The 144,179-nt window shown below is 41.5% G+C and overlaps 6 protein-coding genes across 11 annotated transcripts in view; 1 reads left to right on the top strand and 5 right to left on the bottom strand.

The window, feature by feature from the left end:
* The window catches only part of sipa1l3 (signal-induced proliferation-associated 1 like 3), a 93,832-nt gene extending 93,221 nt beyond the window's left edge, over positions 1 to 611 (bottom strand). For both annotated transcript variants that reach the window (XM_063492735.1, XM_063492734.1), the window contains exon 1: positions 468 to 611. The gene's annotated coding sequence lies outside the window, so the exon portion shown is untranslated. The remainder of the gene's footprint in view (positions 1 to 467) is intronic.
* A 5,944-nt stretch (positions 612 to 6,555) lies between these two features.
* map3k10 (mitogen-activated protein kinase kinase kinase 10) lies at positions 6,556 to 51,658 on the top strand. Its single transcript, XM_063493472.1, has 11 exons — positions 6,556 to 9,352; positions 36,977 to 37,157; positions 38,712 to 38,860; positions 42,851 to 43,026; positions 43,423 to 43,669; positions 45,311 to 45,433; positions 45,506 to 45,644; positions 46,220 to 46,332; positions 46,416 to 46,714; positions 47,959 to 48,484; positions 50,373 to 51,658. The coding sequence occupies exons 1-11, from the start codon at positions 8,356 to 8,358 to the stop codon at positions 50,765 to 50,767; spliced, it is 3,345 nt and encodes a 1,114-aa protein (XP_063349542.1). The 5' UTR covers positions 6,556 to 8,355; the 3' UTR covers positions 50,768 to 51,658.
* A 5,079-nt stretch (positions 51,659 to 56,737) lies between these two features.
* On the bottom strand, positions 56,738 to 93,440 carry ttc9b (tetratricopeptide repeat domain 9B). The gene is made up of 3 exons (XM_063493798.1): positions 92,652 to 93,440; positions 63,371 to 63,553; positions 56,738 to 61,367 (listed from the first exon to the last, which is right to left on the bottom strand). The coding sequence occupies exons 1-3, from the start codon at positions 93,112 to 93,114 to the stop codon at positions 61,273 to 61,275; spliced, it is 741 nt and encodes a 246-aa protein (XP_063349868.1). The 5' UTR covers positions 93,115 to 93,440; the 3' UTR covers positions 56,738 to 61,272.
* A 2,732-nt stretch (positions 93,441 to 96,172) lies between these two features.
* lg14h19orf47 (linkage group 14 C19orf47 homolog) lies at positions 96,173 to 102,661 on the bottom strand. 2 transcript variants are annotated; one of them, XM_063493105.1, is made up of 8 exons: positions 102,622 to 102,661; positions 101,557 to 101,644; positions 101,345 to 101,459; positions 101,049 to 101,130; positions 99,994 to 100,119; positions 99,719 to 99,868; positions 97,932 to 98,005; positions 96,173 to 97,851 (listed from the first exon to the last, which is right to left on the bottom strand). In XM_063493105.1, the coding sequence occupies exons 1-8, from the start codon at positions 102,638 to 102,640 to the stop codon at positions 97,324 to 97,326; spliced, it is 1,182 nt and encodes a 393-aa protein (XP_063349175.2). In that variant the 5' UTR covers positions 102,641 to 102,661; the 3' UTR covers positions 96,173 to 97,323. The 2 variants fall into 2 exon arrangements, with proteins under 2 accessions (XP_063349175.2, XP_065328005.1); XM_065471933.1 differs by having other exon boundaries at positions 99,794 to 99,868.
* A 5,728-nt stretch (positions 102,662 to 108,389) lies between these two features.
* On the bottom strand, positions 108,390 to 115,091 carry fosb (FBJ murine osteosarcoma viral oncogene homolog B). 4 transcript variants are annotated; one of them, XM_063493664.1, is made up of 6 exons: positions 114,843 to 115,091; positions 114,301 to 114,488; positions 111,758 to 112,141; positions 111,272 to 111,379; positions 110,513 to 110,860; positions 108,390 to 109,412 (listed from the first exon to the last, which is right to left on the bottom strand). In XM_063493664.1, exons 1-6 carry the CDS (start codon positions 114,904 to 114,906, stop codon positions 109,359 to 109,361), a joined length of 1,146 nt encoding a protein of 381 aa, XP_063349734.1. In that variant the 5' UTR covers positions 114,907 to 115,091; the 3' UTR covers positions 108,390 to 109,358. The 4 variants fall into 4 exon arrangements, with proteins under 4 accessions (XP_063349734.1, XP_063349730.1, XP_063349731.1 ...); XM_063493660.1 differs by lacking the exon at positions 108,390 to 109,412 and having other exon boundaries at positions 110,068 to 110,860; XM_063493661.1 differs by lacking the exon at positions 108,390 to 109,412 and having other exon boundaries at positions 110,068 to 110,860; positions 111,788 to 112,141.
* Positions 115,092 to 129,590: 14,499 nt separating this feature from the next.
* capn12 (calpain 12) overlaps positions 129,591 to 144,179 on the bottom strand; it is a 17,769-nt gene continuing 3,180 nt past the window's right edge. The window contains exons 4-22 of the mRNA XM_063493626.1: positions 138,674 to 138,807; positions 138,384 to 138,555; positions 138,229 to 138,312; positions 137,182 to 137,267; positions 137,009 to 137,086; positions 136,759 to 136,922; positions 136,393 to 136,667; positions 136,295 to 136,306; positions 136,120 to 136,193; positions 134,286 to 134,408; positions 133,323 to 133,359; positions 133,154 to 133,225; positions 133,012 to 133,057; positions 132,650 to 132,711; positions 132,276 to 132,344; positions 132,084 to 132,162; positions 131,567 to 131,683; positions 129,873 to 129,925; positions 129,591 to 129,792 (exon numbers count right to left, since the gene is read on the bottom strand). Of these exons, the coding sequence (XP_063349696.1) occupies positions 129,766 to 129,792; positions 129,873 to 129,925; positions 131,567 to 131,683; positions 132,084 to 132,162; positions 132,276 to 132,344; positions 132,650 to 132,711; positions 133,012 to 133,057; positions 133,154 to 133,225; positions 133,323 to 133,359; positions 134,286 to 134,408; positions 136,120 to 136,193; positions 136,295 to 136,306; positions 136,393 to 136,667; positions 136,759 to 136,922; positions 137,009 to 137,086; positions 137,182 to 137,267; positions 138,229 to 138,312; positions 138,384 to 138,555; positions 138,674 to 138,807 (1,764 nt within the window). The 3' untranslated portion in view covers positions 129,591 to 129,765. The remainder of the gene's footprint in view (positions 129,793 to 129,872; positions 129,926 to 131,566; positions 131,684 to 132,083; positions 132,163 to 132,275; positions 132,345 to 132,649; positions 132,712 to 133,011; positions 133,058 to 133,153; positions 133,226 to 133,322; positions 133,360 to 134,285; positions 134,409 to 136,119; positions 136,194 to 136,294; positions 136,307 to 136,392; positions 136,668 to 136,758; positions 136,923 to 137,008; positions 137,087 to 137,181; positions 137,268 to 138,228; positions 138,313 to 138,383; positions 138,556 to 138,673; positions 138,808 to 144,179) is intronic.

The raw sequence follows: 144,179 nt of genomic DNA, 5'->3' as shown, positions 1-144,179 counted from the left end.
CATTGTCTGGAACTTGTAGTTTTACCGTTTTTCTCTTGGCCCTCGCAACTGTGATTAACTCAGGTACGAAAAACTACAAATCCGAAGTCTGCAGAGCCCCATGAGCATGCGCAATGGCCCCTTAAGGATCGCGAAGGTTGTGGAATATTTTCTCTTTAATAATTTTTGCGTGCAGCGGCACATTTGAGAGTATGTATGCACTTTGCTGAGAAGCTGGAGGTCGAAGTGAAGCACGGACCCGGTGAAAACGGCTCCTGGCGGGACTGAGACCCGCGGCTGAGCCGTAGTAAAGAGGCTGCTCTCCGCATTGACTGAAGTTGGTCGGGTCGGCTCGGCTGCCTCTCCTCTCGGTGTTTGCTTTGGCTCACTAACGTTCACTTCGCTCGCCACTTTTCAGCGCTTTTGAATATCCCCGGCTGCTCACCCAAAACTGCTCAGAGAAAACCAAAAGAGCACACACGGCTTACCTTTCGCTGCTCCAGGGTTTCCGCTCACTTCCAGCTCCGTTAAAATAATCCTCCAGACATTGTGGAAACAGCCGTTGCCCGACAGTCTGCTGCCTGTTCACCAAGCGAGACGCTGCCAAGAATTCTCAACCGAAACCACGGCGAAGCTGCGCCCGCACTCACTGCGCATGCGTAGCTCCGACTGGCGCAAACTACTGATAGTAACACAGGGGGCGGCACGCTGCTGCTCCTGGAGCCGTGGAAACACGTAGTAAATACAAGTGGTAATACTGCAGAGTACAAGTACCTATCAAAGTCCTGCATTCACAGTTTTGCTGTAGTACGAGAACAACAATGCATCAAAATAAAAGCATACTGATTAATTAAATAGTGGGTATTGCAGTTACTTAAAACTTGATAAGACATTTTAAGAACAAAAAATAAATCATAACCATAAATGAACCTAGAGGTTTGGCAATACCCCAATACCCACTTTACTGATGTAAAGTTTTCTATATTTTAAACTTCTTAAATTGTGAGCCTGAAAAATATGGCACATAAGAACAATAAACTACACAAAAACACATTTTTAACAATACAGATTAGGCTAAAATGAGGAAAACCCTATCTAATAAAGTGGTTAAGCAAAAAACATCCCATCACAACTATTTAAAATTAATAAACTAATAAAAATCACTCAGCTATAGTAACCCTAGGGCAGGTGTAGCTTTTAAATTTGAAGGATGGGGTTCTGCAATGCATGGCAACGCCCCAACATTGTTATAATCAGAACACCAAGTATTAGTTTAATTTATTGTGGTTTCGTACGGTTTATTTATGAATGAAAACTATTCATGCAGTTATTTTGAAGGCAGAGTAGCACAAGTAAATTATTTTATAGTATTGGCTTATACATTAGACCTATTGTTACAGATAACGATGGTGCCCTTTATTCTTTCATTTACAAACTTCCATCTTATCCTAACCTATAATACTTAGTTATAATTTATTTGTTTATAATATGTTGTATGAATAATCTGAGGCTACAAAGTAAAAAATAAAAAACAGAATCTGAACTGGTGGAATAGTATCAAGAAGCAGAATGGAATATCCCCGTATTGTTATGTACTTGAGTAAATGTATTTCCTTTTTTTGGTTTTTTTAAAATGTGGACAGAGTGTTTTACTGTGCAGCCCAATACGTTTTTACTCAGTGTCATGTCAAGTTCACAAATAGGCCAATAGCACACCCTTGTGGTTGCTGATTTGAAATGCTGAGCGATTAACCTGAAATGAACAATAACTAAGTTAATGATATATAAGTATTTGTTTGAAAGAATTTATATATATTAATTTATTTTTATATTTATACTGTTGATTGATTTTCTTTCTTTTCCAGAGAGCTTTTTTTTAACAGTAAATCTCACTGTATATTCTACAAGGAACCTTAAAAAATTTTTAAATTTCAACTTCTTAAAATAAAGTTTTGAGATAATAACTCAAAAATAACACACATTAAAAACTACTTCATTTGAGACAGATAAATATGAAGGCTTGCCGGCTCGGATGTCGCCCGGTTCAGCAAGGTCCGCGTCAGGTGTTGAGGAACCAGGGCACCCTGACGAGAAGTGGGCTACTGGAACAAGAAGGCATCGGTGGGCAAGACGCGAAAACAGGGCGTTGTTGGAATGCTACTACGCAAGTAACCCTGGCGGAAGGGGTTACACGAATAGGATGAAGGACCTATGGAATCCTCGATACCCAACATCCACAATGACGGCGAAACAACTAGTAGCTCAGTGTTCCAACATTCAAAAGAAGGGACTGCTCTCACAGCTAGAGATTGACGAGGTACAACACAAATGCTACGGCAAGGAGGAGTCAGGACGCCAGGTCAGGGGGGTGATATCATCACCCCCACCCGAGATTGGGTACCAAGCCCCAAGTGCGATAGAAGAAGGATCGTTGAGTGTGAGAGGAACTGACCTGAAAGACAGGATCATGGCCAAGCTCGAAACCTGGACCCCCGTAGCCGGTTACCAAGACTACGTGAAGTACTCTCAGAAGGTCTGCTACATGACGTTAATACAGCACTACGGATGATACCTACAGCCACCATTACCGAGACTAACAAGCTGATCTACACTACGGCAGCAGTAACCAGTGAGATGCTGGGCTACAAGTTGAACAGCCACAAGGGGCAGTACCCTCCATGGAGAAGGAGGCTAGAAGCTAAGATCAAGGTAGCATGGAGGGAGGTTAGCCAACTATCGGTGCTGCAGAAAGGTGCGATGAAGAAGGTGCCTAAGAAGTACAGTAAGCTGTCCATACCTGAGGCCTTGGAAACTGCCAAGCAAAGACTTACAGCCTTGGCCAGCCGCTTGAAGAGGTACACCAGAGAGATCGAAGACAGGAGAATAAACCAGCTGTTCTCCACAGAACTAGCCACGGTGTACTCTCAGTGGCAGGGGAAAAATATGAGAACAGCGCCACCAAGGCTGGAGATCGAACAATACTGGAAGAGCATACGGGAAAAGGACGCAACCCATAACGGCAATGTTCAGTGGCTAGTGGATCTGAGGGCAGACCACAGCAACCTTCCTGAACAGGGTCCAGTAACCATCACAGTAGCAGACATCCAAGAAAGGGTCTCCAGTATGAAGAGTTGGACAGCACCAGGCCCTGACATTGGTTCACGCCTACTGGCTAAAGAAGCTGACTGCACTCCACAAGCGCCTGGCAGCACAAATGAACCAGCTGCTAGTTGACGAGCGACAACCAGAATGGCTAACCAAAGGCCGGACAGTCCTGATCCTCAAGGACCTAAGATGAACAGGCACATGACTCAATATATGGATTGATTACAAGAAGGCCTATGACTGAATACAAGATCAACAGGACCCTAAGAGCCTTCATCAGGAACTCAATGGGGATGTGGCGGACAACACTAGAGGCCAACTTCAAGCCTATAGCACAAGTCACCATCAAGTGCGGGATCTACCAAGGAGATGCTCTGTCCCCACTGCTGTTCTGCATAGGCCTGAATCCCCTCAGTGAGGTCATTGACAAGACTGGCTACAGATACCGACTGCGGAATGGAACAGTTGTCAGCCACCTCCTGTACATGGATGACATCAAGCTGTATGCCAAGAGTGAACGAGACATCGATTAACTGGTCCACACCACCAGGATATACAGCAATGACATTGGAATGTCATTCGGACTGGTGAAATGTAGTCGGATGGTAACAAAGAGAGGGAAGGTAGTCAGAACTGAAGGGATTGAACTACCAGAAGGCAACATTGCAGACATAGAGGACAGTTACAAATACATGGGGATCCCGCAGGCGAATGGGAACCATGAAGAGGTCGCTAGAACAGCTGCAACCACCAAGTACCTGCAGAGGGTCAGGCAAGATCTGAGAAGTCAGCTGAATGGTAAGAACAAGATCCGGGCTATCAACACCTACGCCCTGCCCGTGATCAGGTACCCTGCTGGGGTAATAGGCTGGCCAAAGGAGGAGATAGAAGCAACTGACATCAAGACAAGGAAGCTCCTGACCATGCATGGAGGGTTTCACTTCAAGTCCAGCACCCTAAGGCTGTACGCTAAGCACAAGGAAGGAGGCCGGGGACTGGTGAGTGTCAGCACCACGGTCCAGGATGAGACAACAAACATCCACGAATACATCAGTAAGATGGCCCCAACAGGCCGCGTGCTCAGTGAATACCTCAGGCAGCAGAAACCCAAGAATGAGAAGGAAGAGGAGGCAGCATCATGGAAGGACAAGCCCCTGCACGGTATGTACCACCGGCAGATAGTGGAGGTGGCTGATATCCAGAAATCCTACCAGTGGCTGGACAAAGACAGACTGAAAGACAGCACGGAGGGACTAATCATGGCAGCACAGGAACAAGCTCTGAGCAAAGGATCCATAGAGGCTGGGGTCTATCACACCAGGCAAGACCCCAGGTGCAGGCTGTGTAAAGATGCCCCTGAGACGATCCAGCACATAACAGCAGGGTGTAAGATGCTAGCAGGCAGGGCATACATGGAACTCCATAACCAAGTGGCCGGCATGGTATACAGAAACATCTGTGCCGAATACAGCCTGGAAGTCCCGAGGTCAAAATGGGAGACGCCCCCTAGGGTGGTGGAGAATGACCGAGCTAAGATCCTGTGGGACTTCCAGATACAGACGGACAAAATGGTGGTGGCTAACCAACCGGACATAGTGGTGGTAGACAAGCAGAAGAAGACAGCTGTAGTGATAGATGTAGCGGTTCCCAGTGACAGCAACATCAGAAAGAAGGAACACGAGAAGCTCGAGAAGTACCAAGGGCTCAGAGAAGAACTCAAAAAAATGTGGAGAGTGAAGGTAACAGTGGTCCCAGTGGTAATCAGAGCACTAGGTGCGGTGACTCCCAAACTAGGCAAGTGGCTCCAGCAGATCCCAGGGACAGCATCAGAGATCTCTGTCCAGAAGAGCACAGTCCTATGAACAGCTAAGACACTGCGCAGGACCCTCAAGCTCCCAGGCCTCTGGTAGAGGACCCGAGCTTGAAGGATAGACTGCCTGCAGGAGCGTGTGGGGAATTAAAGCCCCTTGAGTCGACTGTTGTTGTAATTTGTTGAATGAATCACCACCTCCTTACCCACCACCTCCTTAATTGAATTGCATTGTTACATGACATGACGTGTTTGTATTGTAACACTGACTCTGAGCTTTGTAAATCATTGCCCTAATAATGTCTGTATATCATATGGCATATATTCCAAGTGCCTATATTTTGTCAATACAAACAATTGCAGTAAGAAACATAGTTTTAAAAATATCTCTATATAGCAAATATTATCACTCCGACCTTCAAATCAGTTTATTGGCCTTAAAGGAGAGGTCAAAGGTCAAATGTGACATACCAGACTTTTAGGAATCATATTTTCTAAGTTATAAAGCTTTTTTTTTTTTTTTATCAATTTTTGATGAATAAATATTTCAGTTGACCTTGAAAACCTTGGTGGATTCAGTTCAAATTTTAACGAATTGTTAACATGATCCCACCCTACACTCTACAAAGTTTAATCAGAATTCATTCAAAACTTTTTGAGCCATTACCTCGTTGGCGGGGGTGATAATGAAAATATAGGATGTGAATTTTCCAGCAAGTCAAATATATAATGTGAGAAAAAAAAACCCTTCTAATAAGATGTAAGAATAAACCACAGCATGCAACCTAAGCATTGATAAAGAGTGGAGTTTGACGCACAGGAGGGTGTTGCTAAAAGGATGGCAAGGACGCCACACAAAAGCCTTGAATTCAAAGCGGCAATAAAGGGTGGAGAGTAATAAAAGAAGTGGGGAGAAAGAACTTGAAGAAAGATGGACTAGAGAGTTTGATCCCCTTCTGAAAAAGACACTCCATTCAAGACTTTCTGTTTCACTAACTGCGCACCAGGGGTCAGTATAGCTCAACAATTAACGGGCGTGAACGCTATTGTTTAAAAAGACATTATTTTATTGCTTTTTTTTGTTTGTTTTTTTTGCATTGTACTGCTATTCTGGTGTTATTTTTAGATCAAATAAAAAGACATTCAGCTACTGCTTTTTGGATTTTAATAGGCTAAATAAAATAAGTAATGCTTTATAATCCGTGATTTTATGGCCTATGAGACAAATACCAGCTGCCACTGGTGCTTAAAAATCACACATTGAAAGCAATGGAGCAGGACAATGGGAATAAAAATGCCTCTTTTGTGTAGTGTTATCATCTAGAGCCTAAAAATATCCTTCCCTACTTTCAGCTCCAAAATCTTATTATTGCATTATATTATAATATATAATATTTTACATTATTTGAATTGTAATCTGGTTGTTTTAAGTGGACAGTAGGCCACAGTATATTAAAGGATAATGCTAATAATGTACTGTACAGCCAGCCGTTTCCTGATGATTGTAATAATGTTAATTATTTAGTTATATCAGCCGCCAGAATGATGTAGGTCAGCTGGAGAGCGCGCAAACACTACATTACCCAGGGTGCACCTGCACACCAACACAGTCCAGTCCCGTTCCAACAGACTGCGGTGTCTTACACTCTCCGCCCTGCACAGTGAGCTGCACCCCGATCTGCGCACAGGCGATGGGATCGCGGGCGTGGACCTGTTACCTGCTGCAGCCATCCCTATGATTAGAGAATCGGTGACGGGGGAAGCGCTCGCTTCAGCGTACGTGAACGGCACTCCGGCATATTTGAATGCAAAGTCAGCCCACAGACTGACAGCTCGGAGCTCGAAATATTTCGTCTGTTTGGTGTGTGTGTGTGGAGGGGGAAGAGAGAAAAGCCTTTTTGAATACAGTGGAGCTCCAGACAGCTGGTTGAAGCAGACTCCCTGAGCGCTTTTTCAATCTGACGCCAAATTGTGAGGACCTCGATGGGCCCCCTTACTTGGATGTAAACCGTACGCCCATGCGACGATGTCAGTGGATGTTGCTGGCTTCAGTTTCCAGGTTAGGTTACAGTATTAAAATTAAGCCATTTTAAGGCGGAACACGCGAGAGGCACCTGGATACGCTGCACCATTTTACACACAGGATTTTATTATTGTTATTATTATCATCATTAATATTAGTGGGATGCAGATGTGTCTTGATAGAGGAAAAATGGAGACAGTGGATTTGTTCATCTCGTTCTCGGTTCTCTGTAGAGCTGTTATACCGCAATGCCTCCATGCAAACCTCCGCTGACAGCGTTTTCCACCTTATGTGAAGGTTTCCGTCTCCGCTGAAGAAGTGGCGGACATTTAAAGCTCACACCTTCCTTACTCCGCTATAGATTCGGCGATCATGCGCGATAACAGGGCAACGGGATAATGATAAACGCTGGCATCTCTTTCCCGTCACCAGTGAGGAAGAATTTCTTGTCCAAACCGACGCTCGTCACCATCACCAATGCAGCCCAGCAGAGGCGATTAAACCAGGCCGCTGCACAGAGACGGAGGCGGGTTTGTTATGCTCAGACTTGGCTGGATGCTGAACATGGTGCCACTTTCTCAGCTCTGTATTGACTACCTGTCGCCCAGCCGTCGGCTCATTTCACTAATTGCCCAGCTGTCTTAAAATGGACGAGGCTTTTCTGATGAAGGCTATTCAGGGACACTGAACCGGCTCTTGAGTGGCCATGCGTGTAGGATTTAGCTTGGACCGGCTTGTCGGGATGTAGGGCGCATATCCGCGGATATTCCCAAACGCAGAAGAGAAAACAGCCTATATTCATGGAGATGGCAGGCGGTGGAGGTGCATCTATACGGGGCTGGATGAGAAATAATGAGGACCTCTGCGCAGAGGATTTCACTCAGCTCGTACACCCACAGCAGTTTGCCTAAGAGTCTATACAAGGAACATGTCTGGCAACCATCAGAGGTCATTCGGGCAAATAAATCAAAATTCTAACAAAATTATGAGCTCAGATTGTAAATGCTGGATTTTTACTGGATGGATTTAATTCACAGCTTATTAGCTGATCAGGACCTCTGAAGGCATCTCTCTGATTATGCTCCTTCACAGATAAATACGCTCTCCTGAGGCAGCTTCTTTTTCTTTTTCTTTTTTTTTTACAAGACAGTTTTGAAAACAATCAGTTTTTGGGGGGGCAGGTGGCATGGGGTTAGGATCCATTCTGTTTGACCTAATGTACGTTATCCCTGAATAAACTTGCCTTTGGGAATTCATGTTACTTCCACACTTTGTGCCAACAGCACAGCAGCAGCCGGTGACAGGATTTAGGATTTGGCACAGTTTCAGCAGCGATATGTGGTGATGGGGGAGAGCAGTCGCTGCTCTCTGACCCGCTGATTCCCCTCACCCCTCCTCCGGTGGTCGAGGGCAGCTCATCTCAGTCAATGGGCCCTGTATGGATTTTGTGCCTGAGTTGTTCGAGGGCAGGCCAACAGTGTCAAACAGCAGTCAGGCTGCCATGAACCCATACGGCAGAGCGAGCAACACAGCGGCCCCCCTGTCCTGCACCAGCTGTGGGGGCTGTTGCTCACCCCCTCCCCCTTGCCTCATTCCCCCTGGGCCCCCTTCCTCTACTACCTCTTCCTCTTCCGTGCCTCCAAACATGACCCCTGCGCCACCAATGTTTCCTGCCCCAGTCGTGCAGGTGGAGAATGGTAGCAGCTGGAACTCCTCCACCATCTCCTCCTCTGGCTCCCCAGACTCCCACTCTGGTCATCGAGGTGGGGCAAACAACCCTTACTGGACGGCGGTGTTTGACTATGAGGCCACAGCTGATGAAGAGTTAACCCTGCGGCGTGGGGACCTTCTTGAGGTTCTCTCCAAGGACTCTAAGGTGTCTGGAGACGAGGGCTGGTGGACGGGCAAAATCCAGGACAAGGTGGGTATCTTTCCAAGCAACTATGTCACAAGGGGAGACACTCCCAATTACCAGCAGCTGACTTCAGGTGGACTGGTGGCAGGTGGGGTGGGTGATTGTCCGTTGGAGATTGACTTTTCAGAACTGCTCCTGGAGGAGGTGATAGGAGCTGGTGGATTTGGAAAAGTGTACAAAGGAGTGTGGCGGGGAGAGGAAGTAGCCGTTAAGGCTGCCAGGCAGGACCCAGATGAGGATATCAGTGTCACAGCAGAGAGCGTGCGGCAGGAGGCCAGGCTGTTCTGGATGCTCCGGCACCCCAACATTATCGCGCTCCGTGGAGTCTGCCTGAAGGAGCCCAACTTGTGCTTGGTAATGGAGTATGCTCGAGGGGGGGCTCTGAACCGAGCCTTGGCTGGGAAGAAGGTCCCCCCGAGAGTTTTGGTGAACTGGGCGGTCCAGATTGCAACGGGGATGGACTATCTGCACAACCAGGCGTTCGTACCCATCATCCACAGAGACCTCAAGTCGAGTAATAGTGAGTACTTCAAAGTCTTTTATCTTCTCTGTAATCAAACAAAGACACTAAAACACATTTCAAATGTGTAGTTGTTGGAAAAAAGGTTTTGATGTAATGTACATGTACTGAGACAGAAGAATAGAGCAGAACTCAATGGTGGATAAACACTTTAAATTGTTATGATGTGAGATCAGCAGGAGGAGTTTGCTCAGCTGTTGTGTTATCATGCAGCTGAAGGTGACTGGATATTTAGATTATGTTGACATTATGCTGAGATATTGTTTGCAGTACTGCAACCTTCAAGCTGACCTTTGTGTATGCTGGATGTCACTGAACTTGCAACTAAGAGCTCAGTGAGGATACACACAACCTTACATAGTTCTTCTGTTTAGTTCCTCCGTTTAATATACACACACTTGAGTTATAGGTCAAATCTACTTTAATCTAACACAAAGTCACATAGAATTCCTCATTTATTATTATTATTATTATTATTCGAGATGTTTGAAACAGGTGTTCCACTTCATTCACTTGTAAGTAGTGGCAATAGAGGATTTTAAACAAAAAGTGTGACTATATTATCATCAATTTGCCTAAGGTTTTGTTTCCTCCCTAAATTTGTATGCATGGCATTTTGGAAGATTCAATTTAGTGTGCTAATTACAACTTTACTTTAATAATGACTGACTCAAGGCAAGAATAATGTGATTGATGCAGTCACAATCTATTGATCGCCGTATCAGGGGCATATTATAATACGAACAGCATATGCAGGACTCATCCAGTGTACATCGCAGTGTTTTACTAGAGAGGAGAACACATGCCACTTTTTTCTTTTTAAGAGTAAAGACGGGTGAACTAGTCTCTAATCTGAGCAAGCTGTCCATCTCTGCACATGAATATGCAAAAAGTCAAGATTTTTGTTGCTGGAAGCTTTCACGTTTCCATTTGTAATCCAGGTTATATTGACCAGTGGTGTTTGATCATCAGGTCATATAAAGAGCAAAAAAAGAAAGAAAAGCAAGATGGGATTTGCAGAAATACACTGGTTAATAATTAACTATTGTCTGAAGATGATTATCTGTATGTGCAGGCGATGACCAGAAAGCAGAATTCATGGTCTGAATTAATATATTTTATACATTTTTATTTAGTAGGGATGCTTCCTTTAACATAGTTCCAATACAGAGCATGAGTGTTTATAGCTAGTTCTAATTTGTATTCATTGTCTCTGGATGGAGTTTTGCATCTGCAGTACACAACTAAAATTTTACTGTGATCAATTGTATAAAACCACAATTGGAAAAACCTAACAGATTAGATTAGACGGGAAGGACTTAGCTTAACATGATGACTGAAATCAGGTGGAAATGGCTAGCTGGCCCAAGCTAAATCACCCTATCGGGACCTCCAAGTACACACCAAATAATCATAACATTAAAACCATCTACCTAGTAGTGCTGTGCTATACTGCAGATTTGGATATAGATCAGATAATAAGTAAATACAGTCCAGTATTGCTGATATCAATACTGATACTTTGCCAGCATAAAGGTAACTTATATTGGAGATCACAGTGTGTGATATTTGGATCGATCTGCCTACATCTACTACCTTGTATTGTGTACATTCACCGTTATACAACAAACCAGCACTGACCTGTCAGGGACACCAGACCTCAGGGGTGTCCTCAGGTGTCTGGCACTGTGACACTGGCAGCAGATCCTTTGGGTCCTGTGGGTTGCACTGTGGCACCAAAATTGACCTGTAGCATCTTCCAGATTCTCAGTGGGATTAAAATTGTAAGACTCAGTGACAGAGATGGTTCCTGAGCGTTTTTGTTTTGTGTATGTAGGCTGATGCTATGGCAGTGTCTAGGTACATGTGTTCTAATGAGATGATCACTGTTATTCACTTAAACTGTCTTGCGTTCTGTAGCTGCGGCTCATCATATAGAAGCTTGTTTCAGACTCTCAAACCCCCCCCCCCCCAAAAAAAAAACAACAAAAAAACAAATTTTGCCATCCGTACAATAAAATGTCAGGTTTCAGTTATTTTTCTCAGACATTTAAGTAACTAAGTCATAATTTTGACTTATGTAGGGCAAAAATGTTTCTTTTAGTAGATGAAACAAGCTTCCACGTTGTCATCATCAGCAGAAACCAGTAATTTACAGTATTTCAGAAGAGAAAGAAACACTTCAGACTGGTGAGAAATAAACACTTGCAGAGCAGCACACGGTGCTGTGCTGCTGTGTTAAATGGTTGTTCCACATTGAATATTGACATGTTTACAGTCTATATGTCAGATTTGTGGTCACAGCTATTGCAGTCAGGGCTGCCCTGTGTGCAATCCACCAGGGCAAATCAGCCCTCTCCCAGTCACTGCAGAAATGTGATCGTGATGGTGTTATCACTGGATTCCAGTATTTGATGTGAGGTTTTGGGAATGATGACACTAGAGAAGAAACTTAAATTGATCCCAGCAGGGAGGCTTTAGTCCTGGTCTCACTTTGCCATCTTTTCCCTGTCATCTCTCGCTACACCTCCTACTGCTCCTCATCCTCTTCCTCCTCCTCCATCCTCCCCTCCTCAAGGAGAGCAGTTTTGCTCTGCAACTCACTGAGCTATTTTTGGTCCTTTGTGCTACTTGCTGTTTAAAGACGCAGTTGCAGTTGTTGGTGCATCAAAGAAATAATACACAGCAAGTGCGTCTGTGTGCAGGTCAGGGACGGAGAGTGTTTATTTATCCCAAGTGACATGAGTCATGGGGGAGGGACAGTACAAATAAGGGTGGAGTATGTAGGATGCTGACTATAGACCTTTTAAGCAGGAGAGGTATGAGTAGCAAACACACTCGTTGCTCATGTGCTGCTAATCTTCAGTCCCTGTCTCGGTCTTCATGAGTCTCTTACTTTTCTGTCATACGTCCTCAGTTCCCTCTCTGCCGTCTCCCACCTCCTCTCTGTACGGCTCAGGCAGCAATGATGCGGGAGCTGATGTGTATTGGACGGCAGAGCCCTGGCAACAATGCCATAACGCTGCCTTTCCATGGTGACATGGGCACTGCTTCTGTGCTACTGAGTCATACAGCTGCTAGCCGCTGTCAGCTGCTGGGTAAAATGTCAATCCCCTAATTTAGTCGATTGTGTGTGCGCGTGTGTGAAAATAGCAGCTGAAGAAATGCAGGAAAATCTCAGGGAGGGAATGTTGGACTCTCTTTTCCCTCCGGAATAATGAATCTTGCCGTAAATGCAGGGTGCTAATCGTTAAGCATGTGATTATATGAGTCATACCCGGACTGGTGGGATGTTTGCATTAGCCTTGTGATGCCCAGAAGGGAAAATCTTGGGAAGAAAGTGAGACAGAGGAGAGAGGTAGCAGGTCAAAAGATTGGGAGGATAAGAGGGTGGAAAAGATCAGGTGGTGAAGAGAAAATAAGCTGGAGTGTGGAGACTGATGGGAAAAAACAAGAGAAGCACAGCATGGGAGGGGGGGATAAACAGTGGTTCATCTCAGTTTAGGGTTACACCTCAGCTCATTGTCCAGGTGCGCTGGTCTCAGGTGTCCTCTTCAAACCGCCGACCACTTGGCAGCACCGCGGTTACAGTACAGCACAGGCCCCCGAGCCTCTCCACCACCTCCCGTTTCCATACTCCCAAAGAGAAAAAAGAAAAGCAAGGCAAAACGTGACACTTGTGAAATCAGTGTTTGAAGCTTTGTGCAAGTTTTCTTTTCTTTTTTCTTTTTTTTTTACAGCAATTTTATTTTTGGCTCAGATGCTTTCTTCTAAATTTATCCTGAGTGTTTGCAGCGGGTGTTTTTAACCTGCTGAGTGTCGCTGTCGTTGTGGGCCCACAGCGAGCGGGTGAGTCTGTGTAACCGGGATAATCTGATTACCGTGACCTCCTTAGAGTGATGTCATAGCATGTTTGTGGGTTGGCAGGTCATCGCCCCCGCGGCCATGCCTTACCTGTTTCTCTGATCCTGGATCAGCCTCTAAGTTTGTTTAAAGCATAGGGCACCAGTCGCCCTCGCTTGACTCAAGTGTAGAATTAAAGGAAGCAGAAAAGATTTAGAGTATCGATATCTGGGCAGCGGTTAGCACTGTTGCTTCACAGCATGAAGGTCCTGGGTTTGAATCCACCATCTGGGCGGGGCCTTTCTGTGTGGAGTCTCTTCTGGTACTCCGGCTTCCTCCCACAGTTTAAGGCATGCAGGTTGTGGGGTTAGGTTAACTGATGATATTAAATTGACTACGAATGGTTGTCTGTCTCCCCATGCTACGCCTGGCGACCTCACCCTAATGCAGCTAGGATAGGCCCCTGGACAAATGGGGAATACAAACAGTCTCAAGATGACCTGGGGAAAAAAAAGTTTATGATGACATTATTTCTGAAGCAGAAAATTAGTCAGGGAAATCAAGGCACATTTATTTAATGCAAAAGGATGACCTGTAATTTTAACTTAACTAAACTTTATGCTGGAATGTAAGACAGAAAGAGGAGACATTCTAGAAATGTTTAAAAATATCCAATTTTTGGAGAGATGTTTTGTTTTTGGCTTGTATGGGGCAATGGTTGAAGTGATTTTGCCCACGTCACCCCGCCTGTGTCTCCTTAGTGACCGGGGCAGTCCTACCACAGCTGAATAAGTATGTAACTGGAGTATTGATGGTTGGTATATAAGCACCAATCCAGTTGTTAATCAGCCTCATTTTTTTCCCTTTACTTAAAATAAATGTTAATGTTTGGAGATGGGAGTTGAACCACAGTGATACGGTGACATCACAGGTGATACCCACAAACATCATCACCTCTGATGTCACTGTACAGAGCCCCGTATGTATAGAGTGTCAGTGATGTACATAAACCATTACTCAGACTTATGTAGTGGCAGTGGGAGTGAAACAGAAAGCAGCATTAACCCAGCGTCCAATTACTCAGTTAAACTGTAACTTTCAACGAGTCCTCATAAGTGGACTGTATTAAAAATGTATATTTTAATAAATTAATTAAAAAAAAACAACCTGAAATTAGCTGGGCCTTCAATATCATTTAAATAGATGCTGATGACAAAAGTTTGTCTCAAATGATCTGTTAAATTGTGTTTTTACTTTGCTTCAGTTCAACCAGTAGTCCAAAACCTTCACAGTGAGTCCAGCTCCACACGTGTTCAGGGAATTGATTCATAAAGGTTTCAGGGCTGACATCATTAGGTGATAACCACAATCATCACAAACATCACATTGGTGTTGTTAGTGGTTAACCGTGAACCACAGGGGTGACATCATATCTAATTTTGGACTACTGGTTGCACTGAGGCAAGGTAAAAACACAATTCAACAGATAAATTGACAGATACTTTGAGCTGAGAGTTTTGTAATCAGCAGTTTGTCCAGCTATATTGAAGGTCCAGTTACTTTTCTACCTTTCAACCATCTAATTTCAGTCTATTTTTTAAATCAGAGTCCAAAAGATACATTTTTTTAATATAGTCCACTTACAAAGACTGCTTGAAAGTTATAGTTAACTGAGTAAGTGGACATGCCAATGCTTCTATTTCATTCCCACTGCCACTACACAAGTCTGAGTCATGGTTCATGTACATCACTGACACTCTGCATACACAGAAGCAGTGAGTCAGCTGGAGGTAAGACAATACAGGTGAGCAGATCACCTTTCTTTGCACAGCACATATCTGTGCCTGTATCCTGCTCTTACGTACAGTAAATGCTTTGTAGCTTGACTGTGTTACACTGTGGACATTTACAATATTTGTCCTTTGCTTTGAACTCCTGTTTGATACCATTATTAAAAGTCTGTAACATATAGGTAGCTGGTGGTTTTCTGGCCTCAGATGAAGCTCCTGTAATGTTTAACCATGAATGCAGAGGCTAATACTATAGACACACACATACACAATAAAGACAGAGCACGGTTGACAGTACCTGCTGTTATGACGGCAGCAGCTTCAAATGGAAGCCATGTTTACACAGTCAACAATCACGTGAATAGCGGGAGACCCTTGTCCCAAAGCTGGCTTGTCGAGTATTCTGCCTGAACTCGGAATATTTAAATTATAAAGCAACATAACAATAATTAATTCAACAGATTTGTTTTTTTGCCTTTTCTTTTTTTTAATTTGATGTGTTACACTATAGCGGCCATGACATCAATAACAATACTTGCGCGCAAGTGCTGTAATCGCTACTTAAGATTAGCAAGCTGAGATATGGCATATAGCTGCCGTCATTGAAAAGCCTGTCTGGCTGTGTGTGAGAACCAAAGAGCGAGTCTGTTGAGGAAAGGATTAGAGTGGTGGCCAGTGTGGGCTGCTAATCCCTCAGAGAGACAGAGCAAAGGCCTAGGCTGTGACTAACTGGGCTAGTGTGAGCCAGCGATGCTAGGAACTGGGCACAAAACTGTTATCATGCCACAGCCTTCGAGACTGATGTGTGGAAGTGCACCCACAGCCACTTCGTTAGGTACAACTGTTCAACTGCACAATAAAGTATCCGACCAGTCAATCATATGGTGGCAACTCGGTGTATTCAGGCATAGAGAGGTTACAGGAGAATAGCTAGCCGGGTTTGAGCTGAGAGGAAAACAACACTAGCCTAAATAATAATTCATTATAACAAAAGTATGCAGAAGAGACTCTCTGTGTTGAACCTTGAAGCAGATGGACTACAGGAGCAGAAGACCACACCGGGTGCCACTCTTGTTAGCTAAGAGCCGGAAACTGAGGCTACAATTCACATGGACAGCAGAAGATTGGAAAGACTGTCTGTTCCTAAAGTCTTTATTTTTGCTGTACCATTTGGATGGCACAGTGACAATTTGGCGTAAACTACATTAAAGCATGGATCCATCCTGCCTCGTATCAGCGATTCAGGCTGCTGCTGGTGATGTAACGGTGTGGAGCATACTTTCTAGACACGTTATGGGCACCTTTGTATCTACTGCAACAATACTCAGATTACCTGAGTACCAAAATCTCTGAGGACTGTTTCCAGCACCTTGATGAGTCCATGCCATGAAGAAATAAGCCAAGCCAAAAGCTTCAGCTTAACTTTCAGTTATTATGAGATTAGTTGGTATTTGCACACTAACTGCCCGGTGAAGCTCGCAGACAGTGTGGACACTTTTTCTTTTTTTTCTGTGTTTGTTTGACTGTCGGAGTATTGCATTCGGTCTTCTTACTGTATCATCAGGGTGGTTACCACCTATGAAAAGTAAAGTCCATATCAGAGGTTTCCAAACTATCAGGGAGGTTCAGAGTGAGGTGAAGATACTGTGTGAGGTACATGCAAAGCAATGGGGAGTTAGTTTACATGTTTTAACTTCTGTGTATAATTATGATGTTAAATACTGTATAAATAGATAACATGAGATGTGCTTCCCTTTCAAATTAGGCCACACAATAATTTTATGTGTCACATATGAAAATATTAAACCAATAGCACCAATAGCACCAATAGCAGCTTTCAGTGTATGACTTTATAAAGAAGACAGCTAGTACAGATGATTTTTTAATGTTTGTATTATTAATATTTTATTAATTGAAATATTTCAATACTGAATTAAAATACAAACAGTAGGAGGACACCTTCTACCTGATGACATGTGACTTATGATAACATGGCATTAACCAAGGTTTATTTTTTAAAGACCAGTTCCAATTTTACAGCTATAGTTTAGGTCAAGGATAATATTCGTGATACAGGTATAATGGCTTCATGACAGCTAATGTAAAAAAAAAAAAAGTCTTTAAAGAGAATCCACTATGTTCCTTTATGAAACAATGAGATCTGTGTATTTGCACCTAATTCCTGTGACTACTCTAGACAAACAGTTTAAGTCATTTGTTTTCCTGTTTGCTCTGTGTGATGTCATGTAGAACTGTTATCCTTAATGTGGTCATCTTGTTCACACAACTCTGGCAGCGAGCACAGAAGCCCCACCCACCTGCTGTTCAAACCTTCTGTTAGTGAGTGGCAGCCAATCAGAAAATAGTGAAGGAACATTAAAAAGCTAAACAGGTTTATTATGAACTGTAAATCATTCAAAGCTACTCTAATGGAGTTGGAACCATCAGAATATATCCTCTTAAAGTTGGAAAATTAGGTCTGCTATGTCAAGTTTATGACAGATTAAGGATCCTGGGCCTCATCTTAGGGTTTAACAGCAAATCAGAATATTAAGAATTTTTTTTTCTTGGAAAATCATGCAACCCTTCGAGCAACAGCTTTGGTAGCCCTGATCAGTGTCAGCTGATCTTAATCTTAGGCTACTCAACGTTTGGGTTTGACAGCCTACCTGAGAGGCAAAAGTCAGGGCAAAAGAAGTCAATAATTTGGTTTGTATGAGGCAACTATTTAATCTGAATTTTTGCATTACATTTAAGATGTAGGAATAAATTATGCCACTAGATTAGGCTGTGTTTTAAATTCTGCATGTCTCCAAGCTCGGTGCATGTACAGGGAGTATGTAGGCCTGCGTGTGTATGGAGGTCGGGCTGCAGGACAAAAACTCACACTTGTGCTATCACACATGTACACACACACTTATGTACATGCTACAGCACAGCAACAATGACCCCATTCTCACACAGCAGCCCAAGACAGAGCAAGAGCAGAGCTCACAAAGGCAGGAGTCACTGCAGCGGGAACGGGGGGCGAAGGATGGGCGATGCTGGCAGTGAGGGTCGACTGTAGGCTGTGAATAGAGAGATGGATGGAAGCAAGGCAGGATGGGTAGGAGAACAGAGCAGGAATGCAGTGATTGTAGAGAAACCCCTGCAGGCTCGGCAGGGAATGGGAATAGATAGATGGATGGGGGAGGAAGGGACAGGCCAGTTTGAGAGGAGGTCAGACCAGTTTTCTTTCCCTCAGTAAGGGAGATACAGACTAAGGCTAACATCGCTGCTGCACTGAAGGCTGCAGTTCTTTATGATCTGTGTCCATATATATGTAGGCCTCATTATACTGATAGACTTGGAGTCAAATGAGCAAATTGTATAACACGTGCAGGTTTGTTAAAAGTGAAATCATAATAATGGCACTTACATTTTCCCTAATTTTGCTGTATGTTCAGCAACGTCTCCCGACTGAAATGCAGACATAAATCAGAGCCTGATCGCTGTGTGCCCCTGACAGCTTTATCTTTAGTTCTCCCAGCTGTGAGAAATTTGGATGTTGCTTTAGATTAGCTGTTCAGTTTTGATAACCATGTTGGCTGTTGTATACAAACCTGTTTTTATCATCTGCAGAATATTACCCGTCTTAAATTTACTGTATCTCATTGTCAAATGGAACTAATTAAATATGCTTTTTATAATTCATTATTCCTCTGGCAGAGCAAATAATCTCTGGATTGCTTAGAAATCATCCAGGAGTTAGCTTCTTCTCCCCAGGTCCTCTGAAATATCTTGTGTGATAACGATTCTGTCCTCCTTACATAGGTCTATGTTTCAATCCCTATATTGGTGAACTACTAGATCCAGGTCAGCTGAAGGCAGATGATCAGTGCTTTTAGATCCAGGTCGAGGATAAAAGGAGACTATGCTCTAGAGGTTGTCTCCCCAAGTTGTGGAACTAGACTTAAAATCAGTGGACACTGTTGCTACCTTTATAAAAGAAACATACCTGTGCAAGTTTGCTTTTAAAAAACTCTAGCAATGAAATGCTCAAATTAAATACAGTTTTTAAGTTGCACAATCTGCAACAGTGTGTTTACTTCATTGTTAATTTTGGTATCAAATTAGTTAAAAACCCTCATATGTTTTGGGGGCTGCTTTGTCCGACGATGTCTCATTGATATTAAACCTACGATAGATAATTTTTGCAGCTTTGGCGAGCCTAAACGGCATTACTGTAGGCTTTACTGTTTTGCTTGTAACCTAGCAACCTCTATCAGCACGTCACATGAAGCGATGAACACACTACCTAGAGGCATCATTATAAATTCAGTCTTTCATTGCCACATCCAGTCCTCTTTACGCACTACATTACAAACAGCAGGGTGGAAGGAGGATCCATGAATGTGCTCGTTGTTTGTACTCATTGTCCCTCCGAAGGATCCTTCCTCTTTTCTGTGCTAACCTTATGGTCATAGTAGTTATATTTTTCTGATAGACCAGTGTGTGTGGTTGTTTCTGGTTTATTTTTAGATCACAAATCATTTTTGTGCTGTTTTTGTACTGTAAAATACTACGCAAAATCCTGACATTGCCACTTTAAACTCCAACGGCACAGTTGAGTAGTAGGCTAAGGTCCTAAGAAAAAAGTAAGCTGGATAACAGGCCTCCAGGTTTTGTTGCTTACTGATCAGTAGAAATAATTAAGTCTCTTCAATCCTGAAGCTCTCTCCATCGTGTGAATGCTTGTCCCAGGCTAACGCCTGTTTTGTCCCATCTTCTCTCACTCTCTCTGTTAGGACAAATCCAAAAGAAGCTCTTTCTTCTTTTGGATGGATACATTTACAAAGTTGTTTGTATATCTTTCATGTCAGCCAATTTAAAGATATCTACCAGTAACTCTGAAGATAAATCTCTAGAGTTGTTTGCAAATTGCTGACATACTTCCTCTTTGTTGCAAATAAAATATTATTTAGTGAGGGAAAATTTCAGCCTGGTGACACCAATTAAAGATTTATTGAGCTTTTACAAACACGTGACCCCTAGCTATGGGATGTTAACTTTTTAACATGTAAAAATCGAATTAGGACCTAGTCACGCAGGCCTAGAGACCAGTCTGCAACCATTTGGCAACCACCCGTTGCTAAGGAAAAATGTGTATTCCCCAAGCAATTGGCAAAAACCTCCTTATGATTGCTTTAGTTGCTAGCATGTAGCTGTGGTTGTAGTTTAAGTGGAAGTGATGAACTTGTCTACAAACACTGTTCAGCTTCTCTCTTAGCTGCAGTGAAACTTTGAAAAGTGAGACATAAATCAGAAATCAAGACTGTTTGCCAATTGAAAAGTTCTCCCTTTTGAAACATGTTGGTTGCAACGCTGAGGCACAAGTTCTGCTCTGAACGCAATTAGTCTAGTAACTAGCGAATATTTGAAGACAAACAAGAACAACGGGCAACAACGGCAAGTTTTCGGTCTTTATGACTCTTACCCAGTGACCTCCAGGAACCACTGCCAAACAGTCAGCAGGTGGTTGTATCAGGTCCGAGGTGACAGACAACTTTCGAGCAATATGAGCATTAGATCATGTGAGAGCGCAATCGGCAACCCGAAATGCAGATGTGGTGTCATTTTTCTGTGGTTGTTAAAAAGAAAAAACATAACAAACTTTAAAGTAAAAAGTCAAAATGCCTCTTTTAAGCAACTCTGAAGCTCACAAAAAATGTGAATAAAAAAAGAGGTTTTTGTGTGAGCTATCTCATCATCAGGGAGCTGTAAACTTATTTTATACTCTCAGAGGTTTCCTGACAGCTACAACAGCGATATTGATTTCTCCACTCACAGAAGCCTCAGTGGACTCTCCAGACATGATGTAAAGTGCAGAGGCTGATTTAAGTTGTTCTTCTAACCTCTTTTTTGTTCTCTGATATTGCCTATAAGCTTCTTCAGATAAGTCTCCTCCAGCATTATTGTGTCTTTAAAGTAAATTCTTTAGTTTTTTTTTTAGGGAGACCGCTTCATTGAGCGTTTAACCACTCATATTTTAAAAAATGCATATTTGGATACAAATGATTTTATAACCTGCAGTTTATTAACTTGGCAGTTTACCTTTGCTAAAGACTCACTGGAAATTGAGAAACCCAAGAGTTATAGTGCCAACCGTATATTTGTATATATATCACTGTGAAATTTTTAATTGTGAAGATGTTTACTATCATGGTTTTTAAGAGGAACTGCTCTTCTGGTGTGACCTAAATAATGGAAGGCTTTGGTTATATTGTAACTATATTGTAATTTTTCACTTCGAATCACTACATTCTGATGTTTTTCTATGAATTACGGCTAATTCATAAACTCCAGTTTGTTCATGTAAATGGTTACTCTTCGTCACAAACTTACGGTTAATTATGGAGTTCAGCAGGGTTCTGTGCTGGCACCAATTCTACTAGCATTATACACGCTTCCCTTAGACGGGAATATTAGAAAGCATAACATACATTTTCACTGCTATGCAGATGACAACCAGCTTTATCTACCCATGAAGCCAGAGGAGAAATTAGTTAAACTGCAGGAACGTCTTAAAGACATAAAGACCCAGATGACCTCTAATTTCCTGATTCTAAATTTAGCCCTAAAAACCTTAGAAACATGATGTCTAACCAGATAGTTGGCATTACCATGGCTTCGAGTAACAGTGTGAGGGATCTGGGAGTCATTTGATCAGAATATTGTGAAGTCACAACTTCTTTACATTTTGGTGTTAAAATGTACTGAAATACATACTTAAGACTTAAAAATGTTACTGGTCTTATTTGGGGAAAAAATGTTACAAGTGACAACTAATGATTATAATATTTGTCCTATATAACAGAATTGGTATGGTTATAATTGTAATGAGCATTCCTGTATAAAATATATTGAGGTGATGAATAACTCCATTTGGTCATTTTAGCTGCTGAACTAGCTTGGCTGCTTGAGAGTTAAATTGCTAAATTATTTAAATTGCTGAATTCAAGGTCAGAGGTCAGGTTTCTGAAAATCTTTTTAGTGGGATAACTCAAGAATGTGGTGACGTATGATTTACGAGCTGGTACCAAAGGTGTGTCTACTAGGAGGCTAAGGGGTAGCACTGACAGTCGCCAGTATTTTTAATGACTTACAAACATTTACGTCCCACATAATCATTGTACTAACAAAGCATTAACAAGGTGTATAGTGATATGTATATGTTGTGATCGCCCAGAAAAGTACAATTAAACTTAGTTCCCTTCATTAGCAATTTAAATCTGTTAGTCATAAACACAAAGCTGTTTGATTACCAGAACATTTTATTCAAACAGAATGGGAACATCCTGACTTTTAAACAAAATCAGCTTTTATCCAGTGTTATTGTATTTTTCTTACATTTAATTCACACCATCAAGAATTCTGGATATACTGTTACTGGATATTTATCATACATCTATACATGTTAATAAGTACTCAGTCTAATGGTTAATTATTCTGATGATTGGCTTACAAAGTTTTCAGAATAGTTTGGTGAAAGGTAGGAGACCTGTAGTTGCAGTAGTAACAGCGTGCCACACTGTGGATTATTGGAAGGACTTTGGACTTGTTCACATCTCGCCGACACTGTGTGAACTCAACCACGCTGCTAAAACACGTTTATATCACCTCGCTGTCAGAAGGACATGGCGCTGAGCCTCGGTCTGTCTCTATGAGTGAGAGACAAAGGGAGAGCTGCAGTGAAACTGCTAAATCGAATCCATCAGTGCCTGCACGATTACGAATGATGCACCCGCTCGTCACGATTGCTTTCTCCACTGATCAATAAAACTCTGATTTCAAGCCGGTTAACAGTTATGACTCCCTCCTTCACTGACACACATTTACACGTCCCCAAGCTGTATGACGGTGTACATAATGCACTGCATAATGTAGCTGAGTAACAGGTTCACTCAAATTCAGGGATTCTGCTGAATTTGAGTTTAAAAATGATAAAGAATGCAACTTCTACAAACAAATGTACACAGTGGATTGCTCCACCATACGTTAAAGACACATGGATTTCAGCGGACAAAGTCATAAAGATTTACACTGGCACGTCCTGGGCTGCTTAGTGGTCGTTGAGTTGGCTGTTAGAGAGTCATTGTTGTTTGCCAGCAGCCTGGCACGGAGAGTGGGGAGTCGGGCTAAGCAGAGAAGGCGCTGGGTGTCCCCTCCGAGCCGAAGGTCCTTCACCCACTTTCATAGCAGAGTCATGTGAAGGACACTTCAGTGAGACGGCAGACAACACGCTGCGTGTTTGGAGCGAAGAGCTGAGACTCAGTGCGAGCATGTAATGTTTTATTCAACATTTACATTCACTGCTGGAGAGATTTAACGTTTTTCTGTGTGATACATGTTGGATGATTCCAAAACAAACCACTGAGTACTCAGGTCCATCCATAACTCATGAAACTAAACATAAATGTAACAGATGATGTGCACAGTCAGCAGCTTTTCAATATTTTAAAGGTGATCCATGTGAGACAACTTTAACTTCAGTTTTCCGTTGTCAGCTATACACAAAAAAAGATGTTTAACTTGAGGAATAGTTGATAGGATTTTAACTGCTTTAAATAAAACACATTTGGATTGGATTGAGGTTAATTTCAGTTAATCATATACTTTTACTGATTTTTGTTTAGTTTAACACTAATCACTTCCCAGAGTTGGTCAACTGTCTCGATTCTTTATCTATAACCATTTGCTTACTGTGTCAGCCATTAATCCATTCATTATTTTTAGTGAATATTCTTTTTAAGACCTGCTTATTATGTCGAAGGACCAGTTTCAATTGTTTCTCTATTAAGTTCAGTTAACAGTTAACAGTTTTAATTGTTTATCCGTACTGTTAGCTATCAGCTTTAGCTATATCTTTTATATCATTAGCTAACAATTTGAACCATTTTCAGCAATTCTTTTTCTTTTCTTTTTAACAGTTTTTATATATTGTCAGCTAGCGATTTCCCCTTTTACCTTTAGCTATTTTTATGTATAATTTTGACTTTCTATTTTAACTGTTGAGCCACTTTTTTAAGCTGTTTAGCTGTTCAGTGTTTTTTTTTTTTTAGCAGTTGTAAGTATAGATCCATTACTTGAATTAGCAGTTTTTAACTGTTTATCTATATTGTTAGCTAGTTGACAATGCTACCTTTAGCTTACAGTTTTCAGTTAGCATCCATATCTTAAGCTAACATTTTTCTAGGTATTTATTAATACTTTTTGCTTGACATTTACAGTGTTATCCCTTTTTTCAGTTGATTTATTTTATACTTTAAACAGTTTACGGTTACCATTTTCCAATGTTTCTAACTTGCCACTAATTTTTTTTTTTTTAGCTAGCTATAGGGTTGCCAACTTTCCCATTTTAGCTGGGACATGCCATTATAATGAGCAAAATTTGCTTGTTCCTTATTGTTCCTTTATCATTATTTGCAATGTCACATACAGAGCATATTTACACTATGTCCAGCTGGTTGTGCATTATGCTTCTGGCACACCAGAATGTCCCTTATTTGATAGTTAAAAGTTGGCAACCCTAGCTAGCTATATCCACAATGTTTTGTTTTTGTGTTCTTAGTTTTGATCCTTATTTCCTGCTTATCTGTTACTTTAAGTTAACTGCTATCAAACCTTTTCAGGTCCGGTTAATTCTTTGTTACTGCAGAATGGCTATGACTTGTTTGTAATAACTGTGTTAGGGGAAAGAAATGCTAATTGTTTGCATCTAATGTCAGTAAAATGTTGCTTTTTAACTAAACAACTGTGAAAGCTAAAACTTGTCATGAGTTAGAAAAGCTCAAATCTCTCAGTGAATATTCCCGTGCTGTAAGTACGACCATTTTCATATCATACACACTCAAAGATGCAAACACACACATACATAGACTCCATGCACAAAAAAGCCACCTCATTTAATACCTCCATCTCTTCTGAGAGAGAGGCTGCCTGGTCACACGAATCTGGCAGCTGCGTTTGTGTGCAGACAAAGTGAATAGCTGCAGGGTGAAACTGTGCCACTGTGTGGCTCAGGATTGGAGTCTCGATGGCCTGTGGTGGTACAAGTGGAGCCAAGCTGGGGTATCGATGACATGGGAGCATACTCACTACAACCTCCGTATCAAAGCACTGGGGAATGGAAAGAGACCCAGGGATTCGATGCGCATCTGCTGTGCTGTTGCAACAGTTTTTAGTTAGACTAACAGGCAGAAATCATTTCCACACTGTCTCATGAAGCTTTTTTTCTTTATTAAGATAACTAATCTGGGGTTTTATTTACGTATATATTGTAGGGCATGCTGGGAAAGATGTGCATCTTCTTATGGTTCAAATCTCTTGAGAGGTGAGAGATGTGAGAAGCCAAAAAAAACCTTAAAAAAATGGAGAGACCTATCGAGGTACAAAGACTCGTGGTATGTGCTGCCAGGATAATGACAAAAGCATTCCCTCCAGTCATCTCTCTTTACCTTTAGTAGCCCTCATCTTTTCATCCACTCATTTCCCTCTCTCTCATAGTGCTTGTGCCTTTTCTCCCCTGCATCTCTCCTTCACTCTCCTCCTTTGCCCTCATTTCTGCAGCTTTGTTCCACCCTACCCCCCTGCCCCATTCCTCATCTTAAACCATGACCCCCCCCCCCTTGCTTCCTCATCTTCTTACGCCCCTCCACCCATTACTCTGCACGAACACAGTCTATTTCTCCCTGTTTTTGACTCCCTCTCCACCCTCTTCTTCCATTTCTTCTCTCCGGCGTGCTGTGATTGTAGCCAGGCTGGCGACAGCTGCAAAAGCAGAGAGTGGAGCGGTAGGCACCAGCAGTAGGGGAGGGAAGAGGGCTGGAGCTGTGGGGAAAAGAAGTGATGTGAAGATGAAGACGAGGGGGCGGTTACTTCTTCGTTGGTGAGGTTTTGATCTTGTAGAAATGAAGATGAAACAGGGTGGGTCTGCAGGCGGGGGCGGGGAAGTGGCTGCTCAGTAATCCCATGGGCACGTACTTCATCTGCGTTGATGCACATCAGCCTGCTGCTGTGTTGGTGTATTATTTATTTTTATTTTTTTTGTCATGCCGATGTGCTGAGGCAGGCGGCGGGGAGGGTGCTCAGGTGTTACTGGAGTGACAACAAGAAGCTCTGCACTTGCAGGAGGATGAGGAGGTAGATGAAGGTGGTTGGAGATGTGCATCGGGGTGCTGACTAGGTGACACAGAAGCAGCTGTTATCAAATGCAGGCTACACCTGGTCTGCAGGGGAGAGGGAGAAGGGGCTGTAAAACGAGGCTGATAAGGGAAAAGGAAAAAAGAAATAACTCGATGAAGGATGGTCTTTGTTATTTGGCTGTACCTAAATGGATCTCATATAATAAAATTCAACAATGTCACAACTGTGTGGCTCATATCTGACTAAATATTTAACCCCAAAGGCCTGTTTTGAACATGAGTCAAGAAAACAACATGAATTAAAATTTACAAACATTTTGTCAGATAAAAACAACACTGAGAACTAAGCCAGCAGCTTTGTGAGACTGTATATAAAAGAGGGACGCAGCCCATCGACTGCTAGTTTCTGGAATTTTGGTTGTTCCTATCCAATTTTATTCATTGATTATTCTTTTTCCCTTTAAGCCAGGCATGATCATATTTGGAAGAGCAGTTGAAGGTTATCAGCTGAGGCTATTGCTAGCTTGGGTGGCGAGATGTGTGATATTAACTGGGATGCTAATTTTGGCTTAAAACAAAATATAAATTTTGGAAAAGCTGATCCGCTGACTACTTAGTGTGTTTGACTCCAGCCAGTGTTGTAACTCAGAGTGGCTGTTGTTTTAACATCACATCTTAATGCAGTGAACAGGTTAACTAGACTTTGTCCCACTTTGTCCCATTTAATTTGTTGGGATTTGGTTATCTTACAGTTTTTATTTGAGTAAAGAGGTTTAATCAGTACTTTAGCTTTTACTGGAGTATTTTCTAACTAAGCAAGTATCTGTTTTTCTACTTCAGTGACAAATGCTGCAAGTTGGGGATTTAAAATGAGCCTATATGAAGACTAACTTGCGTTTGTATCCTGCCTCTAGTGGCAGCTTTTGAAACTGCACCATCCATGTTAGCATCTGTTCGTGGCTTGATTTAGACTCATTGCTTTGAAGTAAATGCAGTCATCAGACTGTTAACAAATTAGGTTTGTGTTAGATTAGACATTTTTTAAACAAGTGTCTGGGAATTAAAGAAAATGCAGTGAAACCGCCTTAAGAAAACCTAACCAGTATATACAAAAAATGATTAAAATAAAAAACAAAATGAAATAAAATGATTAATTAAGTAAAATTCCACATGCTGCTTGGCTGAAACAAAAATTAGAGATCAGGGCTTGAGAGAGATAAAATGGTATCTTTGAGGAAAATGTGCCGAGTAGCTCCTTTTGAATCCACCCTGAGTATCTGGTTTACACATATATAAGTATTCTGTTTGTATAATAAATAACATCTACAGATACTGAATGTTTAATACAAAAAAAAACAAAACAGACAGGATTGGTGGCGTTTAACTTTTAGTTTTGCAGGCATGGAAAACTAAAGTTTCACTTGATGATGGTGGTCCAAGGTCACAGTCAGTAGGCATTTATAGTTTGGGGTAATCTATATTAAACATGAAGATTCAATTTAAATTTTAACCATTTATCACCGTTTTACAGTCAAAATGATTTACTTGGCGGCTAGAAATGTCACACTATAATGGCTACGCACCTTCATGAATATGATGCTGCCCAGATTAGGAGATAATGTGCTGAATTTAAAGGAGCATCGTACTAATCACTACTTGGCTTCCAGGGAGGGGGTCGTAGTTTCCTGATGGTTTTCCTCATGGTTGATTTTCATGTGGTGTAGTTTCCTTTAAACCGATGAGGACAACGGTAAAAATGGATCCTCATAGGAGCGTCAGGGTGTTCATACCCCAGTCACCTTTTCTTTCCCAACGTCACTGCTCTGGTTTGTGACCTTTCCCACTTGTTACCACAACATCAAATTAATGACACAGCAGTGTGGACTGAATCCAGAAATTATACATGTGATGCAAGAGATCGAGCCTAACGCCCCCACTGTTGATGTTAAAGCTGAATCATTCAGGGCACATTTGCATTTGTGAATTTCCTCATCACTCCGATATCAGCTGGATGTGTCCAGGCTGCTCTCTGGAGGTCAGCTTAGGATGCAGTTGATTTTTAAATTTTTTTTTTTTTTAACTTTATTCAGCCACATTTCATGTATATATTTATATTTTTGAACAATAAAGTGTAATTTTCTTATGTTAGTGTAACAAAAAGAAAAACAAGTCTAGATTTTCTCTTGGAGTAAAAGCTGTTCATTTGGATTGAATGTATTTATATTTGTGCTTCAGAAAGAGTCAAATATTGAAATATCTGAAGGGTTTTCAGTAGGCATACGCTTGCTGTAAGCTACTGCGCTTTCCTCTAATGTGCCTGCAGTGTTACTTTAAAGAACAGAGGAAGGAAAATGAAAGTGGTGTCGAGCTCTGTCAGGCTGTTCCACCTGCAGTAACCAGATCAGCTGATCAGCAGAAGATAAATCTCTCAGCTGACTGCTCAGAGGACCACGCCCAAAACGCTGCTCCAGCTGATTGCTCGCTCTCCCATCACGGAGTTTATTTAAGGCGAGGCAGCACAGAGACAATGGCACTTTGCTCAGGGCTTGTAAAAATCCCACTAAATAGTCATCAAAAGGAGTTGTAAATAGTTTTATTTTGTTTTTTTCATCTGCCGGTAGTCATGCTATAGTGTTTTAAAATACATTTCATCAGTATTTCTCTCAATATTGGGCTGAAAATATGTGAAAAGTGGAATTTAGACCTGATAGTTAAGAATAAAATGTGGGACCTAACCGGAGTCTCCAAAAGTTGATTCTGTTCATTTGGACGTAGCATTTTGTGGGAGAAACGTTTCGTCACTCATCCAAGTGACTTCTTCAGTCTCAGCTGACTGCAGGTTTCCCCAATATTATAAACAGTACATTTTCATAATGACTGAAACCAGCCCAGTGAAGGAACAATGGGCTGGGAGGTCAGTTCCTTAATCTTAATTATGCAACTTTTCAACACAAACTATCAGCTTTTGGAAATTTACTTACCTGGATGATTGAGCATGCATCAAGACGACCTAACCGGAGCAGTTTTCACAAACAATGAAAACTTTATAATGCAGATGCATTTTTTGTTGCTAGTTAACATAGAAAGCTAATAATTTACTTTTTATTATCAGGGTCAGAGCCTTTGGTGAAAGGTGTTTAACACTGTTTTCTATTGAAAATTGCTCCTAATATTTTGCCTCCCTTAAGTATAATAACATGTTTTTTAAATGTTGTGACTGACATGTCCAAGAAAAAGAATAAAAGATTATTATTATTATTATTATTATTATTACATCATTTGTGTATATATTTTGTAATGAATTTTTAAAACAGGCTTTTGGACAGTGGGTGCCTCTGGCTGTTACTCTGACTTGTTAGTTCTAGCTTTTTTTTTTTTTTTTTTTTTTTTTTTTTTAGCTTAAGTAGTGAAAGAGGTGAGGTGAGCCCTGAGCACCTGGTGCAAGCAACATGACCCGTTCCAGAGAGTAGCAGGCAGGGAGTCTTACTGTCAAACTATAACGCAGGCATCCTGAGGTGAGATCAGGGAGGACAGAAAGCTCCTGGGGGGAAGAAAGCCAGAAGCTTGCTTGGATAAGTTTAAATCGGGTCACCACAGCGGTGGAGTCGTTATCACAGTCGCCTCACAGCAAGAAGGTGAGATGTATGATGGGGACCTTCAAAGTAAAAGTTGTTAACTGTGTAACAAACAGTTCTTTTGAAAAAATGCAACTTTTACTTTGAAGGTGATCGCTCTCTGTTTCGACGATTTCTGTTGCACTTTTTATGTTGAGTGTTTGCACACAAATGTGCATCTACCATGCAAACTACGGCCGTCCGCAACCGTCTGCTACAGACCAATCACAAGCAGGTTTTTAGTGCAGCACCCTCTTTGTGACTTATTTCACCTAGCAACAGCCAGCAACCATTTGCCAACCAGTGGGGGAATAAACATTTTTCCATAGCAACCAGTTGTTGGCAGGGATCGGCTCACTGGTCTTTAGGATTATGTGTTTTAAGACTGTCAATAGTACACACTGAATATGCCCAACCAAAAACCTGGTTTTCATCACAGTCATTATACAAAAGATACTAAGTCTGTGACCTGTATTATCATGGATGCTTTACTTTTAGTGGATGAAGCAAACTTCCTGCTGCATTTAGTTGTGCTTACATTGCAAATGCTCTCGTCCTGCTTCAAGTCAGCGATTATTTTTGCCGTGCTGCTTTTACTGTTGTGAAATAATTCTCCTCTGTTGCTGACTAATAGTTACACAAACCTGCATGAAGTACAGCATTCTCTGTTCAACATACTGGGCCAGCAGGGTTTTCCAGATCCCAACTAGCATGTGCTAAACACTCTTTGCTTATGTGTTTGTTTGTTTTTTTTAAATAAAAGCTTTCCAGAAATGCCTTCACTCAGAAGACCTTTGCACATTCCATTGTGGTGAAGCATCCGTGTGGGCTGTAGGCTAATGTGTCACCTATTCTTAATGCCCTGACTAACTAGTCTGAAGGATCATTAGTAAGCTCAAAGCCTCTCTGTCAGTGTTTAAACAGCAACTGGGGTCAAAGTCCGGCAATGGATGTCTGGTGTGAGTAAATAAATAATCAGAGGGGCAGAAAACCGCTGCCGCGCGGCTCTCTGTGGAAAAAACTTGACTCCCAGCAGGTGTCTCTGACAGCTGATCAATACTCTGCTGTGATAGTAGCTTTGAGAGTGTGGCCGGAGTCACACTGTGTGTCCTGTCCAAAAACTAAACCCTGCAGTCCTCTTCCAGAGATCACAAACTGGTGCACACCTGTGTCAAAGACTGATGTAGCCACTGTGAAGTCATGCAGTGCTTCTTGGGTTTGGGGATTTTAAAGAAATAATCTTATGACATGAATAAGAGGTGGATCTGACATGCCAGTCACAAGACAGCATCTCACAGAATCATATCCAGTCAATTCAGTTTTATTTGTATATGATAATACCACATATATGGGTTCACATGCCTAAAAACCACATGAGAAATAAGGTCACTTGCATATTAAAGCAGATATTTAAATAAATATCAGAAATTAATACATATACTGGCTCACACAGACGCACAAAGCATACAAAAGTAAAAATAAAATAAAAATCCTGTGAAACACACAGTAATGTGAAAAAGCCCCAAAACTTTATTGTCTGTTTGTACTCTAAATGTGAACGCATATACAAAATATAAATTTTTATTCAGTAACATTTGAGGCCGAAAACTCTTCACTGACTCATTATTTTGATTGAAAGGCAGTCTTTAATTTCCCCATAGACTTCTGCACAATCGCATGAGTAAAGTGCTCGTCATTTAAAAAAAAAAAAAAAAAAAAAAAAAGTGGAGAAAATGCAGATTTAAGACACTTAGACTTAACGGTACAGTCCCAGAAGCTATGCTAAATGAGCAGAAGTGTTGGGCCTCACCTCCTAACCCCTAACTCCCTCATTTGATGACCTCACCTGTACCTTTAATAACTAAAACTTGGTTTGATGACATTAGAATAGGTTCCAGGATTTTCCAAAAGTAGACCACCCTCACTAATGTCTAATGCAAACTCATTTTGTTCTATAAGTAGACCTGAAACATGACAGAAGCCATAGTACAGAAAAGATTTTTAAGGGTTCTCCTATTAGGTTTATAATTGAGGTGTTTTCAGTGCCACAGGTGTGTAAAATCATAATTTGGGTGCTCTCTGTAGGTTGCAGGCACAGCACTTTGAGGTCATTGATAAGAGAGTGTAAATTATATTGACTTTTTGGACCTTGCTTTCAAAGAGCAGAGAAAGCACCAGTTTTTCTTGATGAAATACTGTCACAGTATGATGACTGTAATCAAGATGTGCGATTAATCAGTGGCTGTGATATTTACCACAATTCATGTTTGTATAGAAGCCCTTCGGGAGAATGTAAGCAGTGCTTCTTGCTTTCTTCTCATTCCCATTTTGAGATAACATTTCCAACAGCGCTGGCATCGCATTGTGTAAAAGCCACACTATCCTTGAGGACTTTTTTTTTTCCTCCTTCACTGCGATAAAAATATGCTTCCCACGCCCTGCGAGTCTTATTCGTGTGTCGCTGCACTTCAGGTTTCTGTGCTGCCAGCTTAACACAAACATGTTGATTTGTGTGTTTGATGTGTGGATGAAATGATAGATGGAAGAACTTGTGGCAGGGTGAATATGAAGGCCTCTCTACCAGTGTGTGAACCTAAGCTGATGATATATTCATATGAAGATGAGAAACGGAGAGGAAGCAGGTGGAAGTGCTGCTTCAGTCACACATCCAGTTTCTGTTTGTGCGTTTCTGTCAGCCTCCCTGTCTTTTTCTTTCTATTTCCACCCGACCTTCCACCCACATGCCTGATGTCCTTTCCCAGAGTGTCAGGGCTCTGTATATGTACACACGAAACTAACTGGGGAAAGTGGACTGTGAGGACACACCCATCCGAGCATGCAAACACATCTCAATCTCTCTCTGTCCTTTTTTTTTTCTTTTTTTCTTTTTTGGAGTCTGTCCGGATCCATTTTTGCTTCTCAGAAACAGCTAACCCTGAGGAGACAGTCGTCCCTCACACAGACGGCAGTATCAGAATAGAACGGATGAAGGAGGAGGAGGATGAGGGCAGCTTATTATCACTGTCAGCAACCCTCACTTTACTCCTCGACACAGTCACATTACCTTAGAGAGGTGGAAAATAACATGTACTCAAGGACTCGCCTATATTTTTCAAGTTTTTATCTTCAGTGTTATACATTTTAAAGCGTCGGTAAAACATGTAGTATTTTTTTGTTTTAGATGTTTCATCTGTGATGTGTTATATAATAACAAAGCTGAAATCTAAAACCTTAACTGACTTTTCCACAAAACTGAAGAAAACAGCAAATATTCAAATGTGAGCAGTATTTGGGATTTTTGCTCAAAACTGTTGCTGAATATTTTTTCTCATTATCCACTAAGATATAGAATATTTTATTCCTTTTTTGCTAATGTGCATGCCCGAGGTGACATACTTCACCTGTTTATTAAAGTAAAAGCACCAAGGGCATGATATAAAAATACTTAATTACAGGTAAAAGTCTTAAATTAAAAAAACAAAACAAAACTGCTCCAGTAGACGTGCAGTCCACTGTAACAGTAATATATAGTAGTATATATTGTATACATTATAGTGTTTTTTTTTTCCTTTAGTTTTTTGTACCAGTGCATTGATTAATGCATTGGTTCAAATTATAAGCAAATGTAAAGAAATTAGCCAACGGAAGTCGGCTTATAGGACAAAACCCACACAGTGAACATAGCAGGAGAAAGCAAACACAATAAACACACACTGACCCCAACAATGCAGCGAATACACATTTAATACCTGCCTTTTAGTTCTTTAACAGCTGTTTATGTTATTCGTTAATTAGACAACTCTATGGAATGTACAGAATATCACAGAAACATATGGGGTTAGTCTGTGATTTCCACCAGTTACCATTAGAGTCAAACTTCTTGTATCACTTCAATAACTTTATTATAATTTAACCTAGGCTATACATATTTGTTATCATGTACAAATAATATGCATACAGTATAGTTTAATTGAGTATGGATTCCATACAAATAGGTTGACTTCATCAGTAGTTCTGGAGAAAATTATAACGATAGAAAATACCAGCTATACAATTGGAGTGTTTATATTTAATGCAGTGTGGCGTTCCTCAGGGTTCAATTTTGGGTCCTGAATTATTTTATTTGGTTTATTAATAATATATATAACCCCCCCCAAAATTTGTAAATGTGGTTTGACAGAAATATGCTGTCACTGGATTTACATAAAATACCTTTTTGGTGTTTGGAACCAGCAATAAAAAAAAAAAAGGGGGGGGATCAAGTAAAAGATACCTGGTTTGATCCAAGGAGGAGACACAAATCCCTTTTTTGGGTTGTTTCAAGACAGCAACTAACTGCTGTGGTGGTTCTTTGTGAATAAGAAAACAACCAAAAGTATAGTTTTCTACTCATTTAACAATCGAGTGAATTGAATAAAATATATTGTTCTTTTAAAAGATTACATTGTACATAAAGTCTAATAAGAAAAGACCCCAAAACAGTGTGCACTTCTAATGCCATATTTTCACATTTTATGAAATATGAAGAAATACACGAGACCGTTAAGATTTAACAGAAGAAAACAGAATAGTAAACAATGCTGATTTAAAGGTGCAGGGCCACAGATATTTTTTTTTTATTAAATCTAGACGTGGCTGAGCTGAAGACCTTGATAGTCTCATATAGAGAGCTGCCAATAAGCAATAAATAAACTCTAAGATACTTTTTAAGGTCACTATAACATTTTTCTTAACTGGCTTTGCAATCTGTAAACCACCACATGTCATTTGAACCTCAATAGGATAAGAAAAAACACACTTCAAAGAACAAGTGAGAAACTTCAGGAAAAGCAGCACTCACTGATGTGTGGGAGATGCTGTGTGTACAGCGACAGAAAAATAGAATTACATTATGAAGGATCTGATCTGGGCGGATGTAAAGCAAGTTTCAGACAGAGTCGTGTGACCTCTTCGTCGCTATTAAGACCTGACCCAGCAGACAAACACGATTTAATCATCATCTCACCGCTACAGCCTCTCCGTAATGGGAGTGCTGTGACGGCGTTCCTCAAGCAAAACATGACTCGGCTATGGAAGTATCAGCTGATAGGCCTGAGAGCACGTCCGTATCACTGAAACTCGTCTCCTAGCGAGCTTGTGGACAGAGCACAGCGAGCGAAAGAGACACACCTTTATCATGTGAAAGGTTATTGTGCATGTGTGTGTGCGCGCGCACAGGAGTGCACGTGTGTGTAAACAAAGACGCTGTTGTGTGTGTGTGTGTGTGTGTGTGTGTAGCCTTGTTTCACCACCTTTTGCATACGGCTGTAGATAATTGCGAGCGAGTCAGAGAGAGAGAGAGAGAGCAACCCCCACCTGCCTCCCAGTGAACTGTGTACACTCCAAATATTTCCATAGCCAGTCCTCTCACGGAAATGAAGGAGGAAGTCGGAGAGCGGCACAAAGACGAAGGTATCTAATGTTAGCAAGGAGACTGCATACATTAAAATACCGTCACTGTAGGAAACTGCAGACTGACCAGGTAGTTTCACTGAATGGAAGAAAGAGGCACAAAGGTCCAACTACACCTGCTCTGCGAACATGACTGTGCTGCTGAACTCTTATTCTTAATGAAAAATAGATCCATGGTTTGATTTTCAGCATTTATGCGGTGGCCCTGGGAGGTCAAGCGCACTCAACATTATGAATTATCAGCAAAGAGAAAAACACTGCACACAAAACACAGCAGGGGGAGAAAAAAACACAATGGAAATTGAATAAAACACAAAGCATGTAGGAAAGAAAATCTCACAAATCAAAAAAAGGTGTTTTAGGGGAGACAATAATGTGACGGAACAGGTGAGGAAGTGATAGAAACCAAAACATGCAGGTAATGTGTGCGATGATGTGTATGTGTAGGATTCTTATAACTCTTTACATGTTTGCTATTAGCTGTTAGTCATACTTGTTATTAATCACTGGCTCTCTTCCACAGCATGTCTTTTATCCTGTCTTCCTTCTCTCACCCCAAACGGTCGCAGCAGATGGCCCCGCCCCTCCCTGAGCCTGGTTCTGTCGGAGGTTTCTTTCTGTTAAAAGGGAGTTTTTCCTTCCCACTGTCGCCAAAGTGCTTGCTCATTGGTGGTCATATGATTGTTGGGTTTCTCTCTGTATGTATTTTTTGTAGGGTCTACCTTACAATATAAAGCACCTTGAGGCAACTGTTGTTGTGATTTGGCGCTGTGTAAATAAAATTGAATTGAATTGAATAGCCGTTTACTGTTAGCTCGTCACCTCTGCAGCTGGTCCGTCACGTTATTGTCTCCACAAAAACACTTGCGTTGTGTTCTGTAAACGTTTGCTTTGCTTTTTTTTCCCTATTTCCGTTGTGTTTTTATTTTGTTGTGCGCTTTTGTAGCATTTCTATATCTGCTGTTGTTTTCTTAAGTTGCAGTGCATTTGAAGCCTCAGCCCCATCGTAATTTTCACAGATTCTGCTGAATATAATAAGAAGTGAAAGAAGACTCTTTAACCTCCTCCTGCCTTCATTGCACTGCCGACTGCGTCTTGTTCATGGTCTCTGATTGCAGGAGTGGGGAGTTCTTCCTCCCCACAGTCTGCATGTCTTGTTTGAGTGGAATATCTGATTTTTGGTGTTTTGGGTTTTTTGTTTTGTAATATAGTAGGTCTTTACTTCTCAATATAAAGCATTTTGGGATGACTGTTGTGAACAAACACTTAAAGTAAAGCAGAAGTTAACTGAATCACACTGACACTTCTGTTAAGGCTGCAAGCAGTGATTATTTTGACTGATTTGCTGGTTAATTTAGTTATAATTTGATCTTTTAATTTAGAACATCCACCCCCTCACCCAAAATAAATAAATTCAATCTGTATCATAAAGGAACTATAAAGAAAGAGATATTTGCATTTAAGAATCATAAAAACACTTGGTTTGTGTAATGTGAGTTCATTTTTACTGCCGGATTGCAGTAATTATTCATGACTCCAGAGCTTTGTTTGCTGTCTGTGTTTCTACTTTTTCCCTCTCAGTAGTTTGATATCTTGTCAGAGAGCATTTGCATATTTAAAAGTCACAAAAGCAGTTTCTAAGTGTATTTGTGTGCGTTTTTGTCATCCACACTGTGTGTATGAGAATGTCACCTCTTATAACGAAAGCTCTTCTCTTCTGTTTTCTTTCCTCCTCATCCTCAGTCCTCATTCTGCAACCGGTGGAGCGGGATGACCTCAATGGCAAAACCCTGAAGATCACAGACTTTGGTCTGGCCAGAGAGTGGCACCAGACCACCAAGATGAGTGCAGCAGGGACCTACGCCTGGATGGCCCCGGAGGTCATCAAGCACTCCCTCTTCTCCAAGAGCAGCGACGTGTGGAGGTACTGCCCTTGCCTCTTTGTGTGTCACAGCACTTCCCTGGTTTACACATTGACAGATGTCTCCATGCAGCCTGTCAGGGCAGACGAATGGGGAACAGGGTGAATAGCCAAAACACTGTAAAAGCTGTCAGTGGACTTTCCAGCAAAGTGGCATCAGCACAGCGTCTGCAGTAGGACAATGATCCCAAACACACAGCTAGAGTCATAAAAACCTCTGACAACCTACAACAGACAGTGTAGCCTCCTCGGGCCTTGATCTCCACATAATGCAGTCAGTCAGATGGTGAGAAAGTCTAAACACACAGGAGCAATACAGGTAGATGCTCTAAAAGTCAACCTGCCAAACACCTTAAAAACTGGTCTCGTTTCAGATGCTACTTGAAAAAGTTATCTATTGATACATAAAGTGCTATAGAAGTGAAAGCTTTTAGGATGAATACTGAGGTGGAGCTGGAGGTGGAGTTGAGGATGCTGAGATTTTCAATGGGAGTGACCAAGAGAGACAGGATTAGAAATGTGAGGAGCAAAAGACGAAGACTTCAGAGAAGATTTAAGGATGTAGTGAAGAAGGTCTTGCAGAGGGTTGGTGTGATAGAGGAGAGGGCTGGTGAGATGGAGGCAGATGATCTACTGTGTTGGACCTCTAAAGGGAACGGTAAGAAGAAGAAGAGCAGGGAAGAAGAAAGTTAAGTAATTAGCAATTCCAAGTGGTAAAAGATGGTAAAAATGGTAAATGGCCTGTATTTGTATAGCGCTTTACTCAGTCCCTAAGGACCCCAAAGCGCTTTACACTACATTCAGTCATTCACCCATTCACACACTGGTGATGGCAAGCTACATTGTAGCCACAGCTGCCCCGGGGCGCACTGACAGAGGCGAGGCTGCCGGACACTGGCGCCACCGGGCCCTCTGACCACCACCAGTATGCAAACATGGGGTTAGTATCTTGCCCAAGGATATTTGGCATGCAGCCAGGAGGCAGCCTGGGATCGAACCACCGACCTTCTGATTAGTGGCTGACCTGCTCTGCCACCTGAGCCCAAAAGATAAACATCATCTGCAGGAAGTGATGCGTGATTGCAGAAGGAAGTCAGATTGACTGGAAATTATGACAACAGCAGATATTCTTCTGATGGTTTCAGTCACTAGTTTCATATTTTATTTAATATCACGTTCACTTGGTTTATACTGGGTCACTTTAATTTTATATGGTGACTGTTGTTTGCACTATATTTAGTCAAAGTGAATAACATTCTCCTTTACATTGCTGCATTATTGAACACAGAGCCATTTTACTTTATAGAGGTATTTTTTGTATTACAAAACAGAAAGCTGTTTATTCTACGTTGTACTTATTGACACACATCCCACCCAGCCTGCTTTATCTTTTCTTTTTGACTAAACTTTTTTCTTTTGAGTAAATGACTAATTTACTGTGAATGTTAGATCCACAGCATGTTCTACACTTTTAAAAAAATGAAGGTGACAGTTGAAATTTTTTTTGAAGTTAGAATAGATTTAATGTTGATTTCTCCTTTTTATCTCTCCTCATAGTTTTGGTGTGTTGCTCTGGGAGTTGCTAACTGGCGAGGTTCCTTACCGGGAGATAGATGCACTGGCGGTAGCTTACGGAGTCGCCATGAACAAGCTGACGCTTCCCGTCCCTTCAACCTGCCCTGAACCTTTTGCTCAACTACTGGGAGGTAAGAAGGCTGTTACCTGAACACAGCCTCCGTCAAGAATGTAATCAAAGTGATTTTTTTGTGTGTGTGTTTGTCACATATGTAATCACGGTTAGCACATAATGCACATCACCAATTATTTATTTATTGTCGCAGAGATGAAGGTGTGGCTGCTCCAGCAGCTGCACTGAAATCTGTTTGAAAATATATCTGGTTTGTTTCCGGCATGTTTTTGCATATGATCTGGATATTGTGTTTTGTAATGTGTCACAGCGGTATTTCTGTTGGAGTTTGTGGTTAGGAAATGAATATATTATTAATCTGTCTTAAAAATTAGATTTTAAAACATGAAAAACACCCCCACAAATGGCAACGTAGGAGGTGGTAAGAGAAAAAAACTCAAAAAGTTTACAGGAAGTGGTTTCTGAAACTAAAAAAGTCCAAAATGATGATTATTATTATTGTTATCGTCATCATCAAAAACCCATCCAGCTGGCAGTTTTTCCCCAAGCTTGTGGCAGTTTTTCCACTTCGCTCATGTACACGAACATATATGTTAATTTATCAGCTTACATTTTTTTAATCTTTATGATATCACTTTATATAGTGAGATGGCAAGAATCATGATCTTTATTAACACAGTAGCAATGAAAAATGAACAATTGAGGTGCAATTCTCTCAGTGCAGAACGAAGAATAACATGAAAATAGAGTTGACAAAAAAAGAATAGAGATACAGATAAAGGTAAATGGAGAATATATATAAACAATATATATATATATATATATATATATATATATATATATATATATATATATATATATGTATACACAAATACGAATTTGCCTGATCTACTTTGTATACAAAACAACGCCTGAACACAAGGTGACTCCTCGAGCTACTTTAATTTCCCGAGCTCCCTCAGAAATCTTTAAATTTCGGTCCTGCACATTAAATTTACCTGCGTTTACTTTGCTTTACTATTTTGACCTCACCTTGGAAAATTTTTAAGCTTTACTTTCACTTGCTGCTTTAGTTAAATTAGCAGATTAACAGCTGCACTTCAGAAACATGCCTCCTAAAAACAGGAGATTTCACATAGGTGGGGGGAAAATGTTTTTCTCAGACATTTCTGACTATATTTTAAGGAATATTTGAGTTTTCTGACTTTAATAATCTCAGAGATTACTCGAGTTGTTTTTATTCATTGAATGACTTTAATATGTCTTCCCTTCTCCCTTGTCTCTCCTTATAACCTAGTAAAGCCCTAAAATGTTGCTGTGAATATGACCTTAAACTGTCACTGAAAATGCTGAAACATTTTAAATAAGCCCACAGGCCGTTCATATCCACTGACTTCAAGATCCTGTAACTTTTGAGGTTACTGTTGTTCATTTTAAAACCGTTTCTATCCCACATTTGGGAGATGAGAAGCAAACGCAGGGATAAAATAGATGACGCGTGTCTGGACGGTTTCATTAACTTACTTTTTATACATGCCTGAGCTCCCCCCGGGTCACATTTCTCCTTTTCACCTTGCAAATAATCGCTGTTAACAGTGGTGGAGTATTAACCGACTCCTGTTTCAGAGTTCAGATCATCCCTGTTTAAACACACACTTGCTTTATATCTAAGCTGCCCTAATGTGCTTATTCCCAGGTTACTTAAAAAAATGTGGATGGTTAAAGCTGCAGGGCAGGTTTAATGTAAAAGACAAAATAAAAAGAGAGAGAGAGAGAGATGTGTCTCAAACTGTCAGCACCACAGCACCAAACTTCCCTCCCACTCTGCTGCTTAAAGCTCCTTTCCCCCACTTCATCTTATCCAAGTTCATCCGTTAATCTCCCCTTTGTCATCCCTCGCTACTCTCTACACTCTGTTTACTCCTGTCATCGGCTCACTTTCATCTCCTCTCCCGCCACATGGATTTTATGGTAATTTAGATCCATTAAAAAAATGAACGTCACCTGCTGCAGGCTGTATTTTTAGCCCCTGAATCCATCCATCCTTTGTTTTTTCCATGTTTTAAATTTTTCACTGTTAGTGCTTCTCTTACGTTAATCTGTTGGACTGTTAGGAGACGGGTTGTGTGTTTGTAGTTTGACGTTGGAGAGGCAGTTGTGATCAGTTTGTGGCTCGGCAGATTATTGTAGGTGTGCAGCATGTTTCGGCAACACTGTCAGTCGGGGTTTGGCTCATGATGGTCACCATATGCCGTCTCATCTCGCTTCCTACCACGTCTCCTGTTGCTGCTTTGAGTGCCAGAAAGGGAAGAATTCATGGCTAAGTCCTTTTTGTGCTGTACAAATAACCTGACCACTGTATGTTATTCTAACAAACATTAACTGTCGATGGGGTAGAGGGCGAGTCTACTGAAATTATCTATGTATCATTTTGTTAGACCTAAAAATCCATTTTTAGGTTTTATTGTGTGCTTGTTCATCCATCCAAACATCCCCAGGGTCATGGCGTGCTGGAGCTTATCCCAGCTGTCATAGGGTAGAAGGTGGTGTACACCCTGCACAGTCTGTCGCACAGCCACTGTCTGTCTTTCTAAAACTTGAAGGAAAAATTCAGACAAAATGAATATATAAATCTGATATGTAAACATATCTATCTATACCTAACTATCTGCATTATTTTTTTTAGATTTTGCTGCATGCATTTATTCTGTACTGTCCACTTCCCAGTATAGGGCAAAGCTAATTAGATAACAATCCATGTTTCCATGTTACAGAGACACCAAATACTAATATTTTATTAAATAAATTAAAATAATAGGAAAAAAACCCAGAAAACAGACTTAGTCTGAATTAGGACGTAGCTTTGTCAGAGCAAGATAATGGCTCAGACACCTGAGTAAAAAAAAACGAGGATCCTCTTTGCATCTACAAAAACTGGTGATTGTAATGAATTTCTTCGCATTCTGCGACTCTTCACGACCACTTTTGATCACAAGGCGATAGCACAGGTCTCCCGATAGGAGACAACCTTTCTGCAAACTGTCACAGTCTGAGTTGGACTAACTGCATTTACTCTCAAAGAGATTGTTGAAGGTTTGTAAATTAATTCATTTATGAATGAGGGTTTTAAGCTATGGTGACATCTTCTCCAAGTATAACAGTGAGTCTTTGTCCATGAGCACAACTTGGGGGGGCTCGACTCAGCTGACTGCCAGGCTAGTTGGGTTCTGGTTATGTTATGGTTGAACAAGAAGGTGGATGAGTGGAAATGTAATAGTTAAATATGTAGACGGCTACAGATATGTGATTCTTGCTGACCTATCACAGTTAATTGCTGCATTATTAGAAACAGATTACATGTAATTGCCATAATAAACTAAAGTGTGATAATATTATCTTGCTGGATAAAACAGATACTGACAGATTTGACTTTGAGGACATAATTTGCAGTTTAAAAAAGGTGATAAATCATAATATATGTTATTTGTGCTGTTGGGTGTCTCTAGCCCTTCCTGACTCAATCACTTCTTTTAACTTGCAAACAGCAGTATTTAAAATGCTTGGGAGGTCTTTAAGCTTCTCCAAGTATAGGATTTGAAAACTAAGGTTGATTTTAATTTTTAAGACTTCTACTACCATAATTCAGCATTTTAAAAATACATAGTTACGCTTAGCTCAGTCCCTCCTTTAAAGTCTTTATTTTGGTAAACGTGGTAGTGAGATTTTTCAAGGACATTGTGTGAAATTTGATATATTGTGAAAATATGTTTTGACATTAGAAGCCTGATTACGTAAGACCACATTTGTTATGCCTTTAAAAAAATGTGTTTATGTATTTTTAACTGTTTCATATTTGAAATCTTTGAAATTTCTGTGACAATTTTACACTTAATTAAGAAAAAGTAGCGTCTGTTCAATTATTGCAAACACAACTTAAATGGCACTTTATGTCACGTGTGCTTGTAATTTTACGTTATAGTTATAACTCATGATTACAGCTGCGAAATCCATAATAAACGACAGATTCTCACTGTCTGCTGCTCCTCAGAGTGCTGGAGCCCGAACCCTCACGGCAGGCCGTCGTTCACCAGCATCCTGAGGCGACTGCTGGCCATCGAGCAGTCGGCCATGTTTCAGATGCCTCTGGAGTCCTTTCACTCCTTACAAGAAGACTGGAGGCTGGAGATCCAGCAGATGTTCGACGAGCTCAGGGCCAAAGAGAAGGTGAGAAATGGTGGATTTTTATAAAACATGTCTGCATATAATAATACTAGCGCTCGTATGTGTGCACAGATCCTCTCTGTACTATAATGCTCAGTGTTGTGGTTAGAAGTCACATTGTACAAAGACAGAATGAGTAAATCATTAGTTTCCAGCTAAAAGTGGACAAATGTGAGTACATTCGTTTGCTCTTCTTTTCTCCTGTTCTGAGCTGATTTATTCAGACAGAAGTGCTTTAATAAAAGTCACATTTCATACGGAGGTGAGAGGAATCTCACCCTGTCACATCTGTGCTGCTTCTGCAAATAAGATTCAAGTTAGCAGCGAACAAAATGCCAGAAAAGAGGTGTCAAAAGAGGTGCTGCGGTAAGCTCTTCATCTTCCCCTGCCTCTCTGCAGGAGCTGAGATCATGGGAGGAGGCGCTGGCCCGAGCAGCCGAGGAGCAGAAGGAGCAGGAGGAGCAGCTGAGGAAAAGGGAGCAGGAGCTGGCAGAGAGGGAGATCGACATTGTTGAGCGAGAGCTGAACATCATCATCCACCAGATGTACCAGGAAAAACCCAGCGTCAAGAAGAGGAAGGGCCACTTCAAGAAGAGCCGATTACTGAAGCTGGGCAGAGACAGCAACTGTATCAGTCTGCCCTCTGGTGGGTGCACACAGGAATCACACCTGGACAGTTTTAATCCGGTGAATCAGGTGCATCAGGTGCACAAAGGTGGCATGATGTCACTTCCTGTTAGATGGGGGTATTTTCAGGTGGAAATTTAGGACACTGGCTGCATTTGAATATTCCTAAAAGAATGACCTCATATGTCCTTTCCCTAATCTTTGGGAGCTCGTTTCCGCCACTGAAAACAAAGCGTTTCTGTCATCCATAAGTAAATACGTTTGGGTTATCTCCTCAAAATTTATACTCAAGTACTCAAAGTTTTAAGTTATTGTCTCAGCGTCGAGTTATTTTTTTCAGACGTTTAAGTATGTAAGTTGAAATTTTGACTCACGAATAGTAAAAGATAGTAATCACTTTTCCTGATTTTGATGGAAAACATCACAAAGGCAAAGAAAAAATTCATTTTTGATACTTTCCTTTGTGTTTGTTTTACCAAATCGTTTCATTTAGGCTAACAAGGACATCCCAGTGAAAAGTATCACTTCATTACTAAAGGTGGAAAGAAAAACCCGTCATATTACTTTGCTAATCCTATTGGCTACAGTTAGGACACAGTTAATGCAAAGTAACACTTTCGAAAGAAGCAGGTTTTATGAGAGCAGCCTTTCAGTTCAGATGTGTGTCTAACAAAGAGTGGTACATGGCATCCATCAAGTCATTGTCTTTACTGCTTGTCCTGGAGCTTACTGAGATATTACCAGTCTATCACCGGGCAGAGAGAAACAGCCATTCACTCTTACATTCACACGGCCAGTTTACAGTCAGCAGCTATCCTGACATGCATGTCTTTGGTGTTTTTTCATTAGTTAGCTCATCTTTGTCTTGAATCGCTTTTTATTTAACAAGTTTTAAGAAGGAAAACCGAACAGGTGGGATACTCCAAACATCACTCACAGCTATTTTTTTTTTTGTTAACCAGAGATGATCAATATTTTGAATAAATAACAGTTCTTTTTGATAATAACATCTTCTTTGATTACTTTGATTACAAGATACAGTACCGGGACAGCTACAGAGATTTGATAGCCTAGCATCTTTCTCAGCGTTGAACATATACTGTACCAAAATACTTGAATTTTACTGCACGATGGTCATACTGTGTCACAACGCTAACTCCTCCTCAGCTATTTCTGTGTTCATGTTTGGCTCTTTTTTCCCAATTGTGTTTCAGTGTACTTGGTGTTATTACCTTTGTTTCCTGAGGCCTTGATATAATTTAGAGATAATTTTCCCATGAATCTGTTTATATGCTTCAAAATTTCCGTCACTGCATTTCCTAGAATGACACTCTTCCAATATGGTGTTGCTGTTGAGCGAGTTGTAACCCACTAATAAGTAAAGTTAACTTAACTCTGCTTTTCAGTCCATTTATTATCCCTAAAGTTAGAGTAGGATGTAGGAAATCCAAAATATATGTTCTCATGGCGTATTAAATCTCTAATACAATAGATGGGGAGACGCCTCCTGTGTGCCTCCTTTTGATGTAATTTCTGTTTATCCTCAAAATCTGCACCTTGTTTTGTGTGTGTTTCCAAATCACCAGTTTGTTTGTGAGTTCTTTGTCTATCAATCTCTCCTTTTGTCATGTAAATGCTTCTCATATTCTCGTATTCGCAGGCTTCGAGCATAAGATCACGGTGCAGGCGTCGCCCAGCGTGGACAAGAGGAAGACCCAGGGGAGCGAGAGCACGACCCCACCTGCCAGCCCTGGGGTCATACCCCGGCTGAGAGCCATCAGATGTGAGTGTTAACGTCAGTAAGACTAGTGAGGATATGAATCAGAGTTTATTGAATGTTTGCTGCGTTTTTCAGTGACGCCGAGTGATGGCAGTAAGACGTGGGGTCGCAGCGCTGTGTGTAAAAAGGAAGACCTGACGACCAATAAGAAGAAAGGACGCACCTGGGGCCCGAGCTCCACCCATCAGAAAGAGAGAGTGGGCGGCGAGGAAAAGTATGTCAACAGTTTTGCTCAAAGTTAAAGATATAATTTGGCTTTGATAATTTAGTATTTTCTCAGGTTTGTTTGAAGGGGGAGAAGACTTTTTGACAGCACTGTATGTGGAGTGACAGGCCGCACTTACACGGTTTGATAAACTATGGATTTTGTGGTTAATAATTTCCAGCAACAGGCACAGAAAGTCACAGCTCTTTAATTTTGAACATAAAGCTTTGTTTTCTGTAAAAACCTGATGAAACTGCAGTGTCAACACCTGCAGGATTATAAGGCCCACTGTCTGTTCACCTGCAGGCAAGAAAAAGGGGCTTCTTCAGATACTCGCCTGGATAACACACAGAAACAAAACCTTTAGATCAATATCTCATTACAGTGAGCAGAGAAGCCAGAAGTAGAGTAATCATCTTCGTTTTGTATGAATCGCGTCCTCAAGTGGCATCGACCCGACCGGTTTATGTCCCTTTTTCGCTTAAAATTTTTTTATTTTTCACAGCATCTGTTGCCTCTGATAATATATTAAAAAATTGGAGTCTTGATGTCCTGCCAGTCTAATTCAAATTCCCTGTTTGCAGGTTGAAGTCTCTCGCAGAGGGAAGCAAAGTTTGGTCATCCAGCGCGCCAAATCTGGGCAAGTCCCCCAAACATGCCCCCATGACTGCTGGTTTCTCCAGCCTGAATGAAATGGGTGAGTCTTTTCATTTCACTGTGCGTTCTGCCTCATTCACACAATCACAAGTGTGAGTTTAATCAATTCTCTGTCTTTTACAGAGGAATGCAGTGAGTTTGAGGAATCGCCAGGCTCCTTGCTGCCCTCGGAGTCGAGCAGCAACGGGGCCATGGAGGACTCGGGTTCCCTGTGGAGCAGCCTGGGGCCCAACATGGTGCCCGCTGTTGGGAATATGGGCTCCTGTCAGGCGGTTGGAGGCCTGGGAACGGGCATGAGCTACCAGGACTCGCTTCGTCGCTGCAGTCAGAGGAAGAAGAGCGATATATTCCTGCTGGGTTGCGCCTCTCTGCTCGCCTCGGTGGGTCTCGGACAAGACTTGCTACAGCTGGGAAAACAGCAGGTAGGAAACCCTGAAACTGGGAGAGATACGGTTGAACTCTGGAGCAAGATTAAAGCCATGTTGCACGAGGAAGGAGATTTTTCTTCATTTGGCATTTGGATTTTTTTTTTTTTTGCTGCATTTAGAGAATAAAATTGAAAGGTCAAGGGTGACTTTGATCATGAAATGTCGAGTTTAGTCTCGACATTTAGTTTTTATTCCTCAAACCCCCACAATGAATTTATTTTTTACTTAATACATCTTCATAAGATATGATTCATGGTTTTATATTCAGAAGATTTTATTATGCTTTTTTGCTATTCAAGGCAGTTCGATTGTGAGTGTGTGAAATGTTATTGTGCTAATCCTGTTTGTTTGTGTATATCTGTGTGTTTTATTGTCCTACTTGGAGACACAATCTCTCTTACACAATAACAGACGTGTTCATTCATACACGCATGATTCCCCTTTATTAAATACATGGCCTCTCCACATAAACAGTCTCCTCCTGCAGACGGTTTATTACCTGTTAATATAAAATCAGTGCCTGGCAGAGATCATGTCTCAGAATCTATGATACCAGGACTCCTCAGACTCATTTGAATCATTTATGAAGGATAAACCAGCATGAACAAGCCCTCATATTATCAGTGAGAAATGTGGGATGCTGCTGAGTCAGACCTGATCTTTTGTATTGAGTCAAACATGTTTCCTATTAAAGTACAGGTCGACAATATTATTACTTTATGGTCCTGTGAAAAAGACAGTTTTCACAGGGCTCTTTGCAGTCCTGAAAGTTGAGTATACCTTTACTTCTTCCAGAGGAATTAAAAGGGTCAGCAGGAACCAGGTGCTGATTATCAAATTCACTTGATTAAATGATCATCAGCAAGTTTGAGCACCTCTATAAAAGAAGATGCTTTGGCATTTTGCATATCTGGAGCGTTTAGCTGTGTGTTAAAATAATGGCACAAACTTCCTGGGAGTGATAATCTTAGACAGTTCAAGTTGCGGTTGAACAAACCACAAGAACTTTGGACAAAATGCTGCATTGATCCACCCAAAGGTGGCCAGACATCAACCTGACTGAAATGCTGTCAGAGGAACTTAAGATAGCTTAAGAGAAGCAAAGACAGTGGGCCAAAATGTTGTTCTTTGCAGGTCACATTGTAGCAGCTGAATTGTTAAACTTATGTGAATGGTGTGTGTTTTCTCAGAATGAGAGTAAAGCTCAGCACGTTTTTGTGATCTGATGTTCTCTTCAGGTGCTTCAGGATGAGCAGGACCTCCGAGAGGAGCAGCGTAAGAAGAAGGATGGTCTCTTCCAGCGGACGGGACGTTTCCGTCGCAGCACCTCTCCACCCAGCCGAAACCTCTCTCTGTCTCTCTCCAGACACCATGACTCCACGCTGCCCTGCTTGGACCCTTCTCCCTCCGTAACACTGCTCTCTTTGTCCTCTCTGTCGGACTGCAACTCCACCAAGTCCCTCCTCCCCTCTGACCCAGACGATTACCCCCTCACCCCGATGGCTGGGGTCAGAACACCGGCGGCGCCCCCAGCGCCTGCCCTCAACCCACTCTTGGACCTGCGGGCCGAGAGCTTCAAGAAGGAGCCCAACCAGTCGCTCACGCCCACCCACGTGTCTGCAGCCATGGCCATGAACCGAGGACACAGACGCACCCCTTCAGACGGGGCGATACGACCCAGAGCCCAAACTCTGGGACACCACAGGACGCCGTCGGACGGGAGCATGCCCATGCCTCCTCCACCGCACATCACAACAAACAAAGGTACGGGACTCAAATCTAGTCTAACTTGTCATCAGAATCAGAGTATTTTATTAATCCCAGGGATTAAAGTGCTTAAAAGTAAATGTTAAAAATCAGGCACTCCACTCACCGTGTAGTTAAAATAATACTCCAAAGTTAAATAAATCCAAAAATAATACAAACAGGTTATTATACGTGAAAACAGTCCATGTGTCACAGGTAGGAATGACCTCCTGTGGTGTTATGTGGTGCGAATGAGTCTTTCTCTAAAAGTGCTCTTGTGGCTGTCCAGCACGTCATGGAGACCCTGTGAAGGATTTTCCAGAATAACTGTACAGAACAACTTCCTCAGCTTCTTCTTCCTCCATCTCACCCTATCCCAGGCATCCCCCTCTGTCACACAGACCCTCTGCATGTCCTCCTTCACTGCATCCACGAATCTCCTCTGTGGTCTTCTTCTTTTCATCCATCTTCAACATCCTTTCACCAGTATATCCACTATCTTTCCTCTGCGCATCAATTACAAGCACATACCCCACCACAGTCAGTTCCACCTGTGTTGTGTTAGTCAAATCCTGCTTTATTTTGACATCTCTGGGTACAATCGAGTCAAATTTGCTGAGCAAAGTGACCCTGAAGTAACTGCAGGGCAGCTTCAGTACCTCATTTATAACCTCCTTTAGTGGATGCTACACTGGAGCACCCTTCATGAAAGGAAAGGAGATGATTACATCCCACTCACTGCGATGCAAAATGATCAACAAAACCAACAAAGTGGTGCAGATCATGTAAATGTTAATTATAAGCGTGTTTTCTATTCACAGCGGAACTCTGAACTTTATGTTGCTGTAATAAAATCTACTTTTCCTCATGGTGTTGCCTCTCTTAATCAGATTATAGGTAATGTTTACTATATCACAGTGCATTTAAGGTTTTTCAGTGCTTCGCTTTGCATTAGTATTGTCCATGATTATTTGCCAGCCTTCAGGATTATCGTTCATTAAGTTTTTACTTCAGGTCAGCTGGGATAGGCCCCCAACACTCTGACCGTTAACTGGACAAGTGATGGATGGATACAGTTTTACTAAAGTTACAAAAAAAATCCATCCATCCAGCAAAACCCAGCTGTCCTATGGCAAGAGGAGGGGTAAACTCAATCTGACAATCTGCTGCTGAAGATGACAACATGATGTCATGATGTTAAATTTGTATTTTGTAGTCCAGCTTCTGGACATTGTAGTTTCAGCGGGGCAGACGTCTGCTGTGCCATTGTCAGTTCTCCTTCACGCCTTTGCTGCAATTAGAAAAAGGAGGTTTGACTTACACTTCAGGTAGTTTCTGCACTTCCTGTGCCACGCCTATGTTCACTTATTATGTGGTCTTCTCAGTATTTATACCTGCAGCTCTTCCGCTTGCGAGCTCTCTAGCCGTACTCTTATGTTTCCTAGTTTTCCCTCTTTATTGTTGTATTATTTCTTTGTGTACTCTTACTTTATGTTGGACTTTTCGCTGCAGTATGCATACTAAGATGACCCCCGGTGTTGAATGTAATTGTAATATTTGCTTATACCTTGCAGTACTTACTTCTTACAAACTTTCCTAAAGTAAAAGATCTGAGGCAACATAAATTATACACAAATTTGCAGTTAGTGGGCTAACATATGCAAAACATTGCCTCGTTATCTGATCTACAGCTGCAGCTGCTGTATATTTTCTAGTGAGTTAGTCTGCAGATGATTTTCTCACTTAATTGCTTTGTGCATAAAATGTGAGACGGAGATTTGATGCAAAACATCCGTTTTGAGCTTCAGCCCACAGGCATTTATTTTACTACACACTTATGTATCTGAGCAGCTTAAACCACGAAGTGTTTCCTTGAAACATGACATACCTCTGTTATTATTCTTAGGTATGCAGGACAAGCTGGATATCCCCCGGCTACCTGACCCTGCCATTATCTACCCTCACCGGCGTAAAGCTCCCGCTCCACCCATCCCCGACCCGGACCCTCACAGCCTCGTCAGCCCCCTGGAGAGGCCCAAGACGCTGGAGTTTGCCCCCCGACCGAGGCCAACGCCATCCCGGGTAAGACCTGATCCCTGGAAGCTGGGCTCTCTCTCCCGGACCCTGAGCTCATCGCCGGGCAGCAGCTGCGACAGCCCACTCGGTTCAGGGGACAGCAGCGCTAGTGCGGTGCGACCCAACCTGATGGACATGGACATGGAGGGCCAGAATCTGGACCACACTGTTCCTCTGTGTGGGCAGCTACAGCCTGCCACCCTATGTGGGCAGCAGTACTCGTAGTAAAAATCAAAGAATAAACGAACATTTTAAGGTTTTTTTTTTCTTTTGCATTCAGACCTGTTCCAGGACATGACAGCTTTGGCCGAACAAGGAACGCCTACTGATGTCTGAGCCGAGCAAAGTGCACTCTCACCGAAGTTTGCAAAAACATGCCACTTCTTGTCTTGTTGTTTTAAGGACCCTCATGCAACTCACCTCACTTGCGTGCCCTAATAAGGTGTTAAACTCTCACAGAAAGCCATTCGCTGATAGTGCTCACTAACCTGCACGACACTGAGGATCCAAGAGGCCTTTTTAAAGCCTTGTAGTGTGCCCATTCCCACTTTACCTTTCTTTTCCTGCCCAGAAAGGCCATCTCTACCTGCTTCCTGGTGCCCTACGACCAGGCTACATTTCCTCAAAAGCCATTCGAGTACTCAAACAGCCGTTCTTTGACTTCACTAACTGCTCATTTCAATCCATCTGCTTGTGCTTTTGCCCGTCTGCATAGCTTTCCACTTTCTGCTTGCATGTTTCTTCCCTGAAGGCGGAGCATTTTCATTATTTAAAAAAAAAGAGGCGCTGATATTGTGAAAATCTTGTGTCCTTGTTCCTTTTTTGCACACCGTTTGTCATGCCAGTGGCCAAACATGCCCTATAAAATCAGCTCCACCTTCTTCATCCTCACACGTGTCATCTGTCGTCCTCTTCTCTCCCAGACTCGAGACAGGAAAAAGCCTTTTTCTCACTGGTGGTGTATATCCTCAGTCTTGTAAGGTAAAAATTAAAAAAATAAATAAATCAGAGTTTATTTTCTCAGTGCTTGCACCATCCCTGCTGCAGCCTGTTAGCAAAAATGTTTTTCTATTGGTCCAGCAGCCCCGGTGTGCGTCTCTGTGTGAATGTGTACATATACATATATATATATATATATATATATATATATATATATATATATATATATATATATATATATATATATATATATATATATATATGTGTATATGTATGTATTACTGTACACGTGTGGATTAAGGAGATACGCCTGTTTCTGTGTGCTGGTGCTTTTTCAGTGTATGTCATTTCACATGTGAACGGTTTTTCACTTCTTTAAAATGAGACCACTGGTTGCCACACATCTGTTCCTCTCTTCCGTCTTTTTAAAAAACTTTTTATGGAGACATTCCTTACATACCGACAGTCTGGTCCCATCCTGCTCACGCCACTGAAACGGACACAAAGTAGAAAGCGCTGACAGAAGCCCGCCACTCGATTTCAAACTTCACCTTCTCTCCTTTTCATCTGCTGTGTTCGATGTCACCTGCACTTTAAGTTGGGCAACTGGTGGACCAGCTCGGCACACAGTGCTCCCGTCATGGCTGACAAATCAACTTTTATCTCCGGAGTAGTTTTTGAACAGAGGACGGTTCATCCTGGCTACAGATGTTAATTACTTGACTGTGCAGATTTCTTTGTGTGTGTGTGTGTGTGTGTGTGTGTGTGTGTGTGCGCGCGCATGTTTATTATTTGTATGGGATGATGACAATCCCACTGGTTGAAGGGTGAGCCCAAACTCATTCCCGTTGTGTGGTTAAGAACACTGAGTATTTATTAAATTTATTGTTATTATGGAAAAGGGTTAATTATGATTGCGATGCTCTTCCTGGGATATCTGTATATATTTGTTTAGTATAAAATGAAAAACCAAGGAAAACCTGGGAAGCTGAAACATCCATGTTGTCTTCGGTCTCAACCTGTGACGTTTCTACGGTTCAATGATGAGTAAATGTGAAACGAATGAGAGACAATAAAATAAAAACAAACAAAGATGCTTCAGTGTCACGACTGCATCTGGTTTTGTTATTGTCACGAAGTCACAGACTTTCAGATGAAGAAGTAGAACTGAAAGCATCGGGCTCAGACTGAGGTGTGAAATTATCAACAAAATGCACTTAAAGGGGCCAGTTCACCCCAAAATGAAACATGCATGTTCCCGCGGTTCTGTTTATCCTTCTCAGTGATTCTGGTGTGAAATATAAGCTGATGAGCTTCAGAGATGCCTGTTGCAGTGCTGTGAAAAGGCATTTGCCCCCTTCCTGGTTTCATAGGTTTTACTTTTTGCATATTTGTCACACTTAAATGTTTCAGATCATCAAACACATGTTAATTCTAATCAAAGATAACCTGAGTGAATACAAAATGCAGTTTATAAATGAAAACTTCATTTATTAATGGGGGAAAAAAGTTATCCAGACTTTTTCACTTTTTCCGTTTCTGTGAGTGCTGTAGATGTGCACTCACCATGAGACGCTCAAAAAGCCCCAGAACTGTTAAATATAGTGTTGGAGGCTGGTTTTCAATGTAACCTGTGTTTCAGTCTTTTCAGTGAAACCATGCGAGAAGTCAGCAGTCTTCTATCGACAAGACAAATAGACAAGTTAGACGTGCCGTTTTCCTTCTTAAAATGTAGCAGAGGTGACGGAGGACATCATTAAAGGACCTCTAAAGTTGGTCTTGGTTATATCACACTGCTGCTGTCTCACGTTTCACACTGGTGGGAGCTTCCACTCCTGACAGCAGCAGACAAAGGCGCCTGTAGCAGCAGGCAAACTCCTCTAGGTGTCACCACTGTGCCCTATGATGTCATTTCTTTCCCATGTCTGCTGTTTTTCTCCTGTTGTCCCCTCCTGACACTGCAGCTGCACTGGATGGTGGCACGTGAATGTGTTAGCGTGCATTTTAGCACAGTTAACAAAAACTTACAAGTGAAATGTGACACGTGAGAAATAAATAAATTATCAACATGTGAACAAAATGTGAGATTTGAGCCGCAACCTCGCAATGTAAAGATGGTTCAAACGCGGTGCATACAGATGTTATATATACACACACACACACACACACACACACACACACACACACACACACACACACACACACACACACACACACACACACACACACACACAGAAAACACATACACAAGTCCACTCCTGCTGTGTCTGTCAGTATGACCGCCTATCAAACACCCTTTCAGACGCCAGCCAGTTACCTAGCAACCCCTCTTCACTTCCATGGTGATGCTATTAAAAGCAACAACACACATTCACACGCACACGAAAAAAAATGGACGATGAGCCTGAAAATGAAGTGAAGAGCAGAGAGAGAGGCGATAAAGTGACAGCAGAGAGGGTTCAACACGCTGAACATCACGTCTGGTTCACACACACACACACGTCATCTGTCTTTTGTCTTGTTGTGATGAGTCTCTTGTGTTTGCCACCTTCTTTGTTTTTCCCCTCAACACGTATTTTCACCATATTTCTTATTTTTTATGCCACAGTCTGCCCCTTCTCGTGTCCCTGCAGACATATTTCACGGGCAGTAGGTTGGGTCAGGTGGTGACAGTGTTGAGGGGAGGACAGAGAGCAAAAAGAGGCAGACATGGATTGTGTGTGAGTGTGTTTTCTGTTCACTTTCAAAGTGAACAACTAACCAGATTGCCTGCCAGTTGGTGCGTCGTCAGATCTGCAGAAGGACTCACTTTATTATTTTAATTTTTTTTAAACTGAATCTTCATCAGATCATTAAACCACTAATGAAGATTTATCCTGAACATATTATTAAAGAAAACTGAGTGCCCTCATGCCACCATTTCCTTCAGGATGCAATGGGATAGACTTCACTTCAGATGATGTAGTCTGATTCAAAGGTGGAAAATCCTGCGGAAATATTACTGTCCTTTACTGAAAAGCACCCCCCCCCCCCCCCCCCCCCCCAAAAAAAAAGAAAGAAACTAATAAAAGAACCTATCAATATCAGAGAACCGAGTTACATCTAATAACCACAACATACCAGCCTTGTCACATATCTACTGGGTAGGTTAGCTTTATTTTCCCATGGACCTCGATGTCTTGGTTGACAAAGCTTTAAAAGAAATCGAGCTAAGTCAGTTTAATTCTTATGTAGTGTGTGAAGCATTCCTGTGTCTGACTGGAGGGGCTGATCCTGTGGTTTGTTTTGTTTTGGGGTTTGAATATTTAGAGAATATACTTGATTTTGGGTTTCTGTTTAGGGTTCCTTGTTGCTCTAGTGTCTCGAAGGTCAAGTTTTGACTTTGGGTTATTTTTTCATTTAATTTTGAGCATTAGTTTTAGTTCTTATTGTACAGTTTGAGTTCTGGTCCTTGAGTTGTGTGCACATGGTTTAGTTGCCTCAGTGTTTCCCTCTCTGTTACTCCCTCCGTCTCATCCTTCAGTGTTTATGTCCTCCAATATTGTCCGTGTCTTCAGTTTTGATCCTCTCCTCATCCTTCCCATCACCCTCAGGGTAACCTTCATTTTCCTCTCTCTCTTTGCTTCCATCATGCTCTGTCACATCTTCTTACCATCTGCCACACAGACAGACCTCTACAAGAATGAAGCATGCCGGAGTGATATTAGCCTCTTACCCTGCTCACAGCCTCATGTTTTCAACACATCAGAGGTCAAAGCAGAGCCTAGGTGCACTCCATAATAATTTTAATTAAGGTAATTATTGTGATAATTATGAAAGCCTAAATAAATCGTCCATAATTTTTTTTTTTTTTTTTTTTAACCAAACTGTAACACTACAATTACAGCACCTCGGCTAAAGTAAGTAGGCCTCATGCATTAGATTAAATTAGGTTTGAGATATGTATAATGTGAGATTTAACAAGCATTTTTGGTAAATATGACTCACACTTTGCATCATGAGTCGGGTCAGTAGAATAAATTATTTGTGCAGGTGAGTCAGAGTGAACTAAACTGTGGCATCAGAGAGTCTCAGCAGCTTTTTTGAATAAGGGCACTTCTTCTTCTTCTTCTAGCTGGTCCCTTTAGGGGCTGCCCTGGTGGATCAGTTGCCTCCAATCTCACCTTATCCCCAGCATCCTCCTCTGTCACACCACCCTCCTTCACTGCATCCACAAATCTCTGTTTTCCTCCTGCCTGGCAGCTCCATCTTCAACATCCCTCCTCTGCACGTGTCCAAACCATGTCAGCCTCGCCTCTTTTACTTCATCTCCACGCTGTTTGACCTGAGCTGTCCCACTGATGCACTCATTTCTAATCCTGTCCATTCTGGTCACCCTCACTGAAAGTCTTAATGTCTTCAGTTCTGTCTTTTTTGTTACTGCCACCACCTTCAAACGTACATCTGTCCTTCTATCCTATCCAGCATGCTGCTAGCCTTCTGTACAATCACCTTGATGACCTCTTTCATAGACTGTCCTTTGGCTTGGATGGTTGACTCCAGGTATTTAAACTCATTTACCTTTACTACCACTACTCCTTGCAGCTTCATTGTTACACCTGTCTCCTTCTCATTCTCACACGTTTTCTGTTTTGCTTCTACTGACTTTCACGCCTCTTTTCTCCAGTGCATACCTACACCTCTCCAGACTCTCCTCCACCTGGTCCTTACTCTCACCCCAGATCACAATGTCATCTGTAAACATAATAGTCCATAGAGACTCCTGCCCGACTTCATCTGTCACCCTGTCCATCACTACTGTGAACAAGAAGGGGCTCAGAGCTGATCCCTAATGGAAACCCACCTCCACCTTGAACCCATCTGTCACTCCTACCGCACACCTCACCACTGTCTTGTTGTCCTCATACACGTCCTACGCCACCCTAATATACGTCTCTTCCATGTCTGACTGCCTCACTATTACCACAGTTACTCTCTTGGCACACTATCATTTTTTTTCTTTAGATCCAGAAAGGCACAAAGCATCTCCTTCTGATCTTCTTTATACTTTTAAATGCTTTTCTTCAACCTTACTAGACCTTATTTGTCATGAACTTCTCTTCAGCTCAGCTTCACGGTCTGTTTGTCTTCTGCGTCCACATGTTACTACACATGGCTACATTTCATTTACAAATTATTACCTTTTCCAGATTCCTGCCTGTGTAGTTTTATCTGAAATTAGATGAAGTCATGACCATACAACAGCAACATTCCTCTTTGTTTGAAACTTTATTCATAATCTTCATTTACCAATCAATAGTGCATTCCCAGGCTAGCAGTTTAGTAAAACCAGTGATGGAGGCCTGTTGGATGTCTGAAAGTTGAAAGGGGAAAAAGAGAAAGGCCTCTTGGCAGCGAGGAGAGACAAAAACACAGTTTTAGCCTTGACACCCCAGCTTTGTGTCCCTTCAGGTAGGATGGAGGCCTGCAGCTTTGAGAAGCAGCTCTGGTCCAAGTTCCTCAGAGTGTCATCCACTCTTGTGTTTACTGCTCGTCTCGCTGTTCAGAAACAGAATAGTTGGGTGAACCATCAGTCAGACGAGGGGGTCGAAGGGTGTTGCACATACTCTGAGCCGTTTCTGTATCCCTCGACTTGAAGGACATCAACAGAAATACCAACAAATACAGACACAGTCACAAAGCAGCTCTGTGAAGGAGCTGTAGTTAAATTCTCTTTTCTATCTCTTGCTTTTCTCTTCCGTTGATAAAGTAATTTAGTGAAGTAAAGCTTTTCACAACCATAAAACTTTCCATTTTGCTTTTTTTTTTGTACATTTGTATCATATATTCACAAAAACTACTTTGACATTTGACAAACATTTACTTTAAATGACATCAAAGTAAAAATAGCCAAAATAAAGTAACACAGCCAGTATTTTTTTTTAAACTTTTCCGTCTCTCTTTTTTGTTGTGCTTTTTGTTTGTTTTCAAAGCTACACAGACACAGAGATCCGGCGTCTCCGTCTCCATTTGCACAGACAGCATGTTGTCAGGTTATGCTTACGATAACAGCCTCTGAGTCAGCTTGGTCATTAATCAAGGAAACCAATCAGCTAGAAACAATCTTGTTTTATGTGCAGCTAGGAATCCCTAGACGGTCGTAGTACAGTAGTACAAGTTGAGCAAGAATGACTTAGCACTGCAAGACAAAAACAAGATGGGGGGGGGCTGGTGCCGTGGAGAGTGGACCACGGGAGGAGACCTATCCTCGAGGGGACCCATGGGTGAGGGGACTCGGCCAAGGTAGTTATGGAGATGGCGCTTGCAGGTGCCGTTCCTTGCTGCTGTTGTGATTTATCTCCAAGAGAGAGCATAAAGGAGGAACAAGGAAAGCTTCTGCATTCAGTGTTTTCATCCTAATTAACCCCAGAGCTGCACGACACCAATACAAATCAAATGTTTCACTCGGGCTTTGCAGCAGCGTTGCTGATCGTGGCACTAATTCAGAGATGGAGTCTTAAACAGAACCTTAAGCTTAATCAGACAATTTCCCACAACATGTGGACAAAAATATGTGGACAGCCTTGCATGTAAATGTTTATATTTTTTATAATTATGACATAAATCCTGCACACTTTTTTTTCCTATGTCGAAGTAGTGCTGTGCTCTGCTGCAAATTCTGGTATCGATCCGATACCAAGTAAATACAGGGCCAGTATTGCAGATACCAATACTGATATCGATAGTTTTCACCTATAAAGGCAGCTTATTTGGGCTAAAGCAGTGTGTTGTGATTTATGAGATGGATCATTGTCAATTTGCAAATTCCAAACACATTTTAATGACCACTAAATCACCTTTCAGCTTTTCAGGTATTTTGAAACTGTGTTTGTTGGAGAGCTGGAATGTAAATGTGCTCATCTCTAAAGCACTTTGGTTCAACTTCTGTTGTTTAAATGTGCTTCAGGCTGTAAATAAAATAGATGTGATAGTCAGCACGAAAAGGTTTAGACATTTTTTATAGTGCATGTTTAAGGTGTGTGTTTTAATCCCAAAAAAAAATTATTTTAACACAATTTGTTAGGTTATTTACTGAAAAGGATAGAAACAAAGTATCGATCCTATACCAATAAAAGCACTGGTATCAATACTTTGATTCATCCGCTCACCTTTGTGTCTATGTGCTTTCTATCTAACATTCACACGCTGATGTGCACACTAGAGAGCAACTTGGGATTTGGCGTGCCGACTAGAGTAGGCAGGGATTGAACCACTAATTTTTCAATTAGTGAATGACCTGTTCTACCTCTTGAGCCACAGCCATGTTTATGCTTATGTGATCACTTTTGCCTGCGTTCCTCAGAGAGGTTTATATTGTGCACGTCTGATTTGCTTTTTCATGATCTGGTGCACGCTGGTGCTACATTTCTTATTCTACAGCTTGCACAACAACGCAGACCGAGACCTCGCTTTCATCCAACGCCTCGTCGGCTGTGAGCCAGGTCTTGTCGTCGCCCAACATCATTAATGATCTCGTGGCTGAATGGGAGCAAACTCAGGCTGCAGATTAATGCTCAGGTGTCCACACACTTTTTCTAAGTGCAGTGTATGATGATGATAAATCAGCTCAAAACTTGCTTTTTGCTGCCAATTTAGAGGTGCAGCTGCTTTAGTGGGGCTGATGATGGCCTACTTCTCCCTCCACTGGAGCCTCTCGGTTTCATGCCGGTCTCTCCAAACGCGTGGTGCCGTCTCTCCAGAGTCCCATTGACACACTTAGGTCCCTATTTACCTCATAGCAGGTCAATGAAATAAACGGGGAAGGGGGGAGGACCTCACCCAACGCCGTTATTTGACTTGATTTCCTCCTCAGCCTCTTAAGCAGTGGACTAATCAGTCGTTTTAGTCGAGGCGGAAGGTGATCCTAATTTTTAAGAAGTATTTCATACCTATTCTACTGCTGTGATCACAGTCTGTTGCCACCTTCTGTGTTTATAAAGGGCAGAATGGATAAAACAGAGGTATAAGCAAACAGTTGAGTGGCAGCATGCCATGACAGAAAGCAATAGAGCAGATATAATCCCAATCCCAAAACATCTGAAGCAACGCTCTGGAGCCACATGTTACATGCAGGAGGTGGGCTTGCACATGATAAGGAGGAAACTGGGTTTTCACGGGATATTTTAGGTCATGCTCTCACAAATGATCAATCCAGCCTTCTGCAGAATAGAGCAGGCAGATTTAAGCCTGTGGTAAAGCTATTATAAAAAGCCACATATCAATGATTCAGCGTCACACGTCACAAGATAAGCAGCGTTTGACAGCTTGTAATGGATGTCCACAAACCAGATCGTCTGCAATGCTTATGTTGTGTGTTATCTGCCCGGCACAGGTGTTTTAGTCTATCAACATACAGTAAACTGTAAGCAGGAGAAATCTCAAATGACTCACTCTAGGTGAAGTGCTCCAAGACGGCAGTCTGCACCATCAGGCCAGATGTGTGTATGTGTGTGTGTGTGTGTTTTCCCTGCACTAACGCTGCCCAGAGTCTCCGTGGTGGTTTATGGATGTCTGGGAAGCCTCAGCATTAGTGATAAAAGGATAAAAGTGTCTCTCTCTCTCTCTCTCTGAAAACATTTCTCGTGGATCTCCATCTAGCCAGCGGCAGCTGATGGAAGTCTGATCTCACTGGCTATTTTCCGTTGTGACATCATTAACAGGAGAACAGAGGATGGTGGAATTGATGAGAGGGAGCGAGGGAGGGGCTTCGACAGTCTCAACAACAGTAACACGACACACGACCCAGGAGGGGGTTCGGACAACAGATTCAAGACACACCAGTTTGCACGAAAGCACATCAGGCAACGGAATGAACCGCTTGGAGAATTTAGGCTCTTTGCTGCACACACAGATGCTATTAACCGCCGATTATTCACTACTGAGTATGACAGCAAATTAAAAAAGCCTAATACGGGGTTATAAACACTTGAATTAGCCCTTAAATTCAAAAAACAGTCAAGAAACTGAGATAGATGGGATCTAGGAAAGAAAAATCCAGACAGAAAAGTGATAGATTAAGCACAGAGGCAGGCTTTTTTTTTCTACTTGTTATATTAGTCCATGTCATAGTCTGGGTAAGTGGCCTGAGTGAGACCTGGTGTGTTAGGATGTACAATCAAATTGGGATGTGGTCTCGGCATGTGTCTCATACACATATACACCCCCTCACCGCACCCATTTTTATTCTCCATACCTGTTTCACACACTTCCACACGCATCCCTGCCCTCCTCCCGGTGTGGTCGAACTTCCCGAGACCCCCCAAATTCTCCTCGAGAGTTCAGAATAAAATGGAGAGAAAAAGAGAGCGCGAGAGAGCAGAAACAAAATGCTTTCCATGTTTTTTAAACATCTGCTGAATCACGCAGATGTCTATCTGTCATGTGTATGGGCTGAAGCTTCGTTTTGACTCCACCACAATGATGGGTTTGTATGAGTATATATTACAGCTTCTTCCATGTATTTTGATGATTTTTCGTTTTTTTTTAAAGTTTCCTTGCTGACTGCGTCGAGGGAGAGGAACCACAGCACCTGAGGGAGAAAGAGGGAGAAGAAGAGGGAGAGGAAGAAGGAAGAGGGTGGGTCGCAGACAGCGCTTGATATGTGTTTGTCTGTAACAGGCAGGTGATTGCGTCTCTTCTGTCAGGGTTGCCGTCAGGAGGAGTCAACAGGGGAGGAAGAGAAAGTGGAGAGTGGGAGGTACAACTTGTAGGATGAAAGGTCAGAGGGTTCAGGAGGGGGGAAAGGTCGAAGGTTAGCCCTGGGTCTCCTTGCCGCTCTCTCGTTCCCGTTGTCCACTCTTGCTCATCTTCATCTCTGTCAGCTGGATGTATCGGAGCACGTTGGTGTCTGCAGAGAGAAAATGGAACGACAGGTCATCGGTGGATGATCTGAGCATTGGCAGCAAAGCAGTCGGTTGCCCCTTTCTTACTTAAATTTAGTAAACTGAGTAAAAGACGTGCTACAGCAGAAAGGTAAACAATGTAGAGAAAAGAGCTACAGGCTTTTATTTTAGTCAGCTGTAACTGCTCATCGATGACGAGAAAGAACCCTGACCTCTCACCTTTTGACACTTTCCTATTGGATAAAGTTCTCCAAACAATTCAAGTTTATCCAGATTTGACCTTCAACCTTTTGTCATTTTGTCATATGAGACATTTGGCTCAAACTTGGTCATAATTATCATTTTAGGTCAGAGTTCTCTTTGACCTTTGGCCACCAAATTCAAATTATTGGTAATCCCAGATTTATAAGGTGAATTGAAAACTTTCGTGTTCCTGGAATATATGGATCGAACAAAGGCATTAAAAAGGCTGTTTCCCAAAGTGAAAACGATCTATTTCCTCCTATTTTAGAAAAATATCCTTCCAAATGTATCCACAGCAAAAATTCATACAAAAATCTACTAGAGCTCCTAATGCCAAGTGCCCTACAGCTGGCATGTAATGAACACAGAGGTGCACACCTGCATGTGCACACTTACTCTTTGATATTAAAAAAAGGAGCTGCATTTGCTGCCAAGCATGTTGCCTCTGTTGCATGTGCTTCTCATACTATGATTTAGTCAAGAAAGTGGCCCCTTTAGCATTTTCCTGAGACGGCATATTTACTTAATTCTTACCGACTCTGGTTACATTTTTTGGGTTTTTATTCTTGGTTAATATGTTTTCTGGTATCTGAAGATCAGAGTCTTGTGTTGGCGTTTATCATTCTCATAACACATGCTAGTTTTGGTTTGTAGCTTTTTTCCCCCCTGTTTTATTTTGATAGCGGTCTCTTGTGTTTCCGTCCTCCTTCTGAAGTACTGTGGATTTAGTTTGAGTCTCCTTTTCATGGCCCTTGTTATTTTGAACACTACCATCATCAGCAGCCTAAAAAAAAGCTGTGAGTCTCCATTTGGGTTTGCTGTGCTGTCCACATGTACAAGAGTATTTCTGGAAAACCTATAGAGTCAGGGGAGTGGAAGATTTTCACATGTGGACAAAGAAGAAGATTTCTTTTAATGTCAAAGGTGTGAGACTTTATCTACTTTCCTGATGTCAGACTGTGTGTTGCAATGTCTGTAGACCTACTTTTGTTATGATTCATGTGAAGAAAGATATTTTTCAAAATGAAATATGTACGCGTGGACGAAGCCTGTGAACATCTCCGCATGTTTAGACTGGTTACCTGTGGCTTCCTTCAATTTTTTTTGCATCTGGATCCTAAACATTAGACATAAAATGTATTCATAAAACAAATCTGCCAGTCTTGCCTTTCAAATAAACAGACTATAAAACACAATGTGCTGCTTACACACATCACTTATGTACTTTACTTAATTAATTTACACTAAAGTAATTTAATACTGGCCGTCTGCAGTATAATTTATCATGAAAGCATACTGATGTAAAATATGGAGCAGTTTTAATTATTACAAGTGTAGCTGTGCTTTTGACCTTTTTGGAAATGTGCATAGTCAAAGCAAACATGCAAAACAGGAAGTCTTTTAAAGTCTGTACAGTAATACAGGTTTTAGAAATACAGAGAGCATCGTTTTAGTTTCTGCTCAGCAATCTTGGAACAAAAGGCTTTAGTTATCACTCAGTTTGTCACATAACAAATAAAATCTAGCAGGAGAAATGTACCATTAATGCTTTTTGATTTTTCCTGTCATAAATGTTGATGCTCATATTAAACATGCCTCAAGTTTCAGATCATGAGACAACTGGATGACCTGATAGGCTGCACTAAGGTCAGAGTACATAAATTTAAATATGGAGCTACAGGTGAGCACATTGGTTCACCATCACAGAAGATCTTGTACCTCAAGGCTGCTTTGTAAATGTATAAATACATTGGGTCATTCTCACCTGTGGGTTCGCGGTTTTTGGCGTCACGCAGGTAGCGTAGGGCACATTCGTAATCACCCAGGTGATAGAAGGCGATGCCGGCTCGGTACATGGCCTTGAAGTGGTCTCTCTGGTGGCTCAGGACCTTCAGACAGTACTCCTTCACTCTCTCATAGTTTACCAGCTCGGACTGCAACAGACAAGCTGTGGGGAGGAAGACAGGAACTAGTTAGTGGTTCATATACATTTTCTGCCTTAGTTTGTCCAACCAAACACATTTTGTCTCGTTTAGAGAAGATTAAACCACATGTGTGTCCACCGAGTGAAAAAGAAAGACGGGGAGATTTTGCTGACATCTTACTCTGTTCCTTTTAATAGAGCCACAATGAAATTTATCCTGCACACTGCTTCCTCAGGGCGGACTATAAATAGCCGGTTCTAATGTCTCACAGTGTAGAGAAGACACAAAAAGTCGTCCAAGCAGTTTGAGCCCTGGGGCAGGAGAGCAGCATCACTGAGCTCGACATGCAAAATACAAGAACATGGCGAAAAAAAATGCACTGATCGCTGCGAGGAAGCTTTCGACTTGTTCCTTTAACTTTTTAGGTGGTTTCTAAATCTTGAGGGCTGCAGGAAAAGAAACGAAGGGCAGAAAGTGAGAGCATTAAATTCAGCAAGCTGAAAACAGCAGTAAAGTGGAACGCTTGAGAAAAGGACTATAGTAATCTATCCCACAGATTGCAACAGCAATTCTCTGCAGCTCTGAGATCAGAATAACATCATTAGCAAAGACACACGGACAAAAATCACACACATATACACACACAGCTTTTAGTCCACCAAAGCTTTTAAACGCCTGCTGATTGCTCAGATATCTGATCACTCAAACAATTCCTCTGGTGGTCACAACCACTCGCGGTTTCACTTCCTCCCTTCCCCCCCACCCCATCACTCCTTCCCTCTCTGCCAGTGTCTTAATCTATCTGATGATAGATCAAAAGTGATTTCCTTCTGTCTCTCCTTGTGCTTCCACAGTCATATCTGCCTCAGCACTCCCTCCCTGATCCAGTTCCTTTTTAACCTCCCCATCCTGCCCCTTTCCTCCGAGCCCTTGACACGCAGACAGCTCCGTGAATAACATGAGTCAGGGACTGTTAGCCGGGAGGCAGGGTGAGTCAGGAGTAAGTGATGGAGAGAGAGGGGAGGAGGAGATGATGCACGTGTGGGAAGCTGGGGTTAAAGAGTAGAAAAGGTGAGGCCTATGGGAGCCATAGGGTGAGGATTAGGAGGGGGGGGGGGGTGTTAAAAGCAGCCAGTGGCCCTTAAACTACCAATTGTGTGTGAGACAAAAAGCTGAAACCGCTTGAGAGACGTTCAGGGTCTGAGGGTTTTGTGAAATGTGCAGCACTAATGGAGCTCCGTCATTCACACACACACACACACACACACACACACACACACACACACACACACACACACACACACACACACACACACACACACACACACACACACACACACACACCAACAACACAAATTGCAAAACACTAAATAATTCATTGTGGATATCAGGGGACGAACAAATTCAATAACAATCGATTTGTTTTTGGTATTTAGTGGTTGAATTTGCACGTGTCTGGTAGGTGCTTTGCAGGCTTCTCCAACCTTAAAGGAAATCCATTTTAACCCCAACGCAAAAACTGAAAAGAAAAACAGCAATTCGAATAGGTTCATCAACTGCTACTACAAGTAAATCAAACTTAAATGACATCCAAGCATTTTGCTTCCTTTTATCCCTGTCCAATGGCATCTTGTTATTTGGAGTTTTATTCAATCAAAGCTCAAACAAGTCACTTGGATGCAGCCACCATGCTGCATCCAAGTGACTTTTTCAGTCTTCAGACTGTCTGAAGACTGAAGAAATCTCTTGGATGAGTGACGAAACGTTTCTCCCACTGAAAACGCTACATCCAGATGAACAGAATCAACTTTTGGAGAACAGGAAAATGTATTTCTGTATTAAAAATGGTAGCGCAGGCTCACTGACCATGATTACCTTCACATGTTGTCACAACCCCAGGCCCAGTGTGACACACAGATCCTTGTCATTCAGATGTATAAAATCAATCCAAGTATATTCTTTCTTTCTTCAACACAGCAAATAGCAGACGTTTTAACTTGTTGTAAGAACACTTTAAATATTAACCTCCCAGGACCTGCCGTCCAAATATGTGGACATCACATTTTGGGTTATTGAGACCAAACTACAAAATGTTGCTCTACAAGGGCCTGATATCCACTTACAAAGACATTACACTGCCACTGTTCTATCAGAATTTAAAGCGAATATCCTTCATTCTTTGTTTTTATACATCATCATCAGCCCAAATAGCAAAGAGAAATTAAAAATGCATGCAATGAAAGAGTTTGGGTCTTAGGAGGTTAAGGAATTAGAACTAGAGCTTCCTTTAAAATGAGATATTTTTAATGGAGCAAACTATAACACACATTTTTAGTTTAATCTTTCTGGTTTAGCTTCTTTTTAAGTTTTTGTGTTTGTTTAGTAACTGTGTTGGGATTTTTATTTGGGTTTAGCTTATGCTTACCTCCCTTACACCATCTTGTTTAATCTTGTCTTCATCAGTGTTAATCATTTCCTGTGCAGTTGCTTCCTGTTTTATTTTGACAGGATAAAAGTCTCCTGCAGGTTGTATTTCATTTTACGTCCTTTGTATCATTTGTCTTGATTAGTTTCAGCTTTCGTGTTCCCCATCTGTTTTCGATTCCCTTGATTACCCTCAGTGTGTCTGTGTGTCCGTGCATCGTCCAAAACCCTGTCTTTGTCAGAGAGTTTGTTCAACTTTTTTTCTCTTTTGGCAAGTTTTGGATTCTGATCGATATCTTCGTTCCATGAAATAACATTTTTATTCACCAAGTCGTTCATTTCTTTCTTACGTTCCAGCTTTATGATCATTTACAGTGCCAACCTCTGTTAAAGGGATTTTTTCCCTGGTGGTTCTCATTTTTGCATGAAACTCATTGTGTAGGTCCGTCTTCTGGACATTATGCCCCTGATTTAATCCTGGTTCTCTGTTTAGTTCATTGTTTTGTGGTTTATGTTTTCATTTATTCCAAACTATTATGAGCGTTTAGTTCTTGTTATACTTTTGTTTATGTTTGCATTTGTAGAGTTATTAGTCTCCTCTTCTGTTAAATTTTTTATTCACTTATGTTTATTTTTGTTCTGTCTTTGTGTTTAGTTTTACTTCCCTCCTGTGTCACTGTCTCCAACTACATCATTACACTCTCCTGTATCTATTTTTTCCCCCTCTCTCCTGATTAGCCAGTAAATAGTATTTTGTTTTTATTTCTTTGGTTCTGTGCTCTCTTTGGTTACAGTTTGCCTTTTGAATGATTCAGCTTGCTCCCCTCCCACCCCCTTCTGTGTGACTCCCCTTCCTACATTTAAGTCCTCATTTCACGCACCACAACACATCACATCACATTTTCAAGATGACAGACACCTTTCTTTCACCTCATGACATTGTATTCGACACCACCATTTGCCAATTTTATTTGCTTTCATGTAACCATGAAGTGAAACTCTTGGACCCACACAAGCACATTAACCTAGCTTGTCTTTCAGTTATGGGAACACTTACGCAAGCAATGGGGAGAACATGCAACCGCCACACGGCAGAGCTCAGGAGCCTCTTACTGTGAGGCAACAGTGCTAACTGGTGAGCCACCATGCTGCATTGATGAGTTCACGTATCACACATGTATCCTGGCATTTATTATTTTTTTTACAAGAATTCAAGCTTTGTTATGCACAGCTGCTGCAGAAACCTGAAGATACTCCAGCTAGAAGAGTGTCAAAATCCTGCACATTAGAAATGAATGGTGATGATAGACTAGGGTCCATATTAATGCCACATATAAATATTTTACTGAGCTGAAAATTCAGGAATCGTTTTTTTAGTCCCACCAGCACTAAGACTTTTTTCGAGGTTCTTTTTGAGGACGAGGTTCTTTTACAGCGTGAATGTGATCTTATATCGATTTGACCCAACTACCATGTGTACATTGCAAGTTTGAGATAAACACTTTCCCCTGGGCACATATGCTTTTCATTCTGGCATGCAAAGTACAGTAGATGTGCAAATGTCTGTACGGGCTAGCAACTAGCCATGAAATGAATGGAAAATCTCCAATAGTTCATCTTCCTGTTTTACTGTTGGTTCTGCCCCAAACACATCTGGCCAATAAGTGGACTGAACACTCTAATGGGCTTATAGTGATGCAATTTGGTCCACGGGGATCTACAAGCTTACAAACTCATTAGCAAACTCATTTGGACCAGCATAAACAAACTATAGGTGTAAAAAAAAAAAAAAAAACACCCTCAGACAACCTGGTGGCACATGTGGATCCTGGGTGGGTTTTGCAGTTTTCCAGCTGTCAGCCACCTGCCTGAGTTGTATTTCCTGAATAAAAGCCGCCATATACATGAGATAAACTGTAATAATTATCCATGATTAGACACACTCGCGTTTACACACACCTTAATAAGAAGAAAAACAGAAGAACAACCCTCTTCTTCTCACTAAGACTCATGACTCAGCTTAGAGCAGGGCAGAGAGGTCGAAGCCGTTGATCATAAGTCAGCTCAGCTTGTTACAGTGACGGTCACCTTAGACGCCCTCCACCTCTCCTGCACACCTTTCCAGATGCTTCACCCCTCTGTTTGTTTTTACAACTGTTCAGCTACAGCAAGACTACTCTCATCCCTCCACCATCCATCCATCACTGCCCTGCAGCTGTGGGCATGAGCTGAGCTTTCAGGGGGATTCAGTTACAGTCCATAATGGCTTAATGGGTGACGCAGTTAGAGTTCACAGGCACTGACACCCTCGTATACACAATCTACACACTTCCAGTGCATGGAGCATTTACAAATGGCACAAACACACAATGAAGAGAGTGCAGAAGTGGGTGTGAACAGGAGGGTGATTTAAACTTGAAGACACAGCCAACACAAAAACAGACTCATCAGCACAAAATTTCAAATGACACAGGTCGAGAGAAAGATACAAATACACACAGACACACAAAAGCAGCGTGCACAAGTGATGACTGGCCGGCCGCACCCTACTGGCCCATTAGACAGATGGATAGCATGCCAAAGGAAATGTAGAGTGTGGTGAGATGCATTAAGGGTGTGATAATGACAGGATCATTGGAGAAGGCTGGGCAGAGGCACAGACAGACATGAAGCCTGATAAACACAGCCGAGTGATATCACTGGAGCCAAGGTGTCCCCATCTCTAAAAGGGTGTGATAGTCTGTGCAGCGATTACACAGCACTTCCCACAAATACATGAAACAGGTAGTGAAGTGAATAACAGTTTTACCTCTTCATAAGACCAGCCCAGAATACTGAAAGGCCGATGTGCTCAGACAGGTGATGTAGGTAGGTAGGAGTAGTACAAAGACTGGAATACCTGATGCTTCACTTAAAAACCTGGGATCAACAGGAAAGTCCGGCGATATCAGGTAGGTGACTGGATGCATGGGCGGGTGACAAGTTAGAGGAAAAACCCAAAGCCTTGACTCTGGCAGGAAAATGGGCCTAATGGCTCGGTCATACTATGGGGATCACGACAAGTCAATACAAAACTGCTCTGAGTGATTGCATTTATGCTGTGATGAGACATTTCTACCCTGATGGGAACGGCCTCTTCTGAGAGGGGTAAGGGCAAAAGGGTTTGATGACAATGAAAGCATGTGAATCACATGCTGTGACCTTTGCAGTCAACAGATCTCAACCCATCTGAAGATCTGTGAGAGATTTTGAACCAGTTTCTCCCCTTCCATCATTCAAACAACTTTAATTGGAGTACATCCCTCCAGTAGAGCAAATATCACTGACATGCTTCTGAACCCGTTTGTCCACAGTGAATGATTTTGCACTTACAGTTTCTGTTATAATTTCCTGTTTTTTCCTGGAGTTCTTGGGCTCATTACACTCCTTTCAGCTCTGTGATTGTTTGCCCCCATTAATGTTTCTCGTGTTTAATCTGCTTCACCTTACCAGTACTCTTTTGCCTTAAGACCTGCCTTAATTTTTTCATGGCATAGAGTCAACAAGGTGCTGGAAACATTGCTCAGATATTTTGGTCCATATTGACAAGATAGCATCACACAGCTGTAGTAGATTTTTTGAATTTCCTGTTCCAACCAAGAGGTTTTCCACTGGACTGAGATCTGGTGATTGTGGAGACCATTTGAGTACTGTGAACTCACTGCACACTGCATAAAGGGCTGGATATGGTCAGCTACAATACTCAAGTCAGTTGCGGCATTTAAATTATGCTCAGTTGGTACTAAGGAGACCAAAGTGTGCCCAAAAAAAAAAAAAAAATCCCCTACACCGTTACACCGGGAGCAGCCTGAACCACAAGGCAGCCATGCTTTCATGTCATCTCCTTTGAGATTTGACATGTGCATTCAGAGATGGTGTTCAGGATACCATGTTTGTAACCAGTGGTTATTTGAATTGCTGTTGCCTTCCTGTCATCTTAAAGTAGTCTTTTCCTCTGACCTCAGATATCAACAAAGCATTTTCTCTCAGTGAACTCCTGCTCACTGGATATTATCTTTTTCTGACCATCCTCTAAAGATGGTTGTGCGGGAAAATCCCATAAGATCAGCAGTTTCTGAAATACTCAGACCAGCCTGTCTGACACCAACAACCACGTCATGTTCAAAGTCACTTAAATCACCTTTTGCCTCATTCTCATGCTCAGTTTCACCTTCAGCAGGTTGTCTTGACCTTCTCTCTATGCATAAATACACTGGTTTGCTGCCATGTCATCAGGTCCAGGATTCCCCATGTTTTTCTTGTTTTTTCCTTGTGTGTGAGCTTCTGGGCTGTTTAATGGACGTTGCCTTTTTGCCCTCACCTCAGCTGGACTGTTTGCCATGATGACTCATCTTCTGTGTACAACCGCCACACGTTTTAGTTTAAAGACGTTTTGCACTCCCTGGTGTCTTGCATTTGGGTCTTTTTCCTTAAATTTGAGCAGTATTGATTTCTCATTGTTTTCTCTTCATTGACAATTAAGTGTTAACTGAACATAAACAGATTACCAGTAGACATACAGAACAATAGCAAACAACTATTTTCATAATAGCATTCCTTTTTAAAAAATCTGTTTTTAAGTTCATCTTCAGGCTCCTGCTTTTTAAACACATTCTTAGGTTTTGAACTTGTAAAAGTCTCAGATCGAGATTAGAGCCAAAAAGATTAGAATATGCACAAATGTCAATGAAGAGGATACTGCACAGCTTACGGCTGAACTTTGACCTCTATAATCCTCTCTGGACATTTGAGACCAGATAAAAATGAATACCAGTGGTACAAAGAAGCCAGACAAATTGGTCTTAATGAGAGACCACGCGAGGACAAGGACAAAAGAAGGAGCCATGGCTGCTTCAGTGTTGTGAGTATAATATCTTTTTCCTTCTCGAGGAATCTTTTAGATATTAAAGTGACAGAAATAGACAAAAAAGAAAAAACTAAGATATTGGGTGGCGGGGAAAAAGTGAACAAAAAGAAAAATTGTGTTTGATTTGAATTTCTAAAGAGCAACAGGTGCAAAGCAGCTGTCAACTACGAGAGTGTGAAAGCGTGTGCGTGTGTCTTGATGCGACCGTGTGAGTGCGTTTCTGTCACTTGAATGTGGAATCAGAGGTGTGGTGAGTGGGAGTGGTTAACACATGCTCAGGAACCCCGCTGGTTTGCCTGAAGCATCGTGTCAGAAAAAAAAACAGCGCCTGCACAGAGACGCGCTTTCATTTAGCAGACAGAGCGTCGAAGCCTGGGAGGAATAAAAGGAAAAGAAAGAGAGAGAAAGGGAGACAAAAGACGTGCAGATGAAATAAGATGAAAGGGAGACGGAGGGGCGAAGGAGGACAGAGATGGAGACGGCACAGAAGAAACAAAATCCAGAAGCAGCCCGGGGAAAACGATGATAGGAATCCTGTGTGAGAGGTACAGAGGACAAGAGGAGAGCGTGAAAGTCCCTTTTTCCTCTTTTGTCAATAAATTTTGTCAGATTCCGCTCTCCTGTGAAGATGCTTTCCTTTCCTTCTTGCTGTTACTTCATCTTCCCTCTGGACCCACGTCCCTCTCCTCTCCTGTCCCTCTCCATCACTCCAGGCACGACTCCACGGTTCAGCTAATTTAAAGCCACTAGTGGCCCTGGTGATTAGTCTGCTGTCCATCACCTTGTAATTAGTTCTGCGGGAAGATAATGGCAGATGGAGAGACCCATCACTCAGACACACACACACAGACTCTCATTTCCTCAGATAGCTCCACAGCAGCCTCCATCTTTGACCCTCCTCCCATTTGTTCCTCACCTCAGAGCAAAACCCTGCTCTCACCTTTCACTGCACCGTACTCTCTCCCCTCCACAAATGCCACACTGCTGCTGCAGATTTATTCAGAGAGACAAATGAACCGTGCACAGTCATTACCCTGAAATTACCTCACGGTTACATTGTGGAGCAAAATCCGATCCTACGCGTCTGACGTCACGGCTCTCGGACAGAGTAGCCGGCCGGTCTCTCCGGGCTCCCGCTAAGAATAGCTCCACCCAGAGCGCTTCTGCGAATGGCTTTTTGCTGTTATCGAGAGGGACAGGAGTAGAGTTCTTCGCTCTGTTTACCACAAGGGCACGTTTGCACTGACATGACACAGCATTTACTCCACTCCGCCACCACCTGCGTTATCGTCTCTTTTTAGCCCCATTTTGACCTCTTTTCATATCCTGAAATTCCCTCCCTCTCTCTGTTTTTTTAGTTTTCTTCTTAAATCAGATGTTTCACTGTTGCAGTGGTTGTAATTTTATTATCAGGAAGATACACAATTAACTCTTCCTTTGTTATGCAAAATTGTATTGTACTTTTCTTTTTATCCAACTTTTATCCAACTTTCTGCCCTGCTTGCTGTGTTGTAATGGGAAATAGCTCAGATAAATAAAGTAGAAAATGACGCTTTTCCTATATTCATCAAATGCCTCCCACCTGACCATTTCAGGTTTTAAGTGGGGAAAGACACACTTCTTCTAATAATTGTCCATGTGGAAACCAGAGTTTTGCAGGTAGGGGATGGATATTTTGTTTACAGCCTCTCATATAAAAGTCACATAATAATGTCATCAGTCATCAGTGAGATAGAGTATCTTTAATTTAGCCATCTCAGGCACACAGCTCTGTCTGGGAGCACAGAAACTCCACCCACCTGCTGTTCAAACCTTCTGTTTGTGAGTGGCAGCCAATCAGAGGAAGGTTTGGTTGAAGGGAGAGGAGCTTAAGCAGTTTGTTAGACCCTGCTGTATCTTACACCAGGGTCTTAGTTTTTAAAAACGTTTTTCCTTTTTTTTTTTTTAAATGTTTCCTTCATTTTGTTTGGATATTGTGCCTTTTGTCCCATCTTCCTTGCCTCACTCCCAACAGGCCGCAGCCCTCCCTGAGCCTGGTTCTGCCAGAGGTTTCTTCCTGTTGTAGCTGAGTTTTTTTTTCGCACCTTCGCCAAGTGCGTGCTCATGAGGCGTCGTCCGATTGTTTTGGTTTTCTCTCTATTATTTATAGGTCCTTTGTTTTGCAATGTAAAGAACCTCGAGGTAACTGTTATTGTGATTTGGCACTATCTAAATAAAACAGAACTAAACTAAATACTGCCACTCTAAACAAAACTGCCTCTTTTTCTCCCTTATGGGCCACTCTGAATGTGACATCAGGAACATCTGCTGTGATTTAGTATCACACAGAGACAATAAAAGCTCATCTTATCCTCAAATGGCATTTTATTTAAAATAAGCAGAGCAGATGATTTCTTTCATTCTGTGTCACTGTAGCGGAAGACTAATGAAGCTCCATATGGTGTCCAAACAAAAAAAACAAAAAAAACCAACAACTCATAATTGCTTACTCTTATTTTTGCTGTTTGGCTGGATGTGTCTTGCCTGTCCTTAGAAATAAGTCAGGGATTCAGTGCAAGCTTCGGCAAAAGGGCCGTGAATCTTTTATGGATTTTGGTAGATTGGTGAAAAGATTCAAATTGGCTGGTAAATTTCCCACATGCATCACAGATTAAAGGACTAGTTTTACATTTTTGGGTCATCAATATGTGGCTCATCAATAGATTAACTAAACAAGGAAGCTTCTAGTACAGAAAATCATTTTTGCTGCCTGAAGGCTGCACATACATACATGCAGGTATCTGTTAGTAGAGGTCAGACTGTTGTTAACCTGAGAATCTGTGGCGCCCAGCTCTGCAGAGCCCTGCCATATGGGTTACCTGATAACATCAACACAGAGCCTGTAATGCCATGTCTGGAAACTGAGGTACATCAAACATATTTGCATGGATTACCCACAGTGCAACACTGATCCTGGGAGTGAAGAGCGATCAAATAACCAGATTATTCTGTTAGATCTGCCACAGTGTGGGCGGCACAGGGAGGCTTTAGTGGCTTCTCCCTCTTAAAAAAAAATAAATCCAGTCCCTTTATTGCTCTTTGGTCAAGGTCTGACATTTCTCCAGAGAGAGCGGTGATTTCTAACTTCAGCAGATGACCTTAGTTGTCTACTTGCCACACTTAATGCCTCATGTCCTTCGTCCCAAACCCTGACTCATGCACCACAAATCTCCTGGCTATTCTTGTCTTCTACCTTACGTTGTCAATTCGCAGCCTCCTCCATTGTTCTGCTCTCCTAAAATAGTCGCTGACTCAGGATTAATACTCATCTACTTAAATATTTATACAATCGAGGAAGCTATTTTCTGGACAAAGTTGGGATCATTTAATGCCCCACGCTGCACATTTCCCCGATTTTTTCTCGTCTGTAATGTAAGCTCTGTGTGGGGAATGAGCTTTGTTTGGTGATTTGATTTTTGTTTAGCTCATTTTAGCAAAAGCAACATTTATTTTATTCTTTAAGGATCATCCAGGAAGTTTCTGTTCTTTTGACAATCGTGAGGCAAAACAGGCTTTCGAATAACAGACAAGTGCATTTTAATAAAGAATTAAAGAGACTTTTATTGAGGTTTTATCTGAAGTTAAACTTCCTGACAGGGATATAATTTTGTTGTGGCCCGTGTCCAGGGCATTATCAGATTGGTGATGTCATTTACGGACACAGGGCTGTCTCTGGCTCAGCAGATCTTTGGCTACAGTCTTCTGCTGTCAAACACATTACTTCCATAATCTCTGACCAAACACTCTCAAGTTTAAAGATGTCAAGTGACATCAAGGATGTGCTTGCTAGTATTGACCCACTTCCTGCTTCTTTCTCCTCTTGTTTTGCTAATCTGTGTACGCGAGATGTGAGACATACGCTCTATGCATTATACTCGTTACAAGAGACAGATGAGAGAGATGGAAGGTGAACAGAGGAAACTGCCAAACGGTTTGGCTCAGGATCTCATTGAGTCAGGTAGTAAAGCTTTATTCGCCAAGTACCTGAAGTAAAGCGCATGCTTCTCTAATTTCTAAAAAATAATATACTGACATGTTCTGGCAGCACATTTAGAAACCTTCTTGTAGGATGAAGGCTACAGAAAACACAGCACGCAGATAAATCAGCTTTAAAGAGTATGGATCAGGGCATAACTCGAGCACACAGTCACACTAAACAGCCACCTTCTTCTTCTTCCAGCTGCTCTGTTCAGGGGTCGCCACAGCGGATCATCTCCCTCCATCTCCCCCTATCCCCAGCATCCACCTCCTGTCACACCAATCCTCTGCATGTCCTCCTTCACTACATGAATCTCCTTTTCCTCCTTTATCCAAAATATCCTCCTCTGCACATGCCGGAACCACCTCAGCCTCGCCTCTCCAACGTTTCCTCCAGTTGCTGCTCTAAAAGTGAATCCCAATTTGTTTTTCACTCTTAGTCGTACTTCTTGTTGTGTGGTTACACTTGTTTCCAATGTTCAGCAATATTTACTATGAAATGAGCCATTTTTGAGCAACGTCTGACCAAAGAAAATCTTTATTGAGCTGCAAAACACCTTTAAGCCTTAATATGAAGGTGATGCAGCCAAGTAAGTATACACGAGTCTTTACAATACTACGCTGTTTACTATTTGAAATTGTAATTGAAAACAGAACAATGTGAAAAAAAGGGAAAATATCTGTCAGCATGTATATGCCAGCTCTGAAACAATAGTTGTAAGCTGTGAAGGCCAGGCCATGGGAATTAATCAAAATAACCGTTGCTTATGTTGATAAGAAATATGATATATCAGCTTTAAAATTTGTAAATGTTAAGAGTCCAGATCATGCACACAGGAGCCCAACAATATCGTGGTGACATCTGTCCACCCACTCTTCAAATCTGTTTTTCTTGTTTGGTCTTTTAGTCTGGAATCCAGCGCGTTATAAGCTCTTTATGTGTGTACATCCATGCAAGCCGGCGTGTCTGAGTTCAGTGAAATTAAGGAGACAAAGCGCCAGGAGACAGATGCAGCTGCACACGTTTGCAGCTGGAGACTGTAAAGAATCACTTACATCAATATTAATCTGGGTCAAACCCACAGGGAGCTACTCGAGACGGACAAAAGAGCTGCATGTGGCCCTGGAGCTGCAGGTTCAAGACTCCTGAATAAGTCATCCACACTCCTGTATTTACTCCACCTGTGCAGCTTTTCTCATTTCCCCGATTGTCTTTCTGTTCCCTGTAGTTAAACCTTGCAGCATTTTCTTGTTACTTGTTGAAAATGTTATCTTTTCTGTGATGTTCTCCTCATCTATGGCTTTATGCCCGATTTTGGACGTCAGATGTTTTTCCTGAAACTGAATTTCTAGATTGTGTTTTGGTCTTTAACTGTGTCAGATTTTTACCTCTGGGTGATGTGGGAAGTTTATGTATACAAACAAATACAATGACTGTTTCATTGTCACAAACATGCAGCGTGTGACCTAAAATGTCACTCATCGCTGAAAATTGGAGCAGAAGAAAACTCAGATTTCAAAGGACTAAATGAATTCATGAAATAAACAGAAAAGCCATGTTTCCACGAGCCTTTCCAGCCTGTTTCGTATTGTTAGAAATGTGAGTGGTGCTCTTTGTGATTCAGCCGTCTTGCACCACTAACTTTCCAGCTTCTAATAATCTACAGGATGAAAACAAACAGAATATCTTCAGTGTTGCATTTCTGATTCATTATTTGTATGTAGACTTAATGGGCTGGGCGATGCTTTAACCCCAAATGCATAACGTGTTTTTCATACCTCAGTTCATTAGTGACTGGGCACTTACATAAGTTAGACTGACCTGTTTATTAAATATCATTATGCTGTTAAGAGCACAACATTTGCATTAACTAGCGCTTGTTTATGTGTATGTGAAGTTATCATGTTATTCTTAATATCTTCATTAAATCAATTTATATAGTCAAAAAAACCACATTTTTTTGCTCTTTATGTATTATATAGTTATGTTATAGTTAAAGTACAAGTTTGATAATCATTTTACTCATTATAAGTTTGATAATGACTAAACTGAAGAGCAGGTTGAAGATTTCCCTCGTCATTTCTCACTGACATAGTCTGACAGCTCAGTCCTTTAGTGTCACAGTTTAGGCTTAGCTTTAGACGACTCATGAATGGCAATAAATCAAATTCCTTATCATTAGCAACCTCAGCTGCGGCACTGTCGACATCAAAACCCTCAAATATTTTATTGTTACATTTACAGAATACAGCAACTTTAAATTCAACATTTCAACAGTCATTTCTTTCTTTTCCTTTTAAATAAAACAATCAAAAGATCACCCTCAGAGATGCATCAACATAACCAGGGCTCACCCAGTCTCAGCATTTCACCCCCGTCACAAATGGGGTTTAACAAGGACACGTTTTCAATGTCATCCCCCGGCAAGGCACGCTATAAAGCATTCTGTGTCCGGCCAAGGAGAGGGGAGGCTCAGATAGCGACCAGCATGGCTGGTGAATATATTTATTTATATTATCAGCGTTGGAGCTCTGCGGATAAATATAAACAGCGAATGAGTTTACTCTGCACTGTCCACTGGAGCACGGGGTGTTAGATATGCGCAAATAGCTTCAGCAAATTCTCATTACTGGTGGCTTACAGAGGATGAATATTCTGCATTTCTCAATCTGCCTCCCTCTCACGCTCACCCTCTATCTCAGGAAAGGGTTTGTGTTTGTGACTTTCAACTAGCTTTGACAGACAAGTTCAGTTTATTCATTATTTCACACAACTGTCTGTTCATGTCAGGAGGAGGAGGTCTCGTGTCAAGAATACGCATATTCAGCATTACACGCACACACATGGACAAGAAGAGCTGGTAAAACACATCCTTTCTCCTGCTGTGTTAATAAAGCTTAACTGGATTAGCTTTTTTTTTTAATGTGGTGGAATCACCTAATTGAATGCACAAATAGCGCTGATATAGTGTCAGGGTTACGTTTTAGTTTTTGGTTTCTATTTTGGGCTCTGTTGTTTCGTTCAAGCCTCCCTAGTGTTTCCCTGTCTGTGTTTCACTGCCTCTGTGTCGTGTTTCGTGTGAGGCTGCTTGTTTGTGGTTTCAGCGTGTCTCTCTTTATAGTTTTCCCCTGTTGTCTTGTTTTGGTTTTCACTTCCTGTCTCATCCCTTACCTGTTTCCCGTCAGCTGCCTTAAGTTACAGTAGAGAATCTGCAGCATCAAAGCAGAGTGTAAGGTCAATGAAATGTCAGAGGGGTGCACGTCCAAAGACGGGCTGTCAAAAGCCATGGACTACACTGTTTAGTAGTTTACACAGAGCGCTACACTAACACTGTGCACACAGAAGTATCTGAAGCGAGACGTGCTCTGTTTTTCTTCCTCTTTGTTTCTTGTGGACTCATGTCGCAGCTTTGCTTATTCCTCTTACTATTTTTAGCCAGTTTTCTTTACTCGTTTCTATTTTACTTTTTTCGGTATGTTTAAAAAAAAATTGTGTTATCTGTGTAATAATGTAGTTATTCTCCACTCGGACCATTGTGTTGGACACCCCTCAAACACTTTATCCTGTGATCGCTTAAAACAAAATTAAATTACATTTCAAAATTAAATATAATGCACTTCTGTGGTAATTTTGTTTGCTTTATGTTTTTTTGTTTTGTTTTTTGAGCACAGTATGCTAAAGGTGGCTTTTACCCCTGAGCTGCTGCCTCCATTACATTGTACTTGTATAACAGCACTAAAGTTTAATCTATTCTTCTTCTATTCTTGGGGTTTTATTGCATTTACTGTGTTTTGGACCCTGTGATATTTGTTGTGGGTACTGTTAATACACAGGTCAAACACAGGTAAACCCAGCTTTTGGTATGACAAAGTATTATTTTCTGGTAAATGTATGAGTTGACATTGATGATATGAAGCTGGACCTGGTGATGAAGTCCACACAGGTTTTGGTGGTAATCATCGAATATAAATTGTTGTTTATTTGCTATATGATGCAAAACCCCTCCAAATTATACACATTTGCACTTCCTTTATTACCACTTTTAAAAGTTACATGTTTAATTCTTAATCATTTTTATCTTCTATTCCACGCTCATGATGATAAGAAAGATGTTACAGGTGTGTGGGAGGAGTTTTGTGCAGCATGGTCCAGGTTGTAATGTGACAGCACTGACATACATCACAGGGCTCATATGCAACACTTTAATATTCATAAATAGAAAACATTTAGGTATTTTTCATTCATTTGTGAGATTTAAAAATAGATTTTAAAAAAAGAAATAAACATGCATCATTTCCATTATCCCAGCATGATGTCCAAGTTGTTGCTGTGTTACTTAAAAAAGAATTGCCAAAAGAAATAAAGTTCACAGTGATAAACTGCAACAGCTGGTAATTGTAACAACCATCCTGTAGTGTGCTAACGTGCTAAAGTCACACAAACAATGATAAAAAGTAGCATTTAACAGACTTTTCCTTTTTCTTTTTTCTGAATAAGATGGTTGCATTAGGTGTAAAATCTGTGCCAAATCAAATATGGTGACCGATGGAGAAATAAGGGAGCAGATGGGAGTACTCCTGTTGTGGGTCTAATTTCTCCCGCCTCTGTTATCATGTTCAGAGTTAGCTCCTTTCCTGCCATTTGTAGTTTTTAAATTTTTTTAGTTTTGCTTAGGTCTAACTATCTCCACCGGTGCCTTCTTTGGTTTCTTGGCCACTAAAGGCTCGCCTATTTTTTAATTTTTAATTTTAAACCCATATCTGTGTCTTGCATCATGCCATCTGCCATTTGTAGCTTCGTAAGAAGCGTCTGTTAAACGAGCTGCTAAAGTTACAGTTAACTGAATTATGCCGTTCTCTGATAACAGCAATTCTGGGAGTGTATTAGCACAAGGCTGGCTGCGACATACTCGGTATAATTCGGTTATTATCATCATAAATGGCAGGTTTGAGCCAGAACAGCGCGGCTGCGATTGATTCATCACACAGAGAGTTTAGAGCCGCTACACTTGCGTTGTTTTCTATTCTGATTTTAATCTATATGGATTTAAGAACGCAGCCGTGCCAGCTATACTTCTAACAGCAAAAAGACTTCAATCCAAAAGCAATCATGACAAAAAGCATTAAAATAAAAACTTCGTCTCCTCTTTCCTCCCCTCTCCGCCTCTCTGCCTGCTGCCTCCTCCTTTTATTCCTGAAAAATGACTGAATCTTATTTGCTCCTTTGACACGAGTCATCTGGGCCTGTCAGAGCTGTGGCATAAATCAGTTTTGGTCTGAAATGGATTTCTCAGTAAGAATTGAAAGAAAAACATAATAAAATGCAGTTCTGTAAACTCTCCCTCTACTGCTTAGAGGTCAAACCTTTCCTGCCTCCCCTCCTCCTTTACAGCCGTGCCCTGCCTCCACTCTCCGATAATCCCATCACATTTAAGAGCTCCGTCCAGCCTCTTGCACTCCTTTTGTTTTACACCTCCCTCCATTTGAGCCTGTCCATCACCTTCTGCTGATTCACCCCTTCCTCTAAATCACCCTATCTATAAGGTAGGAGGTAATTCAGAGGAGACGGTACAGTGTGAGAGGTACAGTAGAGGGAGTGCCAGCCATACACCCAACAGCAATGCCACGCCATCTGCAGCTCTGGCACGTTCTCACATTTCTGCTGTGGCCGTCCCTTTAATGGCAGACGTAACCACACAGAGGGAGGAAAAAAAACAAACAAAAAAAACCTCACCCCATCCCCCCCCATCTCTCCTCTTCCTCCTCATCATCATCCCCCCTCTATACAGTACAAGCGCACTGTCTGAATATCACATTTCTCCTGTCCAAAGCTCCGAGCAAGTGTTCTTCCATTCCCAGCCTCGTATTAACCCCTCTATCCTATGTCTCCTCTCCCCATCTCGTTTCCTCCTCGCTTGCACTCCATCAAGTCCCCTGGTGACGGAGCTGGCAGTAGATGAAAGGGAGGAGTTTTCTCTTCTATTCCGCTTGTGTAAGCAGGCACTGGTTCTTCTCTGGCAGCGTGTTAGAGTGGACTGGTAAAAATCACTTCGTCTGTGGTGTTACACATCGCTGACGTTATGCGAGTGCGGCCCCAAGCAGCCCCCATCTGAAGCATGACCGGGCTCAGAAGCTGAGATGTGTTGAGGAAGTGGAGAAATAACAATCTATCTTATGACTGCAGCGAAACACAGGCAGCGATTTTTATTTTTGGTCCAGTGGTAACAGATGTTGATGTCACCAGCAGGCTCATTAAAGGCTCGTTAAATTTAATATGAGGTCTGTAATTGCATGTCATGGTTCAAAAGTTCATTTATGGCCACAGTCGGATGTCCCCGAGGCTCTGGGTGCAGGACACATGCTAATACATTTGTCTTTATCAAGCACATTGTAACAAAAAACGACAGTGTAACTGTGTAACGTAGTAACCGCCCTTATCCAAGTGTTTGCGAATACTTCAGCTTGATGTTTTACTTTTTTTTGGTTTCTAATGGTTCATCATAAATAGGCAGGCAGAAAAATTAGCTAATAAAAAACATCTACCTACTCAAATGGGAGAAAATAAAGCAGGCGGCTGAAAGGCTGAAAGGCCAGCTGGACTCTCAATGAATGCTCATGTTTCTCCCTGTTTTCTGAATAATATCTAACACCTTCACTATTTTAACACTGTAGCTCCAAGTTTGCTGCTACCAGGCTGGACCCCACTTATCTTTCAGAAATGTCTCAATTCTTCATGGCACAGATTCAACAAGGTGCTGGAAACATTCCTGAGATTTTTGGTCAATATTTATGTGACACATCCCAAAGTTGCTCTATTAGATTGAGATCTGGTGACTCACTGTCATGATCAAGAAGCCAGTGTGAGATGATTTGACTTTTGTGAGATGGTGTGTTTTCCTGCCGTCAGAAGATGACTGCACGGTGGTTATAGAGCGATGAACAAGGTAAGCAACAATACTCAGGTAAGCTGTGGTGTTCAAATGATGCTTAAGAGATATTAAAGGGCATAAATCATTCCAAGAATATACTCTGCACATCGAGAGGCAGACAAGGAAAGGTTTTCCAATTTTCTGTTGTCTAATTTTGAGCCTGTGCAAACTGTAGCTTCAGTTGGTGTGGTCTTCTGGCACCAGGTGTGATCTTCTGCTGCTGTGGCACATCTGCTTCAAGGTTCATTTGGTTGTATGTTCAGAAATGTTGTTGACTTCCTATCAGCTGAAAGCAGTCTGTTCATTCTTTTCTGACCTCTGACATTAAAGAGGGATTTTTACCCTTAGAGCTGCCACTCACTGGATAATTTCCCCTTTTTTCAGGCCACTCTCTGTAAACTCATGACTATGTGGGATCACTAGTTTCTGAAATACTCTGATCAGCCCACCTCACAGCAATAACCAATAACCACATTCAAAGTCACTCTAATGTCTAAATGCATAAATGCACTGAGACGCTGCTGTTTTATTGGCTGATTGGATATTTGTATTAACAAGCGGTTGAACCAGTGACTGTATGGCTGTTATACTGATGCCAAAAGCATCCAAACAATGCACTTACCAGCTTATGGTCAACTGCATCACATTAAAGTAAAGTACTTTACAGTCCAGTGGTGGTCCACAGGTAGCCACGCGCTAGACATTAAACAGCTGGTTAGTCACAGCAGAAAAGCAGAGCAACCACAGTGATAGAGAGGAAGTCAGCAACACCAGCAAGGACCTAAGAAGCAACCGAGCAAGACTTGGATTACTGCCAGTGTGACTTTTCCCTGTCAATCCGCAGTTATACGTTATATCTTGCGAACTGTGACATGAACACAGCACGGTGGTATTTCATCCTCACACTCGAGGCATGACTGAACCGCTGGAGTCCTCCCCTAAATGATAGATGCTAGTGCTGAATGTGTGCACAGTCTCCACCCTTTCCTCTCGAAATTCACCATTTTAGCTTCAACTGCTGCAGCAATTTCAATCTGTAAATCCTATGCTTGTTGATGTGAAGGTGCCTGTAGAGAATAACAGTCGAAACCTGAACTCTGACGTGCACCAGTGTGTGCAAAAGCAATGATGGAGAGCAAGTCTTTGTGAAACTACTCTCACCACCAGGAGGGCTTAAAAAGTGCTTGTAGTGTTGATGCAACCAAGTAGTAAAGAAAAAACAATCAATTACTGCGCAGATTAAATCTCAGTTTTAATGAACTCAGATTAGTTTTCCACTTCACAAGAACGTTGTTTAGATCCTCAGGAGGACTTTAATCCTCACAGACAGACACGCCCCATCCAGGTCTTTGCAGGTATGTTGATTCGTGTCTTTTAATTTTCTGTAAAATGCTCGGCAACATTTACACTGAAACCAAAATTAACGTGTTTTACAAGCCAAAAAAGTTGGTATCCAGGAGGGAGTTCAGGTTTGTTTTTAGTAACAAATCTCCTTCATTGCTAAATGATAAATAACGCAATCAAAAATGACGCTGGACTCAAGTTATTTTCCTTGGCATCAAATGAGAAATGTGTCATTATGGTTGCTCTTCTCCTCTTCCCCAAGCGTTGACATTTTGTCACATTTTCACGAGGAATGGGGAGTGTGGGAGTTAGCTGAACGCTCCCTTCCAGCCTGTTTTTCGGGGACAAATCAAATGTGTGCGTCTAACCTTACTGCACAAGGAGCTTACTTCTGATTGGATAAGTTTCAATACATTTAATCATAGTTTTTCTCCTCGTGCGTTACTTTTATTTAGTTATCGTCAGGAAAAAATCTGTGAACAGATTATTGGTCCTCCCTCTCTCTGTGTCATTTCATGTGTGTTCTTATTTTCATGTTGTGCTGCTCTTCTTGTGGCTCCGTATGTATTTTCTTTCTCCTGTGATTATTTATGCTGTCTGTGGCTGCTTTCTTGATACCGGCTCTGCTTGGACTGAGCTATTCTGTATATTTTTTAATTTCGCTTGCAAATCAAGTCGTTTACAAAGTATTATTATTTCTTTTATCGAAATGAATCAGCTTTACAGTGTTAGCTGGTAGATAGACCAGTTCTTTTGTAGCACTTTTATACTCTGGGTGAGCACTCAAAGTGCTCTGTACTACAAACCTCACTCATAAAAGCAATTTTCTATGTCTAAGTGCTTTCTATCTGCATTCACACTCCAAAGAAAGCATCAGGAGCAAATCGAGGTTTAGTGTCTTGTCCAAGGATACTTTGGCACGCAGACTTGGAGCAGCCAGATATTGAACCACCAACTTTCCAATTAGCTGGCGACCTCAGCCACAGCCACCCCCATCACTAACTTTGCGCTTATATCCTCTTAAAGTTATATTAAATATGAGTTATTTCCTTCTATAAAGGAAATTATAACTTAACCGCGTTTATTTGGTTTGGCTGGACAGCAAAGCAGGCCTTCACAAAAAAACTTAGTGCGCTTGCTGTCCTATCAGGAAATATCTTCTGAGGAATAAAGTTTCCAGTACAACAACAAGAACAACAACAATGGTAATAATAATAATAATAATAATAATAATAATAATAATACCAATTTCTTGCCTGTTCTGTTGAAAAACAGTTTGTTTTCCTTCCTTTAACATTTTTTTTAATGTGACGAGTGGGTGGAAATTGCTGGATCTTCAACACAGCAAGCGAAGCGGCTGTGAGCCGCAGCAGTTGAATAAAAAGGTGGCTGGTGTTATGAAACAAACAATTTCACTCGTCCCCTCCTGCTGCGTTCCTCCCAAGGCTGTGACTTATGACTCACTCTCAGATCGAGCCAGTCAGGAGGAACAAAGGGAGATTTCAGGCAGAGATCTGAGAGTGAGCAGGAGTTAATGAAAAGTCAGACCGAGCTCTCTCACAACAGGATCAGACCATAACGCTCCCTGTTTTGTTCTCTGTGCACTTCCATGTGGACATTTGGACTGATTTAAAAATGACTAGAGCTTCTAAACTGGAGCCGCTTTTAGAAAACTGCTATTCCTGTTGTCAGAAGTGCTCCTACGTGATCAATATCAGGACAAAAAGAAAAAAGAGCAAACAAACTGCAGTCACATCTGTTATTTCTGTATGTGCCTCACAGTGTTTGTGGTGGGTGGATAGATGGATGGATGGATGGCTGAGGCGGGCTGGCAGGCAGTCTGCCTCTGGCCAGCATGCTGCACCACTGTAAACTGCGACAGACACAGACGTTGGTGGAGGAAGTAGTGTAACCTATTTAGATACGGCCCTACAGGGATACACAGACTTTGGGTCTCCTTAACAAGGCCAGCAAATAGGACATTTGTCATCAGAATCAGGTGATCTTACTCTTGGCGCCGATATTTCTCTAAAGCACATTCATCTCTCTTTACAATGTTAAATATTTCAAAAAATTACCGCCATTCAAAAAGACACTTTTAAAAACACATTTAGTCACTTTCTCCCCTCCTTTCCCCTTGTTTTGTCTACTTAAATCTTTAAACCAGGTAGAGACAAACACTAAACTAAAAAGAAATTTTTTTCCTGCAATTTTAAGCCTGATTAATTGTATTACAGCAGAGTTTGGCCATATTATTAGATAATGTGTTAGATCCTAGATCATTATTAGATAATTATTATGGGATAATCTTTTTACACATGTAAATACATTTTATACCTTTTAAAATAAAAAATCTCTACAAATACACAACATTTTATCTAAATTTACAATAACTGTATTTTTTTTATCATCCGGTAAAAATACAGAAAAAATCTATGTTTTTACTGAATGGTATAAATTCTGTATTTTAAAAACAGAAATGCATTGTCCTTTAAAAATACAGATTTTTTTGTGTTTTAATTCCAGAACTACAGTTAATAATTACAGTTTTTACTGCATTTTTGTGAATCCTCACAAATGAGGTGCTTAAAACCAGAGAATATTTAAGTTGAGTCGGGCAGCTCTGATCTTTCATGCTCCGTCTTCATCCCTCTTGGTGATATGGGTTTTTCTATTTTTCATCACTTCTGTTTTTCCACACTTTGAAAACCACCTCACTTGGTTTTTGTTCTTTTTAAACTCATTCTGCCTTTTAAAAAAGCAGTTTTCCTTCATCTACTCCCCACCCCCAGGGCGTCTCATCCATCTCATCTGGGGCTCTGCTCTGTGATGTTGCTCCTCAGTGCAGTCAAACAGACAAAAACGTAAATTTTGCAATAAATTTCTCTTTTTTTTCCTGCAAATTAACTCTTTGTTTTTAAATTATAGTAGACTAAAATTTTCAGCTGTCAAAATAAAAAAGATGAATCGTTAAACTGGTTAATGTAGGTGTTAGGATTTACAAGTTTAATATGTAAATCATGTCATCTGCAGTAATTTATATTTAATAGTACGGCTCAGTTCTGGGACCACCACCCTCCCATGTGCATATATCAAAAGCCAAAGGCAGGAAGAGTTGCAGTAGAGCCCCCGCAAAGCACGGCAGAAATGATTTTATCAGATATGAAAGCATGAAAGCAGTAAATGGGGTGAAGGTGGTTTGCAAAGTGGCTTGCAGATAGACAGCAACTTGGGGAATACTAAAACAGCAGGATTAAATAGTGCATCCTGTGTGAGATTTACTAGCTGAATACTTATTAAGTATCAGTTGATGTGCAGGGACTGCAGCCGAGAGTGACTTCTAACACTGTGACAGGCTTCATGGTCGGTGTGAAGTTCATTTTAACTGTTATAAACAGCTGGGTAGTTTAATCCATGAGAATATGTCACGTTTCATTAAGGATCAACCACAATCATGTTTCCTTTGGAATATATTCATTTTAAAGTATCTTTAGATGTCGAATGTAGGCAGTGGAATAACATTTCCCCGTGAAATATACTTAAATACAGAGCTTGAGTAAATGTATTTATTCCCTTTCCTTTCATGGATAAAATATCATGGCAACAGGAAATGTTTACCCTCATCACATCAAAGCTAAGGACTTAAAAAAGACACACATATCAATTCATGAATGTACACACGCACACACCAATACACCAACACATTCAGCGCAGTAAGATTCAGCAATGTCAGCAACGGCTACAGCAAGAACGGCAGGACAAGCAGCACTAAAAGTAACTCTCCTTCCCTTTTACCACACACACACACACACACACACACACACACACACACACACACACACACACACACACACACACACACACACACACACACCCCTGACCAGCTGCAGTTCTTCAGGCCTGTGCAGCAGAGACAAACCCACACACGCTTGTGTACATGCACGAACACCCGGTACATACACTCACACACAAATGCTGACACGCAATCACTCGCACACGTGTGACTGGCTCCACTTGCTTGTTGCTCTCCTGTCATACGTCAGAACCAAAGACAGCCGGCCAATCAAATGACAGCTCCTCACTTATAACCACGGTGACCACTGTCTGCCCAGCAAAACTCTGGGTAACCAGGTAGAAGAGCCTTTTTTTCACTCAATAAGTGAGTCTTAATTTAAGTCATGTTTGGGTGCTTTTGTCTTTTAAAGCTGAGAACTGACTTTCACATTTTCTGAAGGCTTTAACACAAACAACAAGGAGGCCGGAATAAGAATAATTACACAGAGATTACTACTGACCACTGCTATTGGATCTGTATTGCTGTTTTGTTTATCTCATTTTCAGTTTTTCAGAAAACAAATAACAAATTAGTCTCATTAACGACCCGTGTAACCAAAGATTGATGTCCCATAGAGCTGCTGCACAAATACTACTACTACACATCACTGAGTCATGATGCTGGACTCTTCCTTCCCTGCAAACTTCAACATCATCTCCCTCGTTAAACCTGGGCACAGAGCGAAGATAAAAACTGAACCGCAGATGGACCTGTTTATGTTGTTTCAACAAAGAATAGAGGTTGGGTCACTTACAAAGTGAGAAATATAAAGTGGATTATTGCAGAGAAGGCATCGAATGCCCTGCGACAGACTGGCAACCTGTCCAGCTAACCGCCCGCAATCCTGAATTGGATAAGCAGAAGGGAATGGACGGATGGATTACATTAAATAAGTCTTATTACTCTGTTAAGCATTGGTGATACTACATAGGCTGTAAGTGTGAATGCTTGTCGACCTATCCAGAATATACCCCACCTTTTGACCTATGACAGCTGGAATAGGCTCTCCCAGAACCCTGAATTAGATAACCTGAAAAACCGGATGGATGGATGTATTTCTACCAAGAAACTTTTGTAAATTTGTGTTTTGTTGTATTCTAATCAATAAAGATATTGTAGAAAATAATTCTTGAACTAAAAAGTTCTCTTAATAGATTCTAAGAGGATGTCTAGGCAATGTTGAAGGTGTATCTTGAAACTGAGTCATGGTTCAGTTTGGAACTATTTTTCCAAACAGGACCAGACTTAAAGAAAAGACCGCGAGCCCACACATATTAAACAGGTTCCTTGCCATAAATACCTGCACTACAGATACACTTCCACATACAGCCTTTCTCTGCTGTAAATAGATTTTCGAAGGGAGATTAATCCACATCTTAACATTTAATTTTAGCTGGAAAAAGATAATGCCCAGGTTATTGCTCATCTTCAGGACACAGCAGCAGAAACAAGTAACAGACGAAAGGCAGGAAGTATTCTAGAGATTTCTTCTTTCCAGCATTACTGAGGTTTTGTGTTAAATTCTGGGTTGGTGAATGTGATGTGGCATAATATAGAGCATATATCTTCAGTTATATCATCATGACTGCAGATATCAGCAGGAAAATGAAAGTAAATGTATTTTATAGCCTAATCGATCCATACACACATCATGATGCACCTTATTGGAGTAAGTGGCTTACTACAGAGTGTACACTGTTGTCAGCACTTTAAACTGATTAAACCATGGCATGCTCCCCTTTTTTTCATAGGCACTCTTTTTTTTCTTTTTTTTTTTTAAATAAACATGCTCAATAAGCAATGAGTGTCTGAGATCTCAGTTTATCGATTCATCCTATAAGAGGCCGTGAAAGAGTGAACAAGGGGTGATTACAGGCAGTGATGGCACAGCGAGGTAGTGGTGGCATTTCTTTGTGGTACAAGCCTGCGAGTGCGCATGTGCACACACGCACACACACACACACACACACACACACACACACACACACACACACACACACACACACGCACACACACACACACTCACACAGCAGTGACGGGAATGGGAGTAGTGTTATTACAACAACAGGGAAAAGACCCAGTGATGGTTGCCATGGTAAGTATGGCCTCCTGTCACATGCTACCACTCTTCCTCCTCATCCTCTTCCCTCATTTTTGTTCTCTCTGCTATTTGTACCTTTTTCCTTTTTCTCACCACATCTCCTGTTTCCTCTTAATTCTCATTTTGCCCTTCCTTCCTTCCTTCCTTTATTCATTTGTTCTCCCTCCCCCTCTTCTCAGTCCCTCCCCCATCCTTCCCTTCACGCCACAGTGGCCTTCCTACAGGCTCCAGACAGGCCCTGAACGATAGGCAGAACAAGCGACCTTCAGTGCATCATGGCATGTGTAGCGGGCAGTGCCTGGGACAGCAGCGAGAAACACCACCACAGCAGTCCAGAATCATAGGTGAACGGTGTGTTATAGGTGATTTGATATAACTGCTGTAGTGCCTTTGTGCAACATTAATCACTATCATCATAAATCCCTCTAAATGTGACCATTTATCACAATCTTTTGTTCACACTGAATACCAGAGTCACAGTTTTTCCAACAAAAGCCCGGCTATAAGCTCATAATTAATGTGTTCATTCAGTTTCCATTGTTGTAACGCACCCAAGATAATCAGTAACAATTATCACTGAGGTTCACTGGTAATCTTATAGCATATAACTGTGACTATGTCTGTCTCACTATATAAGACCATAAGCGCGTAAAAGAACAAACAAGTAAGTTTGTCACAGTGTCCATGTACTGACAATAGCCATAATATTTAAACATGAAGTACCAATAATAAACATGCTATACAACACAAAGCAATGTGTTACTTTGTATGTGTGTAATGTGTTTAATTCAGTAGATAATGAATTGCTGCTGAACAAGATTATTGGTTATGGACTTTAGAATGTTAACTGAATTATAATCCACCTTGTAAGTCAAACTATGTCTATGCAGATGATCATAAATCTGATTTTTTTTTTTTAGCTAACAAAGGGATCCCACAGGGTTTTGGGATAAATTTTGTTTTTTATTTTATTAGTTTTATTCTACTTTTTATAAATGACTTCGGTAGAGACAATACTGCAAAACTACATCTTTATGCTGATGATACTGTCATTTACACACATGCTCCCTCTGTAAGACAGACAGCGCAACCTCAGACTGCAACTTCACCCATTTAAATCTGTATATGTAAACTCCAAAGTTTTTGTCTTCTGAAAAACTCACCAACAAGGGTTTGATGGTTTTTAGTACTGTTACATCAAAGAGTTCATGCAAACACGTTTGGATATATGTACAGATGACAAGTTCAATGTATACTCTTTTTAGGCAGCTGAGAGTGAAGATTGGTTTCACTTTGTTCATATGAAAAATCTTGTGAAAGCTGCTTTTCTGCTTGAGATTGACAATGGTGATACAATGCATATACTCATACACACCTTTTCAGTTTTGAGTCTTGATTCAGTGTATCATGCAACTCTACATTTTATTACAGGCACAAAGTCTGACTCACAGCTGCTTTCTTTGTGATTTGGTGTGCTAGCCATCACTAACCACTGTTGGATAACAGCACTGGTATTTTCAGTTAACCTTTGCACCTCTCTCTGTCCCAGTACCAGCTGCACACCTCTAAGTGCTTGCTTTGGGGAATTCTAAGAAATCTTATAAAAACAGAATTTTCACACTATTAACCTCCTAGGACCTGGCGTCCACATACGTGGACATCACATTTTGGGTTGTCTAGACCAAAATACTAAATTTTGCTCTACAAGGGCCTGATATCCACTTACGAGGACATTATGCTGCCACTGTTCCATCAAAATTTTAAACAAATATCCTCAACTCTCATTTTTCTTAGGAACAAAAATCGGGTAAAAGAAAAAATCTGGTGATTCTTTGTTTTTACATTCATTGGGTCCCAATATGCCCAAATGTCAAAGAGAAATTAAAAATGCATGCGGTGGAAGAGTTTGGGTCTTGGAGGTTAAGCTTGGAAATGGAATCTAAAATTAAACATGCTTAAGGAGTCATGTGAAAAACTAAGGACATCGTGTCATTGAATAACTTGTGGAACCACCCTTAGCAGCAAAGTCATAGAGAAAACTATTTCATCACTCTTACACCATTGTGGGTTACAGTTTCTCTGAACATTACACGGTCTGACTTTGGAGAGAATTTGTTGGGATGTGCTCCAGACCAGCAAACTGCCCAAACTTCTGCTTTTATAGTGATGCTCACACTTACTGACGATTAGTTAATCAAATGCAGAAAAACTGTGGATTTTCTTGTGAAAGATTTTTTACTTTTTTTTCCCCAAAGGACTGTATCTATTATTGAATTTAAAAGCATCATAAGGAATGCAGGAAAGGAAATGTGGATGATTTTCTTGAGAGGCATACAGTATACAGTAATTGTATACTGTATACATAATAATGCTGTGGCTCCTATATTTTATGTTGTAGTTGTTAAATTTTTAATATGTTTTGAGTTTATGACTGCTACCTTGTTCAAGTCTCCCTTGAAAACGTCAGTCTCAGTGGGGCTTTCTGATTAAATTAAGGTAAATACATAGCTAATATTTTAAGTAATTGTGCAAATGTGCGTCTTGTTTTCTTTCTTTCTTTGTTGGACAGTTATAGTTACACTCTTACCACCTCTGTGTACTTGTTTTTTTCAGTACAATTAATTTGCCGAAACAATATAACAAAACAACGACAATGATTCAAATTATGTGTGAATTTCATTATTATTCATTATTTTTTCCATCGCTTTCAATTTTATTCTGAATTATTTTGATCACTAAAACCTTGATGTGAAACTCTCACATTGCTGAAGCTCTGATGTCTACTTTTATTCATGATTATGCATAATTGCACAACTAGAAACAATGATGTAACAGTCTGTGTCGAGATAAGGGGACTATAACAATGAACAATGAGCTTCTTCTCAGTTGTTCTTTTCTGGTATATTATAAATGAAATTATTGAGAATAAATATTGAAAGGAGCTGTTACACGAAGTAAGTACGTGAAGCTCTGTTAACCCTGTTGTAACTCCCTCCACACTTGGAGCCATTAAACTTGCAGCCTTACATCACCCCTTTTTGCCAGATTCCATGTGGATGTCGTTACAACACAACAGTGTGGTGAACTTGCCTCATACATAAATAATGGTAACATGTCCTAAAACATGAAGCCTGATTGTATTTGTGGCCCAGATGTTTTTCTTTTTTCTTACAGGTACACATGTAAAAATAAACAACCCACGTGAAAGGCTGTTTGAGAGCATGTAACTGGCGGAGAGGTGAACTATTTTAGCCCACACGGTGAAATTTCTCTGTAATGGCTGGCAAATGACCTCACTGGAATAAATGAACGCACGATGGTCAAACAGTGTGCAGCCGCTTTTGTATGTGCAATTAAAAAACATACAAACAAACACCATCCATGCTCCATTTCAGCACCAGTGTTGTTTCGCCCGCCTCTGCTGATCCCAGCACCTGGAGACACAACTGCACCCCGGAGCTTGTGTGAACCCGGTGAACCGGAACCAATAATGGTGTCAGCACTACTTGGAAGATAGTAGGGGTCTGGGTGTTTCTGAGTTTTAGTGTGTTTGTGGTCGTGTCACCTGTCAGGCTGTCGTAGCACTCGATCTCGGTGCTCTCCACGGTTCTTCTCTGCTCCTCGGTCAGCTTGGCCGCGGCTTGGCTGAGCAGGTTGACCTCGGAGCCCGTAGTGCCGTCCACGACATGAACCCCTTTGAGCTGCAGCAGCGCCCGGTGGTACTTGCCTATCGCTTCCCGGAACTTCTTCTCCTTGTAGCAGCGATGGCCCTCCGCCTTGAACTCGATGGCTTTCTGGATCTTCGAGTCCATCTCCATTTCAGCTGAGCCGGCTCGATACCCCCCTCCTCCGTCTCCTCCGGCGGCCGCTGCCAGGCTCCGACCGCCGGTCTCCGGGTAGCTTTTCAGGCTCTTTATCTGGTGCTGTTTGGCTTCCATGTCTCTCAGTGAAAGCGGCTGGAGCGGGCCATGGTGCTCGGACACGAAGGTGTGCTTTGTTGGGGAGGACCGGAGCAACGTGCTGTGCATAAAGGATGCAGGACGGAGCGGCGAAGGAGGCTGGGCAGGCGGCGGCACCGGAGACACGACGAGCCGAGGGAAAAAATGGGCTTTCAGGCGCGTCTCCCGTGTGCAGCACTTACAGAAAAAACGAGAAATAACCCAGGAGAACGTCAGCAGATACAGAAAAAAGACGCATTACATCACCAGAGCTGGCAGAAACATCCTGAATCTCTCCTCGCGTCGACCACAAACCATCCCTCGCTGCTGGAGCTCTCGCGGAAGGATGCTCGGGTGGATTTGTATGGTAGCAACCTCAGAGGCACGCGCAGCTTCAGCACCACAGATAGCGCACACACGACAGCCCCTACCGCGCAGCATTGTGGGAAAAAAAGAGAAGTCGTGAGGCGTTGCTGCAGTCCGGATTTTACATGGAGAAAAAAGGAGAAGAAAGAAAAAAGAGAAAATGTGGAAATATTCAGACATAATCGATTATTTCTTAGTGTGATGTGGCACATTAAAATCACCCTTAACAACTGCATGAACCGCAAAGTAGATGCTTTTATCAGTCAGTAATAAACAACAACTTATTTGCATGTTTATTTATTTTAAACACTATTCGGCAAAAGGTTTAAAAAGATAGCCTTATAAACTATCTACTCTTAGGCCTGAGGCTCGTTCTTCAAGTGTCAATTAATAATAACGATTGGAAGTGATCAGTCCTCACAATAAAATCCAGGTTTTACTATAACTATTGTTCCTGTAATCGTTTCAGGACCCAGCGGAGCGCCTGATGACTTCAGCTGATAAGGTTTTCAAGGAGATGGAGACGAACGGCAGGAGGCTGAGGGAGAAGGAGGAGGGAGAGAGCGACCTCAAGGGGACAAACTGTCAATTACACTTAGTTTGATGTGACGTGTGGTTAACCTAGAAGTCAGCAGTCAGCCTCAGAGGCATGTCACCTCATTTTCTTTATATTGAGCAGCTACCTTACATCCCTGAGGGGTGATTATTATGTCAGTTTGATGGTGATCCGCATCACGTGAGACTGAAGCATCAAGCTGAAGCAGTCCCTCCACTTAAAGTCAAGAAAAATCCCACATAACCTCCTCAGAATCAGCTGTTTTTTCCCTGCAGCAGTACAAGCAAGTCAAAGATCATGATATCAAAATGTAAATGATAAAAAGGAGATATTTTAGAGCAGACCTTTTAGACCTTTTCTCCTTGGTCTCCCACATCCAAACAAACATCTTAGAAAATGGTTTCATCTTCTGATTTCTGATTTTCTGTGTGAGGAAAAAATATCCTGCTTCAGTGTTTCTCTCTTACTTTCTCCTAAAAACACCAGTTGAAAAAAGAGGCAAACATTGTCAGAGCAAAGGTTTTATTAATAATTAAACTGAAAGAGACTGAAAACAAAGCCTATAAATTGGTCACCATGGAAGAGTAAGTTAAAAAAAAAAAAAAAAAAAACCCACACACCATCTTCTCCACAGAGCAGGAGTAAGCATCCACAGCACACCCTGTAGCGCTCCTCGAACTCCTGCTTATTGGGAAGAAGGGCAGCACCTGAGGCACGACAGCTCTCACGGTTGCCAAACAATCAAGTTTATTACAGTTAACTAAAGATAAAATAAGTGTTCTGTTTGTGTTGTATTAACTGACAAACAATTCACACTTCACTTTTATTAAACCAAGACTCAGAAAATCCCTTTAAACCATTGCAGGGCTCACTTTTATGTAGTTTCACTTCACAAAGTACATCTATTCAATGACTCATTAGTACAAATATCTAATCAGCGAATCAGGTAGCAGCAACTCATAGCATTTAGGCATGTAGACATGGTTCAGATGACCTGCTGAAGTTCAAGCTGAGCATCAGAATGAGGAAAAAAGGTCTGACAACAACAACCATGCCACATTCAACTGACTCTGAACGTGGCGTGGTTGTTATCAGAAGTCAGAGGAAAATAGCCAGACTACTTTTTAAACCAGGAAACATTTCCTGGTCTAAGGAGTTGTGATTTTTGCTGCGACATTCCGACGGTTGAGTGAGAATTTCGATCCTTCCTGCCTTGTATCGATGGTTCAGGCTGCTGCTGGTTTTTGGCACATTTTGGTCCCCTTAGTACCAACTGAGCATAATTTAATGCTGCAACTTACTTGAGTATTCTAGCTGACCCTGTCCATCCCTTTATAACCACAGTGTACCATCTTCTGATGGCTGCTTGTCACACACTGACAGCTCCAGTTAAAGGCAATTTTATTTCAAACATTTTTAACAAGACACGGTGTGCAGTATCCTCCCTGTATCAGTGTCTAAAACATTCATCTGTGTTTTTTCCACAGTGTCACAGCAGATCACACTTTCACTGGCTGCCTGTAAATTTTTACAAGTGGTTAGAAGTTATTTGATTGATAGTCTAAACTACCAGAACAAACAACAATGAAGTAAATAAAAATCAGGAGAGAAAATTGCTGCTAAAGATTTAAAATGAAGAAGTCTAATATTTATCTTGCTCTAATTTTAAATGTTATATGCTCAACTTCGTCATTTTTAATATGTAAAATATGGATGTATGGATCAGTGGAAACATCATCGGTTTCCCAAACAGACCAGCAGCTGGCTAATCAGCTTATATTCAGTGAAGTTGAACCCTTTTCTTGCTGTATGTCGCTTTGAGGAGGGGATGCTTACTTTGATGGAAACACCTTCGCTAACTGGGACCACATCCTCGGAAACGATGAGCGAAGAGGGATGAGGAAGTATGAACTGGTGCTGCGGTTTGGGGAAGGCCTCAAAGGGGAGTGGCGACAGCTCCCGGGCCCATGTACTAACGAGAAGTGAATGAAGGAAGGGAGGAGGAGAGGAGAAGAGAGGGAAAAAGGGGGGGGGGAAGGGTGGGGCATGGAAATGAGAACAGCGGGTATTGGAGAAGGGGGCATTTATAGTGTGAGGTTGGAAGGGGCGTGAAGGAGGAGTGGTCCCGCTCCTGAAATTCAGATGATATCTCCACTAAAACAGTAAAGTACTGTCTCAACGTCCTCTTGTAGTAAGAAAAAGAGAAACCCAGACATCTGACACCTTTTCATCATTTAATTTTTTTTTCAAGCACACTTTTCCTTCATACCTTGAAAAAGGAAACATGACATTTCATGGTGTGTTTTCCAGATATTAATTCTTTAAACACAGGGAAAAAAATCCTTAACATTTTAAAATATTTACAAGGTAACAAAGCTGTGGCATGAAGTCTGACAGACAAAAACTGTACATCAGGAGTAATGAGCAACACTGGTTTGAGTGGACTACATCAAGCCGGGCCCGATGGCATCGCTGAATTCCTTTTGTAAGGATACGTCATGATAGAAGAACGTCCACATAGAAAAATATGTGTGTGTGAAGTCTAACAAATCTATACATTGCATAAAAACAAAAGAAATATTCTAGTGAGTCGGCTTTCAAGTAGGTGGTTATAGAAAACGTTCAGTACTACGATAGAAAAGGTGCCTTTAGTTCGAAGGTGTCAACTTCTACTCCACAAAGCACAGAAGAGGAGGAGGAGGAGGTGCAGTGCTTTCCAAAGATTCAAGTGTTCATTGAGGTTGTTCTGTTTAATAGTTTGAATTTTTTCCTTTCCCCTCTCACAAGTTCGGGGTCTGAGTTCAGAAGCTTGTTATCGACACTTTTCCTACTTTGAAAAGGAGGTAATTCTTAGGTGAAGGTTAGAAGATTTAACTTTAACTTATCATCTCCTAACTAGTCTGACTGCTGTCCTGTGTATTCAACTTAAAAATAATAAAACAAAAAATAAAACAAAACAAATATCTGTACATTTTTCATGTTCAGGCAAATATCAATAAAACACTTACATAATTATTCTTGGAGAAGCAACATTTTCTACAGCCTCACTATTCATTCAGGGGCATTCAGGGAGTGTAGGCAGCAGCAGCATCCTCGTGTGGGGTGTGGTGGGGGTAGTGAATGTCAAGCTCATGCTTTAAGCTAACAAATGCAGACCATAAGTCCTTAAATAATAGGTTTGGACACTAAACGGTAAACATTTTTCCAATGGCAGCATGAATAATGAGTTTAATGTAAATGATAATCTTTGTCATTTATCCAAACACAAAAACAAAACAAAAAATATTGCAGCAAGATAAATCCTAAAAGTTGGCGATACAAACTTTAGAAAGAGTGTAAAGAAAGAGTATTTTTTGGGTGGTGGTGGGGTGAGTGTGTTAGGTTCTCTTGCTGCCCAGTCTCTTGAAAACACTGATAGCTTTAACATCCATCTGGGCCCCCGCGGACTCTCCTCCCATTCCAGCTCCTCCGGTGCTGCTGCTCACCTTGGAGCTCGCTACAGTCGTCCTCTCCTGGGCTCGGGATCTGGTGCTGGTCACTCTGTTGTCCTGTGTGTCAGCGGGTGTCGGCGACACACTGGTGTTTGAGTGTGTTGCGGGGGGCTTGCCCAGTCTCTGAAGAACACTAATCTTAGCAGGGGGGAGGCCATTCGGGGAAGGTGAGGAGGAGGTGGGTGTATCAGAGGGAGGTAGTTTGAATTTGCCGCCGAGGCGCCGCAGGGTGATGGGGGGCGCTTTTATCGCAGACTCTTTCTTCTGGAAGGAAGGGGGTTTCTTGAGGACGCCAGCATACTGGAGGACGGAGCCTTCTCCATCGCTGTCGTCCTCGTTTTCACCTGCGTTTCCAGCTCTCGGCTCGTCTGCAGCTTCTTCCCCTCTGTCGAGGCGGCTGAACACGCCGGTCGGCTGCAAACATACGAGCGCTATGAGCTCAGAACTCATCTTTAAGATGCAGAACGCTGTTAATGTACATCGACAGGTCTCACCTTGTTACTGCCCGTTGTCGTGTCCGCCTTTGATTCAGCTCCAAGTCTCGCAAACACAGACGTGCGTTTCAAACCTTCATGAAGAGAAGAGCAAATAAGCAAAATAAAAAAATTTTTTTCCAGCAGATCAGTTTGATTACTTGGAAAACTAATCAGCTAAAAAGTAAAGAAACTCTGCGACATACAGATTACAGTGGAAGAGAGAAGGTGAAGAAATATTTGTCAGTACCATCGCTCTGTAGTTGTTCTTTAAAGTCTGTTAGTTTACCTTTGCTCAGTTTCTGTTATTCTGCCATGAATTTGTATTGAGCGTTGTTATAGTCGGTCTATGACTTATTCGATTGTGCGCAAAAACGAGTCTCAGGAGATCGCGGTGACCTTTAACCACCAAAATGTAGCCTATGTGCTTCTGAATGTTTACACAAAATATTTTTTAAAAAAAATAATAAATATCACTCCAGGGGTTTCTATTTTGTGGTTTATAATAACATGTTGGAAATTTTGACAGTATTCTCCATACATGTAATATGTTGAGAATTTTTGCTTTTATTTTGAAAACTCTAACTAAAGTCACACTGATTAGAATTAAACAAACATTTGATTTGTTTTCTTCTTGCCAACAACAAGCAGTTTTTTGTTCTCTTTAAGAAAAATGAGGAATGTAAATTTTAACAGTGTATCACTGGGTTTTATATTATTTTGTTTCATTTTGCTTTCCCATGTTTATATTCTAGTGTTTGTGAGTTTTGTGTTTTTGTATATGGGTTTTTGGAAAGTCGAGTGTAAATGTATCTGCCTGGAAAAATTTTGATCAACTCCTGTTGTTTTAAGTCAGCTAAAAAAAACCTCTTTTAATTTAATTGCTAATATAATAGAATAGAAGAATAGAATAGAATAATCCTTTAATTGTCCCACAAGGGGAAATTTGGTTGTAACACCTAACATGACAAACCAGTTAAAGCTGGGATAGGCAGTAAACACTGGCAAACATCCCAAGTTAACTTAAGTGGTGTGAAAGGAAACAATAGACTTCTTCTGTTTTCAGACTCTGAAGTCTTTCTTTGAAAGGGTGTTCCTGTTGGCTGTGTGGTCATATCACTTCAGATGGTGGAAAGCTTGATTCAGTGGTGGTAAATCCCACAGGAAGCATTTGCAACAACTGTAAACGCCGCAAAGTAACTGAACCAGACAAAAAAGCTGCCTCAAAAAAGGCACTGAAACGTGTGTCAACACTGACCTGGTCTTTTCACAGAAAGGAGTTACACCCAATTGCAAATAATTACTCTATCCGGAGTACACCATTCTTCTAAGTTGCAAACTTGATTTTCCGGTGAGTTCAATGGGCTGTGGTGGTTTGTTAGATTGTGTCGGTACATTTATCATGAAAGCATGATTTTCACTGCAGCTTTTACAGGTATAAAAGTGACATTTCCTTCATAAATTTAGAGAAAATGTGTTGAAGCTGAATGACAGATCTGTAACACAATCCAAATGCAAGCTCATGCCAGGGAGGAAAAATCAGAAAAGCAAAAAAGAAGTAAAATTTGATTAATGTGAGACAAACGGGGGGAAAAAAGCAGTGTGAGGGGGAATTTTATTGGCACAGTGAGCAGGATTAGTAAAAACAAGGGCAGACGGTGAGGGTCAAACAGGCTCTAATCAACAGTACCTGATCAATAGTTGTAGTTTTTAGGAGGGAGATTCATTAGAGCTTCAGGTTTGATTAGTTGTTGTGAGTAACGCGTTAGTTAGGCGAGCTGTTGGTGAGGCCACCTCATCAGGCCTACCTTTCTTGGCCTGCTGGGCCAGGATTCGGCGTGTGCGAGGAGTGGTGCCCTTGGGCATGTTGATGATGTACTTGCCTTCCATCTCAGCTGTTACGCGGCGACGCTTCACTACAGGCAGACCGTTCCCCTCGTCAGCTGGTTGGCGTATAACTGACAACAAATTGTGGAGCACATAAGGAACAAACATGAGTAAGAAGAGGGCTTTCCTGGCTTCAGGGAAACAGGAAACAGGGGACGGATGGGGTGAAACACAAACATAAGTTTATTTAATCTACCTGCTTTGTTACTCTTGTTTGCTTGCGTGTTGGACACTGTGACGGAGAGGCGGTTGTCAGGCCGGCGGGCTGGCGTGGCTGGTGGAGAGTCATGGCTCAAAGCGTTGGCTATCATGCGTGTCGCAGCTGAGGAACAAAATAAAAGATTATAACAATCTTACTTCTTAAGTCTACACACTTTATTTTGTACCAAAGAGATGAAAGACGGATGGGATTCACACTTTCACAAAACATTAAAAGAGTAACCTGAAAAATGTGCAGTTCACAGAGGGAGATAAATACTAATTTAAAAAAATCTTAATATATGAGGCGGAAGAATTAAGGAAAAGACAAGCCCTGGACCAAAATTGTAATTCTCATTAAAGCAACCCTAAGATAAGGCTGGCTATCTATCTGTCTCTCCCTCTCTCTCTGGGATATTTTTTGTTGTTGTTATTTTGGGGACTTTTTGGGCCAGTAAAAGTCTGTTCTCCTCTCTTGGTGAATCCAAAAATAACATGTTGAACACTCTAAAGCCACTTTTCGCTGTTCCCTTATTCACCAGGGGTCACCACAGCAGGCAGCTCCACATGTCTGATTTGACAGTGTTTTTAAACTGGTTGCCATTCTGATGCAACCCCAAAGGAATGAGCGTCTCCTCCCGAGGTCGAACTCCGGATCTTTCACTCATTAGGTCATCTTTTCCTTAACGTAAACAGCTTCAACCGCCTGATTACATCTGCTTCTTCAGTTCTGAATCATGGCAGGTGAAATGATTACGCACATAGATGTGTGCGTAATTCCCGCAGACATACCACATTACAGTGGAATAGATGATTCATAATGCCTCTGGCCTGGCTCATTAATGGGTCAAACAGCTGGGTCATTCAAACTGTCTGACCTCCGTAGTGACTTGAGTGATTTAGATACAACCAGAACTTACTGCTGGAAAATTTTGCTCACCGCTGAACAATGTCGGCTATTTCACTCCAGTTAGAACAGAAACTCAAAGAAAATCTAAACACTTCTAATAAAGGTTTATACTTTACAGAATAACTTAAAATGTCATTACTTACGGGTGTTGGCAGTTCTCCTGAGCTCAGCTTGAACACTGGTCTGTCCTGATGAGATGGCCTCAGTTGCCATTTTGCACATGTCCTTAAAAAAAAAAAACAGAGCAGGAAAACAAAGTGTTGAGTGAAATCTGCACCTAATGCTGCAATTTTAAAATAAACCCTAGCGCTACCATATAGGGGTGGCTATTTTAAATCAATACATGATTATATTGTCTGTAGACTTCTGGACAAACACAATTGTTAACAGTGAATAATTTTCAGCTTTTCAAAACATTAAAAGATCAAGTCTGGCTCACCTGCCTGTAGACCTGCTTGGCATGTTTGAGAATGGCAATGATGTCCCCAATTACAGTAATGCCGAGGTCCATCATGATGTCTTTACTGAGGTCCATTAACATGTTCTTCTGAATTCTGCAGAGGATTAAACAATCAGGACAAACAATGAGAGCATTAATAAAGTGCACATGATCACAGCATGAATGTGTTCACGAGGCCAAAATGTCTTTACCTGTTGTCTACGAAGGAAACAGCATATGTGACAGCCAGACCAGCTGGGATCCCCGCATCCTTAAAAAACTGAATCCACTCTGAGGTGGCTTAAAAGAAAAATGGAAAGGTTGAAACATTAACCACCAAACAACTTAAGCAGAATCAAACACATGTCTTTATAAATAAATAATGCCACAACTACAGTTGCAAGTAATGAGTTCTTTACTTGTTGATTTTTTAAAGTCTACAGTGTCGCTGCTCCAGTTTGCTTTTGTTAAGAACAGAAAAATTGGAAACCAAAACACAACAGCAATAACCAAAACTCCTGGCCAAGTTGCCCACGAATTCCACAGGCTGTGATCACACTAAGTGTAATGTGGGACTGTTCAAAGTAATACTACAGTGTAACAAGACGCCAGTGGGAGACATAAACCATCAGAGACAGCAGCATACTGATGTCTAACACATGCTGACTGTGACCAGCTGGAGGTTATTTATAACCCCACATATGAACCGTCCTGTGGCTGCAGGAGCAGATAAACTGTGAATGAAGCACAACAGCTGCCACAACAATGGCTATGCCCGACGTGAAACTCGGCCACACGGAGACACGTACGGCGAATAAACTGTCATAGCACTTGGAAGCAAATCAGAGATAGACTATTTAAAAATCATTTAGTTTTAACAGACTGGGGACAAAGCGGAGTGGTAGATGTCCCGGAGCTGGTAGGCTAACGTTAGCGTTAGCGGCGAGACACGTTGGACTACTCAGAGGTTAAACTGGCCACTAATCTAGGACACAGTTCCCCCTTACGATTGTTTTCCCACTAAAGATTAAATCACACATTTCAGAGAGCGACACAAAACTCAGTAACAGGGCTGTTTGTCCTAGCACTCTGTGTTAGCATTGTGTGAGCGGCTCCAGTAGCGGCGAATAAAAGCTGTTCTGCGGGGATCGCTGTGAACCCAAACGCTCGTAAACATTCAAGACGAGGAGCCAGTGTTAATATCTGGCGAAGTACTGCTGAAATAATTTAAATCAACCATTTGTTAACACCGGCTAGCCGGGCCTTTGTGCTCTCACCTGTTGTCACGGACGCCATGTTCACGACTGTGTGGTGACGTCAACCGCATGCGGAAAGGTTCCCAACTTCCGGCAGAGCCGGAAACATTTCGGTCGGAAAGTTTTCAGTCTGGGACGCTAGAGAGCGACGAAGACCGGAAAATCACACAAATCACTGCCAGCATCAGGTGATGTTCACTTTAATTATTTATAGGAAAATCAGAAATGCATGAAATTAAAAAAATAAATAAAAATAAAATCAAACCTAGAGTTTTACTTGAGCATACTACAGGACATTCCTGTTTTTATGTTGCATTACTGTGAAAAAGTATGTGCCCCCTTCCTGAGTTCTTATTTATTTGTATATTTTTCTGACTTACATGTTTTAGATCATCAAACAAATTCTATCATTAGTCAAAGACGTGAATGGTTGAAAGTTTCTCTCTGTTAGCCTGTGTTATTTCCCATTAACCACATTTCTGGAAAGCTGAGTCTATTCTCACACCCACACCCAGCCCTGATTTCTGCCAGACTGGTTGAATCAGGAAATCACTTAAAATAACCTTTTTTCACTGTCTGACAAAGTGAAGAAGGATAAATGACCTCAGAAAGCAACACGTCATGCCACACTCAAAAAAACCTCAAGAACGTCTTTGACATCTATTTGTCTGGAAAAAGTTACCAAGTGGTGAAACTTCACAGAACTGCCCAGCCTACTAAAACCACTGCATGAGTGCATCAACACATCCAGGTGGTCACAAAAGACCCAGAATAACATCTAAAGTACTGACGGCATCACTTGCCTCAGTTAATGTCAGAGTTCATGATTCAACAACGAGAAAGAGACTGGGTAAAAAAGGGCATCCATGGGAGAGTTATAAGGAGAAAACCACTGCTGACCAAGGCTCATCGCACATTTGACAAAAAATATCTGGATGATCTCCAAGACTTTTGGCAAAATATTCTGTAGCATGATGAGACAAAGGGAGAACTACTTGGAAGGTTTGCGTCCCATTACATATAGATATACATACTTTGGTTATTTAGCAAAACACCAGCAAATCCACCTCTGAATGGCTCAAAAATAATGAAATGAAGGTTTTGGAATAGCCTTGTCAAAGTCTGGGCTTAAATCCTATTGAGAAGCTTTTGCATGACCTTGAACAAGGCTGTGTATGCTTGAAAACCCTCAATTTTGGCTGATTTAAAACAATTCTCCAAAGAAGGGTGAGACAAAACTCCTCCACAGTGATGTGAACGATTCATTGCCAGTTATCACAAACGCTCCATTGCAGTTCTTGCTGTCAAGGGGTGGCACGACACAATAAAGGTTTAGGGGGTAGTTATTTTTTCACACAGGTTCAGGTAGGTTTGAATAGTTTTTTCCCTTGATGAATTTAATAATTTAGTCATAAATAATGTAAACTGCATTTTGTATTTAACTGGGTTATTTTTTTCTTTTTTTGCATGATGTGAAAAAAACCCCCATCATTGTTTGAACTGCTCCAGGCCACTGCTGATTGTTCAGGTGCAATAATGACACTCATATAACCTAACCTTTGCTGATTGGCTTGGATAAATCCATGCCTTTCTACAGCCTCACAGTGGAGGCCAGTTTTGATGTCCATTTAGGTTACCAAACTTGATTCTTCGTTCAGTGAATGACTATAAATAACAGCCAGTGACAGTCACTTTAAGTTTGCGGGCTATCGCTATTTGAATTTTACTACTTACGTAAGTTTGAAAATAAGCAGTATTTTTTTTTTTTTAGCAGATATGGAGCAACATCTGGCCTCACCTACAGCAGCGGAAGCAAAAATACATCTGGAGTGAAGTCTCCGACCACTTGATGGAGGTAAGTATTCACTTTCTGTTTATCAGTGCTTTGTCTTCATCCTTCTAATTTCAAAAATGAAACATGAAGTGCCCTCCCCCAAACAAAAAAAATAAATAAATAAAAACAAAAAAATACAAAACAAAAATTAATTTAAAAAAAAAGCCATAAGGCACTATAAAGCTCTGCACAGCTCAGATAAGTAACATAGACCATTTACACACAGTTAATATACAGATTAATGAAAAACATTAATAAATAAGCATTTTTATGAGTCTTCTTTTTATAATCAATTTATTATACTCTTACAAGTCAGTGGGTGTGAGGAAAACCACAAGTTAAAAGTCGTGGGGTTGTTTTAAATTCTGATTTGAGCTTTAAACCTCACATTAATTCCATCAGTAAGACATCTCAGGAATATATCCAAGATACAACCCTTCCTGACATACTCTGACTCTAAAAAACTTGTTCTTGCATTCATGTCCAGTGGAACTGCTGTGCTCTTTTTTTCTGGACATCCCAAAAAGATTATCCAAAACTCCCCTGCAAGGTTATTAACTAAAAGAAAAAAGAAAAAATAACAGGGAGCAGATCAGTCCAGTTTTAGCAGAGCTACACTGGCTTCCAGTATCTCACAGCACATCTCATTGACTTTTGACTGACTCTTACATATATGTATATAAAATCCTAAATGGTCTTGGACCTTCTTATATGTCTGAAAGTTGGCTACTCTATGTCCCTACTCACTCTTCAATCCTTCAGTCCCAAATTGCTAGCAATTTAATCCTCCTCACAGAGAAGAATCCCTTTGAACCTCTATATGTGAGACTGGGATGTACAAATAAACTGAATTTTGAGACTTGCCAGTGAATCTTTTGCTTTTCATAAATACATTGTACTCTTCTATCTGCATCTTTCTGTAAATTACAGGAATTTAAACACAGAGTAAACCATACGTTACAACATGTTATTTCATTAATGTAAGCAAAATGTTATCTGGTTGGAGCTTGTTAAATGTAAGCATTTTTTGTGACAGTAGACATCAGATTGGTTTAACATAACAAGATAGTACAGCAGATAATACTTAATGTCCAAAGAACTGTGATGGATATTTTTTATTATTATTATTATTATTATTTTTTATACATTTTGTGGAATGTATGAAAATAATCATCAGGATAAAATATAAAGAAAAGAAACTGCAGTTCAGAAAAATGATACATACATGCACTTTTCAGGTTCTTGCTCAACTTCTGCAGTCTTGACTCAAGTAAATCCTTTAAGGAGCTCAAAAAGAGCAAAACAAGTGTAAAAAAACACAAGAGAAGTGCACCTCAAGATATGTTATTTATGCAATTTTTCATAAACTTGAAAAATGTAAGGCATTTAGCCAAACCATCATTAAAGGAGACAGCTCACCCAGCTCTCATAGTCTAGAAAATGAGGGAAAAAAAACATAATGTAAACTTTTTTTTAAGATGGCAAAGCCAGAGGTGGAATAACGGCCACAGAAGCTCACAGAGCAGAGACCGCAAAAGTGACACGGAAAATATGTCATACACTTTTGTACTCTTCCAAGATTAAAAAAAAAATGAAAATAAGGCTGTAAAAATAAGTAAACAGTACATTTTTGTGACGTACAGAATAAATTAGGGTGAAGTAAATGGACTACAAAATAGACCAGTTGATAATTTGATATCAGAGCACCTTCATGAGCACGTTATGTAATAATCCATGTATCTTTAATTACATCTTTCATAGCATTTTTTCATGCCCTTCACTTCTGTACCCATATTTATTATGTATTCCAAAACTGTAACTTTTACTCACAGAAAATAATATGAGGCTTTATTTAAAAGACAAGAAAAGATGTTGATAAAAGCAGTGGCTTTCTATAACTTTAATCTTTATGTATCATCAATATATGAATAAAAAATTATAGATTTTTTGATAAATTCTCTATGACGTTTGTCTCACACTAGATGTTATTTTAAACAATAAAGATAACGTTTAATACTGTAAGAAAACGTGTTAATTAAAGCAATACATCATCACACTTGACATATAGTAGCAGTCAGTTTGATCACTGTGTAATTTGCTACATTATGTTCATCCAAGAGGATAATAATATTGCATTTCATAACAGATGATATGAAACTGGAGCTCATATGGGAATTGTGGAAAAATAGAAATACATAGAAACATTCACCTCATCATAGAAAAATAAGAAAGTTCTTTTCTTGTTTTCAGTTAATGCTAACATAGCCATCGCACAGCTGGATATTTCTTCTCATCCTTTTGTGTCACCTTTTCCAATTTATGAGCAACCCATTTGTTATTGTAACCTCACAATTATCAAAGGAAAAATAAAAACGATTTCAATTAAATCCAAAGCAAACAAATTTCATTAAAGAATGAGTCTAATATGTTGTGTGATGATCAGAGATGTAAGTGTGGAGTGCAGGTACAGTACAAGGGCCCTCTGAGATCTATTTTTCACACTTGGAGATGGAACAGGCAGTTGATATTAAGCTATTACTGAGTATTCAGAGCTTCAGCTGCATCGAATTCACTGTTATCAGCTTTCGTTCAGAATACAACATTCTGATGAGACAGCCAGCGTTTTCATTTGTCTGGACCTTCGGTGACGGCAACGTGTAACTTTTCCACCGCTCAACGGTCTCATCGTTGTAGTCTAGTATAAGTAGCACCACAAAAATCTATATACATGAGAACTATTGAATATGTTTTATGCTTCTTCTGACACCAGAACATATTCTCATCACATTTGCATTTGGATAGCGATCAAAAAGGCATCTCCAACATCTGTACAAACACAGTCCTTATACAACATTTAAAAAATGAAACAAAAAAAACATGAGGTCTGCCCATTTTCTGACCACCCAGAGCCACGTTTTAGCAAAGATTTATACCATTAATCCAACAATTTCTTTTCTTTTTGGAATAAACATGTTTATTAGTTGAAAAATAAAGCTTCTCATCCAGCAAATGCAATAACAACATTTGATTTTTTGGTTGTTTTTTTTTTAAATCTCAGACAGGCAACATGTATTATCGAGTATACCAGTGGATCAGCTTTAACATGATGACGCCCATCAATCAAGGCTGCAGTTATGCTTCAAACACTTTTTATCGGAAATGCGAACGCCACTGAGTGGCATGTTTACACTGGGTGTGAAATACTTTGTCCTTACAAATCAAACAGTTTAATCGTCATGTTTTCATCTGAACACTTACACTTTTAATATGCGCATTGACATTCAATCACTTTTTTTTCCCTCGTTTTCTGCTAAGGAGCAAGTGGCGTTAAGGTGTCAGTAGCTTTGGGACAGACCTCAAAGAGGAAAACACAAACAAAACAAAGGCATTACCACAACCTTCTAACATCATCATCATTATAAACATACATTTAATGTAACTCGGATAGTGCTTTATATCGTTTATAAAACATAAATACACATTGACAGAGGCAGTGACATCGTGCTTCATGTTGAGGGACAGGGCAGTACTTTATAATATATATATATATATATATGTTTGTTCATTTAGAAAAATATTGATTTTACTATTTTATCTTGTTCTTCATTGACAAAAATATCCCATTTAGATCTACAGACATTCATACATCATGGTATATATAGTTTTATATATATACACATGTTACCTTTAACTATGTAGATGGGTATGGACTTAATTTTTTTTTCCTCGTAGTGCACAGCATGCCTCCAAAGTTGCCAAATGAAAAAAATACAATAAGATAATGAAACAATAAGTACAATGCAGATATAATAGGAACATTTGTGAAGAAATCTCCCACTTAAAACGACAAAACATACAAAAATAATAATAAACGGTAACAGTACAGGAGAAAGCGGAGGTCAATGCAAAACAATTAAACACACAAACAAATATAAACATTAAAATATATAACGGTTCTTACTCAAACATACAGGGAAAAAAAAAAATTACAAATTCACAGGCAAAGGAAAGGACGCTTTACTCCAAAACAACAGCCCACATGTTCTCCCCTTTCGTTTCCAGGTCTTGCTTTTGTGCTCACTGGCCCCATCAACCTCAATAAAGAAAGAAATAAACGGGCCAGGTGCCTCAGAGTGGACGCACTCACAATAAACGCACCTCCGCCTCATCCCCGCTAGAGAACAGAGGAGGTACAGAGACCACTGAGCCCAATGTTTAGAGGTTGTCTGAATCACTATCCCCAAAAAAGAAAAAAAAAGAAAAGAAAAAGTCTCTCCTCTAAATAAAGGCATCGGTTCACATCTGAATGAGTGTGAGCAAAACTCTGAGCTGGTGCGCTGCAGCAAACATCTTCAGTTGTTGAAAGCGATGGCGTGAATATACGCATGTCGGCCCAGGGCGATGAGGCTCTGTGGTATGGAGGTGTTTTTACTGAGGTCACCCTTCCACACAGTTGGCAAGAGAAGATTTTTTTTTTCTGTGTGTTTTGTTTGTTTGTTTATTCTTTTTTTTTCTGTTGTTGTTTTGTTTTGTTTCCTTTTTTTAAAACTTTTGGTCACAAAAATCCGTCGTTAAATTGAGAGCCATCCTCTATCCGGACTCCCTCAGAGCCTTTCCTGCTTGCTTCCTTAATTCCTTAAGTCTCTTTATATCCTCACAACTGGTGTGTCTAATCTTCATTGTGTGAACAACATGAAAAATGGCTCAGCAGAAGACAGTGGCATCCATCTTGCATTTTTTTTTTTTTTTGCATGTGTGTGTTCATCAATTATGCGTCTGTGTGCGTGTTCAGAGTATTTAGCTGCTGTTCACTGTAAGGATTTGAGCAACGTGCTCCAAGAAAAGACTCTTCCGTTTGGTTGGGCTTGCGTCCATGTCCTTGTATGACAGGGTGCAAAGGGGGGCATGTTAGTTGAGCCGGCTTTCACTCAAGGTCCCAAGGGCTGGAGGGTGTCTTCGGGCTCTCGGGGGTCGAAGACTTCAGAGAGAAGGAGAAAGAGACAGAAGAGGAGAAAACAGAGATGGGTAGAGATGGGTCGCACAGCAGGTAGGCAGACGTCAGAAGATTTTTTTGTTTTTTTGTTTTTTTGTTAAAAAAAAAAAAAAGAAGAAAAAAACGAGAGAAGGAAAAAGCACAAGATTTAGTGGCGGGCTGTGACACTCAGATCCTTAACTTGCCAAGTCCAAACAGCAAATGAAGAAGCAGAGGGAAGTCGAGCAGATGAACAGTTAGAGGTGAGCGAGAGATCAGCAGCCTGTCTCCCACGAGAAGAGACCCTGAACAGAGCGTCCTTCGTCCCTATTTCAGATTTGCACAAATACATTCAGCGAGAGGAAGAAAAGCATGGAAAAGGATGGGAGCACTGGAAGAGGGGCAACCGACAGAGGGAACAAGTTAGGGGCGCTTGTGCTTGTCGGAGTGATGGTGTTGTTTCTTACTCAATCAGAGTACAAGCTTAAGAGAATTCACTGTGAATTCATCTGTTAAGCCACAGAACTTAAGATTGGCAACATGGACTCGGTTTTTGTAACCCAGTTTTATTCACCCATAATGTCCAGTTGCGAGTGTAATAGAAAACTAAAATATAGTGAATGTTAAAGGTTAGACCTAATGTGCAACTATTTGTATGGCTCTTAATTAGGATACATTTCAGAATGTGTAAACTTATAATCCAATCAGATGTAAACCATTGGTTGTTTTTGTTGTTATTTTTTTTTCCTCAATCGGTGAGGCTGATCGGTACTGTGCGTGTACTTCAGCCTCTACTTCCAGCGAGAATAATGTGCGTGCGTGTTAACATGTGTATGCGTGTGTCTGTCGGTCAGTCAGAGCGCCAGCAGAGAAGGCGAGTTCAGAGAATCGGACGACTGCTCGCTACTGCTGTTCCGCTGGTTGGCACTGACCCCGCAGGCTCCCTCTGGGTAGGTGAACACAAATGAAGATGTGTATGAGGTGTTGTAGCTGCCAATGGCCGCATCGTCATGGTTAACACCACCACCACCACTGTCGTTGACCATAAGGCATGGCCCACCAGGTGCTGGCTCACTTGAGCCATAAAAAGAACTAGAGAACTCTACCTCCTGCATTATTCCAGGCTGAGGCTGCTGCTGGACTTGCTGCTGCTGTTGAACCGGAGGCTGGGACTGTGTGGAGGCCGGATGGGCTGTGTAGGCAGGAGGCAGATAGAAAGAGTCTTCCTTCACAGTCAAGCCCACAATGGAGACAGGCGGTTGTAAGGCCTGGGGAGGCAGCTGGGACTGCACTGGAGGCAGCTGTGCTGAGCCCTGCTGAGGCTGGTCCTGGTATGGGATCTTACAGTTTGCCTGGTGAGCCACCAGCACAAATTCCAAGCGCTCTTTCTCCTTCTGTAGCTCTGAGATCTCTGCCTCCAGTTCTGCCTTTGCTTCCTCCAGTAGGTCTGTCTCCTGTGGGTTGGTACAGAGGATGAAAAAAAAATGGGGAAGAAGGAGACGGGAACAAGGCAAAGGTGGGTGAAATGGGAAGATGTGCAGCAGATAAAAGAAAGGAGTGTTAGGTATGCCAATCTTCTTTGTGTTTATTCCAGTAGAAATACCTCCCTGCTTCCCCTACAGCCGTATATGCAATGTGGCTTATAGAAGAGTATGTTAATTAGGCCTTAACTACCAAAAGTACAATAGTCTCTTTTGAGGACTGTAATTGTCTTCGCTGCAGCTAAACACCCATTACCATAATCCTCTCTCTTGTACACACATGCAAGCATTTATTACCCCACCACACGATGCTATGGGAGGTAACATAAAATATGCAATTATCATCATCATTCGCTCTGAAAGCAAGAACAGGGCCAGGCTCACCGACTGCAGTCTGTCTGTAAGTTCTCGTCTGCGATTTCGGCATTTGGCAGCAGCCAGCTTATTCCTCTCTCGACGAACACGTCTCTTTTCTTCTTCCTCGGGTGTTAGCTAAGATAAGGAAGAATACAGATTAGCTTAAAAAAAACACTGGCTATTTAAAAAATATATTTTTAATTGACTAATTTAGCTTAAAAACACCAAATAAAGCTACATTTAATCACAGCTGACAGATAAAAGTTGCTTGTGCCTGAACAGTGAACTAGCCTTCTGCCGTTTAGTAGGTTTGTGCAAATGAGAAAATACCAAAGCAAACACCAAATAAACCAATTAATTACCCACCCACCCATTAGTGTTAGCACACACCACTGCTTAACATTACAGACACAGCACTATTACCTTTACTGGCTTCCTCGTAAACAATATACCTGCAGTGCATGTGTAACATGCGAGGGTCAACAGACAAACCATTCAAGCACGCAAACTTACTAACACACCAACATCTCCATCTTCACTCACAGACTCTTCTCGTGTACGGCGAGTTCGGGCTCTGGACTGACGGACAGGGCCGGCTGCTGGCCCTGGAGTGTCTGAACTCGGTGGGGTGAATCCAGACACTGAGGAATAACTCGGGCCTGGCATGTCAAACGGATCAACCAGTGAAGCTGGTTGGGTCATGGTCGTGGTCCCGGTGGAGCCACTCTGTCCAGAAGCCTGGGATGAGATGAGGGTTGGCTGTACCATCCACTGCAGGTCCTGACTGGTGGTGATGGCAGTGACGGTTGGCACGAATGAACCGGGCATCTCACCTCCACCACTTGTCCCTGGCCCGCTGCCCACAATGCTCAAGCCAGCACTTGCTGACACACACTCCTGAGGAGGATATGTTGACAATTAAGTTTTATGGACCAGAGCTCAGATCAGGTAGAGCAGCAAAAAAAATACAGACAGATACAGAAAAACCAGTAAAAACAAGCTGGGATCTGTGCATCAGTCTGATCACTGTAGCAAACCGGATACATTTATTACAAACATGCACTGAAATTCTCATCAGCTGCAATAAAGATCTGCTTTAAAGTGTAAAATGCTTTAAATTCAGATTTCACCTAAAACTATTTGCATCTGTTTGCTATTCTCATCTGACTGTAGATAAACTACAACAAGGTGTGAAAAACCCTCTGCTCTGAATGTGGCTGAATGTATGAAACAACAGCTGAAGAGATACTAGTATTTATCATATACTAGGAAAGTCATGCTAGGCTGCCACAAACAGAAAGAAGAATATTAACATTAATAATTTAAAATGCCTGGACCCATTATGTTAACAATTACATAAAGAAAGGTTTAGGCTACCTGACGTGATACAGTATTAAGACTGCTTAGTGATCAGACATTATACGCCAGGGGTATCAAACTCATTTCACATTGTGGGCCACGTGCAGCCCACAGACATTTAATCATACATTAAACCCCTGAAATATTTTAATATAAGAAAAACAAGTGCAGTTTTAAGTGATATGACTCAGTTTTTCTAGATGATAGAGAAATTCCACTTGGGGCTTAAATTGTAAGAAATAAATCTGTAAAATTAAGGAAGAAGTTCTGTTAGCTCATTGTGCAGACTGTCCTGCAATTATAAAGCTGAAAATGTTTGTTAGTTGACAGAATGTCCTCTTTTTATTTATTTATTTTTTCTATAGTAAACTTACTTTATAAATTATGCATTTCTATAGTAGACAGTGAAAAAACAGGAACATTCTGCCATTTAGCTGTTTATCTGTTACTACTTTGGTGAAGTATAAATAGCTGTGGGAGAAGTACAAAAGCCATAAAACCTATGAAAAAAATACAGCAAAAAATCTAAAAAATTTATGCACTCCTTCACATTTTCTAAAGCTGTCAAGTGGGCCAGATTAAAGACTTTTGTGGCCACTTCTGGCACTTGGGTCTTATGTTTTACACCCCTGTTGTAGGCCTATATTACCTAGACCCAGTTTCTGACTTGTTTCCATTTCTTGACATTCATTTAACCACCTTTTCCGTGGGATTTACCAAAGAGTGGGGAAATGCTATTTGTTGTAAAGGTAGGAGCCAAAACGTGTTAAGGTAACAGCCTTGGATTTCTCATTATATAGAGAATTTTAATTAAAAGGGTGTTCAAGAATGTTATGTTTAACTTTAAGCAAAAAACAAACAAACAAAAAAAACCCTTGAAATTTACGACTGTAGGTGTTTTTATTGTTAAAATAAAAAAGACAGGCTATTAAGTTTTCCTCTGCGCCCATGTCTAAAAATAGTCGTGGAAAGCTCAAATCTGTCGCTGGTATTTTATATTTCATACTCGGGGGAGTATCGCCGTTTATTAATATTCATTTGAAAGCGTGTTCAGACGTTTGGACGGGCGGCTCTGAGAGCGACCGCCTCCACCAATCGTTTTTCTCTAAACGGCGTCTCTCCCGCCTCCTTCCTCCTCCCCCGTCACACCCCCGGTGTTCCCCTTGGCAACGCGACGTAGCACTCCAAAATAGAACGGGCATTTACGTCACGGCGAGAGGAGAGCGGAGCGAGTGGAAGGAGAGAAGCGGGGCAAAGGGGCGGGGCTGCGGCGCTTACGTCGGAGAGTTCCAGAGCGCTGTCAACCGCGTTGAGCACGTTGTCAACGCCGCCGCCGGGGCTACAGTCAACACACAGACGTTGAATTTACATCCAGTCATCCCGGTCATTTAAGTTCTGACTGCAGAAAGACCGGATACACCAAATGTGCTGACTTGGTGTAGTCGGTCTTCTGTTAGCGGTGACAGAGCCCACTGCTTCATAAGCCATAAATACGTTTATATTCTGTATATTTATACAACTGACACACCATGCAGAGTGTGTTTAAGCAAAAGCACATGTCATAATTAAATTACAGGTTCATACCCAGTGATCGCGTGTCAGTCATGTTGCATTTTTAAACGAATAAACAATCCGAGGTAGAAACGCTCTCCGACTTTTGTTTTCACTACATTTCCAGTCTGCTGACTGGAACTTACCTGTGGAGCACTGGTGGTCGGCGGGCTCCCGAAGGAGTCCACGGAGGAAAGGTACTGGGACTCTATAGATGGAGACGAGCTTCCACGGGAACCGCTGTCTGGGTCGCCGGGAAATCCTTGGTACATCTCCCCGGGGGGGCCGAAAGAGAACGCGACACCTGCAGGTACCGGAGAGAGAGCGATGTCACCTGCAGCGGCAGGGCAGCGGCACACACAAGAAGATTACTAAAGGAGGAGAGGTACTGTAGGGAGAGAATGACTGATGTTAAACTCGGTGCACTTAACCAAAGCCAGCTGGCGCTGGCTTTAAATTAGGCTGTTCTCTCATAAATGATGGCAGGCGGTTAATAAGTAGCCTGCAGCAGCGTGTTTCATGCGTTTAAACCGGTGTCAGCAGGGAAAACTGTCTTTAAGCATCTCCTATGAAGCCGTCTGAAGCGGACAGATGCTCCCGACCTACTTTAAAATAGTGCGCTTTCAAAAAGCGACTTTTGCTCTCAAACCGTTTGCGCTCACAGCCACGAAAAGTAAGCGTTTCTTACCTGTGTAAGTCTTCTTGTTATTCCCCGGTGAAACGCTCTTGGTCTCTTTCCAAAAAAGTTGCATGAAGACTCTTAATCCAGTTCCCCGCTTTTAGACGGGGGAGGGAGGTCTACCAGTTCAATCTATGAAGAAGTCCTCCCCGGTTCAGCGGTAAATCCTCTCAGTGCTCTCCGTTATCCGACCTTATCAAACGTGCAAATATACATCCATAAAGTCCGCTCACGGAACGCCGGAGGACGCTTGCTATATTACGGTGCACAGTAGCAGATCTTGTCTTATGAATGAAGCCCAGAGTAGAAGCAAGACATTTCAACGGTCTAGTCCCGCCTCGGAGTTCCGCTGACGTACATGCCCATATTTGTGCCTGATGTTGTGTTTGGTATCCTTGGTGACGTTGAGGGATTCCCTCTGCCACTGAAATGGACCAGAAGCTCACCTCGTCGACGGATAATAATAGACTTTCTTCTTTCTTCTTTTTTTTTGGTAATATCACGGGCACGAGATATTTCTCACCGTCTGACAATTTCTGAGAGGAAATTTTAAGAAGCTCGGGGGTGATAAATATGGAAAGTATCTATTTAGGACTCTGTTTGCGTGTGTTTTTGATTGGGACATTTATTTAGTCATAGCAATACATAATATTCCTATAATGCCTACATCTGTAATAGATTGTGGAGGATTGTTACGTTGAAATCAGTGGCACATTTACCCAATTATAATTGTAATTAGTCTGCTATAGATTGGATAAACCTATAATATATATTCTGTAGATATTGTAACTGGGATAGATAAGTAACCTTTATTTATTTATTTCATTTATTTTCTTTATTTATAATATAATACGTAACCTGGAAAACACCAGAAGAAAAACAATGGATTAAGTTATGCAATACTCACAGCTCAGGACGGAATCCCGTCAACATGCGAGGGAAATCCTGCTGAAAAGTTTCTCAGGACACGCCCTCGGGAGTCCTCTGTGCTTGTGAGCTTAATGTTTTAATGAAAGGAAAGCCTCCTTTTCTTCTGTGACTGAATACTCCTTAAACCTGAGGGCAGGTACGACGCCAAGCGAGGCTTTACTGCATGCCGAAAAACGACTTTTAAAAATGTATACACCTAATCTGTTATGGATTTGAGTGTGGGCAGGACAGTCAGAGAGCACTCAGAGAGTGTCAGAGCATCGGTCTTATTCACACCCCTCTCCTCCTCCTCCTCCTGAAGAAAAAAAAAAGGAAAAATAAACATTAGTTGGTAAACAGCAGTGTTATTCTGACATGTACAGTGGGCAGCAGTGACGGAAATCTGCGCCTGTCATTGCAAACATCACCGGGACGAGCACAAAAGTGATTCATTAATAAAGCCTACATGCGAACAGCAGTGGGAATGTGGCAGGTGGGAGTTTGGCATTGGCTTGGGGGGAGGAGGGTCGCTCCAAGGGCCAAATGCGGGAACATGGGGTGTCAAATCATGAATGAAAATGTGAAATACAAGGCCTACGTTTTGTGTTCGTGATGTCACACAGTGTCACTGGGCGGGCTTGCTGCTGCGAGAGGGCTACGGCAATACAGTCGGTGTGTGAAAAGGCGTGAGCAAAAAGGGAAGAGTTGGGGATAACGAGTTATTAGTCAGCGCCGCAACAACGTCAGAGACGAGGATCCACGGAGGACGCTGTGTCCCATCCGGACTGCCGCTACCGGTGCCGTGCGGCTGAACCGGGATGACTAACTCCGTCGATGCGAATTGTTCCTGATGGGGAATTATTAAGGTGAATGGCTGATAACGCAGGAAAGGCAGCCCACATTCACGGGGAAACAAATCACTGCCGACTAACATAGCTGCCGCTATTTTAACACAACATATATCTAGTCTGATTAAAAATACAGACATGCTTCCCAGCGACAGAAGAAGACGTGTTTACTTTTAATAATCTCTAAAACAAGCGGTTAAAAAGAGACACGGTGTGCTAAAAGAGGCAGGGGCCATGTGCTGTACACTGGTTTGCTGAATGTGTGTAGCGTTGCGTCGCCATGGATACGCCGTTGCCTCTGACGCAAGCACGTATAAATTTGGTCTTTTTTGTTATGCCGCTTAGCAACCGGTTTCCGTGGCAACCGGCTATGGGTGACAAGACAGCAGCCGCACACAATATGGCTTCCGGATTCTTTCTGCACAGCGGCAGCAGCGGAGAGGAGCAGAGAACAGTGCGGCGACTGTTGTTGTTTCAGCGCACTTTTAACCGATAACGACCGTTTTTTTATCTTCCTTTTCCCCACTGTGCTGCCCGAACTACCCTCAGGCAGTTACAGGTTCAACATCACTAAACTAGCTGTCATACCGTCCGAGCAGTCGCCGGTAAAATTCCCGACTCCATGCGCTAGTCGCTGTGTCGTTAAATATGCAGTTGGTATGGCCTCAGTTCTCATTTCGTGCAATAAACACATTCACTGTTACACAAAAGGTGGGCTGTAATTACTCCTGTACCTGCAGAAGTGATTAATTATGCATTAATTATAATGTTGTGAAACAGGTCATTAACTTTCATTCCAGTGAATTAAAGGTGATCTACTCAGCGTCAATAAGTTGCTTGGATCATATAGATTATAATTAAAACAGCAACACTTTATCAGTGAGCAGCAGGAGTTTGCTTTGCCAAGTGTACAAATGCAACTAGGGTTGCATTTGTAAAGGTTGTAAACCTAACATGTAAGTTAATGCTGAAGTTTTTTCATAAGTTTCTTCATAGGCTCCGTGGGCCTAAATAGTTAGTCATGGCTAGACTTTAGTCAGAGATGGTGTGGAGTTTCTAGACTGCAATCCTCCCTCCAGACTGTTTGCTTCATCGCAAGTTTGTTTGTTTACAACTTGCAGTGGTCTAGACTCCTGCCAAGCTAGGTAAAAATGAAAAAATAGAAAGTGGTTGGTGTTGTCTAATGCCCCTGACGTGCTTTGTTTTGCTTGCCCCTGTCTCTTAGCGTATTTTCGGGAAGTCACTAACTTGCACTGTGCTCATGAGGCCAGCCCCTGTTTCCTTTTGGAAGGCGGGCCATGTTTGCTTGGTCTGGCCCAAAATACTTGTTACTAGGCAACGATTAGGCCTGTCCCACTTGAGAGCGGTGTTGTTTACACCCCTTTCTGGCTCCATATCCCAACAACATTGCGTAACTCTCACAGGCTTCCCCCACCTAACTGAGAGAAATTTGATCAGATTTCTCCCCCCCAGCCAACCAAAGCGTCTCATACTCTTATGCCACAGCTCTTTTTTCGGCCACTCTACAGTTTCCTTCCTCGTCTTTGCTGTATTCTGTGTTTCGGCTCGATCGGTACAGCAAAAATTAAACTGCGACGAGGACTGTTTTGTCTTTCAGGTCAAAAACCCCTCAAAGCTCATTCTTACATGAGCTTTAAAGTGGTGGTTCAGGCCTCTGTAGCTGCTTGAAAACTCGTATCGTCTAAATCCAGCAGTAATTCTTTCTTGGCAAAGTTTACTGTCTCTCTCCACACCTATGTAAACATGGCCTGTGTATACTGCATTAGCTGAAGCACTTGAGGTGAAATTAAAAACGCAGAGCCCTGAATTTATTAATATTTGAATCAAGATGAAATCATAAACTTTTGAACTTTTATTTCTGCAAAGATGCACGAGTTTCCCGCCTGCCTGTTTTCAGATATTTAACAGACTTTCTTTATTATCATGGCAGTTTTTAGTGTAAAAGTCATGAATGCACTCAGGACTACAAGATATGGATTGATACCAAATGCTTGCAATAAATCCTAAGTTTAAGGAGAGGACTTAGGGCAAACTTTGGTGTTTGATTTATAGTGGCGTAACAGTCATGTTATTTTGCACCTCCACACACCCTTTGGCTTGCATACTAGCTGGTTTATTCTTTCAGTGATGGTGTGCAAAGAATGGACTAAATGATTAAGATTTGTAGAGATTTCTCCGCTAATCACAGCTGACTGTCTTGTGTGTATCTTACGAGCAGAGGTACGAACTCGTTGTCCTCGTTGCGAGGAGCCAAAGATTGCCTCAGTGTTATCCTCCACCTTCCCTTGACTCTCTGTAGTATTCATGTTGTTTTTCAGGCTCTGCTTGGGTCTGATTTGTCTTCGCTACATTTGTTTGGCTTTTGTTTTACTTCACATTTGCTGGTAAACTAGTGCCTGATTTTCTGCAGATGTTACAGCCACAGTTTTTTGATTTAGATTAGACAATATAATCCCACAGGGAGCCCACAATGAACAGTTTGTATCATGAAGTTAATGCTAACTGAATAGGAAAATTCCCATGACCTCCTTGACATCCGTGTGTGGAGAGCCAGTTAGATTATTTACACTCGCATCTTTTCCAGTCTTTCTCGTTCCCATCTCCGCCGCCGCTCGCCTTTGTCCTGTTTATGTCCGTGCACTTGTGTTTATATGGTGTAATCCTTGTGGCTCATTAGACAAGTAACAGGCTCGCGAGTTTACACGGCACACACGCACAGGGATGATTTAGAGCGGTATGTGGAGAAGGTAAAACATTCGACTGTGCATGCGTCACAACCTTGGTTGCAGACTCTTCTGAGACAAAATCTTTTTCACGTCATTTAATTTTATCTGGCTTGGTGGTATCAGGCTTCATATAGTCGTTTTCCTCTGTGTTAAGCAGGTAAGCAGGGCTATGGTTGACCATGGCACTGCTGACCTCCTGAAAACAGGGCCTTGACAGCACTTAATGATGAAGCATAAATTAAAGAGATGCTTGCGAGCTATGTGTGAGGGAGAGGTTAATGTAACATGGCAGAAAATGTAAAAATTTTAGGTTTTTTTTCTTTATCCTTTGTTTTTTTTGCTTTTTATTTTATTTGGCACGCCATCCTAAACCACTGTTTTGCACCTACAACAAGGATAATGTCTCTTTACTGTTGCCGTACTATGTTCTGAGTGACATTACTTTTTCCGTTGTGATGAAAATGCCTCTAAATAACCATCTGTGCAATTGTACACGGCGTCAGACCAATTTTTTTTCTTTTTTTCTGCTTGTAAGTGCAGCCATAAACGTCAGCATTGAGGCACAGAAACAAGAGTGGATGGCTCTATTGTATCATGCACTGCATGGGAGTCGGATGCCTAAAGTTAAATGCAATCAGTGGGTTTCAGTATTCCACAGCTCTCTGTGACTCAGACACAAGCAGCGCGTCAATCCTAGCCTACTTTCAACAGGCTCGCTGCCAGTCAGAGAGGCAAAGTGCCAGAAAGAGGGAGGGACAAGAGCAAGAGGGTGAGAGAGAGAGAGTGATGATGAGATCAGAGGTGGAAAGTAACTCTGTGTGCCTCAACACAGCGCTTAAATGCTGTTGTTAAATCCAGCGCTGAGTCATTAAACGTATAATTTTATTGCATGTAAACTCAACATTCCCTACATATGTGTCCACTTTCTTTCTCGCAGCACACACTTTGACATTGTAGGAAAAACACAAGTCCCACTAAGCTGTGAAGCTGTGATAGCGAGCCAGTGTGCAGCACAATGAGACGACAATAAAACTGAACCGGCGAAATCGAATTCAACCATCATTAATTTTATTATTCACGACTGCGCTTTTACTGCATTTGCATGTCAAAATGTCCTCTTAAGTAGAGACATCACACTGGAGGAGACTGCAGATTTTATTTAGACAGGTTTGCTTGGTTTGAAACAAATCCAAACGTGTTCAAGTGCTGACTGTCAGCTTTAATATGATGAAACCTATAAGTATGTTATAGCAACTGCAACATTTGTAACCCAGTAGCCTCCTTAGTGCTGTAATAAGTCTGCAAAAGCAAATTACTGCCTATGTATATTTAACACTAACAGGCTCTCCTAGTTGGACCCTTTTCTATGGAGGACGTTTACTTGTTATGCTGTGGTTTTAATTGTTTTTCCCGTTCCCTATTGTTTTTGTGAATCTGAACACGTCTTTCTACCTGCACGAAGAGCTCGCATGCCAACTTCATTATTCCCCCTACTCATTCTCACGGTGATTGCTTGTTTCTATCCAGAATGCTTTGTTTCACCCTTTTTTTTTTTCCTCAGCTCACAGTCTACCCCCCTCCCCACTTCTTCTCTCTTCCTTACATAATGGCTGCCCTATTTTTTTTTCAGGGACCAGTAATAGGTAGGAATAAAGGGAGTGAGTGGGTGAGGAAGAGGGATTGATGGAGGGTGGGATCCAATACATAGTGAGAGAGAAAAGATATGGGGGCAGAAGAGAGGACTGTGTGTACACTTCACACGTCAGGAAGATACAAACCTGCATGTGTCCCCGTCATCACCTTCACCTCGCCGGCCCTCTCTGCCCACACACTGCTCACCCTCTGCTCCTCACCCTTTTCCTTTTGCTCTTCTGCTCCTCACCGTATCCGTCTCCTCTTCTCTGCATGCTCCCTCCCCCTCATTCACCCCATTTGCTCGGCAGTTTCCAGGAGTGCATCTGTTTGTCAACTGCTGAAACATTTGTAGGAACGTTCAGCATCACCTTCAAATTCACTGTTTATCTGTCTATCTTAAAAATCCTACATTGTGCTCTTTTTGGCTCTAGTTTCTCTCTCTGTGCATCCAGTTTTAAAAGTCATAAAAACACATAGGAACATGTTTATCTTTCTCCTTCAGGTCAGTGCTATGCCTGAACATATTTGACAACTGACCAAAAACCTTCATGTAAACTGTGTAAGTGATTATGAGCTGCGTAAAACCACATTTGCGTACGATGAGTATACAGACAAGTTCAACACAACGTGCAGCAGTGTTACGGTATTCCAATCATGAATAGAATTTCAAAGTGTTATAGCTGCGGGACATTGGAGTATCACAGGCATAAACAGCTGACGAAAGCAGTTTTTCTGCCCTCCCCTGTGCACACGTAGTAAACGCTGTTTTCATTTTTGTCTTGTTTTGTGTGTTAGTTACGGTTGTTGTCACATACCGACACCTATGTAGAGTTTACTGCGATGTAAAAATAACTTCTCTAACCAACTAAATTTGGCTTGAATGATCCCATATGTACACACTCTACATTTACATTATTTCATTCCTTTTGCTGCTTCTAAATATTCTACAAGAAAAACTAAAATTCTTACTGAAAAGTATGTGCAAAAATGACAGAATTCCAGTCTCAAGGGTTTCTTGGAGAAAACTGATGTTTTTTTAAATGCAGTGCTGGGTTCTGGCCATGATCTCCACTCTGAAGAATGTCAGATAGACTAGAAAGAAAGCACACTGCTGAGAAAAAACAAGACATTCAGTTGTGTATCAAAAAAAGACACAGCGATTGATGTACATTTGCACTGTTCACAAATTCTGTTGCAGAATATTTTATTATGCTGGAGTTTAATGAAAAGCAAGAGTTAGTTCAAAACTTACTGTAGTCTTCATTTACCAGCCTGATTTAAAATAAATAAATAAATAAATAAAACTCAATGAACATTATGGAATACAATTTTTTTCTTTACATGTACATTTTGATCTTGCTTTTTCATCTTCATATTTTACCAAAGTCCTTCTAGAAGCATGTCTTTGCACTTGACAGCAGTCTTGAAATTATATTAGCAGTTATTTAGAAGCATTTATTAAAATTACCTTTCATTCAGTAGTCACTAGGACATATACATGGATATAAAGCCACCAGCCAAATCTGGAAACAGATGAAAATCTTTGCTGACTTTGCCTCAAAATATTTTTTAAAAGCATTTCCACCTGTAAGTTAAATTTCTACCACAATCTTTGCCATTGCTGGATCCTCCCATATTTTTCAGTTCAGGATTCTTTGACCGATCTCCACCACAGACTGTAAACTCACATTATTATTTCCAAAAATGGCACTTTCATAGGCGCACATCTTGTATACAGTAAATCTAAAATCATTACAAAATAGTTTAATTGATATGGGTTTTTTTTCAAAGAAAACAAGCATCTAAATAGAATTTTATTTATATAGCATCGATTCACAACACCATTCACCTCAAGTCACTTATTCTGTAAGGTAAAATAGCCCAATATTAGATAGAAACCCCAACTATCACCCCTTTGAACAAGCACTTGGCGACAGTGGGAAGGAAAAACTTCCTTTTTACAGGAAGACACTTCTGGTCAAACCAGGCTCAGGGAAGGCCAGCCATCTGCCAAGACCGATTGGGGGCAAGAGGAGGGAGATGGGATAAAAGACAACCTTATAGGAGAGAGAGAGTCAGAGTTAAATAATTATTAATGATTAAACATGGTAGTGTTGGATTTAATAAACACAGGCAAAAGCATAAAAATGTTCATTTATTCCCCATATTGTCGCATTTACTTATTGTCAGCAGATTAGACATGCGACCCTCCCATCTCAGTACAGCTGACCAGAGCCAGCTAAACGACAACAACAGCTGGTTATGAGCCAACTTTATGCCAGCTAATGTTAGGCTCAAGGTATTATAAAAACTGACACTTTCCCTCTGATAAACAGTTTGATAACATTCTCACATCATATGACAGTTTATTCACTAAGCATCAGACTTAAGCTACAGTCCCTCCAAAGAAAGTTCCACTAACAGCCGCAAATAACCGCGAACAGAGGCTAACAGTAGCTAACAGCAGCAAAAACAGCAGCACTTACTGACATCGACAGCTCACCTCACTATCGCTGTCATTAGTCAGATGTGAACTTCTCTGACTCACTGACCCATATCAGGCTCTTTTCACAAAGTTTTATAGTCTCTTACAGATTAAATAGATGTTAACACTTTTCACTCAGCATTGACAGCTGAGGTAAACAGTGAACTGAAAGCCTTCCACAGAAAGGGGAGAACTTGGTGTCAGATCCAGATCTGGTCCAAACATTAGAACTGCCTGCGGCTGTTAGATTTAATGCGACCATTAAGTCTAAATTTAATGGTTTCTGATCCCTTATGGCTGACTGAAACATGTTTGTCCTTATGCCACCTTCAGCTCAAGATGACCCCACAAGAGTCGATGAAGCTGCAAATGCAAAGAATGCAGAAGGCTTGGCAGCTATTAGCTATGATTATACACTTGAATTGGGAGGGGTAAGAAAAGGGACCTCGGTTGACTGTAATTGGCAATCTACTGACATCTAGCCATGAAAAATTTTACACAGCAGAGTATTGATCTGAATCTGAATGATTGTGCTGCAGGCTTGCGTCCTCGAGAGCCTGCATTCTGCAGTCAAACCGGACTATGAACTAGAAAGTATGAACTAGAAAGAATGAGAGTCTAAGCTTTGTGTACTTAGCTTGAGAAACGCCCTGTTTTAAACCCCACCTATTTTAAACTCTTTCACCTCCACTTTGTAATATGGAAAAATCTAACTGAACCTTCCTAGCAACCTAATGAAAAACACAGTCTTCAGAGTAAATAAAAATGTATAGAAATGTACTCACATCATCAGATTTTGACAGATCCTCACATGAGGATCTTCTTAATCCCGTTTGAAGTTTTTAATTTTCATGAATGAGGCAGAAATAGACTTTTTTTTTTTTTTGTAGATTTATTCTCATTTCACAACACTGAAAGCAAAGGCACATACTGCTTCAGTAAGTTTCTGATTCAAAGCTGCAGGATGGCTGGGGCCCTTCTATGTGGTCTTCCTCCCATTGAAATGGTAATTGTTTGGTTAATTGGTGATTTTAAACTGGCTGTAGGGGGCTGGCTCTTGCCCTATGACCACTGAGATACCTCCACCCCCCACACCGGGACCCTGAACTGAATGGTCGCTGCCCTGTCATGGCTTATTTTGGGACCCTGAACTGAGCCTGTTCGTTCACTCGTGTGCAAAGTCAAAATGTTTGTTATACAAAAAGTTTATTGGCTGCAGGTGAAAAAGAGAAAGCAATATCCTGCATGCAAATAATAGCATGAGAAGTGGTTGTCAGGTATTTGATATTATTTCAACAACACTCAGCTGCTGGATTTGGTGCTGACTTTTTATTCTCCGTAACAGTGCAATTCAAAGTGTTTCAATAACCTCTTAACGACTAAAGGGCAACTAATTTAAATAAACTGAATACATTCTAAGGAAATCACCCGGTTTGCATAATACTGGTCTTATTAAAGCAGCTGGATTCCAGTTTCTTTGCACGAAATTAACCTTTTCCTGCTATAAATCCCTTTCTGCTGCAGCACTCTCCGACCTTAAGTTACCTCACATAAAAAAGACTTTTCTAAACACTGTGAAGCAGAGAATTTAAACTTTACTGCCCAAACAGACACCTACACATGGAAATAATAAAAAAAGTGAAAAATAGAAAAGCTAAAAATCCATAAATTCATCTGAAAGCTCTAATCTTGCTGTCTGAAGTGAAGGTGCAATAGAAAAGGAGTCTGAGTGAGATGTTACATCACCTCATTATTTCTGTGCCAGAGTCACTGACTGTGAAACACCTGGACAACCATCTATAGCAGTTTGCCATTTAGAAAATAAATAGCAACAACAGGAAGAGGAACGGAAAGGGGAGAGGTGCATAATGTAGATGCAAATCCTGATCTTTGCCTCTCAAATTATCAGCCGTCACTCTTCACGACTTGTAAATAAACACACAATAAATATGCCCCACGTTCCATGCCAGCATACACTCACGTCTTAAAATACCGCAGCTCTGACGACTGAGATAGTACTGCTCATCAAATTTATGCGTGAGCAAACCCAGTCTAAATTTGCACCCAGTGAGCCAACTTACGCAAGCCTCCCTGGTCTCCCTCCTGTCTATACAATGGCTTAAAAATCTCACAGTTCTCAAAGCATCCCTGCTCTCCCCAGATCCCCACCCCCACACTATACACTACAACTTCGGCACTATTCTTGTACCAGCCCCCGTCGTTGTGGCACAAAAATACCAGCACCTCCAAGAACAGACGCCAAGCCTGTCAGAGCATCATCACATCCCACAGGACAGCTGAGGGGGGGAGAGGAGGGAGGATGGCGTGAAGAAAAGAGGGGAGGAGAGCAGGTGGAAGGATGAGCACAGCTGCTGTCGAGAGAGAAGAATCAACAGAGAAAATACAGACTTTATACGAGGAAGAGGACACAGTTTACGGTTTTATCCTGGCAGATCAGCCGCAAACTGTTTCTCTTTATCTTGATATGAAGGCTCCCGCCTGAGCTACTGCTCTTCTCTTGAAGTGTGGGCTGTGGTGCCACAATATTTACAAGGATCATTAGAGATACCAAATCAATCAGAATAACTTCTAAAAAGGTTAGTGCTCATTACCTTTTTAAGGCCTTTAGGGATTTGTTAAAGTTTTAACGGTTATCTCAGTGCTGCCTTGTGGGTGTCTCAGGGAAATAAAAATGTCTGTAAAGCTGTAATTATTGAAGAATGAACAGGAATGTACTTGTAGTACTGTGCAAAAGTCTTGAGCCAGCACTCATTTCTTAGTAGTTTGTTTTGGAAAATGGAAAATAGCTGCAGCGATTCATTAAAACATGTACACCAACGTGCTAATACAGTATATAAGTCAAAAACAGAGTTTGTACAATTGTAATATGCTTGAAAGTCAATATTTGGGACGACCACCTTTATTCTTCAGCACAGCCTGAACTCTCTTAGGCAGGCTTTCCTCTAAGTTCTTTAAGTAGTCTTCAGGAATAGTTCTCCAGACTTTCAAAGCTCCTCTTTGGATATTGGCTTTTTTCTTTTTGTTCTGTTCTCTGTCAAGATGATCCTACAATGCTTCAATAATATTGAGGTCGGGCCTCTGGGGAGGCCAATCCATGACTGATAGTGTTTCACTCTGTGTTCTTCTTTCCAGGTTTGCTTTAACTACATTGGCCTGTGTGTTTGGGTTCATTGTCAAGCTGAAAAATGAAGGGATTGCCCATCAGATGCTTTCCGCATGTTACTGCATGGTGGTTCAAAATATGACCATAATTTTCTGTGTTTATAATTCCATCAGTTTTGTTGAGATCTTTAACACCACTGTCTTAAATGCAGCTCCAAACCATGACACAGTCTCCACCGTGTTTTAGACATGGCTGTGTGCTCTGACTGTTGTACCTCTCTCTTGACCTCCTCAGTATATACTGATGGCAATATGAACCAAAAATCACTCCATCAAACCCGCTGCCACTGATTTTCCGTCCAATTCTTGTATAATTTGGCATACTTCGACCTTTTCTCCCCGTTTTCCTGTCTTAAGAATAGTTTCTTTGACAGCCACCCTTCCACTGAGACCATTTCTGATGAGGCTTCAGTTATCAGAAAGTGGTCCTGGGTCAGATCTTTGCTGGGTTTTTCCCCTCTAGCGCTTAAAGACGTGACCTTCGGTTTCTATTCATCTCATGAATATAGTTTTATAGGTCCGAGACTTCTTCTGTGCTCCTTTTGCCTGGTTTCCTCAGATTTTTTTAAGGCTACACTGAACAGGATGTCGACATGCTGAAAATGTGGGATCGGATATCTGGGGAAGAATTGCCATATAAAGATATGATGACTGTTTTTCCACTGACGAATATATCTGGATATAACAGAGTCTGATGGAAGAGCATGTATTTTTAGTTAATTTACTTAAATTATTTACTATTTTATGAATTGTTTTTTTCTCTATTCTTTCTAATTTTTATCTGCTGTCTTCTAATTATGAACTGAAGCAATAAATGTAATAAACTTTAATCAGTAAAAACAAATCATGGTTCCCAGATAATGGATCCCCATCACTTGTGTGTAGCCTCCCGATTATTCTTCTCACACCACCATGAAATTGACATTTGCAGTTTTGAGTAAAATGACTCAGATATTTCATTATCGTGAACTTTGGTGCACACATTCATGATCCCTGTGTTATCAACTGGCTCAAAGTTCAGACAAACAAATGTGGAGTCCACAGAGGTAAATCCATTTGATTCAGTTAAACTGATAGGAAATACACAGTGATCAAATCTTTAAAAGAGAAACGTTTAGCCCAAAACCACACCTAAAAGTATATGCTTATCTGCTGTACACAAGAGCTAATATTAGCTAACTAAGCCTTTTAAACAATTAACCGAGTGCCTACAGGTGTGCTCCTCCACCTGTTACACAAAGAAAGGAAGAGGTCTGCGACCCTAGACTTTATTGAGGCTCAGTTCAATATGAGAGAGTAAAGTGGTCCTTTAGTAAATATCACAAATCCTGGATGAGAGTTAAGAGGAAATTTGTCATGAACTGTGAAGTGAGGAGGACCCGAATGCAGGACTCAGGTAGACAAAATAACAAGAAGCAAGACTTTTACTCGGCTGAAGGCAAAGTCTGAAAATCTAACCTCGATGCAGCACATGAGGGGAGCCAGACAGACGCTAAGACAGAGACTGCCGGGGACAGAGTTGGGATTAATCACAAGAGGGAGTCAGACAAACAGGAAGTCAAAACTGCAACAAGACACCAGAGAAAACTATTAAAGTTTAACAGGAAACAAAATGGACACGAAAACTCAAATTTAAGATGATACAAAGAAAAATTGGGGTGGTATGAATAACCAAAGATGGAAACCAATATAATATAATAAAAATGAATTAATCACATGAAGAATAAACTGAAAGCAGGAAGCCAAAGCTTTCATACGCAAAACAGTAAACGCAAATAATAGAAAATAAGAATCCAAACCTCAAAAAATATAACCATTCCCAGGTACATGCAGTACTGCTGAAGGACTCAGTAACCATCAGCTTCTGCCTGGTTCATTCTTTACAAACTAAATGAAGTTTTTCTCTCACTTTTCTGCAAAACATCAACATGACACACCGTCTTTCTGTTAGCACAATGTCGTTTTGCAGGCTCCAGAAGCTGCTAACCTGGCTGCACGCTATCAGTTTTGTTTCTTGTTGCTTGTTTTATAGACCCTCTCCAGGATAAAAACACTCAGATAAGAGGAAGCCACACGGTTTGAAAACAGGAAAATAAATAAATAACCGAATAAAGTAGGTGTTTGTGAAGAAGAGGCCGTACACAGAGAGCAATCATAAGAACCACTCTCTATGGGTCCTTCCTGTCTGCCTCTCTCCTCTCCCTTGCTTTTGTCTCCTCCTCTCTCTATCACAATGTAAATGGACGGTTGCCGAGGGCAACCTGTGTGTACTCACCTAAGGATGAACAGGAGGTGGTGTGTGAGTACAGGGGCTATTAATAGCAGCATGTGTAGAAAGGACATTTGCTCGCTTGCATGCGCATGTGTGTGTGCGCACCTGTGTGTGTGTGTGTGTGTTTGAGAGAGAGAGAGTGAGAGCAGCCAGCATGTACCAGCAGGAGGAGGAGGATGCAGATTGTGAGACTCAGACATTTACTAGAGAGAACAGGAGGGTGGAGAAAGGGTGAGGGATGGATGGAGGGAGTGAGGGAACGTAGTGGAGGAGGGGGCGAATGTGTGTTGACGCTGTACGTGGCGTCAGTGTGATAAGAATAGAGATGGTGCGTGTAGCTGAGACATCACCCTCACACCCTCGGTGGGGCAGGCAGTACTCGCTCTGAATGTGTGTGTGTGTGTTAATAAGTGCATATATCTCAGGGTACGCTTGTGTGTGAGTGGATGAGTAAGGTGTTGGGGTTGAAGTGTGTTTTTCTTTTCACCATGTGGGTAATTGAAGTCATCTGTACCATTTAATTCAATTGTAAGAATTAGAAACATATTTTCTTTTGGCATTTCAAAATCATTTTGACACTTTTATGTTCGGAAAGAGAGACCTGAGAGCTTTTTAAAACATTTTATGTCGCTGTTTGATGCAAAAGACAAAAGCACGGAGGACATATCGGTTCTAAAACTGCTTTTATTACATGTGGAGTAACATAACTGGATTTGATTACAAATTGTAGGACTACTCAGTTAAGCAAGAATGCAAGAATACAACAGCACAGCAAGCAAGCGAGAGCAGCTTCTCTCATATTTCTCCGGTAGCTCATCGGGGTCCGTGTGGAACAGCTTTTCATGAAACGCCGTCACACTGTCAGAAACTGAAGCAGCCACTGTGGATTGACACGAGCAGAAAATGAAAAGCCTGTTCAGGTCCGGGGTCAGTGCATAACCGAGCATGTTTGATACTCACAGAGTTGATCCCTCTGTCTTTCACCTCCTGGCTGGTCTCAGATTCATACAGAGCTGGGGGAAAAGGGGAGGAGATGACCGCATGTGATATATTTGCAGAAGCTCAACACTCGACTCATCAGAGCCAGACGGTTTTCACTGAGGCGGCCAAGTTGAGACCATTACTTACATCAGGGCATCTTGCACGATAGCTGATACCTTGTTATTAATGTTTTCTTTTTGTTTTTAACTAATTCATTAATTTTTAATTTATTAAAAAATCTCTCTTATTTCATTATACAAGCATGATTGCCATGTGGAGGTACACTGTAAGGAAAATGGGCTTTTCTTAATTGAACCATCACTTGATATATATATAAAAAAGAAGATATTCTTATTTTACTGGACACTTCATTAGGTACACTTTACTTTTACCACGTTGGACCTCTTCTTCCTTGACAACCCCTTTAATTTTTTTATGGCCCGGACTCAACAAGGTGCTGGAAACATTTCTCAGAAATTTTGGTCCATGTTGACATGATAGCATCACACAGTTGCTGCATATTTGTCGGCTGCACATACATGATGTGAATCTCCTGGGCCATTGCATCCCAAAGGTGCTCTATGATTTGAGCTTTATGACATGATGTGTTATCCTTCTAAAAGCAACCATCAGCAGAAAGAGGAGTGAACGACCCTTTTTGAAGAGAGGGGGTGGCTTAGAACACCAACTGTCTGCCATTTGTAATCCAGTTTTGACATCCCTTCCCAGACGCCTTAATGCCCACTCAAATCTTGGATCATTTGTTCTGAGTTAGTCATGTGGTAAGGTGGAGCAAGGTCTCACAGCGCGTTCAACCAAAACCTTGGCTGATTGACACCTGTTTTCACACCTTGGCTTGTGTGATTAGGCAGAGGAGCAATAGGCCAAAAATAATGGGTGAAAGCCAACCTACAAAAATGAGCTTTCGGTGTTTTTTTTATAACCCTCACGGGCTTATCCAGAGTTTGGGCGTTACAGCCTAAAAAGTGTGATCGTGATTGAAGAACGTGGCTCAGTGGCTCTGATATATAAGCAAGAGCCTGTATAATGCAGGATGGATCCATACTTTCATGTCGTTTACTCCAAACTGTGACCATACTATCTTAAAGTTGCAGCAGAAATCAAGATGCATTAGGCCAGGCAACATTTTTCCAAACCTCTGTCCAGCCTTGTTGAGCCTGTGAGAATTGTAGCCTTAGTTTACAGAGGGGCTCTCAGTGTGGTCTTCTGCTTTCTGAATGTTGTCCATTCAGAAATGCTCCTCTGCATACCCTCATTGTAACAAGTGGTTATTTAAGTTACTGTTCTATCATTTTGAAGCACTCTGTCCATTTTCATCTTACCTCTTATATTAACAAGGTATTTTCACGCAGGGAACTGCTGCTCACTGGATATTTTCCCTTTTTTGAACCATTCTCTGTAAACCCTAGAGGTGTTTTTTTTTGGAAATTCTCGGTAGATGAACGGTTTCTCAAATACACTACCAGCAAAAATCTTCCCCCATTCTGATGCTCAGTTTGGATTTCAGCAGGTCATCTTGACCGTGTCTACATGCCTGATTGCACTGAGTTGCATTAGTTGTGCACAATAACAGTAATGGATGCGCTAACTTAGCACAGTAGAGTACACATGGATGATAGATGTACACACAAGTGTGTGTTTGTGTGTGTTACCAAAAAGCTTGCGGAGCCTGGTGACACATGACACAAAGCCGTGGAAGGGCATGTCCAGCTCTCCAGATGTGAACCGCTCAGACAGCAGCTCAACCACCTTGTTATCGCACTGGAATTCTGGAAAACAGGGATGAGCGAAAGTGTAAACCCAAACTGTGTGTGTGTGTGTGTGTACATGTTTAGACATCTTTTTGAGGACAGAAAATTGGCATGTCACTATACTTGTGGTGACCAACAGTCACTTATGGGGACAAAATGCCCGTCCTCACAAGTTTGAAGGCATTTTTGAGGCTCAAAATGCAGTTTTAGTGTCAGGGTTACAATTAGGTTATGGTTAGGTTTAGTCTAAGGGTTAGACATTCATTTTTGATGGCTAGGGGCTAGGGTTAGAGTAAACAACTAGGGAAAGCCTTATGTCAATTAGATTGTGTGTGTGTGTGTGTGTGTGTGTGTGTGTGTGTGTGTGTGTGTGTGTGTGTGTGTGTGTGTGTGTGTGTGTGTGTGTGTGTGTGCATACCAACAGCCTGCAGTGCTGAGCTGAGTTCAAAGCGGCTCATGCTTCCAGAAGAATCCTCATCAAACTGAGAAAAGATGGACTGAAAAAGAGAGCAGCATCAGTAACACTGACATGACTCTCATCCACACACACACACACACACACACACACACACACACACACACACACATGTGCGCACAGACTGAGCTGTACCTGCAGATTGCGCACACTGGCCAGCAGGGTTCCTGCTTGCTCACGGCTGAGAGCGCAGCGCCCTTTAGTCTGCCAGCAGAGTTTAAGGACATCTCAACAGGACAGAAGACAGAGAGATAAGTTATAAGGAAGGAGCGTGATAGTGAACAGCAGGGTGAAACAATGACTCAGCTGCAGAAGTCAGCAAGCGTCTGCCCCGAGGAAGCGTGAAACCAGCAAAGGTCAGTCTGGTTTCTAACAGCTGCAGCTGTAACGTGAAGAACACGAGGACGTGCCTACAGTGCAGACAGTGTCAGCAAGGATCGCAGTGCACCGCAAGCAAAAAGACTGGTATGCGAGTGATGTTAAAGAATAAACTGAGGACAAAAGGATACATCCTCTCCAAAGATGAGCTCTCTGCACGTCTCCAAAGGCAGATGGTAATCTTTCTCAAGAACTGTGATTAGGGAAGAAAGGCACAGATTGATGCAGAGAGAGAAAACAAGGGTTTAAATTGGATTTAGCAGAGGAAAGGTGAAGGTGAGGACAAGTGTCGTCACTTTTCATTACTCAACTGAGTTCAATTTACTTCATCTGACTGTGTATGAGCCTCTGTCTAGACTGGCGACCTCTGTGGCTGCACTGTTCAAACCTATGAAGGAGCTGCTTTGCTCCCATCTGGTGGCCACTGTAGATATTACACATAAATACAGACGCTACTAAAACTGACTTCTGGCAAAGCAGTGGATGCTCTGACCTGAGTTAAACAGCTTCATGATGTCTTTGACGTTCAGCCTGTCATCCTGCATGCAAGACACAGTTGAGAAACAGTTTAACAAAAAGCTTCAAAGCTTTCTTTACTTTGTGAGCCTGAAGTGTTTGAGTGCCATGATTCTTACTAGGCCAGCCTGCTTGTCAAAAGTCATCTCCACTCTGTCTTGATCCTCTGAGGAGACAGGAGCGCTCATCACCTGATAGAAAAACAAAACAAATATAAACATACTACAGCTTTTAGCACCTGTTAGCATCTAGTACTGTAATGTGTACTGAAGACGTCTGTGAACTCACTTGTGAGAAGCTGGAGGTGCAGGCAAAGTCTTGAGTCCTGGCACACAGAGGCCATGTCAGATTGTTGTACTTGTAAAAAATCTGGCTGACTCATTTGCACAAAAATAACTGCAGTAAAACACTAAGATACTTTAGGCTACTTAAGTAGCACTAGCAATACTATAACAATTAGAGGTCCTGCAGTCTAATTTCTCCTTGGTTGAAAGCCAAAAAATGACTCACAATGGATAATGACTGCAAAGCGCCTGCACGCCTGTTATTATCTTATGTAACCTGATAAAAATATAGGTATTCCTGGACTTCGGGGTCTCTACTGTCAATACTCCTGCAGGAGACTTCATCAGTTTTTTTAACTGAGCGTGTGCAGATTTAATTGCATAAACACACACCTGAATGCGTCAGTGTGGTTGCACAAGGCCTCTAATCTATGACCAGCCATAGTACTTTATTTTTTTGAGCTGGTCTTTTGTTATGGGATAAAATGTTTCTCCAAAACCTCTAACATCAGGCGGTGTACAAGAAAACAGCGCATTACTACAAGTACTTCACAGTTTAATTTACATCAGGCTAAAATAGCTTTTTTTTCACAGGGTATTGGTATGGTGCCAGCTTGTTTTATAAGCTGCTTGCAGTGTTTTATATTTAACATCAGTATAACATATAATTCAGCCTCTGATAGGTACAGGGGAGTGTGGGTGACTATGACTGTGCTGTTCAGTGTGAGTGTTGCGGCAGGTGATTCAGGCGTGCAGCTGAGCCCTCGGGAAGTGAGTTTATAATTTGACAGAATATCTATGACGAGTGCAGACGCAGGGAGACGCACACACAGCGGTAATAATTCACACATGCTATCAGAAGTAGTTTTTTTTTTCTGTTTCCTGACATCAGACTATGCAGAAAGTTTTTCTTTATCCTTGCTTTGGAATCTTTTGGGGAATGAAAGCTAAATTTCCTTCATCTTACTCGAGAGTGTTTCCGATCTTGGAGAAAGTGCGGACGAAGAACTCTCCAGGGATGTTGGGTCGGTAGGTGGATACCACAATGACGTAAGTACCTGGATCCAGACGCATCTTTCTCCACACACCTCTGCAGGACAAACAGCATGTCTACTGATTCTAACAAATGAGCTAAAAGATTCTATGCACAAAACATGTCACACATATCCTGTTAAAAAACATTAAGGTGATGATCGACCACTCCATCATCACAGTAAAAGATGAAGTCAGATAAACTTCCCTGTTGGTCCATTTTGGGAAGCATAAACCATTGTGAATGTATTTCACCTGCTTTGGAAATCACACAGCGTCTGTTGGAGAGGCAACAACAAGACCATCTCCCGTTCCTGTCACTGTACCTGCAGCTGCTTCGCATAGCTTCTCCAGAATGGCACATCCATATTTACTGTTTCTACCAGCACACTCACACAAGTATGGAGGAGATTTCAGAGATGAGGAGAGCTGGAAAGAACCATAGAACGACATCAAGGCAGCAGCAGTACCAGTATATACTCCTTTTTGTGAAGACAACCAGAAGCTCAACAAAATTATCCCCAGCAGGATGCCCACATCCTGACCAAACTGTCAGAAACAGACTTCATAAGAGCAGTATCAGGGTCGGACCTCCTTTAACTCTTTCCCCCATAAAGGTGGCATTTGACAACCTCCTTTGTAGCCTTAATGACAAGTTTTAACACCTCAGTATATAATAAATAAAGATGTGGTTTGACCACAACAGTTTTCAGGCTTTTCCAAATGTAACTACCTGGCAGAGACAACCACACTCAGTCACTATGTTCTATAAGCAGGCCTGAAATATGACAGAAGCCACAGAAAAGAGTGTCAAGGGTTACTCCTAGTAGTAGAGTGAAGAATTAGCGGGGAGGACTGGATCAGACTGGGTCAGGACCAGGACGGTCCAGATCAACTGGCCCAGGTATGAGACACGAATCTGGAGGTGCCATGACAAATATCACAATGTGAAGAGGGCATGGCACCGGTGGGAGGCCTGTCAGTTTTGGTCCTCTTTGGTGAATTGGTCTGGAGCACAGGCACTCTGGTAGTGCTACTGTTCCTCATTGCACCATCAAGCAGATACCAGTTGCGGGGCTGGTTGATGCCCTTCTGAGGACATGTCTGTCTCTCCTCATCTTTTGGTATTCCTCCACACTCTTGATGTGCCATCATTGAGTATCTGTGCAAGCTGAATGCGCTGCAGGTACTGTATCATGCTACCAGTCGTGACAAAGACACTAGCAAAAAGCAAACCTGGAGAAAATCACTCAGGAGGGATGAAGAGAGAGCAGTGGTTATCACCTTCAAAGTCATTTTGAATGTTGTCCTGTTGCCTCTCCAGTGCATCTGCTGTCATTTTCACTTGCTCCAAAGCAGGTGAAAGGGAATGGGTTCTGTTTCCTGGACAGACCAGTAACTAACTGTGATAATCAAGTGTTCCTTTGAGCAACGTATATGATACAGACTGTACTATAAGACTCAAATTTTAATGGCACCATGAGAAAAAGGTGTAATATAGCCGCTCTGGCTGATTGATTTTCTGGTTTGTTTTTTTTAAATCTCTTTTCTGTTCAAAGTTTCTCAGTCAGCAAAAGATGACAAAATTCTCTTACATAAAAAATTACTTCAGAGTTAGCTCAGGTATTACTCAAAATTACGACTAAAAGTGTCTCACACATTCACCACAGCATCAGGATGTGCAGCTGTTGGGATCATCGTGTGAATACGTAGCTCTCTTTGTGTTTTAAAGAGCAACATGCAGTCTCTTCAAATGTTTCATCTTATACCTTTGAGCTTTGTACTTCCCAGAACGACCCGCTGGGCGATTCTTCATAAAGAAGCTGCGGTCCAGACAAGTGTTCTGCAGTTATATGGAAAAAAATAAACAGTTACTCAGAAATGAAAATAGTTCTCATGTTAATTTGATTTTATATAAATAATTGATAATTGGTAGATATTTACCTCAGAAGGAACCTGGAAAAAACAAAGAATGAGTCACATGAGTGTGTCAAGAAAAAGAGTTAAGATGCTGAAACGTTAAAGCTGGATAAATATGGCACCTTATAGACGTGAAAGGCGATGTAGAGGAAGTTGAGTTTATCCCTCTGCCTTCGGTTTTTCTGCAGCAGCTCCACCAACACCGTGCAACGTTTGACTTTCTGCTTCTGCTTCTGCTTCTCGGGTCTCTTCTTCAAATCTGGGGTCACAGTCTGATCTTCCATTTCGTCATCGTCATCCTCGCCATCGTCCCCCACGTCGTCGTCATCGTCCTCATCCTCATTCTCGTCCTTCTCTTTGAGGACCAGCGTATACTGGGGATTTTTGCAGAATGTTTCTGAGGGGAAAAAAGCAGAGACAGCAACATCTGGCAACAGAAAGGATCCCAGTAAAGCTTGAATGAACAGTGATCCAGATTTGAACCGTACTGTTATATTTGCGGCTACCACCAGCAGAACTCCCCGGCAGCCAGCAGCCTTCGTGTTCGGTGATGGCCCAGCTGGCAGGTGTGCTTTCTTCATCATAAGAGTCTGGATTGACGCTGCAGAGCTCCACGACATCAAAGAGGTTGGAGAAGTCCTCGGCACTGATCCTAACAGAGACAGCTACTCGCATCAGAGCTCTTAAAGCCGCAAGAGATTTATTCACTGGTTTAAGTTTTATGTTTCTTCTTCTTACCAGAACTCTCCGTCTTCAACGCATTTCACCTCGATCCTTTCCTTCTCTGCCGGGTCCACGTTCTCCCACTCTTTCCCCCTGCAGTCACGCACACGCAGAGACAAACTCAACATCCGTGGATGTTCTGTAAACTGCGAGTGGGCGTGCTCTCTTTGTGTAACATGCACACTCACTTGTCACTCCAGGGTCCGCAATATTCGATAAAACCCCAGGGGTTTCTCAGCCTCAGCAGCAAAATCTCATCTGATGGTTTCGTCAACTAAAATTTAAACAACAACAAAAAAGAAGCTTATAAAACACACATGAAGTCTTATTTTGAAAGGATAATTTTTCACTATGTTGTTATTTATATCAAGATTCGAGAAAAAGTCTTAAAATATATAATTCCATGAAAAAATGATCAGACTATGAAAGTGCTGTTAAGCACTAGTCTGTTTACAAGAACAGATCATAGTAGACTGACAGACATTAAATTACAATAAAGTTGATTGTTCTGTAATCAGTTCCATTTGTTTGTCTGTCTGCCTGTTAGCAGTCTAGCATCCACAGTTTTCAAGATATCGTTTTTAAATTTTGTGTGATGGTAGATACCAATAACAGCTTGAGTTATTTAATTTAGGTGAAAATCAGTAAAAACGTTATATTACCCACAATTTTGGAGGATCGTCTTCAAACTTCGCAATATTCTAGGCCTTGAGGGACATGAATACCAAGGTTGGCTAAGCATTTGAGTTCGACCTTCACTGTTAGCACCCAAGATCAAAGTTGACCTTGAAAAAAATTTCAAGAAACCATATCGAGTAACATATCGTATGAAAGGACATGGAGAGAGCTGTACAACAACCTTTTTATGTTTTCAATACGACGCCCTGCGACGTCACAGTGACGCCAGCATCAGCATGTTGTAATAAAAACATCATAAAACATTAAAGTTTTTGTTTAGCCCTTGGAGGTAGTTGCGCTCTCTGAGTGCTCTCGTTCATCTTGATCTTTTTTTAATTTGACGCAAGATTAGACGACATTCCATCAAAGTAGAGCGGATTATGAGTCAATTACATTCCAAGATAGGATGAAATCCAGTCAAATTACAATAAGGAGACATGAAATATAAATGAGATTACATTTATTGTCACAATAAATGTCATCAGCTTAGAATAAAATGATATAATGTGAGATAGCGTGAAAATTGTGCTCACTAATGAAACTCATCTTCGTGATACCTTGTCAGCGTCAGTTATGGCGTAAGCATGGCCCTTTATCAGCCCCTCTCCTGTCACCTTGCCGATATCTGAGGCGCTCTTGGCCTGTGAAGACAAACACAGGTTAACATCCACGTGCGTGAGTGTCAACATCTGGAGTTTGGTGCTGCGTGTACCTGGATGAAGCAGCTGAGCAGGCTCCCTCGGGACAGAGCAGCAGCCAAGGACCTCCAGAGGACTCGAGGGGTACGAGAAGAGATCTCCAGCGAGCGGGCGATGCCTCCAGTGAAGTCCTCCATCCCCTCTGAAATGTTGCCTCCCTTCAGGCTCCCGTAAGATCCGATTAACCTACATATGGGAGGTGAGAAAAGTGGCTATCTCTGTTAGCGACATAACACAGACAGAAACGGAGTGGGTGATCTCAGACATTACAACCCAGAAACATATGCTGGTTGTGGAAACTGACTTGGCATAGGCCTTTTCCACCAGGGCGCTCCAAAACTCATTGCGGGTGCGAGAGTAGCTGAAGAGCAGACGGCCTTCGCGTACTGGCAGCCTGTCATCCACAACCACCTCCACCCACTCACCATACTGCCAGAACTGCACAGAGGGAGGGAAGGAGAGAGAGACGGCGACAGGAAGAGGGAGACGTGAGAAGAGAGGAGAGGATGTAATGAGTCAGGAGGAACTGTAATGAGGAGGAAAACTGAGTGAGAATGTGAACATTAGAATCAACTGATTTCTTTTGGCCAGCTGGGGTCAGCAGAAACAAACTATTTGCGATGCACAACACCCCCACCTTTAGACTCTGCAGTTTGTCTGTATCAGGCTGACCTCCCTGAGTGAAAGGCTCCGTACTGCCCTGTTCTGGCTCCATGTAATCTCTCATGTTGATGTACAAGTTATTTTTTATTACACAGTGTTCTGAGATGGAAAACTAGTCTGTGTAAATACTCTAGGCTTACCGTCCCTCTGGGTCAAACAACATGCATGCTCTGCAGTTTTGTTTGACCTTTTTGCAACAGTAAACAAACCTCACAAAGAGAACTTGGCAAAGTTCAGATTTCCAAAGCAATGTGATCATATTCAGCAGATAAGTTAGCTTTGATACTTCTGGTGACACATTAGACCCAGACTCAGTATTTCTAGATAAAGTGTGAATATTGGAAACTTTTGATTTTAATAATGAGAGATAAACTGACTTTTATTCTTCTGAGTTTAGTTTCAGTTAGTTTGCAGAACAAAATAAAAATTGTTTCAGTTTAGTTTTATTGTTTTAAAAATGTTTAGCTTTAGCTTGATTTTCGCTAGTCTTAGCATGTCTCCACAGTGTAGATACCTGTTTGGCTAACTTGCAAAAAGTCCTGTCCTGACACCACCCCAAAGAGATTTGGGGTGGTGTCAGGATTTATGGTGTCTGGATGGGCAGCTCTGCCAAGGCAAACATGTTGAGCCAACCTTTGTGGTGACTCCTGGTAAACATGGGAGCAGCTGAGAGTAGATTTTTCTTTCATTAGCATTAGCTTTGGTCTTTTAAAATGACATGGGTGGTATTTGTCAGTACAAAATTTAATACATTCAGAACAGAGATTTCAATATAAACACATTATATTGTGAAGGCAGCTGACTCACAGTAATACAGTGGGGGAAATAATTATCTGATTGCAGAGTTTGCTCACATAAAAAGAAATGAACAGTGTCCAATTTTTATGGTAGTTTCATTTTAATGGAGAGAGACAAAATATCACAAAACACATTACATAAAAGTTATTCATTTATTTTTATGTCATTAAATTAAACAAGTCTTTGATATCAAAGCAAAACATGACTTAGTACTTGATAGAGAAATCCTTGTTGGTGAGCTCAGCGGTAAGATGTTTCTTGTAAATGGTCACTAGCTTTGGTCACCACATTTTAGAGGGGACATTCACCCAGACCTCTTTGCAGAACCTTTAGATTTCTTGGCTGCTGCTTGGTGACATGAAGCTTCAGCTCCCTCCACAGGTTTTCTATAAGAAGTTAAAGTCTGGAGACTGGCTAGGCCTTTCCATTACCTCAATGTGCTTGTTCTTTTTCCACTCCTTTGTTGCGGTAGGTTTTGAGTCACTTTCATGGTGGAAAATCCACCCAAAACCTATGTTCAGTGTTTTGGCTAAGGGAAGGTTCTCCTCCAAGATTTTATGGTACATGGCCAAATCCATTGGTCCCTCAGTGCAGTGAAGTCATCCTGTAGCCTTAGCAGAAAAAGAGCCCTAAAGCATAATGTGCCCACCTCTATGCTTGACTGTGGGGATGGTGTTCCTTGGGTCATACTCAGCATTTCTCTTTCTCCAAACATGGCATGTTGAGTTGGTGCCAAGAGGTTGATTTGTCCAAAGGACTTCTCTGACTAATTTGAAGTTAACTGGCAAACTTAAGATGTGACTGTACATGTGCCTTTTTGAGCAGGGGGACCTTGTTGGTCTCTAAAAATTAGTCCATTACAGCATAGTGTGTTACCAATGGTGCTCATAGTGACTGTGATCCAACTGCCTTCATATCATTAACAAGCTCCGCCGATGTAGTTTGGGGCAGAACAGCCACCTTTTTCATGCTTATCTTCACCCCGTCAGGCAGGATTTAGGCAGGCTAGCCCGTCAGGCAACCAGAATTCTGGTTGAGTTGTAGGGAATCAAATACTTATTTGATTCAATGACATGCAAATCAATTTATAATATTATATTATACATTATTATAATTTATGACAGTCTATCTGTCTCCATTAAAATGAAACTACCATAAAAATGAGAGACTATTCATGTTTTTGTAAGTGAGCGCAGCGGTTCCCCAACCCCCGGTCCGTGAGTCATTTGGTACTGAACCACGAGAGTTGAGGCTCGAGTGTGAAATTTATGGTTTTTATTGGTTTTTGTTGCTATTTTTTTAAGCGTTTTTATCGTTAACTCTGTTTCCCTGCATCTTTTCCCGTGTTATGAATAAATCTTCTTTTTTGTGGTACCTGTACTGGTTTTATTTTGTTGTAGTTATCCGCAACACTTTAAAGGCGATCCGGGAAAATATTGTCGCACATAAACCGGTCCGTGGCGCAATAAACGTTGGGGAGCGCTGAGTGAGCAGACTTACAAATACAACCAGAGATCAAATCATTATTTTAAGGTTTTAAGGTTTTTGGTTAGAGAGCAGTTTCCTTCTTTGGGTGCTTTCCCAGTTCTCACAAATGTTCACCTGGGATAAACCACATTTTCTGTCAAACATTTGCACCATCAGTCTCATCTGGGTGGCTGTTTTGTCTAAATTTTAACTTTAATGACCATATTGGTTAGTAATTCAGTTAGCTTTCAGTCTTATCTGAATTTGTATTTCAGGTAACTAAAATGCAAGCAGTGTGGTGGTACAGTGGTTAATAGCACTGTTGTCTCACAGCAAATAGGTCATGGGTTTCAATCCACTGGCCAGAATTTGGGTGTTGTCCATGTTCCCTTGGTTATTCCAGTTTCCTCCCAGAGTCAAAAAACGTGCACGTTAGGTTAACTAGTGAAAAACTGTAGGCGTGAATATTTGTCTGCCTCTCTGTGGTAGCCTTGTGATATGTCGGTGACCTGTTGAGGGCGCCCTGCCGTTCACACATGTAAGATCTGCTCCCCACAATACCCTGAATTAGCAGGCTGAAGAAAATCGATGAGTAACTGAAACTTTCAGTTAGTAGTTTAGTTTTTGTTAGCTACCAGTCAGTTTACGTCCAAGTAACCCTGTGAGCCGAGCAGACTGCTTTAAACACAAAGGAGATGACCAAAGACCAGTGTAAGATTATTCTGAACTGTTGCAACGACTAAATTAAATCGTGCAGCAAATTTAGGAAGACTAAGCATACCTGAATCAATAACAGGTGCATAGAGAGAAGAAAAATCTTTGTGGAGAAAAATAGTATAATCTCTGCACACTGTCCCATTCACCATTACTTTTTATTTGTTTACAACGTTTCGATTAACGTGACCTTCGTCAGTTACAGAGAAAAAATAATGATTAATGATTAAATTAAGTAATGGAAAGCACTTTAAACTGCTGTGTTGTTGTTGCCTGTAGATAAGATCGTCTTGCCTCAATTAATGCTATAATTTAATATTATGCCTTCACATCAACAAGAAACAATCAGGGGACTTATCGGCTGTCCAGATGTGAAGCTTCAAAAGGTTTATAAAGGAGAATTTAAAAACAACAACTCATCAGGTCGTTACTGGTCATGGCTCGAGGTGTGTACCATACTGTTAACGGTGTGTACACAACAGTAGCTGAAAGCAGGCTTACACTGGTCTTTCATGGCTGGTGTGTGTGTGTGTGTGTGTGTGTGTGTGTACAGGTGTCCCGGGGGAGTCACTACCTGCATGTCTGAACTGCTCTCCAATTACTCTAACAGAGCAGAATCAGTTTCCAGTCCTTCCGTCCTGCTTGTTCAGTCACGCCACATTCTCCCCAGCAGTCTCTAAAGGTCCAGAGCTTCAAGCCAAAACAATCACTTCCCGATGTGTCTGCTTTTGCAAGATTCATGTGTCTATGAAGTTGGTATTTTATTGACCTGAGCAAGTTAGAGCCAGAGAGTAAGTGTTGAACTCTCCAGATAAGAATCACCAGTTCTAATGAGCTGATAAAGATTTGGGTTTATGTTTGTCTCCCTCAAGCTGGGAGGCCTTTGTGCAGAAATGACTCCAGGATGAGTTGATACGTGTCTCAGCTGCCTTCAATAAATACCAGAGCCGTGGCACAGCAGCTTACCAAAAAGACAACTCACAGAAAACTTTTCAAAGGATAGAGCCAAATCAGATAAAATATAAATTAGTTCAGGCAATTTGTCCTTAAATTTAAGGGGTGTCCAAATATAATTATGTTTGTGCAGGCCTCACATTCGTCAGAATAAATGGCTCTTCAAAGGCGCTCAAGCAGGACCAGACAAAAAGCTTTTAGTCTCATGTTATGTTGTGCCAAACGATATGTGACCACAAACTTTGGCAAGAACTACCAGCAGATGAACTTGCTTGAGGGCCACAGACTGATGTGTTTTGTGTACATCTATACTGAAATATGACCTCAGCTTTTGTGTGTAATGATTTAATAAAAGAACTCAGGGAAACACTTTAATGGACACTTTTGGCTCCAGATTTGGCTGAATGTGTGATCGTGTCTTCAAATAAAGCAACTTGATACAGCGCTGGGCCTGCAAATCTGCAAGTGTCAAATTTAAAAAGTAAAGTCAAATCTGTGCTGTCAACAACATAAGCTGTATGCAAAAGATGGACGTACTCACTGTTGCCTAATGATTTGTTAAGTCCTGTCAACTTTGAGCTGCTCGATTACCCTCATGCTGTTTTATGATCAGACATGAGAAACCTCTGCATGATTATACTAAAGTCCCCGGCCAACTCCGGGTCGGGGACAAGTTCCTGCCCCAAGTGGTGGAGTTCAAGTATCTCGGGGTCTTGTTCACGAGTGACGTGAAAAGGAAGCGGGAGATCGACAGACGGATTGGTGCTGCGGCTGCAGTGATGCGGATGCTGTACCGGTCCATCGAGGTGAAGAGAGAGCTGAGCGTAAAAGCGATGCTCTCAATTTACTGGTCGATCTACGTCCCTACCCTCACCTATGGTCACGAGCTTGTTGGGTAGTGACCAAAAGAACAAGATCGCGGATACAAGCGGCAGAAATGAGCTTCCTCTGAAGGGTGGCTGGACTCTCCCTTAGAGGTAGGTTAAGAAGTTCAGCCATCCGGGAGGGGCTCAGAGTAGAGCCGCTGCTCCTCCACATCGAAAGGAGCATCTGACAAGGATGCCCACTGGGCGCCACCTGGGTGAGGTGTTCTGGGCATGTCCCACCGGGAGGAGGCCCGGGGCAGACCCAGGACATGCTGGAGAGATTATATCTCTTGGCTGGCCTGGGAATGCCTTGGTGTTCCCCCGGACAAGCTGGAGGAGGTGGCTGGG

The sequence above is a fragment of the Pelmatolapia mariae genome, linkage group LG14 (assembly GCF_036321145.2).
Source record: "Pelmatolapia mariae isolate MD_Pm_ZW linkage group LG14, Pm_UMD_F_2, whole genome shotgun sequence".
Lineage (NCBI taxonomy): Eukaryota > Metazoa > Chordata > Actinopteri > Cichliformes > Cichlidae > Pelmatolapia > Pelmatolapia mariae.
This window is presented reverse-complemented; position numbering and strand designations above follow the sequence as displayed.

Coding starts and splice junctions, on each gene's coding strand:
- map3k10 (XM_063493472.1), top strand. CDS start 8,356: ATGGATTTTGTGCCTGAGTTGTTCGAGGGCAGGCCAACAGTGTCAAAC. Junction 45,434..45,505: donor CCGGCTGAGAGCCATCAGAT/GTGAGTGTTAAC, acceptor TGCGTTTTTCAG/TGACGCCGAGTGATGGCAGT. Junction 45,645..46,219: donor AGAGTGGGCGGCGAGGAAAA/GTATGTCAACAG, acceptor CCCTGTTTGCAG/GTTGAAGTCTCTCGCAGAGG.
- ttc9b (XM_063493798.1), bottom strand. CDS start 93,114: ATGCACAGCACGTTGCTCCGGTCCTCCCCAACAAAGCACACCTTCGTG. Junction 63,554..92,651: donor GTGCTACGACAGCCTGACAG/GTGACACGACCA, acceptor TCCTCCCCACAG/CTTGTCTGTTGCAGTCCGAG. Junction 61,368..63,370: donor CAAAAACCGCGAACCCACAG/GTGAGAATGACC, acceptor TTCTCTCTGCAG/ACACCAACGTGCTCCGATAC.
- lg14h19orf47 (XM_063493105.1), bottom strand. Junction 99,869..99,993: donor AAACAAGAGTAACAAAGCAG/GTAGATTAAATA, acceptor ATTTGTTGTCAG/TTATACGCCAACCAGCTGAC. Junction 98,006..99,718: donor GGCCCAGCAGGCCAAGAAAG/GTAGGCCTGATG, acceptor CTCTTCATGAAG/GTTTGAAACGCACGTCTGTG.
- fosb (XM_063493660.1), bottom strand. CDS start 114,906: ATGCAACTTTTTTGGAAAGAGACCAAGAGCGTTTCACCGGGGAATAAC. Junction 114,489..114,842: donor TAACAAGAAGACTTACACAG/GTAAGAAACGCT, acceptor CTGCCGCTGCAG/GTGACATCGCTCTCTCTCCG. Junction 112,142..114,300: donor CGACCACCAGTGCTCCACAG/GTAAGTTCCAGT, acceptor TATCCTCCTCAG/GAGTGTGTGTCAGCAAGTGC.